Genomic DNA, 144,179 nt, shown 5'->3' with positions numbered 1-144,179 from the left:
CAGGCTGCGCCGGACGGTGAAAGGTCCGCAGCGGGCTGACCCAAGCCCCGCGATCCGGTGCGGGCGAAGACGCTGCCGCTGCCACTGCACGTCAGGGCGGTCGTGGCTCCCGACATTGAAGGCCCCGCCGAACAGAAAAAAATCCCGCGGCCTATTTCAGGCCGCGCCGGACGGTGAAATGTCCGCGGCGGGCCGACCCAAGCCCCGCGATCCGGGGCGGGCGAACACGCTGCCGCTGCCGGAGCTCCCGAATTTGGGCATCCACGCGGCCCGAGCCGAAGCCTCCGAAGGCGAGTCGCAGCCGCTCCGCTGATGGTGAGTCCGGTCCGCGGGCTCTGCGAACCAGAGCCCTGGAGGCCGCCAGCTCCAGGAGTTGGGCCGATGGTAGGCCGCAGCAGGAACGGATTCCCGACCCAGAAAACAAAGGTCGGGTCTCCGTTCGGAAGGGACAAATTTTCAATTTTATTGTCCCCCCCCACCACACATAGTACACAACCACAAAAAAACACGACATCACATCTACAATGAAGACAAAAAAAACCCAACAAAAACACAAAGACAAACGGACCGCAGGTAAGCCGCTGCTGCTAGGGCAGCGCCACCATTTTGGTATATCTTGAGAGCTCCAAGTTCATTGGTGTAAATATTACCAACAATCTGTTCTGGTCCAACCACATTGAATCTACAGCCAAAACCCAGGCCGTCTTCCTTAGGAGATGAGGAAAATTCAGCACGTCTCCAACAATCTTACCAGCTTTTACAGATGCATCACAGAAAGCATACTGCCAGGTTGCATCTTGGCTTGGTTTGGGTAGAGCTCTCCCCAAGACCACAAGTTGTGGGTATAGCCCAGTTCACCACATGGACCAGGCTCCCCACCGTTGACTCCATCTGTACCTCATGCTGCCTCGGGGAAAGCGGCCAACATAATCAAGGACCTATCCCTAAACCTTTTGGACCTATAACCAAAGTCTGTAGTCTCTTTTTTGCTCTGGTTTATTTTCACCCACATGTTTAGACCGTAATGTTGTATCCTTATTGTTTTGATGTGGTTATGCTTTATTTTTAATTGTTAACTGTATGTTTGTGTTGTCATTTGTGAGCGGAGCACCAAGGCACATTCCTTGTATATGCACATACTTGGCCAATAAACTCATTCATTCATTCATTCATTCATTCATTCATTCATTCATTCATTCATTCATCCCACCCCGGTCAATCCCTCTTCTCTGCACTTCTGTTGGGCAGAAGATACAAACTCTTGAAAACAAGTGATACCAGACACAGGAATAGCAACTTCCCCTCTGTTATCAGACTTCTGAACTGTTCTCCCTTCTACTCGGGTTAGTCCCAATCGTCCAAACTACTTCATCGCAGATGTTGGACTTTTTCTCTGGAACTCTATTGCTATAATGTTGAAAACTATCTTCTGTACTCTGGTATATTTCTCTTTACTCTACCTCTATTACTTGCATAGCTTGATTGTATTTGCATGTAGTATTATCTGATTGAAATGGATGACATGCAAACAAAAGCACTTTATTGTTTCTCATTCCATGTGGCGATAATAAACCAAACCTTCCATTGAAAAGAAAACATTCTGGAAATCAATGCTTTGAGTTTTTATCGGATTTCTCGTTTTTGCAGCAATCTCCAGCACCTTCTGTAAATAGGTAGACATGTTTTTGGCAATGACTGCTTCCCCCTGTACACAGCAACGATTTATGAAGCTTTACATCAACCTGAAATTCTCAGCTGTTATTTTGTGAGCAACAACTGCACCCTCCTGATTTTCACCTTTGCAAACACTATCTCTCTGGATGAATCTAAATGTCGGTTGCTGATGATGCGATTCATCCATTCTGTCACGGCATTATTGGCCACATAATTAATTCGACATGGCATTGTTGTTTGATAATGACGCTGGGTGAATTAGTTTTGAGACTCCAATCATAGATTTGCGACCTCAGGTAAAAGAGCTCCAACACAAATGTAACATTCAGTAAAATATTGAGTTGAAAATGTTTGTTGCGGTTTGATGTGATTCCAGGTTCCATTCCAAGTGCGAGGGAACTAACTGTTCTCAGTACGACACCAGTAATGGTCCTTCAATTAATTACCTAGAGCTAGGAAATGAAACACAAAATCCAGCCAACTCTGCTCCCCTCACCACCGAGTCTGTGACCCGCCTTCCAAGCAAGTGGCGTGTTGAACAACAGGACCAGGGATGGGTGGAATACGTTCCGCAGTTGCTTGCCAGCGTTCGCTGTTCCAGCCCGCAAGCAAAGAGTGGGCACCTGGGCAAGGAGCATCACCAGCAGTGAACCTTAAAGTGCCAAATGAGCCCGCGCCACGAGGTGGATCACAAAGGGGAATTCATAATCAAATATAAATCTCAAGGAGTTGCACGCGCAGTTGTAGAGAACCAATGGAGAAAACTATTGGCGTGTGTCATTTACAAATGTAGTTGATATACTTACTCCTGGCAAGTTGCAGAAGGAAAGCACGATGACCGAGGATAGATGGGCATGTGGAGTCCTCTGTGTTGAGTCTGACTCTGATGTGCATTATACTCCAAAAGAGAATATCGCAGGCAGATGTCAGGCTGACCCATGTACATCGGCTGCACTGAGAGGTGTTGCACTCAGTGTCCAAAACATTTGGGAGTGGTTCTGATTCATCTTAATTAAACCAGTATGAGATACGATTCTTCAAGCAATTTTTAACTCACGGTTAGATGCTGCACATTGTTCGTCTCGCAACAGTTTGTTTTAATTCATTCAAAATAGATCAATGCATTCCTCCACTGCTAGCATCTCACGTTTGCTTTTACAAGTTCCATGAGAATATGAATGAAAAAATCTCAGGGAAACTTGCATTTCCAAATTACCATTATTAATTCACAGGTTTACCACCTGCTTCTGTAAAATATGCAGGAATCTGGGGAGACTTGCCAATTTGTTTATTGGAGAAGGAGGGGAAAGACATTTAGAGTTTAGATATGTGCCAGAAGTGACAGTTGTAAATACAAGATATGGGGTGGTAGATCTGATGAATTGTTCGGTTTTATTAACTCTTTACAAGCACTGCAATCCTCCTATAACTGGAAAGGTAAAACCTCTTCTCCTGACTTCAGCCTTCAGTGTATCTCCATCTCAGTGTCACTCCCAACAGCTGTAGCAATTACACCTCTGCACTCTGAACATTCCCTAACACATTCCTTTCTCATGGGACATCTCTTTCCACCATCAACGACCTCCATAGAACATACCACTTCAATTTTGATCTTAAAACTCTCCTAACTTCTCTCATTTTCCAGTGTCCTTCCTTCTACTAGACAATCACCCTGTGATGTCTGCACACTTAAAAGTTCCTTCCACTGTGACTGCACCTCAAAAAAGTCATCACTGATTCAAAAGCACCCGAGCATGTTCCAGCTTGCTGAGAGCTGCTACACAAACACAAGACAGTTCCTGTAAAGCCAAGTGTTTTGGTTTCTTTTGAATAAAGGGAGAGAACACTCAGCATTCACCATGACTCCCCAAGAGTGTATCATAGTCAAATAATTTTAACTTTGCAATGTAAAACTGTTAATATTTAACCAAATGAGGTAAGCAGCTGGTGCATGACAAAGTTCCACATGTAACCAGTGTGATATTGAATCTATTGAGTCAAACGCAGGCAAACGGGATTTAGATGGGCATCTTGTTTGACATGGATGGGTTGGACTGAAGGGTTCATTTCCATGCTGCATGACTATATAAATGTCCAGTTAATTTGTCTTGGTGGCATGAATGGAATGATAGATACTACTGCTCATCACCTTACTTATTGATAAATGGTAACATTGGATTACTTACGTACATCTGGCCAGACAGATGTGCACGAGTTTAATTTGCTGCTTGAAAGATGGCACTGTGATGGTCAGCACTCCCTCGTTCTCACACGCAAATGTCAGTCTGGATAATGAGCTGCCAAAACATCCAGCACAGCTGGAACTGACTTAGGTAACTAAGGGGCAGTCACGGTGGCGCAGCGGTAGAGTTGCTGCCTTACAGCGAATGCAGTGCCCGGGTTCGATCCCGACTACGGGTGCTATCTGTACGGAATTTGTACGTTCTCCCCATGACCTTCGTGGGTTTTCTTCGAGATCTTCGGTTTCCTCCCAGACTCCAAAGACATACAGGTTTGTAGGTTAATTGGCTTGGTAAATGTAAATTTTTCCCTAGTGTGTGCAGGTGTAGGATAGTGTTAATGTGCGGGGATCAGTGGTTGGCTCGGACCCATTGAGGGCCTGTTTACACGCTGTATCTCAAAACTAAACTAATGGAGGATATGCGTACAATTGGTTAAAAAAAAGTAATTTTTGAAGCACATAAAAATAAGATGAAAATGTTTATTTTAACGCAAGCTGCAATATTTTAAAAAAATCTACCAGTCAAATTCCTCCCATACATGCGGTCAAACTGGTAAATGAATGTCATATTTTAGGATTTTAAAAAATTAGTTGTGTAATAATTTGAATAATAGTTGTGTAATGTTCCTAAGGATAGTGAATCCGTGGATAACCTAAATTGAGCTGCAATGAATTATAAGATTGTGTAGGAAGGAACTGCAGATGCTGGTTTACACCGAAGATCGACACAAAATGCCAGAGTAACTCAGCGGGACGGGCAGCATCTCTGGATAGACGGGATGGGTGACGTTTCAAAACATCACCCATTCTCCTTCCATCCAGAGATGTTGCCTGTCCCGCTGAGTTACTCCAGCATGAATTACAACAAATACAGTGATATTGCACTTTATAAGTTTATCTGATGTTTTGAATAATACTTTCCTACACGGAAATCAAACTCGCGCTTAGAATTTTTTCTGCATTTCTATATTCATCATTTACATAGCAGCTGTTGATAATAAACAACATGTTGAAGATTTTACTTCAGTCTCAACTGCCTTTTCACATTAAGGTCATTTTGACTTCCCAAAATCAGGCAGTGAGCAAATCTTTCAATGCCCCATTACTGCAAACAACAAAACAAACACTGAATCATGTCTCGGTCTCCAGACTGCCGCACTTGAAAAAAATTGAGAGGAATTTAACATTCAGTCTTGTAGTTTCAGTTTTTAGTTTTAGAGATTACTTGCATAGTTTACAAATTGACATTTACGTTACTCACAAATTTACAAGAACAGTCTTGGCTGTTCTTCTGTGGACTGCCAAATTCTTTGCAACAGGTGGAGAAGAGATTTGTTTATTCATTAGCAGCCTAGCTTGTCTACTATTTCAAAGGTCATTATCTGAGCGCGCAGAGAGCGATGTTTGACTGTTACTTCAAAGGGATGACTTCAGGGTGCAACTGGTATTGTGGTGATCACCTGTGTTTACCAGTCACTGGCATTTTACCCCAAGGACCATTCTCAAATGCTCAACTTTATTGATATGTTAATGTTTAATTACCCCACTCCGAAAGTGCTGCACCTTTGGGGCTGAGAGTTTCAAATGACGTTAAATCTCTTATGTGGATACAGTAAGTCCCAAGACCCCATTTTGAAGGAAAAGCTGTGATCAAATTGAGCAATGTGGAACCAGAATAAAATGAAGATTTGATAAATGTGGTCGTTTTGCTATTTGTCACTGTTGAAGGGTAATCTTATGGGATATCTATAGACAATAGACAATAGACAATATGTGCAGGAGGAGGCCATTCGGCCCTTCGAGCCAGCACGGCCATTCAATGTGATCATGGCTGATCATTCTCAATCAGTACCCAGTTCCTGCCTTCTCTCCATACCCCCTGACTCCGCTATCCTTAAGAGCTCTATCTAGCTCTCGTGAATGCATTCAGAGAATTGGCCTCCACTGCCTTCTGAGGCAGAGAATTCCACAGATTTACAACTCTCTGACTGAAAAAGTTTTTCCTCATCTCAGTTCTAAATGGCCTACCCCTTATTCTTAAACTGTGGCCCCTTGTTCTGGACTCGCCCAATATTGGGAACATGTTTCCTGCTTATACGTTTCGATAAGATCCCCTCTCATCCTTCTAAATTCCAGTGTATTCCAGTGTATACAAGCCTAGTCGCTCCAGTCTTTCAACATATGACATATAACTACATTGTTTAGGTTTTTTAGTTAACCTATTGAAAATGCTTAATATTTTCGTGATTATTTAATTCAAATATAACAAATGCTTAAATTTATTTTGATATTGCGACATTTATAAATCTTTAATGTTTCCTCACCGCTTTTATAATAGACAATAGACAATAGGTGCAGGAGGAGGCCATTTGGCCCTTCGAGCCAGCACCGCCATTCAATGTGATCATGGCTGATCATTCTCAATCAGTACCCCGTTCCTGCCTTCTCCCCATACCCCCTGACTCCGCTATCCTTAAGAGCTCTATCCAGCTCTCTCTTGAGTGCATTCAGAGAATTGGTCTCCACTGCCTTCTGAGGCAGAGAATTCCACAGATTCACAACTCTCTGACTGAAAAAGTTTTTCCTCATCTCAGTTCTAAATGGCCTACCCCTTATTCTTAAACTGTGGCCCCTGGTTCAGGACTCCCCCAACATTGGGAACATGTTTCCTGCCTCTAACGTGTCCAACCCCTTAATAATCTTATACGTTTCAATAAGATCTCCTCTCATCCTTCTAAATTCCAGTGTATACAAGCCTAGTCGCTCCAGTCTTTCAACATATGACAGTCCCGCCATTCCGGGAATTAACCTAGTAAACCCTCAATAGCAAGAATATCCTTCCTCAAATTTGGAGACCAAAACTGCACACAGTACTCCAGGTGCGGTGTCACTAGGGCCCTGTACAACTGCAGAAGGACCTCTTTGCTCCTATACTCAACTGCCCTTGTTATGAAGGCCAACATTCCATTGGCTTTCTTCACTGCCTGCTGTACCTGCATGCTTCCTTTCAGTGACTGATGCACTAGGACACCCAGATCTCGTTGTACGTCCCCTTTTCCAAACTTGACACCATTCAGATAATACTCTGCCTTCCTATTCTTACCACCAAAGTCGATAACCTCACACTTATCCACATTAAACTGCATCTGCCATGCATCTGCCATGCATCCGCCCACTCACACAACCTGCCCAAGTCACCCCGCAACCTCATAGCATCTTCCTCACAGTTCACACTACCACCCAGCTTTGTATCATCTGCAAATTTGCTAATGGTACTTTTAATCCCTTCATCCAAGTCTGATGGGAAATAAGCAGTAGAGGAACTCATTTGAAGATAGGTATCTTGCAATTGCAACACACCCACGAGACTGCCCTGGAACGCCAACCAGAGCTTCAGTCATTGTTCCTCTGGTGAAAATTTCTCATGATGTTGAGGGTAGCACGGTGGCGCAGTGGTAGAGTTGCTGCCTTACAGCACCAGAGTCCCATGTTCGATCCTGACTACGGGTGCTGCCTATACGAAGTTTGTACGTTCTCCCAGTGACCGCGTGTGTTTTCTCTGGGTGCTCTGGTTTCAACAGTTCAACAGTTCAACAGAGCTTTATTTGTCATTCGGTACCAAGGTACCGAACGAAACTACATAGCAGTCACACACAAAAAAGAACACAAGACACATGACCCCAACACAAACGTCCATCACAGTTACTCCAAACACCCCCTCACTGTGATGGAGGCAACAAAACTTCCACTCTCTTCCCCACGCCCACGGACAGACAGCTCGTCCCCGACCGACCCGCACAGTCCCCGCAAGGGGATGGAAGTCTCCGCGGCCGAGTCGCACCGGGCGCTGAGACGTCTCGCGGCCGAACCGGGCAATGGAAGGCCCCGCGACCGAGCCGTGCGCAGCTAAGTCCCGCGGCCGAGCCGCACCGGGCGATGTTAGGCCCCGCGGCCAAGCCGCACCGGGCGATGGAAGGCCCCGCGGCCAAGCCGCACTGGGCGATGTTAAGTCCAGCGGCCGAGCCGCACCAGCGATGAAAAGTCCCGCGGCCGAGCCGCACCGGGCGATGTTAGGCCCCGCGGCCCGGGCACTGTTAAGTCCAGCGGCCGAGCCGCACCAGCGATGTTAGGCCCCGCGGCCGAGCCGTACCGGGCACTGTTAAGTCCAGCGGCCGAGCCGCACCAGCGATGTTAGGGCCCGCGGCCGAGCCGCACCGGGCGATGGAAGGCCCCGCGGCCAAGCCGCACCGGGCACTGTTAAGTCCAGCGGCCGAGCCGCACCGGGCGATGTTAAGTCCAGCGGCCGAGCCGCGCCGGGCGATGTTAAGTCCAGTGGCCGAGCCGCACCGGGCGATGGAAGGCCCCGCGGCCGAGCCGCACCCCGCGCCGTGAGGAAGAGACCTAAAAGGGAAAAAGGTTTCCCCCACCCCCCCCACCCACCCACCCACACCACCACCGCCCACACATACACAACCAAAAAAAAAAAAAAACCATCCCAACACCGACACACAACAAAAAAAAAGGAAAAAAGACGAACAGACTGCTAGCGAGCCGCAGCCGTTAGGCGCCGCCACTTCCGCCCACACGTGCAGGTTTGTATGTTAAATAGCTTTGGTAAAAATTGTAAATTGTCCCTAGTGTATGTTAGTGCTAGCAGATAGGGATCATGGTCGGCGCGGACTCGGTGGGCCAAAGGGCCTGTTCCTGCACTATCTCTCTAAACTCAAAGCTCCAGACCGCACACGGGTTATTGTATAGTTGCAAAACCGTAGATTTGCCATCTCATCCTTTTTCTGTCTCTGGAAATCATCAACCACAGGCTTCAGTAGTCTTGTGTTGTGGGAGGGGAAGTGTGTGTCAAGAGTCCAGCAGTTGTTGGTGAGGTTTGGAGAGGACTGGAACATGGGGTTTGTATGTTTCCATATATTAATTGTTCATCTCTGCTATGATTTGATTTCGTTATTTGAGCTGAGTCGATTTCAGCTTTTAGTTCCACATCACAAAAAATAATCTTCTATTTAATTCACGAATTCTCCTGCAAATCCACACACAGCCCAAAAAGGAAGGACCTCCATTTGAGGAGCGTCTCTCAAAAGCTTGATACATGCTGAGCCATGTTGAAGCCTGGTAAATATTTTGGTACATAGGCATGATTTGATGAAGAAACAGGTAAGTACACCAATCAGGAAAAACATTATGACCACTGACAGGTGAAGTGAATAACATTGATTATCTTGTTACAATGGCACCTGTCAAGGGGTGAAATATATTAGGCAGCAAGTGAGCAGTTAGTTCTTGAAGTTGATGTGTTGGATGCAGGAGAAATGGGCAGGAATAAAGACCTGAGCGACTTTGACAAGGACCAAATTGTTATGGCCAGACGACTGGGTCAGAGCATCTCTGAAACGGCAAGGCTTGTGGGGTGCTCCTGGTCAGCAGTGGTGAGTACCTACCAACGGTGGTCCGAGGAGGGACAAACCACAAACCAGCGACAGGGTGTTGGGCGCCCAAGGCTCATCGATGCGCGAGGGCAATGAAGGTTATCCCGTCTGGTCCGACCCGACAGAAGGTCTACGGTGGCACAAGTCACAGAAAATGGTAATGGTGGAATGGAATGTGTCACAATACACAGTGCATCGCACCCTGCTGTGTATGGGACTGCACACGGAGGACCAACAGCATATTAGGCAGGTGGTCATAATGTTTTGGCTCGTCAGGTCATAATGTTTTGGCTGATATATAAAACTATCTAAAACTACGAGAGCCATAGATAGGGAAGACAGTCAGAACCTTTTTACCCAGGATAGAAAAATCAAATGCTATAGGGCATAGCTTTATGGTGAGAGGGGCAAAGTTTAAAGGAGACATGCAAGTTGTTACAGAGAGGGTTATGAGTGCCACGAGTGGTGGTTGAAACAGGTACAATGGTGGCATTGAAGTGATATTTGGATACGTAGCGAATGGAGGGATATGGATTATTTGCAGGTAGATTAAGGGTTGGTTTGACATCATGTTAGCTACAGACATTGTGGACCAAAGGACCGTTTCTTGCACAGTACATTAAACCTGCAATTTAACGGACCCCTTTCTGATGGATTTTGCTTGTAGCAGACAGACCTGCCGATGCCACCCCCGGCTTGCACCCTCTCCCCACCCTTGCAGCCCTGGATTCTGATGCTGCCATGGTTGACAAGCTGCACAAGCTCTCTTCACCCACCGCATGTTCCGGTTGGCGTGGCTGCGGTTGTGGCTCACGTTGTAGCCCCTGGTCGACAGCACCTGCAGGATGCGCTCTGTAACTGTGAGGCTCCCTCCTCTCCCCACCCACCTGCCGCTGTTTCTTCCTGTCGGCCCATCGCTTTGTCTGCTCCACCACCGCCGGCTCCTCCTCCTCCCATCGCTTTGTCCACTCGGCCTCTCCCCCACCCACCCACCCCCCCCCCCCCCCCCCCCCACCACCTGTTCCTCCTTCTTTTGTTGCATTTGGCCACTCTGCCTCTCCTGAGAGTTCATAAACACAATGGAACGTAGACCATCATCCTGGGCCTCGAGGGACAGCCACGACGAATGATTAGATCACACTTTTGGCTGAAATAAAAACAGGAAGTTGCCCAGTAGGTCAGGCAGCGTCTATGGTGAGGGAATCAGAATCAATTACCTTTCATCAGAACTGGAAAAGAGAGAAAATAAGCACGTATAAAATTGCAGAGGGCAGGAGGAGATGGAGGAAACAGAGGAAATGTCTGGGCTACGGTAAGACCACAGTTGCCCAAGGGACACTTTTACATTTGGTGCAGTCAAGGTCAATCTATTTCAAGGAGTGCACATGGAGTGAGAGGGCTGACGCCAGTCAGAGATCAAAAACAAACTGTGTGCTGGAAGCATGAGAGGCGGAACAGCGCCTTTGCTGGAAACCTGAAGTCAAAGAGAATACTCAATGGAACAGGTCACAGTGATGGTAACAGAGGGAACAAATCAATGGCTGGGTGGATGACTTGGCAAAGAAGGTTGATTATCTGAAACTGTTCAATCCTGCATTGAGTTCTGAGAGCTGTGATGTGCCTGGCCGGGAGAACGCCTGTTTCTTGTGCTGATATTGGCTTCATTGGAACAGTTTCAGAGGCCAAGGACGGAGAGGTCAGAGGATGGAGAATCAAAGTTACCGGCAACAGGAAACTCGGGGTTACCCCTGCAGATTGAACAGAAATATTCTGCAGATTAAACAGAAATATTTTGCAAACTGATCACCCAAATCTGAATTTGGTTTCTCCAAAGTGGAAGCTTTTATGACATTGGTTGAAATAAATACAGATCAGGTAGACTGCGCCGGTTTGTTCAAATCCGCCCATGGGATCTCCTGTGCTACAGTTCTGACAGTGTAGCACACCTGAGCCTGCTGAGTTACTCCAGCTTTTTGTGTCTATGTTCAGTGTAAACCAGCATCTGCAGTTCCTTCTGACACCTGCACTGTCCTGGGCTGGTGGTCTGGAGTTAATGCTTTGGTGCCTCTTTCTAGGACGAGAACATATAATCTTTTGTGAACATATAATCCTCTGAAATTTTCACCACCTCCAACGGGATCCCACCACTAATCACATCTTCCCATCTCCACCCCTTTCCGCCTTCCGCAGAAACCGTTCCCTCCGCAACTCCCTGGTTCAGGGCCGTCTTAACGCATGGGCCTGATGGGCACTTGCCTGGGGGCCCACGAGCATAGGGGCCCCATGCTGATCTGTGTATGTTAAGTGACTTGCAATAAATAAATACTACTTTAAAAATGTAGGTTCAATAAGTGCTTTTTTCACAACATTTTTGGTCACTAAGTGCTTCTCACAGCGATCTGTAAGTGCTTTTCGCAACAATGTAGCACCCTAAGTCCATCGCTAAGTGCTTTTCGGTAAGTGCTTTTCGCCGGCACGACAGGGGGGGGCTGGTAGGGAAAGGGGGGTGGGGGAGAGTAACGGTAGGGGCCCCAGTACACTGCTTTGCCCGGGGGCCCATAATGCTGTAAAAACGGCCCTGCCCTGGTTAACTCATCTCTTCCCACCCAAACCACCCCCTCCCCTGGTACCTTCCCCTGCAATTAGAGAAGATGCAACACCTGTCCCTATACCTCCTCCCTCGACTATGTCCAAGTACTCCGACAGTCCTTTCAGGTTAGGTAGAGGTTCACTTGCACCTCCTCCAACCTCAACTGTATTTGTTGTTCAAGATGAGGTCTCTTATACATCGGCGAGACCAAACGCAGACTGGGCGATCATTTCACTGAACACCTTCACTCAGTCTGCCTGAACCTACCTGATCTCCCGGATGCTGGACATTTTAATTCCCCTTCCCATTCCCACACAGACCTTTCTGTCCGAGGTGTCCTCCATTGTCAGAGTGAGGCCAAACACATATTGGAGGAACAGCACCTCATATTTCACTTGGGCATCTTACAGCCCAGTGGTATGATATTGATTTCTCTAATTTCAAATAACCCCGGCATTCCCTCTCTCTCTATCTCTCCCCCACCCAAGTCACACTAGCTTATCGGTTTCACCCAACAAACAGCTAACAATGGCCTGTTTCCTTTATCATCATTACTTTTTTGCATATCTTTCATTCATTGTTCTTTATCTTTCTGCATCTTTGTCCATATCTCTCATTTCCCTTATCCCTGACCAGTCTGAAGAAGGGTCTCGACCCGAAACATCACCCATTCCTTCTCTCCAGAGATGCTGCCTGTCCCGCTGAGTTACTCCAGCTTTTTATGTCTATCTTCGGTTTAAACCAGCATCTGCAGTTCCTTCCTACATATAATCTTTTGCTCTCTATTTCTGCTGCCACAATCGAATACGAAGGATGCATCAGAGATTAGTTTAGAAACATGCGGGTCTGTGATTTAGTAACACACCTGAACCATGCTTTCAGATTAAGCTGAATGGTTTACTTCACCAATGGCCCCCTGATGTACCATCATAAAATGCCTCTCGTAATCCCCATTTCGCTCTTGATGAAGAGCAAAGCATCTTGCAGGCGTTCCCTATGTGTTTAGTGCTATGAACCCCCAGAGGGCACTGCCAACCTCTGCTGAGAGGACACTGTGTTTCATTTTATGTTGTGCATAATCTGCCCTCTTCCCTGTTGAGTGGGAGTCCCAGGCATCCGTTTATTTAGATTCTGTGTCAGGCCAAATTTGCTCCCAGTATTTCCGATTGTCAGTTGAAGAATTTGCGCACCAAAGCTCCTCCCCTGAACTCTGTGGAAAAATGTGAATCACTTGAACTCCCCCAGTCTTCAGGCGGCCAAGAAAGCAATTGTGTGATGTACATCATATTAGTGTATATACGTACTGTGTCCTGTTGCAATCCCGTGACATGATTGTAAGTCATTAGTTTCAATTAGTATAAATACAAGGGGGAAAGATAAAGTGTAAATACTGTACCTTCCTCCATGTTATGCAATAAAAAGGAACTGCAGATGCTGGTTTAAACCGAAGATAGACGCAAAATGCTGGAGTAACTCAGCGGGTCAGGCAGCATCGCTGGTGAAAATGGATAGGTGACGTTTCAGGTCAAGACCCTACTTCAGACAGATTGTAGAAGGGAGAGTGGAAGTGGAAATAAAACAGTCGAGGGAGGAAATACAGGTACAGTACAAGTACAAGTACAGTTAGATAGGGCTCTAGGGGGCTAGTGGAATCCAAGGGTATGGGGAGAAGGCAGGCACGGGTTACTGATTGTGGATGATCAGCCATGATCACAATGAATGGTGGTGCTGGCTCGAAGAGCCAAATGGCCTCCTCCTGCAACTATTTTCTATGTTTCTATGACAGGTATTGCACCTCCTGCGGTTGCAGGGGGAAGTACCTGGGGAGGGGGTTGTTTGGGTGGGAAGTGAAGAGCTACCCAGGATGCTGCAGAGGGAACGGTCTCTGTGAAAGGTGGAAAGGAGTGGAGATGGGAAAATGTGGCTAGTGGTGGGATCCCATTGGAGGAGTCAAAAGTGTCAGAGGATCAACCCGTGATGCAAACATTGCTCATTGAGGTTTGATAGCCTCAAGTCTTTAGCACAGATAGTTGCCCGCAAAAAACTGGGTTCTTTGGTTAACATTCTCCAAGAATATTACATGACTGTGGAATGAGCAGAGGGCAAACCACCAGGAGAGGGTGGAAGCTTGTGTCATATTCACCCAGAGGATTCAGGGAGCCCTACATCAGCGCTGAAGGAAAGGGATTCCACTTCTGCAGCTTCCAGCTGGGATGCGATCAAAGGCAACAAATCACACTCAGTGCATTGTGGTCATGATGCTTTCATTTGATGTCATTCTCCTGTGCCAGTTGTACTTGAGCAACTGAACCAAACCAGGCCCACAGTGCCTGTCCTCTGCTGATGTGTTTGATGTCTTCACTAAACTGATATCACATACGCCCAGCGAACATCCAGGGAAAGCCAGCGCTGCCATACAAAATATATGACAAACATTAACATGATGACATGGCACGTACTGCCTCCCCGGAGTACTGGTGCCAAATCAGTATTGGAGGGGCTGGTGTCAGGGTGTTCTGTGTTGCTGAACCTCAATATAATGAGTGGACAGCCTTTTCACCAACACTATGGTGAGGAATAGGAAGGAAACGAAGACTCGGCAGTAGGAGGGAGGGCAAGGCTTCTACCTGTCTGGCTGTGAAGATCTCATCCGATTGCATCTCTGTAATGGCATCATCAATTCCCCTCTCACCACTGGTGCTGGTGGAGGCAGGAATGCTGGGTTGCCTTCCACACCCTGATCGCCTTAGCACTGCGCAAGTCTTAGCCATGAAGCATCAGGCTGGACCAGAGTGAGCAACAACCTTGATGTGGAGGAGACAACTGCAGATGCTGTTTATTCCCCTTTCCCACCTACTCAACCCTTCAACCCTTTCCTCTACTCAGCCCTTTCCCCAGACTCTGTCTGAAGTTAGACGGGCTGACTGGTTAGCGTGCAACAAAAACTTTTCACTGTACCTCGGTACACGTGACAATAAGCTGAAACTGAAACTGAATAAATATAACTGTTATGCATAGACCCAACACACCTCTGTATTTGTGTAGGGAAGAATTGCAAATGCTGGTTTAAATCGAAGGTAGACACAAAATGCTGGAGCAACTCAGCGGGTCAGGCAGCATCTCTGGAGAGAAGGAGTGGGCGATGTTTCGGGTCAAGACCCTTCTTCAGTGTCTGAAGAAAGGTCACGACCCGAAATGTCACCCATTCCTTCTCTCCAGAGGTGTGCACCTCTGTATTTGCAGGAAGGAACTGCAGATGCTGTTTTTTTACAAAAAATGTTGGGTTGAGGAAGGGTCTCGACCCGAAACGTCATCTATACCTTCTCTCCTGAGATGCTGCCTGACCCGCTGAGTTACTCCAGCTTTGTGTGTCTATCTTTGGCAACAACCTTGTGTAGCATTTGTGTGAGGATTGGATGTTTGTTAGGCTATAACAAAGGCTCTCAGGTTATAACCTTTTTTTAGACATCTCTGAAATCAGATTCACTTTCTGATAACAAGGACTCAGTCAGCCATGTGCTGGAAGAGTGGGCTTCAAGCTCTCAGTAAAGCTTTCTAGTTGTATTCCAGCAGGCTCCTTGTCATTCAATTCAAGCTTTCTGGATGGGATTCCACTGAACCAAACATTCTTCTGTCCATTTCCATCAGCATTTTTCCCTGAGCTGCCCCAACTCAGCTGTGCTCAACAGTGCTTCTGTACAGCTTCATCCTCTGACTCCTGGGCCTGTCACTTCCTTTTCTCCTGACCAGTTGGTCGGTCATTTCTTATGTCTTACGTCTTCTGCTGTGTCAGTATCTGAGCCAGTGGAAAACTGAGATGATGGGTCATCAGAAGCCCAGTCCCTTCATCATTTGACCAGCAGACAGTTTCATAGCTCCCTGACGTTAAAATGAACAGCTTTATGATATCTGCTGCTCGCGTCAGAAAAGGGTGCAGACTGTGAAGACTAGGTGAGCTACGACATTACCATAGTCATCCATGTTTTCAGTGCTGTGTTAGCCATTCCGATAACAACCAGCACTATTTCCCTCATCAAACCCTGCTGTCTCTGGTTAAGTCAGACCTTATCCTGTTTGAGAGAGGATGTGTGTAACCAGGTGCAGTCAGTGCAGTCTATTTAGGCGAGTGTTTGGCAGCGTGTAAAAGCTGCACCAGGACCACAGCACCAGTGTTTGTGCGAGTCAGCAATGGAGCACATCAATTCTGATGAATAAAAGTTGTTAGTTGGTGAGTGACTGGGATGTGATGAATTGAGGAGTCACATTACTAGTAATACAGTATGTAATATATAAGTAGGGAAAAGAATGAACTTCACGGCTTCCCTGAGACCACAACCTCTGCTGCCACCGACCTTCACCGATGACGCCGACCTTCACCGCCTCACCGGGATCGCCGACCCTCACAGCCTCCCCAGCCATCCTCTGACCGGGACTAGTGTTGTTGTTGTTGTTGTTGTTCGTCGTTCGGGTTGGAAGATGACCATGACTTCACTTTCAGTTGGAGGATTGGTGTCTGTGAGTCCGGAAGTGACTGGTGAGGCCAATCCGGGCCCGGAAGGCACGCCCACACGTAGGACACAAGTGGATGGGTGCTGCAGTGGCAGTGGAGGTAGCCCGGGCCTTGCGCGCGGTGCGTTTCCTCTGGGCCTCTGCAGTGCGTCTGTTCTCTGCTGCACGGGCTCCTGTGGTGAGCTTGCTACGCCAGGTTGGACGGTCCAGAGCAAGAGACTCCCAAGTGCTGAGGTTGATGTCCAAGTCTTTGAGGGACACTTTGAGGCAGTCCTTAAACCGTTTCTTCTGTCCTCATACTGAGCGCTTGCCCTGACTTCGACCGGGACTAACGACGCTTCGTCTGCTGACCGTGACTCCAGTCCCCCGCGGGTCTCCACCAGCGACTCTGCCGACCCTCGCCACTCCACCGCCCAGCAGCGGGCCGCAGCCGGTGCCTTACATGGCTCACAGACTCAGCGCCGGGCCCACACCGCCCACCAGCAGGCCGCAGTCAGCGCCTTACCCGAGTCCCAGACTCGGCGCCGGGCTCATAGTCTCCACCACGCAGAGTCCAACACCACGGGGTATGACCGTGCTGGGTCCTACTGCCCTCCCCCCCCCCCCCCCCTCCTACAGGGAACCTCAGTAGGGGTTCCACTGGGTCCTCCCCTTCCCCCTTCAGCCAGGTGGCCCCAGCTACTCCCCACCTGACATCAGTCTGAAGAAGGGTCTCGACCCAAAACGTCACCCATTCCTTCTATCCAGAGATGCTGACTGTCCTGCTGAGTTACTCCAGCATTTTGTGCCGACCACCAATGAAAACCAGCTTCTGCATTTCCTCCCTGTGCATCCAAGTCTGGATGTCTGGCTTCACGTAGCTTCTCATTGTTAGTTTGAAAGGTGCCCTTCCATGAAAAGCTCGACATTCTTCCTCCACAATGCTTCCAGGATGGAACCCAATAATCGATGAGTCACGAGTATTGTATTGTCATATGGTTCAGATAGAACAATTAAATTCTTACTTGCAGCAGCTCAACAGAATATGTAAACATATATGTCAAAGATGAATGTGCTCTCCCTCGAGTTTTATCTTGTCCTTCCTCGGATAAGATTTGCTTTTTGCATGACTGCCTGCCGTTACTGGCACTAACCACAGTAGCTTTCACTTTAAGAAGGGCAAGCTGTTAACTAGTGTGAACGAGCTTAAAGCAGTATGAACCATTCATGCTATTGCAGTAAGCCTGATAACAAAGCAGTTAAAGCTAGTTGGGAACTGCATTTAATGAACATTCAGACAAACTACACTACCATCAAAACATGCATCTTAATTGTGCAGCTCAATCCCCTCCCAAATTTTCATGTGGTATCCAATTTACTTGCCACATTTTTACAGCCACTTTTGAAGTTGTTACTCCGAGGCAGTGAAAACGTTTAAAATCAATGCACTAAAATCACAGGGTGTGCTGACCTGATTAATTGTTGAACACGACGATTTACTAGGTTGCCAACAAATATGTGTTTTTCATCAAAAATACCAAGGTTGTGGTTCATAAGCGAGTCTTCCCTTTAATACAAATCCTGAGGCAAACTAGAAGTTAGCAGAAACATATTTTTGTGTCTGGCCAAAAAAACATATTCACATTAATGCAATAATTGCACTCAATATTGATTTGCTCTCTGGATCTTTACACAAAACACGAGGGGAATCTACTTAAATCATTATTAATCTTACTGATTCTACCCTATTTAAATTTAATCCAATCTGAACTACATTATGCAAAATTGTTCAAAATTGTTTACTTTGGATTAAATTCAATTTAAATTAAAAATGTAGTTTGATACTTTAATTAATTCTGATCCACTGAGGTTTTACTCACATAGATGAGCTAACCTAACAAACTGTTTTATTGGCAGAGATTGAAGGATTTCAGGCTACAATCCTTTTCCTTGCAAGTATAGCATGTGTGTGTGTCTGTTTCTTATTAAAGTTTTTTCAGAACAGACGATAAAACCAATATGTAATGCCACAGATAATTACATAACCTAGTATTGGCTTGGCATCTACATTCTTGTGGACTACATTACGGATCGGCACAACATGCCTAACGGTTTTTGGAATCTGCTAAACTTTAACAGCTATTAATATCATCGGCCTTGAAATATTTATTATCACTGAAAAATATGTCACATTATACAGATCAAATCTTTTGAATTATATCACTTGCACACATAGGTAACAAAATATTATAAATCACTGCAATCACTAGCAATGCAGAATTAACTTTAAAAATGGCTCTCCGTGATGTATGCATTAGACTTGGAATGGTGTGCAGCTTTGTGTAACGCTGTTATTACAAATGCAATTAAAGTAACCCTATTAGGTACAGCTTTATAGAAGATAGAACAGTACAGCACTAGAACAGGCCCTGTGGCCCATATTGTCTCTCCTGGTCATGATTCCAGTTAAACTAATCTCCTCTGCGTGAATGTGATCCATATCCCTTAATTCCCTCCATATCCATGTTCCTATCTACAAGCCTCTCATGCACCATTATTGTACATGCTTCCACCACCACCACCACCTCCAGGCATCCACCACTCACTGTGTAAACAAACTTGCCCTGCACATCTCCTTTAATCTTGTCCACTCTGATCTTAAAGCTGTGCCCACGAGTCTTTGATATTTCCACGCTGGGTGAAACATTTTGACTGTCTACCCGATCAATAGCACTCATAATTTTATAACAATGCCTCAGAGAAAAAATACAAATTTATCCAACCTCCCCTTATATCAAATACCCTCCAATCTAGGCAGCATTGTGATAAACCTCTCCTGTGTCCTCCCCAAAGCCTCCATATCCTTCCAGTAATGTGGCAACCAGAACTGCACACAATATTCCAAATGCAACTTCACCAAAGTTTTATAAAGCTGCAAAATGACTTCCTGCCTCTTCTACTCAATGCCTTTACCAATGAAGGCAAGCATACCATACATCTTCTTATCACTCTTTATCAACTCGTGTAGCCACTTTCAAGGAGCTGTAGACTTGGAACTCAAGATCCACTGTACAACCATGCTGTGAAGGGTCTTGCCATTAATTGTACACATTTCATTTGACCACCCAAATTGCAACAGGTAGTGTAAGAAAATAACTGCAGATCCTGGTAGAAATCGAAGGTATTTATTTCACAAAATGCTGGAGTAACTCAGCAGGTCAGGCAGCATCTCAGGAGAGAAGGAATGGGTGACGTTTCGGGTCGAGACCCTTCTTCAGACCAAAGTACACCACCTAGCTTTAATTTTGACATCTCCTTATGATCTCCAGAACTTCCTAGCTGTTCATTAAAAGTTGTCCAAGGTAAAAGAACAGGTGTTCAAAAGCAGCAGCATTTCCTGCAAAAGCCATTTACCTATACCTTCACCTTCACTGAGGGGTAAATAAACACCATGTATTATAGTAGTCTCAGTATTTTATCAGCATGCATCAGTGCATAGTTTGGGTACAGCTCCAAGGAAGAAATTACAGAGAATTATGGACGCAGCCCAGACCATCATACAAACCAATCTCCCTTCCATTGGCTCTATTACACTTCACGCTGCCTCAGCAAGACCTCCAGCATAACCAAGGACCAGTCTCGCCCTGGTCTCTTCCTCTTCTCCCCTCTCCCATCAGGCAAGAGGAACAGAAATGTGAAATTGCTTACTTTAGACTTTAGAGATACAGCGCGGAAACAAATCTTTCAGCTTACCGAGTCCGCGTCAACCAACAATCACTCCGTACATTAGCACTATCCTACACACTGGGACAATTTACAATTTTAACCAAAGCCAATTAACCTACAAACCTGTACGTCTTTGGAATGTGGAAGGAAACCAGAAATCCTGGCGAAAATCCACTTGGTCACAGGGAGAATGTACGAACTCCATACGGACAGCACCCGTAGTCAGGATCGAACCCGGGTCTCTGGAGCTGTAAGGCAGCAACTCTACCACGAGTTGCTGCGAATGAGACAGCAGCAGTCGCCACCCCGGTCTGCTCCATTCTAATCCATGAAGCTATTTCCACAACTACTCAAGTGGCCTAAACTTCAGTTCCTGCTGATCTTTGCACTAAATTAAACCAGCTCTTCCATCTCTGTTGTGATTATTTGTTGTTAATTGTACTGCATCTTAGATTGCATTTGAAAAAAACCTTTTAGTTGCAGAATTAATCTACTTCCATCTCGCGCACACACAGTGTAACATTCTGTTATAGTTTTATAATTGTACCTGAAAACCTCTGTCATTCTCAGATAGTACTTTCTAAATAGGAATGCAAAATAAGGATATATTGTGAATGAGAAGAAAATCATTTTCAGCGACTGATCTGAAATTTCTTACAGCACAACCCATTTGTAGTAAAATGGGGCACATGTTAGGGTCTGGCGGAATTAAATGACATTTCAAGGACTAGTGTAAGAAAATAACTGCAGATGCTGGTACAAATCGAAGGTATTTATTCACAAAATGCTGGAGTAACTCAGCAGGTCAGGCAGCATCTCAGGAGAGAAGGAATGGGTGATGTTTCGGGTCGAGACCCTTCTTCAGACTGATGTCAGGGGGATGGGACAAAGGAAGGATATAGGTGGAGACAGGAAAGAGGGAGATCTGGGAAGTGGGAGGGGAAGAGAGGGACAGAGGAACTATCTAAAGTTGGAGAAGTCAATGTTCATACCGCTGGGCTGCAAGCTGCCCAGGTGAAACATGAGGTGCTGTTCCTCCAATTTCCGGTGGGCCTCACTATGGCACTGGAGGACTAGGTTACATTCTGATTGTTTTATCCACTTTCTGTTCGAAACTGTCATTGATTTTACTGTCTTTCTCCTGGTGTCCATTTCTGCTGTAAAACGCAGTCATTACAGATATGACAACATTTCTCCCATTCTTCATGGTAACCATAGTCCCACACTGACAGCAGTTGCTGTCACAGATTAACTCCCTCCCCTGGCCCAACTTCAGCTCTTCATTGGCGCTTGTCCAGTGCCTACTGTGTGTTATTGAAATTCTTGGATTTCTATTACACAGGTCATCGGGAAGCACTGCAATGCTAATGAAGAAAAATAAACAGGCTTCTCTCAGTTCTGTGTAAGAAGGAACTGCAAATGCTGGTTTAACCCGAAGAAAGATTACAAAAAGCTGGAATAACTCAGCGGGACAGGCAGCTTCTCTGGAGAGGAGGAATAGGTGGCGTTTCGGGTGTGAAGAAGGGTCTCGACCCAAAACGTCATCCAATCCTTCTCTCCAGAGATGCTGCCTGTCCCACTAAGTTACTCCAGCTTTTAGTGTCTATTTTCTCAGTTCTGATGTGGTACCCCAGATGCATCCATGGGTTTACGTTTTAAAGGATTTCTTTATGCAATCGTATAATCTAATTATCACTAAATACTATTTAAGTATTATTTGATGATTCTTATTCAATGGAATGATAAAAAGTTTAAACAGTGACAGTGGTCCAAGAGGTGTACAACTATCAAGGGCGCAATTTCTTAAATGGCTCCAGCGTTCAAAAATTAATACTATGTTTACATTAATGAAATCTTTAGTTCTCATGAAAAGTCATTAAACTTTGGTTTTGTCTCTCCACTAATGCTGCTTTACCTGCTGAGTATTTCTAATGTTTTCTGTTTTCGTCTCAGATTAACAACATCGGCACATTAGTTGCTTTCTGGATATATATTTGTTTCTATTAGAACCATAGCACCAATTCAGGATCTACTCAGTCAGACAGTGTGTGTAGGAAGGAACTGCAGATGCTGCTTTAAACCGAAGATAGGCACAAAAAGCTGGAGTAACTCAGCGAGACAGGCAGCATCTCTGGAGAGAAGGATTGGGTGACGTTTTGGGTTGAGACTGTTCGGGGTGAGTCTGAAGAAGGGCCTCGACCCGAAACATCACGCATTCCTTCTTTCCAGAGATGCTGCCTGTCCCGCTGAGTTACTCCAGCATTTTGTGTCTACCTTCGGTGCAGACATTGTCCTCTGTAGCAATCCAGCCAACTCTGACAACATCAGGACCTCCTCTCCTGGCTTGCAGACCCCAACTTAGTCGGCACAGTGACGCTGCTGAGACTTGCTGCATTACAGCGCCAGCGACCCAGGTTCGATCCTGATTATGGACGAGTCTGTATGGAGTTTGTACGTTCTCCCCATCACCTGCGTGGGTTTTCTCCGTGTCCTCTGGTTTCCTCCCACACTCCAAAGACGTACAGGTTTGTAGGTTAATTGGCTTTCGGTAAAATTGTAAATTGTCCCTAATGTATAGGATAGTGTTAGTGTGTGGGAATCACTGGTCAGGACAGACTCAGTGGCCCGAAGGACCTGTTTCCGTGCTGTATCTCTGACCTAACCTAAACTAATCCTTTGCAGCGATGTTATTGGCATTAAATTGTCAATCTCAATCGCAAATCACAGGATCCAAGAGAGTGTGTGAAACAGAACAATTTTATATTGGACAGAAATGTAAGAAATAATACTGCATCATAAATTACATCATTTTTCAGAGCCTAAACAGCTGATACAAAAATGCCAAGCAATTTGTGACATAATATTTCAGATCTGATTTAATCCTTGTTAACATTAAAATTGACCCTCTGGTGTGGTTTATTTCATATTGGCTTTTGTTTAATATTAGTTCCATATTTTCACATTTATCAATGTCATGATGTTCACATATGCATGTGTTCTTTAAGAATAGGCCATAACAAATCTTTTATTCCTCATCCAATTTCTAAGCAATGGTTGCCCCTTCACTTTCCTTGAAGACAGTGAGTCATATATTGAGTTTAGTGCCTCAGCCAGCAGTGACCTTATATTTTCAAAACAATTGAACATAGTTGAGTCTAGACGATGTGTTAGCATGCTGCAGAAGGAGAGGGTCAATGTAGTGCACCCCAATCCCACCATTGTAGGGACTGATTCAACTCTGAACAATAATATGGAATTGGAAACCCCTCCCACAAACTCATTTAACTCATCCATCACTCTTTACTAATAATAATAATAATAATAATGTATTTTATTTATATAGCGCTTTTCATATACTCAAAGACGCTTTACAGAGATTTAGAGATTTACTAACCCCTTGGGATCAAACCTGGGCTTTTCTGTAACCCTGGATATATTCTTCTTGTTCCTAGCAGAGAGGGGGTGAATAGGAGAACATCCATCTTGCTAAATCCAGTTACAGAGACTGTAGATGGAGTCGATTTTATCAAAATAGATTCTTACTATTTCCTTTCCAATTGCTGAGAGTTTGCAGTGCTTAGGAAATAAATAAATGTATCCATCTATCTATCTCTGTCTATCTATCGATCTATCTATCTATCTATCTCTTTATCTATCTATCTGACTCTCTCTGTCCGTCCGACCGTCCGTCCATCCATATCTCTATCTCTCTATCTAACTCTATATCTATCTATCTATCTATCTCACATTTATTGTCTTTTCATCTCTGGTCTGGCCTTTGTCAACCCATCTGCCAATCAGCCGGCTCCCCGTCACATATATCCACCTGTCACTCACCCGGCTTTGTCCGCCCACCTCTCTTCCAGCATTCTACCCCCCCACCCACCACCACCACCAACACATGTCTGAAGAAGGGTCTCAACCCGAAACGTCGGCTGCATGTTCTCTGGAGATGTTCTCAGACCCTCCGAGTAACTCCAGCACTTTGTATCCTATATTTTCTTAGAATTTTAGAGATTTGGCACATCACCAAATACTCCAACAAACCTCCACAGAGTGTCCTGACTGCTTGTATTGCGGCCTGATGTGGCAATTCCAATGCACAGGACTGTGAAAAGCTGCAGAGAGTGATGGACTTCCCCTGGTCATCATGGGCTCAGCCTTCCTCACCATCAAAAGTACCCACATGAGACACAAACTCTCAAAGGTGGTATTTATCATTAAAGTGAAGCCCTCGTCTCGCTGCTACCATCGGGCAAGGCTTTGGAATCTGAAGAAGGGTCTCGACCCAAAACGTTATCCATTCCTTCTTTCCAGAGATGCTGCCTGTCCCACTGAGTTACTCCAGTTCTTAATGTCTATCTTTGGACTCCTGAGGTTGCATGTGCCAGGTTCAGGAACAGCTACTTTTCCTGCAACCCTCTGATTGTTAAACCAACCTGCAGAACCATAATCTTGCCTTGGCAACCAAGCAGCACATACCAACTCTTGCACTAGCTTGGACTTGTTTTCTTCTAGTTGAGTCTTGCACCAATGTCTTATTTTTGCACACTAGATTAACCTAGATCAAGGATAGTCCGAGGGTCACCAAAGAGATGGGTGGTAGCTCAGCACTGCTCTCTGGTAGTGGTCGGATGATTCAGTTGCCTGATAACAGCAATCCCAGGTGACTGGATCTGTGAGGTGGGCCCCAGACTGCATTGCAGAACCACTGTGCTGCCCATTCTTTAATTTCCTCTCCAACGAAGGGATATCAGCCCAGGGGGGCACATGAGTGGTAAAGGTGCCTGCTATGTTAACTAGGTTAATTCCCGGAATGGCCTATGTTGAAAGACTGGAGCAACTAGGCTTGTATACACTGGAATTTAGAAGGATGAGAGGCGATCTTATCGAAACGTATAAGATTATTAAGGGGTTGGACACGTTAGAGGCAGGAAACATGTTCCCAATGTTGGGGGAGTCCAGAACAAGGGGGCACAGTTTAAGAATAAGGGGTAGGCCATTTAGAACTGAGATGTGGAAAAACTTTTTCAGTCAGAGAGTTGTGAATCTGTGGAATTCTCTGCCTCAGAAGGCAGTGGAGGACAATTCTCTGAATGCATTCAAGAGAGAGCTAGATAGAGCTCTTAAGGATAGCAGAGTCAGGGGGTATGGGGAGAAGGCAGGAACGGGGTACTGATTGAGAATGATCAGCCATGATCACATTGAATGGCGGTGCTGGCTCGAAGGGCCGAATGGCCTCCTCCTGCACCTATTGTCTATTGTCTATTGACATAATGATGCACAGTTCTGTCAACACGACCAAATACAAGGCTGTTGGATGTATGTGCAGCCACTGAGAATGTGCGAAGAGCCTTTGCAGAGTTCTTGTGCAGGAAGGAACTGCAGATGCTATTTTAAATCGAAGATAGACACAAAAAGCTGGAGTAACTCGGCGGGTCAGGCAGCATCTCTGGAGAGAAGGAATGGGTGACATTTCGGGTAGAGACCCATCTTCATTCTTTATATTGGAACATACCAGGCTGAGGGGTGATTTGTTGGAGGTGTGTAGAAATACACACATTTCAGGTCGAGACTCTTCTTCAGAAGAAGCATCACCCACCCATTCCTTCTCTCCAGAGATGCTGCCTGTCCCGCTGAGTTACTCCAGCTTTTTGTGTCCATCTTTGCACAGTTTTTGTTTCGTATACATTTTTATAAATTCTGAATCAAGTTTATTTTGGAGGGGGAAAACAACTATGGTGTTTGAAATAGTTTTGTTTTAATTGACAGCATTTGTAATGTCCAATACCTTTAACGTGCGGTGAAGCCCTGAGCATCTGTGAGGAATCATCCTCGTGTTTTCGTGAGTCTGGGACAATCCGGGAGCGCTGGTTCACTAATCTTTGTTTTGTGCTGTTCCTGAGGTTTATCAACAAGCTGAGAAGGGGGCAGGATTTACAGTTAGAGCCCACCCCCTTCTCCCAACATTATAAATGATTGTGCCTCCGAGTCCGCTGGAGTGAGACGCAAAGTTGCGTTGCGGGAAAGGCACTTTATGAATCTTAGGTTGTTGAAATCTTCTTTTTTTTTTAAAAGCCGAATGATACCATTTCAAAGCACCATTTGAAAGTGGCGAGTGCTCACGACTTCCACAGAGCTGGCTCATCCAAGAGGTGGTTTTTAATCCAAGAGGGTTTTGTATCCAAGGGGTGGTTTTCACTCCAAGAGGGTTTTTTCTCTGCCGGTCTAATTTCAGCGGTGACTCTGTTGTGGAACGGCAGGTGCCACTGAGCGACCTGGCGCTGCATTGAAATAGAGCGCAGCTGGTCTCTAACCCAGGGCTAAAATGCCAGCCTGTCATCAGCCCGGCAAGTTTACACCTCAATAACAACCCGCGTTGCACATTGACCCAGGGCCAAGCATTGGTTTCCCAGAGGCACGGGCTGTATTGTAGAGCTGGCGTTTAACTCAAGACAAGAGCTCAAAACCTCGCACTCTGTAATGTCTGACCTAAACAGTGCGCGGAGAATCCGCCACCTCTTTTAATGTACCGTGGCCAGAGTGGGAACGGAGGTACAAACGCCTGAGCGAAAGACAGCGGACCCCCCCCCCCCCCCCCCCCTCCTCCTCCTCCTCCTCCTCCTCCTCCTCCAGAGGGATTGGTATCTGACTGGTATTTGTTATCAAATGGCCGCCTGAGTTGGATTGAGTTGGTTACAGCCAGAGATACAGGTCATAACTCCTACATCAGTGGTTACTGACTGGGGGAAATCATCAGGGTTCATCATAAAGCCCGTGTCCGTGCGGCCACTGCTGTTACTATACATGTGGTTTAATAAACTCCACTGTGTTGTGTACATCATACACCTTATGTGTATTTGATCTTGGCTGTGAGCTCAGAGATTGTTTGTTGCCTCTCTCCGCACGCAATCCTCACAACAGAATCTTTGCTCCCGCTACCAGCGTCTGGTTCACCAATCCTTCATTTGTTTTGTCAGCCCGGACCCTGGGCTTCTCGTCCTGCCCGCCAGCCCACAGGGAAGGGAAGGGAAGGGGATGGTAGGGGCGAGGTGTGGGTCGTGGGCGCTTCTCGCAGTGTCCACCTCGTGTGTTGCCTCTCCGGACCGTCAGTGACAGCGGATCCCCCCGTTCGTCTGTCCCAACACTTGCAGCTTCCAGGACTCCTTTGGCCAAACAAAACGCCACCTTGCGTCTCAGTCATGTGTGGAGGAAAGAACTGCACATGCTACTTTACACCGGAGACAGACACAAAACACTGGGGCAACTCAGCGGGACAGGCAGCATCTCTGGAGGGAAGGGATGGGTGGCGTTTCGGGTCGAGACCCTCGCGTTTGACAGTCATGTTCGGTTTAACTTAATCGAAAGCACCCCGTACATAACTACACATAGATGAACTTTAGAGGTGGTTCTCTAAAACCTGCACTTCCAAACTCTAAAATAAAACAGAAAGTGCTGGAAAGACTCAAATGGGACAGGCAGAATCTTTGGAAAGAACAGCAGTGTTAATGTCACAGCACAGAAACAGGCCCTTCGGCCCAACTCGACTATGATCTCTCTCAGTCTGAAGAAGGGTCTCGACCCGAAACGTCGCCCATTCCTTCTCTCCAGAGATGCTGCCTGACCCGCTGAGTTACTCCAGCATTTTGTGAATAAATACCTTCGATTTGTACCAGCATCTGCAGTTATTTTCTTACTCTCTCTCTCTCTCTTTCTTTCTCTCTATTTTCCTCTATATATCTCTCTCTCTCCCTCTCTCTCTCTCTCTCTCTCTCTCCCTTTCTCTCTCTCTCTCTCCCTTTCTCTCTCTCTCTCTCCCTTTCTCTCTCTCTCTCTCTCCCTCTCTCTCTCTCCCTCTCTCTCTCTCTCCCTCTCCCTCTCCCTGTCTGCCTGCGTTTGGCCCTTTTCCACCCGTGTACTGTCCTCATGTGTTCAAGACCGCCCGTTACTTGTGCAGTTTCCAGCACTCTCCGTTTTTATTGCATGTTTAAAGAGTAAATCATCCTGCGTTTTATTTAATTTGCTTTTTACATCTGTTGTGGAAATGTTCCCCTTTTGCGGTGCATCAAAAGTGAAGTCAGTCAGAGTCAGGATCCGCCCGTCCTTTACCGCTTCTAGTTGGCGGTGCAGGATGAAGCCACTCTGGCTTCCAGTCTTCAGACCGGGCAAGACCTGGGGGGGGGGGGGGGGAGAGGGAGGGAGGGAGGGAGGGGGTGCGAGGGAGGGAGGGGGTGCGGGGGGGGGAGGGAGGGAGGGAGGGAGTGCGGGGGGGGGGGAGGGAGGGAGGGGGTGCGGGGGGGGGGAGGGAGGGAGGGGGTGCGGGGGGGGAGGGAGGGAGGGGGTGCGGGGGGGGGAGGGAGGGAGGGGGTGCGGGGGGGGAGGGAGGGAGGGGGTGCGGGAGGGAGGGAGGGAGGGAGGGGGGAGTGAGGGAGAGGGGGGGAGTGAGGGAGGGAGGGGGGGAGTGAGGGAGGGAGGGAGGGGGGGAGGGAGGGAGGGAGGGAGGGGGGGAGGGAGGGGGGAGGGAGGGAGAGAGGGGGAGTGAGGGAGGGAGGGGGGGAGTGAGGGAGGGAGGGGGGGAGTGAGGGAGGGAGGGGGAGTGAGGGAGGGAGGGGGGAGTGAGGGAGGGAGGGGGGGAGTGAGGGAGGGAGGGGGGAGTGAGGGAGGGAGGGGGGGAGTGAGGGAGGGAGGGGGGGAGTGAGGGAGGGAGGGGGAGTGAGGGAGGGGGGAGTGAGGGAGGGGGGAGGGAGGGGGGAGGGAGGGAGGGGGAGGGAGGAGGAGGGAGGAGGAGGGAGGGAGGGGGAGGGGGAGGTGGGGGAGGTGAGGGAGGGAGGGGAGGGGAGGGGGGGAGCTGCTGTCTGACTCTCTCTAAAGCTGTGACAACTGCTGCGAAGTTTTGGAATCAACTGTGCGAGACTGTCCGGAACCGCAGGACCCACCTCCCCTCTTTCACTTGACAAGCTGCCACGGGCATTATCCAGGATCAGATATCAGCAACTCCACAAGTCTTGAACTGATAGTCCCCAGCGCAGGCTTGGTGGGAGCCAAGAACGCCGTGGTGGCGGTGATGATGTTCGTGCTGAGTGTGATCGCTGCTGTGGTGGGAGGGTCCCGGCCGCTTGCACGTTAATTAGTCGGTCCCAGCGCAGCGCTGTGTAGTGTAATCAGTTGCTGCCTGCGAGTCAGGGGGTGGGGGCTGGATGGGACCAAAAGCCTTCAACAAGTCTTTCGCTGCACACAGCTACCCCTGCTGTCGAAGAGTGCGGAAATAAGTAGTGTTTGAGAGAGAGAGGGAGAGAGAGAGAGAGAGAGAGAGAGAGAACGAATTCTCACTTCTCACTTGCAGCTACCAATTGTCTTTGGTTTGTCTGAGCCAATTTTTGATCTGAACATTTGAAGACAGCTTGGTTTTGGCCGATTTCACTGGAGTTTGTCAGTTGCGTCTTAACTACCAACATGACACTTTTGGGCTCAGAACATTCTCTGCTGATCAGAAGCAAGTTCAGATCAGGTAAGAGCCGAAGGGAGCTTGATGTGTTCCGAACATTTCTTGCAATTAGTTTAAAGGGGGCATACGTCACGTTGAAACAGTTTTTTTTAACTTTAGCACAGGATATAATGAATACTTTATGTGCGGGTTTATATAGTCTGTATTCTTCAGTCTGATGTTTCTGAGTTATATTTTGGATCCATTTCATTTCCAGCAAGCCTTTGGCAGAAACACTTTTGTTTTTGTGTGGTTTACTTTTCTCATTTGATTTTATCTGGGGAAAAATGCAGGACATTGGTTTCAGACTACAACTTGCTGGGGAGTTAACATTCAACTTGTTGCTGCCAGTTAGCTTTCAGTTCTATGGCGGAGTGCTAGTCAGGTATGGACCTTTCCAGTGTGCACTAGGTGGGTGGACAAGAGTGCTTTGAGAGGCATTATGTTTGTTATCGTTTCTGTTAAGAATACATTTAATTTTCTGTTCTCTAAAGTCAGCTACGAAAATGAGTCAGTCTTGCATTCCATGTTTAAAATAGAGAATTCACCTTATTCAGTTCTTTTGTTCAGTCATTATTGGAGTTTGTGAGGTGGATATTGAATCTTTGAGATATCTGCAGTCACTTTCTCCTGATGTGCACATTGACATGACAGAAGTAGACCAGAGTAAAACCTATGCATTATTATTGTGCAGTTCAAGCCAATTGACTACTACTGAGAACGAGAGGAAAACCATCACCTTTGCTTGAGACTGGCATACGTTTACGAGCCAGTGCCACCTTTCCTTTGGACATAGACATGAGTATACAAATGGAAGGTCGACACAAAATGCTGGGGTAACTCAGCAGGACAGGCAGCATCTCTGGAGAGAAGGAACGTTTCAGGACGAGACCCTTCTTCTAAGCATACAAATGGATGTGTGAACCCAATGAACACATTGGGCTTTAATCTACATACAATTACTTTCAGATAAATTGGTTTTGTTCATTTGTTGTAAAACTAAGTGGTTAGAAATAATTTTATTTTTAACATTGAAATGCATTTGTGTTGTGCTGACATCACATTCATTGAAAAACTGTTAAATATGCAAATAGGTCATTATATTTGTATTTAGAAATTATGGGATCTATTCAACTATTTTTAGTTTTGGTGCTTTTTGCATTTTCCACTACCACTGCCAAAATACAAGTTGATTATTGTGTTCGATTACTGACTCACATCTTTGAATTAATATCACCAGCATTTTTGTATGAAATCTGTTTGTATTAAAATTGTAAGAGTGGACCTCCTCAACATTATGACAACACTGCCACCTTCCTGAAAAATTATACAATTAAATCTGGCATTTCATTTCATTCATGTTTCTCTTTTCAGCTAGGATGTCCCGAATTGTTGCTACTTCTGAATACCTGGAGTCTTGATTCTATTTTTCCATGTTATTGTTTAAAATTATAAAGAGAAACCAACCCTCATAGTTACAGCCCCTTAGTGAGGAGAATACATGGATATCTCAAAATAAGCTATATATTTCCATTCAATGAACGCTCATACACCAAAAAACAGCCATTCCCTTTAGATCCAGTTGTAATATGCATTGATTTTGAAAAATGCACTACTTTTGAATATTTTACTGCAAGTTTCCCATATTTTCATCGATATTTCAGAGTGCTAATAGCAGCAAATGGTAAAAACAACTAATGCACCAGAACATTACAATTAGAGGATTACAACAGGTGGATTAGTGTCTTCATTCTTTTGGCACCGATCCATCAAATAGTAAAAATTAATCACTTTATTTTTTTTAAGAAAACGGGTTTCGGTGCGACTTGATTTGTTCTTAACAGCGTATTACTGAGATCTGAGCTGCAGAGGTTTGAATCAGTGCACTGGTTGTTGTATTGTCATCTGTAAGATTACGTGCAGCAGGAGTCATTGCTCATGTCCTTTAGTTGTTTACATTAATGTGATAGACCACACTGGAAAATAGATCAATCATTGCCTCTTCACCACTGTCCTAGGGGAATTCTTTCTTGAATATTAATTGATCTATAATTCATTAATTATTTGATAGATCGATTGAATTTGTCTCGAACCTTTCATTATGAACGAATTGGGTCACTTTAATGAACATGTTTTCAGTTCAATGCCATTTTAACCAGGTTCCTGCAGTATATGTCAGTTGAATTCTGAGATTATGGTTGGAATAGAGAAGGTATTAATTAAAAATGTGGTATAAAACTTTGACTAATAAATTTGGACCAGATCATATATGTAAGTAATTTTTACCCAATTATGTACCTATTTACTGCACTTGAGAGTTGATCTATCTGTGAAATGGCATTGGACAACTAAAGACTATTGAGGTGCATTCATTAAATATTGAGCAGGTGATCCTTAAAACATTTGAAAGATTAGATTTTTTGTGGAACTGAAATAATAATTTAAAAAAGAATATTGCAAGAAATAGAAACAGTTTTTTATCTGATAAAATCAATTTGGCTTAATGACTTTTATTGGAACATCAGCTTAGCAATGAACTATGTTTCAGTGGTCTCACTGTCGTAGCAGCAGCCAACTTTAAGGAAGAGATAGCTAAATTCTTGATTAGTACGGGTGTCAGGGGTTATGGGGAGAAGACAGGAGAATGGGGTTGGGAGGGAGAGATAGATCAGCCATGATTGAATGGTGGAGTAGATTTGATGGGCCGAATGGCCTAATTCTGCTCCTATCACTTATGATCTTATGAACTTGTGCTCATCAGTCTCCCTATAATAGCAATGAATATGCTGCTGGGATTGACATCAGATGAGGGATAAATAGTTGTTTGGGCTTCAGGGAAATCTCTTTTCACCTTCTCCACCTTTCCTACGGCATGATTTATTTTTCCCTTCATCCTAAATTTAACATCTCACCTGAAATTCTACACCTTTGATATTTCAATCCTCCCCAATGATGTCACCGGAAGTGTCTGGAGTTTGTGTTGAAGGGTTTGGAGCAAATCTGAGCCCATGGCCTCCAATCAGAGTGCCTAAAACAGAGAGTATTCCCATTTGAAGAATGGTCAAAGCCTGACATTGCTTAATACCTGAAAGGTTCCAACGTACAGTATTAGTTGGACCGAGCAGCACCCTGAATCGTGATAAGAATCGGCTGGTTGTCATGTAGACTTCTATGAATATGCATTTCCTGTGGTCAAAGCCAAGGAATTTAATTCCTAACACACTACAACTGTCTCGGGCTGTCAGCTGAGGAATGTAAGGGAGAAGTTCAGGCAGGTATAAACAAAATGGGAAAGTGAAGAGGGAGAAGGAACGCTCATAATAAAGGCAAGTAAATTGGAGTGGAATAGTTGGGAACAGAACTGGTTAAGATAGGATCACATCATTCTGCATCATGCTGTATGGCACTATTGCACTGCACTCCAACTTGTTGCCAATGTAGTTGTGGATAACGTAATTGTAACCACAGTTGTATATACAGTGTATTGCATTAATAAACGCTGTAAGATGTTGTAATTTTTTTTTAAAGCAGTGACTCACTGGAAGAATTTGAAAGATAACAATGAGAGTGAGTGGTAACAGCAAGATCTGTTGGCAGCTGCTTGGGTTTAATTAAACAGCCACGCCTGGAGAATGCTCAAATGTTTTCAAATCCCAACCATCTGTTGAGATGCGGAATACCTTTCTTTTAAAAATAAATGTTGAAATGCTAATGGTCCAAAGAAAAGGTCTGCATCCAATCCTTCTCCACAACGCATAAATGTAACTGTACTTGCGTTCTCCCTGGTACAATGAATCACTATCAGAAAAATCACTAATTATTTGATTTGAAGTGAGGGGGAATGTTTGAAAAGCACTAACTATCGCCTTTGTGTTTTCTTTAAATGCTTCGGCATTTTAACATGGAGCTCATGTGCCACTTAGCAGTCATGTTTTGTGTGCAATTGCTGTTGATGGAAAGGACGTCTGATGTTTTGTGCCGGTCACACAGTCAGTGTAGGATTTACGCTCTAGTTGCAATAGCGAATACTTCATGTGAAGGTTACACTTGCGGAGTAAGTGCAAGTTCTTTCATGATCTATGGGATCGTGAGGCCCTTCATTTTGCCCCCAGCGGCATCATGAACTGCTGTCATGCCAGTTACTTTCACAAGCTCGATCCAAAATAAAACACTCTCTCCTGAGAGAAACTGCCATCGTAATGTGACTAAGCGTCCAATTTAGCACAACATCTCAACTATGTGGCTAGCTCAGTGTTTCCACCGCTTAGCCTTACACTTTTATGTTGTAATAGTTTTCATTGTTTATTGTGTATTTCCATAAATCTTTCAGTCGAGTCATGGAGTCAAACAGCACGGAAACAGACCATTCGGTCCAATTTGTGCATGCCGAATAACATGCCCATCTAAGCTAGTGCCATTTACGCATGTTTGGCCCTTACCCCTCCAAACCTTTCCTATCCATCGACCTGCCCAAATGTCTGTTAAATGTACAGTAGGATGTGAAATATGTAGTAACAGAAGAATAGTAGCTCCTTTCTCAATCCAGGTCTAGTATTCAATTACATCATAGCTGATATATTCATTAACTACTCCAACCCAATTACGTTTTATACACATAATTACAAAGAAAAATCTTACAGCTGTGATCCCGAAATCTTTAGTCATCCCAACATCTAAAATCTTTATTTCAAAGCTCTATTACATTTAGTTCAGTTATATTAAGATAATTTAATTACTAACTTTATCTCCTCTTGAATGAGTTTCTCTATCTCTTTAATGTTTGATGATAAGAAATGGGAACCACAGTGGCTCATGAGCCCCTTCAAACCTGTGGTGTTATCCAGTGAGATCAGCGTTGATCTGATCTTTGAGCATTTACTCTGGTTTCCTACCAAATCTCCTGTCATCTATTTAATCTTCTTTGCCGAAATAGAACCCCATATAGCCTCTAAATATCTCAAAGTTGAATATATCTAATGATTCAGCGTCCCCCGTCTCCATCTTTCTACACGAGTGACTGCCAAAGTCACAAACTCTGGAGAGAATCTTGAGAAATTGACCCCTCATCATCATCATCATCATATATATACAGCCGGAAACGCCTTTTCGGCCCACCAAGTCCGTGCCGCCCAGCGATCCCCGTACATTAACACTATCCTACACCCACTAGGGACAATTTTTACATTTACCCAGCCAATTAACCTACATACCTGTACGTCTTTGGAGTGTGGGAGGAAACCGAAGATCTCGGAGAAAACCCACGCAGGTCACGGGGAGAACGTACAAACTCCTTACAGTGCAGCACCCGTAGTCAGGATCGAACCTGAGTCTCCGGCGCTGCATTCGCTGTAAAGCAGCAACACTACCGCTGTGCTACTGTGCCGCCCTGGGGTTACGCCCCTGAATCCCCCTCTCACACCCACTAGGGAATCTTCTTTCATTGCATCCTATCTATCCCCCCTCAGAATCTTTTATGTTTCATTCAGATTACTTCCAATCTACGAAATGCGAGCTCAATACAGATATACCTCAATTTATGAATTGAAGAACTCAATTTATGTCTGAAGAAGGGTCTCGACTTGAAACGTCACCCATTCCTTCTCTCCAGAGATGCCGCGTGTCCCGCTGAGTTACTCTAGCTTTTTGTGTCTATCTTCGGTTTAAACCACCTTCTACTGTTCCTTCCTACATGTACTCAATTTATGAACATTTGATTTGCAATTTTTTGGTGTAACACGATTGATTCTTTGGTAGATGTGATTTCTATGTGCAAACGAAATGTTCATTAAAATGAAAAGCATGCTATTCCCTCCCCGTAAGAATACACTGTGGTGAAATGCTTATTGTATGATGTGCTTAGCTTTCTCAATTTAACATTCACTTAACATTTTTCAAGAGGGCAGCACTTTCATGAATCAAGGAATGGCATTCATTCCTTTCATATCTGCTGACCCCCAAGTCTAGAGATGAGAAGGAGGAGGAGAAGATAACAGCTGTCCTGAAGCTCCTTACACACACCTTGCCTTGAGTGTCACCGGTTAGGTATTTCAAAAAGGAAACAAACCTTATAAATAATGGAATGGAAATATCAAGATACATTTTTAGCAAAATGAGTAAATCCAGACAGTTGACTGTTTGGAGGATCAAGACTGAGTTTAATAGGTTTTAACCACAACTGTTATTGCTCATATAAATCTCAACAAAGATATTAGGGGAATGAGAATTTGACCTTTACCCTGGCTAGCAAAACCATTGCTGAATTATGCTCTGTATCAACTACTTCAAAAAGAAGCTTTGTTCATAAAAATATAATTTGCACAGAGTAGGAATATTCTTTAAAAAATTTAAACATGTCCAGGGATTTGACTTGGTGGGCAGGAAGATGAGCATTACATCAAATAATATCAATTAAAATGCTTGTTATGGAACTAAATATTGACGAGTCCATCCTTTGTAAAGCTCGTTTCTAAAGTGTTTCTTTTTCGGCAAACATCTGTTGCAATATTAACAGTGAATTCAAACCAGTGACAACAGCAGCAGTCCGTAATTTGGGGCCGCTTCTCAGCTGGGTGAGCAAGTCACACAGTTTTACCCAGCATGCATCTGCTGAGCAGATATATTCACAGCCGACAACTGGTGGAACTATATTTATCAGCTTAATTTGATCAGTTGTGCATAAATCATCTGGCAGTGAATGATTGAAATGCTTCAGCACTTCACCATCTAGCATAACCAGCAGTCTTCCTTCAATTGTTTTTTTTTTTAATGTTGTTTTCCAATGCTTGGACATGCATCATTCAGCGTTTTGGTTTAAAATACAGCCGGTGCCTGCGAGGAAATATTTTATACAGGTTTCAACACGCATGCAGCAAGCTTTATTTACAGGAGGGTGTGCTGGGAGTTAACTCATTGGTGTTTCCGTGCCTATTCATTTTGAATTCCGAAGGAAACATTCAGAAGTATGGGGACAGTGAGTGGGACGTGGGCTTTCCGGCAGCATGGCTGCTGTCAAATGCTCAGGGTTCTTTGATCCTTTCAGGAATTAAGCATGGTTGATGTTACAGAAAAGCAAGACAACCTGTCAGGGGTCTTGCCTTACATCGTACATGGAGACCAGGATGGCAGCTGTCACTTTCACTCTGATATCATCTCACAGAAACTCAAAGGAGGTTTGAAGAGAATATTACTTTATTTTTTTTAAACTTAACTTTCTGTCTTTTAAACTCAAACTGACTTTTGTGGACTTTGCAAGTTGACATTAGACTGTGGAATATAAAATATATAGTTTAGTCATTAATCTCCAATCCAATTATGGCTTCTATTATTGGGAGTAGTTTGGTTGGTAACTGGACTTATCATACGTTTGAACTGCTGTCTACATCGGCGCATTAAAAAAATCACCTCTCCTCGAAGTCATAACAAATTCTGCATGCAGGGGTCACTTTTTAACAATGGGAAAGTGTCTTCTGCATTGTTTAATTCACACCACCTATTTGTATCAGCATTTAGTGCCTGGGTATTAGCATAGTTGAATGCCAAAAGGGAGGAAAATAAATACTGAACATGTTTTTAAGGGTGTTGAATATTGTTTGACAGACCATGCCCAGCACGAGTAGGAACTTTCCTTGTGTCACCATTTGCTTCCTCGGTTCCCGTGGTTTTTCTGTCTGATTTGCATTCTGTGCCGAGACCACACACTGCTGTGACTCTGTTTAAATGATGTGTTCATAACTCCGCATCCTGTTTTGAATGAGATATTTGTGAGTGTGTACTTTTTGTTTGTCTTCAAACGAGAGCAAATTTCTTCAGGTTTGTGTGCAGCTGTTGTCTACACTAATGGTTGATTTAATATTTAAAATGTTTATTTTTCTGGGTGAGATTTAAGAATTAGAATAATCATGGTGAACAATAAAACTAATGTTCTGCAATTTAGTTTATTATGATGTTTATAAAATTATAATGGATAGACAATAACCTTTGAACATAATCTGCAGTTTGACTCTTTTTGTAAGTTCTACTCAATGCCACTAGAGGGAGGGTCATTCTAATGCAAAGACACAGACTCTCAGTGAAAGGAAAAAGCAGCAACTGTTTTGTGTCTCATCAAATCTCCTGTTAGCCTGAAAGATCTTTACAAAGGAAAATTATTTTGAAGTATGGCCATTTTTGTTAAGGCTGCCAAACCCAGGAACCATTTCCTCATTAAATGTTCCCGCAAAGTACAGCGAGATGACTGATACTATAGGTTGGGGGAGCAATCTTGGCTAAGATATCGGAAGTGTTCCCTTTTATTCAATAAAGAGTGATCTGGGATCTAGAAATCCATGGTTCTATGATGGTTCTGTAATTCATAGGCAATGCTGCAATTTATTGTTACATCCAAAAGACCAATTCAGCATTTCATCATTATGCCAATTAATTTTTAACTTATCGATGCAACAAAAATATTTTCGTTATACTAAAAATCTAATTACCGAGTCAATTTTACAGATTGTGTGTGTTTGCCAACATGTACTTTGTACAATAGGTGAAACAGCAGAAACACTGCCATATCCAATGTAAAACATCCAGCTGCATTCCTCAACCGCAGAAATATCCAGACCCCACAAAGTCCTTTGATGAATAAATGCAGCTGCACAGAAAATGCTGACTGTAGTTTTTACTAATGTTCAAATTGACCGGCAGACGATAAATTTCAAGCATGATGCATCCTTTAAAAAGCACAGACATTACTGTACCTTTCTGACCAAGAGGATGATGTTTAGACCAGCACCTGCAATAATTATACAAACAAAGAACTGGAGATGCTGGTTAATACGCCAAAGTACACAGAGTGCTGGAGTAGCTCAGCAGGTCAGGCAGCATCTCTGGAGAACATGAAGAAGTGACGTTTCGGGTCAAGACCCTTCAGACTCTGAAGAAGGTTCTCGAGCCAGTTACTCCAGCACTTGTCTCATTTCCAGTAATAATTGTGCTATGTTTATGCTTCCAAAAGGCCAATTAAATAATTACTGAACCCTTTCCATTCATTTTATTAAGTGATATGAATATCAGGTGTTTAACATTTTATTTAAAAGTCCAAGTCTTGATACCAGTGTCAAATCACAAATAAAACAACATCAAATATAGGCAACATTAAGAGCATTATTACTCAGTATCGGTACCTAGCAATAAGATGCATTGCAAAGGGTGGGACTAGGTTTTTTGGTTGCAATATAGCCCAAGATATTGATGGGGAGAGATCAGATGGAGCTAATAACTGGTTTGCTACATTCCAAACGCACTTACTGTTAGCCAATTGCTTCTCCATCTACGATAGAAAAAAACTCTACTCTGGCTAGTGGTCTCAGGCAATAGAATGGAGACACAAAAAATCTGTGGATGCTGGAATCTGGAGCAAAAAAACCCCCAAACTTATAGTTGAACTCAGTGGTCCTTAGTCCAGCAGCATCAGTTGAAGAAAATGGACAATTGAAATTTTGGGTCATGTTCTTTTGAATTTGAGCAAGGGGACTAACCTGAAATGTCGTCCAGGGATGCTGCTTGACCCGCTGAGTTACTCCAGCACTTTGTGCCTGTTTTTCTAAACCAGCATCTGCAATTCTTTGTCTCCATTGTCTGTCCTTTTCTTTGTGGTAGCAATCAGATTGTCGAAGCAAACTCCATGTTGTATACCTAGCTTGCTAACACATTCTAATGCTGGATTGTGCTCCCAGTCAGTTCTTCAAAGACACACAGCAGTGTGCAGACTTTTTTTTTCTGCAGGCCACCCATTTAAACATGAGGTTTTAGTCAAAGGAATTGGTATAAAGATAACGTTCTGGCAGAACACACTGTTGCTTTGCTAAAGTACAGCAAATGTGAATTAAAATCTTGAAAGATGAGCATGGTTCTGGGAAGCCACCAACACCCTTGGGGGGAGGGGCTACCCAGAGCGATGGGCACTCCAGGTACTTTTGGTACCTGCTGAAGTTTCAAGATGCTGACCTGGCCGATCCAGAGTTTGTGCCCTGACCTTCTCCTCATTGGAGTCACAATTTAATTGCAGCAGGCAGACGTGAGGAATGGCAGGGAGGATCTGATGGCTGATCTCTGCAACTTTTGTTTTGGTCACAGTTCTCCAGCTCCGTCTGCAACAACGGAGGACCCGCGAACAGCTCGCTGACCAAGGCATCATGCCACGTAAGTACACCAGCTCCTCTCTTCATGCTCTCAAACTAACATCAGCTTTAATTCCATCAACTGCTCCCAAAATCTAACAGGAAGCAACTGTCTGCCGTCGGCTTACACTGCCAGCAGATGAGCACAGAGTAACCTCTGTGAACCCGGTACAAAACGCATGTAACTGGTGAACCAAAATGAACATTCTTCGGCTGTTTCAAGTCTCATCAGCTGTACTTCTGTGGAAAATATGTACTCAATCAAATTAACTGTTTTGAGGGAGGGAAAGTAAATTCCATTTATAAATTAATGAGAGAGACACACACTGCATATTGGTGCACGTGAGTGATCTGTTTAATAGCCAAGCCTTGCCCAACAGCATCCTGTGTATGTGCCAGCTGATTAGAGTGTTTTTATTGTGGTGGATGTGGATCTTTTATCTGGACACTCTTAGCCGAGGCCCAGACTCTGTGTGTCAGCTGAAGGCCAGAACTCCTGATAGATTAGGGCCCATCTGACAGGCAGCAGTCTAAGGATTAGTTAGGCAGACATTTGTACACTGGAACCGTAGCATTTCTGGACCACTCCATAACCTGGTTGAAATGCATTTATGTTACTCAGAATCTGGTGATCAAGTTTAAATGCTGTCATTGCATAGGTATGCACTAACAGATTGAATATGTCGATGGATGATAGTGGGCAGCACGTTGGCGCAACGGTAGAGTTGCTGCCTTACGTAGCCAGAGACCTGGGTCCCAGGTTCGATCCTGACTACGGGTGCTGTCTGTACAGAGTTTGTACATTCCCCCCGTGACCTGCGTGGGTTTTCACCGAGATCTTCGGTTTCCTCCCACACTCCAAAGACGTAGAGGTTTGTAGGTTACTTGGCTAGATGTAAGTGTAAAATTGTCCCTAGTGTGTGGAGGATAGTGTTAGTGTGCGGGGATCGCTGGTCGGCGCGGACTCGGTGGGCCGAAGGGCCTGTTTCTCTAAACTAAACTGTATCTCTAAACTAAACTAAACAAAAATTCAGAGACAGATGTTCGAATCACTCCATGGATCAAAATAATTGAATCCATTTAATTTGTTTCTTTTTTGGCGTTTTTTGTTCATGGTATTAATCATGACCTACTGGATTGTCATAAGAATTCATCTGGCTCATTTATGTCCTTTATGGAAGGAACATTGCCAGCCTTGCCATGCCTGGCCTGTATATAACTCCTGAATGATCAGTGTGGTTTATTATTGAGTGCCCTCTGAAGTGGCCACAGATATCCACTTCAAGTTCAAGGGGAGTTCAGTACAGATTCTGCCCTGACCAGTGATGAGCACATCCTGTGAACATAATAATATTCCTGTGAAGATAATGAACTAAATAATGGCTATTCGAAAATGTAAGTTTACTTCAGAAACATCAGAAAATATATATTTTTAAAGCTATTATCAGCAAGCTATGAGCAAGAAGCTGCTTGTGCAAAAACTTAATTGCTTCACAAAGAAAACTTAACATTCTTATGAATTTGGTCTAGGTGTGGCTCTGGTTACACACTGGTCTTGCTAAGTCTTAATTATCCCTTGTAGTTGCAAATCATTGACTATTCAGGGAAGCCAGACTTTGGCAGTGAATGCCAGGATTTTCAGTAGCTCCATATCCATAGGAGTTATAAAGGTTATTGAAATATTTTTAATTTTGCATTAGCAATCTTTAAAATTTTACAGTTTGTTCTGTTAAAAAAGCAAATAATCATAGGGAATCTTGCATGTGTGGATTGTCTAACTATCCAACTGTCAGATATCCTGTGCATTGCTCAGACCTTTAGACTGCTCCAGAACAGCTAAAACATTTGGCCGCTGTTACTTTGCTGCTGAGGTGATTACTGTATGCTTGACTTTACCTGTACATTTCAGGTACAAACTGAAGTGGTTAAAGGTGGGTTGCATTCCTTTGTTTAATCTCTGCTTTTAATGGAGAGGTATAAATCTTTACCTACAAATGGACACGTCCCAGTTGTACTGGATCTGCTGTGGGACTTTGCCGACAGTTTGTCAGTTTGTGCTGTTATGAGGAAGGCGTGAGATAAAAGATGAGGCACTGTATAATTCTACTGACAGGCTGTGTGCAAGACCTCTCCTCCAAATGGAAGAATGGTTTGATTCCATAGGAAAGAGTATACGTCATCTTCATTCACAGTACATCGACATCAAGGCACTCTTATCTCATCAGTAGTTTACCTCTCTGTAAGTGCAGGTGTTCTAAATATACCCCATCCTCCCAACACCCTGTCTCTGCCCGGGCCACGAGAGGCATCTGAACTCCCTCTGTAGGTTGAGCTGGTCGCGATTCACCTCTACATTTCTGACACACTTCCACGCGGAATTAGAGAGCAACACTGCACGGAAAGTGGCCTTTCGGCTCACCAAGTCTGCACCCGCATTTACACTCATCCAAATTTAATCCCCTTCTTTATTTTCCCCACACTCTCATCGACCCGCTCCGAGATTCTACCATTTACCTACAAGCTAGGAGCAATTTACATCAGCCAATTAACCTACCAAGCCACATGCCTTTGTGATATGGGAAGAAACTGGAACCCCTGCATATCGCTCCTGTTGGAGTGGGGTGAGGAAAATCAGTCCATATTGTTCCAGGAGCACAGATCATTGGGCACTCCGACCCTAACCTATCAGCACCCACTGATGTCCTCTCCCAACCCAACATTTGGTCCAACCTTTGGCTCCATGGTTAGCACTGTCATTCCCTCACAGTGAGACTGAATCCCTGATTGAGAATCTGCTATTCCCCAATTCCTCTGCACTTACCCACTCCTCTCAAACCCACGTAGTGGTAAACCATCCTCCCCTCAGGCCCCCATCAGGATATGATCCGCCCACAGCCTGGTCCTGCACACCATGCACTGAGGGACCAGTGACTACTGTTGGTGTGGTAACTCTCTGGCCTTCCTGAAGTTTGCAACCCATGACTGAAAGTGACCTCCAGCTATTGTTCTGGAGCACTGTCTTCAGGACAGTGAGAGAACCTTCTCGGAAACCTATCGCTGGTCAACTTGTAGCTTCTTTTCAATCCACTTGAAGAACCAAATGCAGAATATTGTTCAGACCATGGCTTCCTTGGTCTGAGTCATACTGATAAATACTAATCACCCTTCAGGTTCTGCACCGTCAGTTGACGGTATCCTATCAGGCTCGCATGTGTGCCTCCTTTCAATCGTCTGGATAGAAGGAAAGGGTGATGTTTCGGGTTGAGACCCTTCTTCAGACCAAAGAAGTGTCTCGACCCGACACGTCACCTATTCCTTCCCTGTCTATCTTCAGTGTAAACCAGCATCTGCAGTTCCTTCCAACCCACTCCAAGCGTGGGTTTGGAGAACGTAATGCACATGGCTTATGTAGTCCTGGGCATCCATAAACCATGCATGAGGTGACCAGCTGCCTATTACTTCATGCATTTCAATGCTGAAATGGGCTGAACCAGTTTGCCTATCTAGGAATAAACCACAACAAAAATATGGTCCTTCAGTATTATTTTGTTTAAAAAAGTACCCTGGTTGCTAATTTGAATCAGTAACTATTTTCCATCATCTGAGAACCCCCCAAGTCTTTTACTATTGACTATTTATAATTCTGTTGCAAAATTTGCTTATGTCTTCAATATAAGGTAAGACATTTGAAAGTGTGGATTTTCTATGATAGAAAGTGACATTATTTGTAAAAACAAAAACTCTTACAGTCTAAACTAGTTTTTTATGTTTTGACACTAGGCCAAACCTGGTCATTTGTGTACCTTTACCCAATCACCTCAGCCAGGGAAAATGCATCTGGGCCGAAACTTTAAACAGCCACTTACAATGTGGCAGAGCTTTCACAATACTGTTGGGTAGGAAGTTGGTCAACTCCAGTGACTCAGTCATGATGAAACCACAGTCATTTATTTCCCAGTGCAGTTGATGTGTGAGTTGAAGTAGAATTTGAAAGGTTAGCAATTTAAATTATACAATTTCTCTGTTTATTTTAATCATAGATTTTTCTTTTGTTATTGTTTGTATAGTTTAGACCCTTATTTTCAAAAATTACAAGTAGGGTGATGGCCAAGATAACTTTGCATGCATGTTGCCTGCATAATTACTACTATTGTTTATGGATATTGGTGCAACATGCTGTGAAAATTTAATAGTAAACTATTGTCATTTGTGATGAAGAGAATGTATCTCACACCTTAAATGCCGGGTGCCCCAATGGTGTTTAACACAGTCCAAATGTTTTCAAGTTCCACAGTGCCTGATGCTCAAGGCACTGGGTGTTACTGAAGCAGCTTTACACAAGGGAAGGGGTTTGTTTTGCATGGCAGTGCAGAGCCAGAAAAGGAAATTATGAGGCCTTTCTAACTCTAAGGCCCTGATGTTTAACGTAGGGCATAGTGCTGGATGATGAAAGTGCCATGTAGACCGAACTCTCAGAAGATTGAAGGTTTGGAGCAGTTCATGGAGATAGGTAAAGGTAAAGGGTAGAAAACTGTAGGGGAATAAAAGAATGTGGATTTAAACGTTGGGCTTTGGCAGACAGGAAACCAGTGTGGGTCAGTGATCACTACAGTAAGGGGTGAACAAGACTTGTGGATTAGTTACAGGCCATGGAGTGCTGCTGTCTGTGTGGAGTCTGTGCACTCTCACTGTAACTGCCAATGCTCCCTCTGCTGCTGTGTTTTCATCCCTAATTCACCACTATAAATTGCTGCTGGTGTTTAGGAGTGTTTAGGTCAGGAGTAGAATCTGAGGATAGCTAATTTGCAGGGTTGGTGATTTGATAGTGCAGACTCAATGCATTGAAGGGTCTTGTTCTATGGAGCACACCTCCATGACTAAATTCTATTGACTCCATTCATCACACTCTATACTGTGCTGAAACTTTATAAAAACATATTTTCAAAAAATCATAGGCCCCTGTTTCAACTTTTCAATCTGCAAAATGTTCCTGTTAGACACTGGCTAAACTATTTCTGATCAGAAATAACCAACAACAATTAAAACTGGAGCAACCTTTTCCCGTGGAAAGTGTGGGGAGGTTGTACGCCTGGTTCAACATCCGGAATTCCACGTGAAGTTTTGAATCATCCAATGGTCTACTTTTCTTGCAACGTTGCATTTTTTTCCAAACATGACACTTTTGGCCATGTGGCTAAAAGACCATTATTTGGCACAAAAGATAGACACAAAATGCTGTAGTAACCTGGAGTAGCAGGCAGTATTTCTGGAGAGAAGGAATGGGTGACGTTTTGGGTCGAGAGCCTTCTTCAGACTTTGGCATATTCAGTTCAGTTAGGATGGTGTTAAAACTGTGGAAGGCATTTACTGAACAAACACTTTATTTGCATTCAGACCTTTGAACATAAATATGTTGGGTGTTATTTTGTTCATCCTAGTCAGCTGCACAATAACACTTATCCCAAAGCCCGCTAATCCAACACCATCGTGTTCATTATATCCTCAGAAGCTCTTGCAGCATTCCGTATATAAGCCCAGCTGAATATGTGCGTAAAACTCTTGACAGGCCGTGCCTACCCAGTTGAATTGAATTGCAATGGTTTGGATAATATTTTTTTAATCAGATGCTTGCGTCTGTGACCCCATCAATCATTCGCTCCTGGGAAATATGTCTGAGGTAGTCAGGGGCAGGGTGGGTAGCTTGTGAAGCTTGATATTGCTTCCTGCTAATTGTACAAGTGAAATGACCATTTGCGGTATTGCTGTAGGAACAGGCTGCATTGCCAACAACAATGGGTCCCTCCACAATGAACTCAATGCCTGCTTTGAATGGAAGGGTGTTAGTGAATGCCACCTGCCTCCTAGTCTCAGGTTACTGAGGCAGACGTAAGATCCACTTTCCTGAGAGTGCACCTGCTGGAAGCAACTGGTCTGGATGGAGTTCCTCATCCTCAGCACGGTGGCGCAGCGGTAGAGCTACTGTGTTCCAGCGCAGGTACCCAAGTTCGATCCTGACTACCAGAGACCCGGGTTTGATCCTGACCACGGGTGCTCCGTCTGTACAGAGTTTCTACGTTCTGTCCGTGACCAGCGTGGGTTTTCTCCAAGATCTTCGGTTTCCTCCCACACTCCAAAGACGTACAGGTTTGTAGGTTAATTGGCCTGGTGTAAATGTAAAATTGTCCCTAGTGTGTGTAGGATAGTGTTAATGTGCGGGGATCGCTGGTCGGTGCGGACTCAGTGGGCCGAAGAGCCTGTTTCCGTGCTGTATCTCTAAATTATGCCTCAGCTGGCAGAGGTATTCACAGACATCTTTAACCCTCACTACTCCATTGTAGGGTCCCCATCACATTAAAAAAAAACATTATCATCCCTGTGCCAAAGAAACATAAGGGAACGTGCATTAATCACAACCATCTAGTGGCTCATACACCACCATCGTGAAGTGCTTCAAATTGATGGCACACATTAACTCCAGCCTCCCAGCTAGACTTGATCCACTGCAGTTTCCTTACGGTCACAACAGGTCCACAGCAGACACTAATTCCCTGGCCCTAAGCTCATCTGTGGAACACCTAGACAACAAGGACTCCTACGTTAGACTTCTATTTATCGACTATAGGTCTGTCATGAACCCGAGAATCCCACCTCGATTTTTTTAACACCCACAGACCTCGATCAGTGAGGATAGATGACAACATCTCCTCCATAATAACTCTCAATACAAGGTTACGTTCTCACTCCTCTACCATACTCCTTTTGCACTCATGTCTGTGAGTCAAATTGGGCTCCAAGTCCATCTACACGTTTGCAGTTGATACCAATGTGGTGGGCTGAGTCACGAGCAACGATGAGATAGAGTACAGAAATAAGATAGAGTTATCAAGATTCTGAACGGCCCTTCCATAAGCCAGATTTGCCTTTATCCAATCGAGGATATTGGACTGTGTCTAAGGAACTGATGCGCGACAATACTCAGAACTAAATTCTGCACTCTCTATCTTCCCCTTGGCGCTATCTTTTGCACTTGAATTTGAACTGAATATATCTACGTATCGTACATCTAATCTGTTTGCAAAACAACACTTTTCACTGTACCTGGGACAATAATAAACCTAAAGATAATTTTTTGGTGGTGAGAATCAGAGCACTGAGGCCAGTGGAGGGGAGAAGAAAGATTATTCCTACTCTGGGGAGAGAGAGAGGGCTAAAAACCCAGAAATGTTGCTCTTGTTGCTTTATGAAGGAAACATTTGTGGTTAATTTGATTCATTAGAGAAACGTTTGATAAATAATAGGCAAATAGTTGCAGCATCACAAGAGTGACTGGATTTTACAGGAAATATTGAGCTACAATTTCATACATGAAGTGCTTACACTGAGTACCTTCATATTTATGATTTTGTCTCTGGCATTAATACAAGAATTAAGCTTTTAAATTAAATGTAACAGTGTCTAGAATGTAAAGTTTATTGAAAAATGTTCAGGGAAATGATACATCTAACAGAAAGAATTTAATCTGCACTGAAATCCAACTATAGTTCAATTTTATTCAGATCGTTAAACAACTGGGCAACTGTAAGGACTTTCATTATCTGACCTTTGAACATGCCAGAGTGAAAGGACAATGTCGGAGCACTCAGCAGTGTGTTGTTTATCTAAAGAACTTTACTAATAAAAACAATTCTGTACTGAATGGAACAAGAGTTTACACAACACATATCTTAATTATACAGCAGGGAAAGAGCAAAATATCAGTTGAAAGTCAATGTATACAGCTAGCGGTGATCATCAAATGTGTTTTTGACAATAGAATACCTCAGATTTATATTTACTGAACAACTGTCTGCATAAAACAAGGATGAACAGTTGTGGTGTCTGTCATTAACCGGAAGAATGATCTAATTTGGCAGCTTGCAGAGTACATCTTACAATTTGCATATACAAAGTTTGAATTCTAATTATTCCATAGAAAAGCAACTTAACTTGTGAAATGAAAACAAACATCCTTGAGAAATGTAATTATTGGACAAGTGAGTTGGGAACTACCTTCATTCCCAGCGCCACATCTTAAACTGGTGCATGTTTATGATAGGTCTTGTACATGTGAGCAATAAACAGCCATGCCCTGGCCACTAGATCATACAGGGCGGCACGGTGGCGCAGCGGTAAAGTTGCTGCCCTACAGTGAATGCAGCGCCAGAGACATGGGTTCGATCCTGACTACAGGTGCTGTCTGTACGGAGTTTGTACGTTCTCCCCGTGACCTGCCTGGGTTTTCTCCGAGATCTTCGGTTTCCTCCCACACTCCAAAGACATGCAGGTTTGTAGGTTAATTGGCTTGGTAAATGTAAAAATTGTCCCTAGTGGGTATAGGATAGTGTTAATGTGCGGGGATCGCTGGTCGGCGCGGACCCGGTGGGCCAAAAGTGCCTGTTTCTGCGCTGTATCTCTCTAAACTAAGGGTTTAATAAAAACCCAGTACAACCTGCCTTGAAAGTAAATTCATGCCTTCAGCTACAAATTACATCAACAGAATATTTGATGATGAATATTTGACATTAAATGACTAGAAAGTTTATAAGCAGTTCATGACTGCTACATTGAAAATTATTTCCAACTTAGCAAGGTATCTGATAAATATATTTTCCAGATTGAAAGGAAATCTAATATATAAATAATCAACTAATCTCCAGCAAATGTACATCCATCACTTAATGCTAAGAACAATGGATTGGAATACTGAAATCACATTACACACTTGGGAAGCCCAGCTTACTTTGTTGCCTCAAAGGGCTCAAAGTCCTGGAGTAAGTCAGCATTCAGTTATACTGTATAGGTGTTCATTCATTGGATGTCCATAACATGAGCAAGGCTTGCATAAGAGCTTCCAATTAACCTTTTTCACTTTATAGCTGCTGTGTGTTTATGTTCATAAATGATAGCAGCAGAATTAGGCCATTCAGTCCATCAAGTCTACTCTGCCATTCAATCATGACTGTTCCATCTTCCCCCCTTAACCCCATTCTCCTACCTTCTCCGCATAACTTCTGACATCCCTACTAATCAAGAATCTATCTATCTCGGCCTTAAAAATATCCATTGACAGCCTTCTGTGGCACTGAATTCCACCGTCTGACTAAAGAAATTTCTCCTCATCTCCTTCCTAAAGGAACATCCTTTAATTCTGAGGCTATGATCTCTGGTCCTAGACTCTCCCACTAGTGGAAACATCCTCTCCACATCCACTTCATCCAATCCTTCAATTGTAAGAATTTCCCAGCAGCAAATGGATTGATGGAGCTTCTGACACTTCCCACTGCATTCCTCGCTTGTACATGTGATTGCTTATATTCTATGAAGGCTTGCATGCCTTGACACGGCATGGGCTGAGGGCCAGTTTTAATAATCTGTCATTAAGTTAAAGCACCTGTGGTGGATTAACTACATGAATTTCTGATAGGATTTATATCATGCACACCTGGGGTTGAAGCATACCTCTAGTGGAATCAAGGGGTATGGGGAGAAGGCAGGCACAGGTTACTGATTGTGGATGATCAGCCATGATCACAATGAATGGCGGTGCTGGCTTGAAGGGCCAAATGGCCTCCTCCTGCACCTATTTTCTATGTTAATCTATGTTATGCCACTGAAAGTTTCCAACATTTTCTGTTTTTATTTCAGATTTCTAGTATCTTATACAATTTTTGATTTCCAAGTTAAAATAATTGGAATATGGATAAAAAGTAGTGAACTTATCGATAGAACAAGTAAATCGTTTACGTTTTTCTTCTTCTGAATTAACGTTTAGGAATATAAGTTCATATGATGGAAATGAAGTTTCTGTTTGTGCCCATGTTATGGAGATGCCACCATGTTGGCACCAGAAACTCTAGCTGGGTCCGTGCTGGTGGGCACGATCCACGCATCATCAGTCAGCATCACAAGACAATGAATATCACCGTGGATTTTCAAGTAATATCCAAATCTTTTCAATTGTAAACAATTCCTCTGAAAATATTTCAGCTTTGCAAAGCCAAAGAAAAAGCTACTGAAAATTGGGGTTTAATCCCCAGTTTATCAAGATGGTTCCCTTTCTTCCTTTCTATTTTTATTTATCTTTTTATTTATCTTTCTATTTTTATTTTTTATTTATTTTATTTTATTTTTTATTTATCTTTCTATTTTCATTTTTTCCCCTTGCCTTGCCTTGCCTTGCCTGCTCAGATAATAGTTGCAATGTGAGCTTACTTCTTGATTAATTATATACTGTTCAGAGTTGTACCAGATGAGCCAAAGTCAGTCTTCAGTGCTATTTTCTCTCCTTTTGTGACCCGCCAACTTTACATTCCAGCTTTGACTTGACACGCAAGTGTTTAAATTTGAGCTATTGCACCTGAGAAATCCCTTTTCAAATAATATTGGTGGAGACTGGAGAATTTGAGAAGTTTGTGGCTTTTATAAGTATGATACTAATAGACTAGGATGTGGAACACAGGGTTAATTGACTCATAATCTGCCACCAGGATTCATGAGTAGGATTCTTTCCGTTTCTTTTTAGCTGCTGGTTGACTTTTGCAATACAGTGCAAATAATTGCCGTTGCATAGTTATGTGTGCAGCACTCTGCTAGGGCTGCTATCTTCAAAAAGATTGATTAGCAAATCGTTTTGAGTTAAAAGCTCCAAGCACCATTGCTTAAGCTGTCCAGCAGTGAACTGTACCAAAATACCAAAAGATTATTCAAGTGGATTGAACATATGCTGCAGTAAAACGGTTCAGGGTGACCTAACTTACAGCAGCGGATGCTATTAAAGCCGTCTCCATGAGCTATTTTGGAAATAATTATTCTAAGTAGGCAAATATTAGGTGAAGGAAAGAAACTGGAGAGTGGGACTAGACCAAGTAACGCTGGTGGAAATAAAGAAATACAAGGAGAGGCCTGAAGGGGCAGGTAACATTTTTTCTGTCCAGTATTGTACAAAAACCTGAAATGTGCCCAGCAATACGTAAATACGATTGGCATTAAGAAACGCAACAGGTGATCAGTGTTAAAATTAAGATGAGTGAACAAAATCAAAACCACCTTTGCTGAGAGACAAGTCTATTCAGGTATCACTCTTGATGAATCATTCTTAAACTTGACAGCGTTTGCCATGGATATAGATAGTCCTAGAGATCTTGAAATGAACTCTGGCACGGAGAAAAAGACTGCCGTGTCTTGAAATTGCCTCTTTTTGGAAATGTATTAAAAGCATTAAACAATGAAAATTGAAATACACGGCATGGAAGGAGACAATCCGGCCCTTTGTTCTCCTCCTGCTAGTAGTAAAAAAAATAACAAAATAGCACCCTAATAGCACCCTAATAGCACCAAACAAGAAGAGCTCCAGGAAATTGCCAAGGCCAGAACTAAGGAAGAGTAGAGGGCACAAAATGCTGGTTGTAATACATTAAGAAACATCTGGCTGTATTTACCAATTAGAAGAATATAGTATGTAGAATGTAATGAAGATTATCATTACTTTTAATTATATCAAATTCTTTCAACTTGATATAATTAAAAGTAATGATAATCTTAGCCCCCTATGAGAAATATGAAGAAAGGGTATAGATCAATTGAAAACATTAAATAAGCCGGTTAAGGTAGCACATAGAAGTGGATATTGGAAAAACATCATCACAGAATAAAATACATTGGTTTGCAAATCAAACAATAACCATAAACATTTTATTTGAACGTAGAACAGTACACCACAGGGATGTTCCAAAAAGTTTGTGCCAAACATGATGCCGAGCTAAACTGATGTAATCTGCCTGCCAGTGATCCAAATCCTTCCATTCCCTGCAAATCCATGCATCTATCTAAAAGCTACTTAAGTACTACTGTTGTATCTGCCTGCACCACCACCCATTTCTTTTCAAATGCCAGATTTTTTTGGAATTTTTTCATCAAAAAGTACTTTATTCAAGAAATAAATATATACAAAACATGTTCCTTCCAAAACCATCCGACATTCTCGGAGGCTTCACCACCACCCCTGCCAAATGTGTTCCAGGCCCCACCGCCCTCTGGATAAAAGAAAAGCTTGCCTGCACATCTGCATTATATTTTCCCCTTCTCACCTTATAGCTATGGTGACTAAAAATAATTTCCAAGGTAGTGTTTATATCAGATATTTGTGTACATTAGTTTAATACGATACCCATTTAGGCTTCCAGCTTCTCTCGATGTAGAAATATAGGTTTATATGCTTGATGTGGTCTCACCAACCACAGCCCAAACATCTGCTGGGATTGCTCTTACTTCATTAAAGAGCGAGAGGTTTTTCAATGCTGTTCAGAACCCCACAAAGAGAAGTTTATTCAATTAACTTTGGCAGGTTTTAGTGTCAATATTAAATCGACAAGACATGGTCAATGATCAATTACAGCTTTATCACAGTAACTGGAGTTTAGACATGTGACTCTTAATGCTCATTAAATCTTAAAGAAATACTCATCTGAAAGGTCATTAGATTAAATGATCCAATAGCCATCACTTCCCTTCAAAGGGGCAATGTAAGCAGACAAATCTACAGTACAAACTGTAGAACCTAATGATGACACTGTTTGGACTTTTGTACAGTTCAGTTTGATTGTTAATATTTTCACTAATAATGTATGATTCCCAATGAGGCAGTGTTAGTTTGATTCAGTTAGTGCCAATGTCATGTCCAATTTAGAAATTGATGGTTACTTGTCCTAATATACAACCAAACTTGCAATAAATGTTATTCACATTATTCTCTTCATCATGTATGTGTACACGGTGAATGGCTCAATTGTAATCATGTATTGTCTTTCTGCTGACTGCTTAGCACACAACAGAAGCTTTTCGGTACACGTGACAATAAACGGAACTTAGAACAGAAATTGGCACTCTAGTGCGCAAACAAAGCAACATTAAGGAAAGGTTCTTTCTGAAAGTTTGAAAATTTGATGTGAGACATCAGAAACCCCCAGCACTGATCAAAAAGGAAAGCTGGCCTTTTGACCATCATCCCCCCCCAGCTTCATGCAGAAAGGTAAAAGATTGTTAATGATCTATGTCATTACAGAATGCAAAGATTCATCTCAACAGTGACTGTCATTCAAAGTTAAGGGCATAAAATTTGAATCAAAATTGAAAGGTAGCCATCTGTACCGAGGAAAAAGCAGAGATAACTTTTGCTGCAATCAAAATGTTGCAGCCTAGTTTCCACATCGTTGTGGCTGACAGGTGAAAGATTAGGGATCACATCTGCAGTCCCACATTAAAGAAACCATTCTGAATAGAGGAGATGCTTTGCATGGTGTGCAGGCTGACCCTGGGTAACAGATGGGTTCCAATTTTACAAACGTTCGTCAGTCAGTCTTGTCTGTGTCAGAAAATAGACAAAAATCATTCTCTGCTAACCATACCTCCACAGTATTGTAATAAATAATATCATAATAATAATATATTCCTTTATTCGTCCCACACCGGGGAAATTTACAGTGTTACAGCAGCAAAGTGACATCAAAAGTACACAAGACTCGTAAGAAAGAACAATTGTTCAAATGGAGAGAGAGAAAACTGGTTCTGCCACTTGTAGGTGCAAACATGTGAATTTAGTTACAATTATGAGAACCCGCTCGTATCTGGGATGCCCATGGCTCAAACGTTATTAACTTGAGAAGGATTGTACTTGGAATGATGTGTTATTAGTCTTGCTGCAGAAGGATCCAATTAATGCAGCTTACCAAAGAACAGGATTTTTTTATTAAGTACCAGAGCATAACTGAATTCTGGAAGATGCATTTGTAAATACAGCTCAACCACATTATTACCATATGTTCAAGATAACTGCTAAGATAAAATATAAATGTTCTGTGTTATTAATGACAGAATGTGCAATGCCACATGCCAGTAAGCTTCCATCAACTTGACACCAACCTCATCTTTTTGCTTATAAGCTAAAAACATTCTTTTTTTTCAAGTGTACTTTTTGAAATAGTCAATCGCCTCCTAAATTCTGTGGTTATTATGACTAAGGTGGCATGGGAATGAATTGGAACATTTTCCACAATTCTCTGGAATTTTGTAGGAAGGAACTGCAGATGCTGGTTTAAACTGAGGATAGACACAAAATGCTGGAGTAACTCAGCGGGACAGGCAGCGTCTCTGGAGAGAAGGGATGGGTGACGTTTTGGGTCGAGACTCTACTTCAGACTGAAGACGGGTCTCGACTCGAAACGTCACGCATTCCTTCTCTCTGGAGATGCTGCCTGTCCCGCTGAGTTACTCCAGCATTTTGTGGCTCTCTGGAATTTTAACAGTTGGATGTACCAGTTATCTATTCTTTTAGGAGTTAAATGTTTGGCAGAAACGCACACATGTGAAACATGTGTTTTACAGTTAACGAAAGGTGATAGATTTGCTGTAGTTAAGTTTGTTAAATGTTTTGAGAACAATTTCAGATGTTATATTTTTAACATGTATGTTTGAGGGATATCTGTTATTAATTTCAGGATTTATTAAATGCATGAAAACTCGCTAAAGGACATGTAAAGAGTGTAATTATTAATGCTCCACTAATAAGCACTACATATCCACAAATGGGTTTTGTTTTAATAAAATGTGTTTGTGTTATAAGTACAATTTATTACTGGTTAAATATAATGATTGTAGTATGTTTAGGAGAACTCTAATTTTAGATTTTGTTGAAAAATAGTTTGGCTTAGTTTAGAGATACAGCGCAGAAATGGAGTCCGTGCCGACCAGCGACCCCCACACACAAACATTCTGCTACACCCACACTCGGGACAACTTACAATTTTACCAAGCCATTTAACGTCTTTGGAGTAGGATCTTGCGAGATTGACCATAGCAAGCTGATATTTTTCTGTAATTGTGGACATCTTGCAAATCGGACTTAGCTGCTGATATACCGACTAATCAGTTTGATTTTATTTCTTACTCTAGCTCTAAAGAGTCCAGCTGTATATCACGACCAAAGAAGAAGTCTGGAAAGAGCCAAGGTATGGAACTCCCGGTACCAAGATGATGATCATTGCAACTGGTATTAATTCAAATAGCTATTCAGGATTTGAATTGAGCAACCTGCTTAATATCAGTGAGGAAATTCCAGCCTTGAAGTCTGTCAGTAAATGTAACTGTGTTCTACCCTTGTGTTTCTCTCAACAATCCAGCTATTTGTTCCCTTTGGGAGTCTTCACTGAGTGGCAGCTTCAAAATGTTTGTCAAAGATATTTGAAGAATGTTTTGAGCTGAAGTGGTCTTGCGTTGTCCTTTTGACTGTGGACAACCTTCAGTTGGTTGGGCCGTTGTCTCTCAAAGTAGTTGAATGCGACGGAAATTAGCATTTTGAAACGGCCCCCAGATTTCATCTTTAAACATGTCAAGATATTCTAGAAGGAATGTTAGATTTTTCCCCTGTAGCATGAATTGCAATAGTTGAGGTATCTCCCTCCTTTCCTGAAAATCAACACAATTTTCCTAGGTTTCATTCCAGTCATTTTAACATTGAGTTTGTGGTTTTCATGTTGTCATTTGTGGTTTTCATGTTGTCATTTGTGTTTCAACAGTTTGTTTATAAGCTAAAGGTTTATTTTGCCTAATTCCATCTCTTCTTTTGACTGTTGTTTGCAGGTGATGAGAATGTAATTCTCTGTGACAGGACTGATAATTGTGTAGATAATTGAGTTTGTCTTTTTTTCTTGCTGGTTAACATTAGTCATTGTTGAAAATACAGGACTTCCATGTCATGAGATTGTATTGGATTTATGCCTGGCCATAACAAATACACATGGGGATTTCTGTAAGCTGAGTGCGATTTATTCACAAAAAAACCCCATGTAGAGAGCAAGTGTACATTCGAAGGGCCGAATGGCCTACTCCTGCACCTATTGTCTATTGAACAAATGCAAGATGCAGGCGACAGGAGTAATTTTCTCATAAGATGTTCAGTGTGTCTGACACTTATGAATTTGCTTTAAGTTGATTATATCAAATTGACACTGAAGATAGGAATAGTACCTCACAAATTTTATTATTTAGGACTGAGATGAGGAAAAACTTTTTCACCCAGAGAGGTGAATCTGTGGAATTCTCTGCCACAGAAGGCTGCGGAGGCCAATTCACTGGATGTTTTCAAGAGAGAGTTAGATTTTGCTCTTAGGGCTAACGGAATCAAGGGATATGGGGAGAAAGTAGGAACGGGGTACTGATTTTAGATGATCAGCCATGATCGTAGTGAATAGCGGTGCTGGCTCGAAGGGCCGAATGGCCCACTCCTGCACCTATTTTGTATGTTTCTATGTTTCTATAAAGTGAATTTGGGGAATGTCAAGTTGTCGATTTCTTAAACCACTAATTCATGCAATAAGGACAAGGATGAGATAGGTAGGTAGCTTCTGAGCTCCAATATCTGAGTTTCAAATATGGACGTATGTGAGGAGCTAACATCCAAACCAATGAGCAACTAACAAAAATCCATAGGCACTGTTGAAACGTTGAGCCATTATTGAAGAAACAATACTAATCTTCAACTGGTATATGAAATGGCTGATCATCTATCTCAAATGACCTTGGAACATTTTCTAAGGGTAACTGCTTGTACGAACCATTACATGGCAGGACATCTTTGAGCAAGCCACGCCAAATACAAGAACCCAGCATGAACCTTTGTACTTGTTATGGTTCTACTGGGAGCCCAGCAGGAATCTTTGGCCGCTAGCACGCCCATGGCAATGAATCATGCTATGGTTCGGTTTGCAGAGGTTGCCTGTGAAGTTTGGTGTTGGGTGGGCTGGATAAAGAGTTCAGGGTGGTGGGTGGGTGGGGGCTGTCATCTCCTGCTCCATGTGCCGACAGACAGTCCTCCCTCATCAAGTCTCTCCTTCCTCTGATGGGCTGATGGAAGCTGAATCTTCATCTGGCTGTGCAGCTCTAACTGGCCCAGAGCTTTCTATACAGTAACGTACTCAGCAGCCATTGTGAATCAAGGTTTCAAGAAAATTATTAATCGTCTCTTGCAAAGACGCCACCACTTACTCTCAATTTCTCTGTCTCTGCTGCATCTGCTCCAAAGATGCCCACCCCCTCCCCTGACATCAGTCTGAAGAAGGGTCTCGACCCGAAACGTCACCCATTCCTTCTCTCCCGAGATGCTGATTGACCCACTGAGTTATTCCAGCATTTTGTGTCTGCCTTCAATTTAAACCAGCATCTGCAGTTTGTTCTTACTGGGAGTAACTATACTGAAAAAGGTCTGATCTCCTGTTCAGAGGAAGAAGGTCAGGGGCAATATCTGTGACCAGACATGACGTGGTCTGGCATCAGTCAGGTCCCATGGGGACCAGACAAGAGTGTTTCAGCCTGTGACAGATTAGAGCAGGCACTGCAAGGGAATGAGAGCACAATGTTATTTAATTAAAAGACAAATGTTCAATGAGGTGCTGCTTGAACAGCCAAATGTGAAAGCAGGGCGATGGAAGGTCGGGGCAGGGATAATGTGGAAACTTGTCAAGGCATGTGCCCACAGGTCACATATATTCTCTAATGCAGCATGTGTTTGGTATTCAGGATCTGTGGAAACTTGTACAACATGACAATAAAAGGCATAGATTTACCAGAGCTATTTTGTGCATACAGTGCAGAATCAGGCCCCTCAGATCGACATGTCCATGCTGACCAAGCTGCCCCATCTACGTCAGTCCCACCTGCCCACATTGGTCCAGATCCCTCTAAACCTTTCCTATCCATGTACCTGTCAAAATGCCTTTTAAACATTGTTATAGTAGCTGCCTCACCTTCCTCCTCTGACAGTTCTTTCCATACACCCCCCACACCTCGTGTGGAGAACGATGCCCCTCAGGTTCCTATTAAATCTTTCCCCTCTAACCTTAAACCTATGACCATTGGTTCTTGATTCCCTTACACTGAGTAAAAGGCACTGTATTCACCCTGTGTATTTCCCTCCTGATTTTATACACCTTTATCAGATCACCCCTCGGCCTCTTGTGCTCCCTTGAATAAAGTCCTCGCCTGCCCAACCTCTCCATAGACCACAGACCCTCAAGTCCTGGCAACGTACTCGTACGTCGTCTGTACTTTTTCCAGCTTTTAATGTGCATTCAAGTTAAGTCGATGAGTCACCCTGGCTTCTTTCAGTGGATGCCATTGCCTCTTCCTTACCCTAGTCAGTAACTGGTGCTTTTTTGCCACCAGTATAAATATGAATATATCATAATATAATTGTGAAAACAAACCCTTCCCTTCCTTAATTGCAAAGTACACAGTGTGTACACAAATGGTACAGTGGTTGGTGCTGGGCTTACTGGCTCCATTGACTCTGGTTGGATCCGGGCCTCAGTCGCTGTCATTATGCAGTTTGCACTTTCTCCCCATGGCCACGTGATTTGCCTTCTCTGTGCTCTAGTTTCCTTCCACAGCCTAAGAACATGACATTAGCTAAAATGCCTTTTAAACATTGTTTTAGTACCTGCCTCAACTACCTCCTCTGACAGTTCTTTCCATACACCCCCCACCCCTTGTGTGAAAAAGGTTGCCCCTCAGGATCCTATTCAATCTTTCCCCTCTCACCTTAAACCTACGACCACTGGTTCTTGATTCCCTTACACTGAGTAAAAGGCACTGTATTCACCATGGAGTTTGCACCTTCTCCCCATGGCCATGTGAGTTACCTTCTCTGTGCTCGGGTTTCCTTCCACAGCCCTAATAACATGCCATTAGCTAAAGTGACTCCTGTAAATTGCCTTTATGTCAGTAAAGAGCAAAATAATCTAAGGGAAGTTAATGGACATGTTTAAGATGTTGTGACTGAAGAAATTGCTGTGACAGGTTGGGTTGCATGGCCTCCTGTGCTATAGGTCGGCAATTCGTGAAATTTTGCGGACAGTATATTGTTGCAGCTGGTAGAATTGCTCCAATATTTTGGCTTCTGGTGTTGTCTGTGTGACGTTTGCACGTCCTCCTGTGACCAGTGAGGTTTCTTCAGTGCTTCAGGTTCCTCCCATATCCCAAAGTCGCCTTGGTTGGTCGATTAATCATTAAGTTGCCCCTAATGTGTAAGTGGATGGTAAAATCCAGCAACACCAGGAGAATAGGTTAGAGGAAAATGAATGCAGATAAGGGATTGCTCAGTGAGCCGACATGGACTCAGAGGGCCAAATGGCCTCCTGTAGCGTAAGGAATGATGGAAGTTGCTTTGCCCTTCCGCGCTCCTGTTTCCCACCCACTAGAGCACAGTGTGGTTATGATGGGGAGCATTTGCACACTGATCTCAGTGCACTACAGATGAAGGTTAGGAACTGCAGATGTTGGAATCTTGAGCAAAACAACACAAGCTGCTGGAGTAGCTCAGAGGGTCTGGCAGCATCTCAGGAGAACATGGATGGGTGATGTTTCATTGTCATTGGATTGACTGCCATTTACTGTCTCCGCATCCATACCGCACATGAAACTGCTGGTCTGCTCCACCCAGAATCTCCTGCTCCTTCCTCCCCAAGCCCATTCTCACCTGGTCCTGATGCGGACAGCCACATTAGCTGTCCAAGGCAGCCCAGGCTCCAAGCGACGAGGCCCCGCGCTCCACAACATTCTTGAAAGCGCTGATAGCCGACAGTTTCTTCCATGTAGCGTAGGTTTACTAGGTTAATTCCCGGAAAGACTGGAGCGACTAGGCTTGTATACACTGGAATTTAGAAGGATGAGAGGAGATCTTATCGAAACGTATAAGATTATTAAGGGGTTGGACACGTTAGAGGCAGGAAACATGTTCCCAATGTTGGGGGAGTCCAGAACCAGGGGCCACAGTTTAAAAATAAGGGGTAGGCCATTTAGAACGGAGATGAGGAAAAACTTTTACAGTCAGAGAGTTGTGAATCTGTGGAATTCTCTGCCTCAGAAGGCAGTGGGGACCAATTCTCAGAATGCATTCAAGAGAGAGCTAGATAGAGCTCTTAAGGATAGCGGAGTCAGGGGGTATGGGGAGAAGGCAGGAACGGGGTACTGATTGAGAATGATCAGCCATGATCACATTGAATGGCGGTGCTGGCTCGAAGGGCCGAATGGCCTCCTCCTGCACCTATCGTCTATTGTCTATTATAAAAGCGGTGAGGAAACATTAAAGATTTATAAATGTCGCAATATCAAAATAAATTTAAGCATTTGTTATATTTGAATTAAATAATCACGAAAATATTAAGCATTTTCAATAGGTTAACTAAAAAACCTAAACAATGTAATTATTAATGTTAAACGAAAGAAGGTTTTGATTTTCAAGCAGTTGTTGCTCCTTTATTATTAAGGAATGTATTTTACTGAAATATGTTATATTTAAAATGAACAGTGACAGTGCCAAACTGCTGTGACTGTTATAATTGTTTTGCAAATTGAAATGAGATTCTGCTTAAATAGTTTGTTCAGGCCTAAATGGAGATTTAAGCAATCACTGCAGAAAAGAGGCACCTAAAAGAATGCCATTGTTGATGAGCTCAGACTGTCGAGAAAGGATAGTAAATAGAAGTTCAATTTATTTCCAGCATCAGGTTCATCTGTACTCAGTGTTTCAAGATAGATAGACCAAAATAGACTCTTTAATAACTTTTGGTTTCCAGGCCCCCACTCCCACATCTTCACTGTGGACGTTCAGTCACTCTACACCTCCATCCCCCACCAGGAAGGCCTTAAGGCCCTCCATTTCTTCCTTGACCACAGAACCATCCAATTTCCTCTACCAACACTCTTCTCCACCTAAACCTTAACAGCTTCTCCTTTGATTCCTCCCACTTTCTCCGGAGAGGAACACCCTCCACAACTCTCTTTCACCCCTTCCCACCCAAACTTCCCCCTCCCCAGGGACTTGCCCTGCAAATGTGGGAGATGCAAACATGTCCTTGTACCTCCTCCCTTGTCATCATCCAGGGGTCCCAACAGTCCTTTCATGAGAGGCAGAGGTTTACTTGCACCTCCTATAACCTCATCTCCTGTATCTGGTACTCCAGTTGTGGGCTCCTCTATATCGGCAAGGGCAGGTGTACCCTTGGCGATCGTTTTGCTGAACACTTACGCTCAGTCCGCTGAATTGCCAAACACTTTATCTCCCCCTCCCATTTCCACACTGACCTTTCTGTCCTGGGCCTCCTCCATTGTCAGAGTGAGGCCACACCCAAATTGGAGGAACAGCACCTCATATTTTGCTCGGGCAGCTTACAACCCAGTGGATTTCTCTAACTTCAAGTAACCCTTGCATCCACTCTTCCCTGATTTCTTTAATTTCAAGTAACTCCTGCCTTCTTTCCCCCTCTCCACCCTCCACCCCCCACATCCCCACCTAGTTGTCCTATTAGTTCCATTATTCGTATCCTTGTATCCCTGCCAACATTGGACTAACAGGACCTCACTTCCTGAGGCCATCTGCTGCTGACACTGTTTTGTTCTGGCCTTCCCTATGTTTCAGTCTGAAGAAAGGTTCCAACCCAAAACATCACCTATTCCTTTTCTCCAGAGACACTGCCTGACTTTTATAACCCCAGAGACTAAATTTTTGTCGACACTTTTTGTGCTATGTTTAGTAACTTATTAACTTTATTTATATGCTGTAACTGTAATTCTTTTTGTGCACAACCCGCAGGCATTGCCACTTTCATTTCACTGCACATCGAGTATGTGTATGTGACAAATAAATTTGACTTGACTTGACTTGACTTGACCTACTGAGTTACTCTAGCATTTTGTGTCTGTCTTAGGTAAAAACCAGCATCTTACACATATGTATCTTAAACATACCAAAATGTCAAATGAACCTCTAAATTGGAGGCAAAATCTTTGAAATTGGTCAAAAATTGAAATTTCTGTTTGGGAGGATTGTCTTTTTTGACTTATTGCCGGTTGAGAAAAGTAAAAGCCCTTTGTGAAATAACCACAGGTTTGTGAAACAAATGATAAAGTCTTGAAAAGTCAAATGATGCAATGTGAAAATTAAGGAACCGTGAGTGACTGCAAAGAGCAAGTTGAAGTCCAAGCAGATTGAGGATCGTGCCTTCCCTGAACCATATATTTGTAGTATAAAATCATGGGAGTGATGCTAATCATGAATTGTACCCAAGTGGCATCATTAAAAAGCCAGTGACTTGCATGTAAATGTATTCTTCATGCATAGCAGAATGAATTACAATTCCGAAAGCCCATTGTAGATACCAATGGAATTATTTTACAGATAGAATACGCTCATAGAAGAAATGAAAGTGTGCTATGGCAATGGAATTGCTTGGCTGGTGTAGTTTGGAATGCTTTGTTCTTCATTAGTTAGGTAATTATCCTCTCTGTTGTTAAGGACCGCACTCGCACTAGCCCTCTATGGTATTGGCTCCAAATTAGGAATCACGTGAAAAATGCTGCTGACAACTATCATGGTGAGGGATGGTTGGGTGTGTTGAGATGCATATTTTGGATAAAGAACATCCATTTTATGCCTTGACAAAGTCCTGTGGAATATCACAATGAATTTCCCGACTTGAGCGATGCTCTCTCTCCACTTATCACTGCAACAATAAACTCCTCCCTGTCCACTGGCATCGTCCCGCCATCCCTCAAAATCGCTGCTGTCACCCCCATTCTGAAAAAACCTGGTCTAAACCCTGACACCCCAAACAACTTCAGACCAATCTCCAACCTACCCTTTCTGTCCAAAGTTTTGGAACGTGCTGTAGCTTCCCAACTAAAATACCACCTCTCTACCAATAACCTGTATGAAACTTTCCAATCTGGATTCCGCTCAAACCACTGTACTGAAACTGCACTCCTCAAAATCACAAACGACATTCTCCTCTCCTCCGACGCTGGCAACCTCAACATCCTCATCCTACTTGACCTCAGCGCCGCCTTTGACACCATAAATCACTCCATTCTCCTCACCCGACTTGAAACCTCCCTTAACATCACCGGCACAGCCCTATCCTGGTTTAAATCTTACCTCTCTGACAGACACCAGTTCATCTCCATTAACAACTGTAAATCCCCCACCGCTCCCCTCCCCCAAGGTGTCCCCCAAGGCTCAGTCCTTGGCCCCCTCCTCTTCATCCTCTACCTGTTCCCCCTTGGTCAATTAATCCGCCGTCATGGTCTCAACTTCCACTGCTTCGCCGATGATATCCAGCTCCTCATCTCCACCAAGTCAATCTCCTCCACCACACACTCTACACTGACAAACTGCATTACTGAAATAAAATCTTGGCTTCAATCAAACTTCCTCAAACTCAATTGCAACAAATCTGAAATCATCATCATTGGTCCAAAAATGCTCACCAAATCCACCCAAAACTTCATCCTCAACATTGATGGTCTCCCAGTATCCACCTCACCTCACATCCGGAATCTTGGAATCATCCTTGATCAAACCCTCTCCTTCGACAAACACATCAAACACATCACAAAAACAGCCTTCTTCCACCTCAAAAACATTGCCCGTCTCCGTCCATCCCTCTCCTCCACAGCTGCAGAAACCCTCATCCACGCCTTCATCACCTCCCGTCTGGACTACTGCAACAGCCTCCTCTATGGCGCACCCTCAAAAATCATCAATAAACTTCAATACATTCAAAACTCCGCTGCCCGTCTACTCACACACACCTCGATCCGTGACCATATCACCCCCGTCCTTTATAAACTCCACTGGCTCCCCATCCCCCAGAGAATCCAGTACAAAATCCTCCTCATAACCTACAAAGCCCTCCATAACCTGGCCCCGTCCTACCTGACCGACCTCCTCCACAGGCACACTCCCACCTGCACCCTCCGCTCTGCCGCTGCCAATCTCCTATCCCCCCACATCCGGACTAAACTCAGATCCTGGGGGGACAGGGCTTTCTCCATCGCTGCTCCCACCCTATGGAACTCACTACCCCAAACCGTTAGAGACTCCCCCACACTCACCACATTCAAAACATCGCTGAAGTCTCACCTGTTCAGTACTGCCTTCAACCACTGAAGGTCACCTCACCTTCTGTCTCCTTTCTCTGTTCATTTATTTATTTACTTATTTATCTATTTATTAATTTCCCTATGTTCTCAAAATCTCTGTAAAGCGTCTTTGAGTATATGAAAAGCGCTATATAAATAAAATGTATTATTATTATTATTATTATACAGCAGGGAAACAGGCCATTCGGCCCACCGAGTCTGCACCGACCTGCAATCACCGCACACGAGAACTATCATATGCACTAGGGACAATTTACAATTTTAGCGAAGCCAATTAACCTACAAATCTGTACGTCTTTTGGAACGTAGAGCGCCTGGGGAAAACCCATGCGGTGACAGGGAGAGAGTACAAGCTCCGTACAGACAGTACCTATTGTCAGGATCAAACCGGAGTCTCTGGCGCTGTAAGGCAGCAACTCCATCGTTGTGCCACTGTGCCACCCCATTCTTGAACCCATGGTGCCCCTGTGACTGGGTACATTGGTGCCCCTGTGACCGGGTACATTGGCCCCTGTGATTGGGTACATTGGTGCCCCTGTGACCGGGTACATTGGCCTCTGTGACCGGGTACATTGGCCCCTGTGACCGGGTACATTGGCCCCTGTGACCGGGTACATTGGCCCCTGTGACCGGGTACATTGGCCCCTGTGACCGGGTACATTGGCCCCTGTGACCGGGTACATTGGCCCCTGTGACCGGGTACATTGGCCCCTGTGACCGGGTACATTGGCCCCTGTGACCGGGTACATTGGCCCCTGTGACCGGGTACATTGGCCCCTGTGACCGGGTACATTGGCCCCTGTGACCGGGTACATTGGCCCCTGTGACCGGGTACATTGGCCCCTGTGACCGGGTACATTGGCCCCTGTGACCGGGTACATTGGCCCCTGTGACCGGGTACATTGGCCCCTGTGACCGGGTACATTGGCCCCTGTGACCGGGTACATTGAGCCTGTGTGACCGGTTACATTGGTGCCCCTGTGACCGGGTACATTGGTGCCCCTGTGACCGGGTACATTGGTGCCCCTGTGACCGGGTACATTGGTGCCCCTGTGACCGGGTACATTGGCCCCTGTGACCGGGTACATTGGCCCCTGTGACCGGGTACATAGGTGCCCCTGTGACCGGGTACATTGGCCCCTGTGACCGGGTACATTGGCCCCTGTGACCGGGTACATTAGTGCCCCTGTGACCGGGTACATTGGTGCCTCTGTGACCGGGTACATTGGCCCCTGTGACCAGGTACATAGGTGCCCCTGTGACCGGGTACATTGGCCCCTGTGTGACCGGGTACATTGGTGCCCTGTGACCGGGTACATTAGTGCCCCTGTGACCGGGTACATTGGCCCCTGTGTCCGGGTACATTAGTGCCCCTGTGACCGGGTACATTGGCCCCTGTGTCCGGGTACATTGAGCCTGTGTGACCGGGTACATTGAGCCTGTGTGACCGGGTACATTGGCCCCTGTGACCAGGTACATTGGTGCCTCTCCACTCTGCCTAAGCAGGGATTTTTATTTTCACGAGGAAACTGTCACTTCAAGTTAATCATGCCGGTTTGTTTTAGTAGTATTTTATTTATAGCACAAGTTAATTTTTGCCAGAGAGCTTACCAGCATGTTACTGTTAAAATCTGAACCCAACTCCATGAAATCTGTATTTCATTAATTCACACTTTGTTTTGTTGATATCCTCTGAAATGGTACGGATATGATGTGATGTGATACATGGATAGATAATTATGGAACATTCTTCAAACAAACAACTTGTATTATATATGTGTGTATGCGTGTGAATATATATATATATGTATATGTGTGAATATGTACACACACGCACACACACACACACACACACACACACACACACACACACACACACACACACACACAGTTATTGAGCTATTTTTTAAATCACAAACTCCTGGGCATTACTCATATCTGATTGTATACCAAAATTGCTCCTGAAATTCCAAAATGAAACTCGAAAATGCTGGAAATATTTGGCAGGTCAGGAGAAATTAAGTCAATATTTCAGGCTGATAACCTTTCAACAGAACTGAGAAAAGTTTGTAATCGAGTGTTTTGGTTGCAGGCAAGGCAGAGGGATGGAGAGAGCCGGGGGCATCTGTGATGGGAGAAATCAAGAGAGATTGAATGAGACAGTGGTGGTGGGATTGGATGGGTTTAGTTTACTTTAGGCTATTGTCACATACACCAAGGTACAGTGAATAGCTTTTTATTGAAGATAGACACAAAAGGCTGGAGTGACTCAGCAGGACAGGCAGCATCTCGAGACAAGGAATGGGTGATGTTTCGGGTCGAGACCCTTCTTCAGACTAGTTTGGGATAAGGGAAACAAGAGATATAGACGGTGATGTGGAGCGATAAAGAGCTACGAATGAAAGATATGCAAAAAGTAACGATGATAAAGGAAAGGCCATTATAAGCTGTTTGTAGGGTGAAAATGAATTACATGCTATCCAGTCAGAGGAAAGACTATACATGATTACAGTCAACCCATCTACAGTCTACAGATACAGGATAAAGGGAATTATGTTTTGTGCAAGGTAAAATCTGATCAAAGATAGTCCAAGGGTCTCCAATGAGGTAGATAGTAACTCAAGACCGCTCTCTAGTTGTTGATAGAATGGTTCAGTTGCCTGATAACAGCTGGGAAGAAACTGTCCCTGAATTTTGAAGTATGAGTTTTCACACTTCTGTACCTCTTGCCTGATGAGAGAGGGGGAAGAGGGAGTGACTGGGGTGAGACTCGTCCTTGATTATGGTGCTGGCCTTGCCGAGGCAGTGAGAAATGTAGTCAACGAAAAGGAAGTTGGTTTGTGTGATGATCTGGGCTGCGTCCACAATTCTTTGCAAGGCCTTGTGGTTTTGGATGGAGCTGTTTCCAAACCATGCTGTGATGCATCTCAATAAAATGCTTTCTACGGAAGTTCATGAGAGTTGTCGGGGACATGCCAAACCTACTAAGCCTCCTAAGGATTTAGCGGCAATGGGTGCGTTTTCTTGCCTATTGCTTTGATGTGATGAGTTATAGAGTCAGAGTGATACAGTGTGGAAACAGGCCCTTTGGCCCAACTTGCCCACACCGGCCAACATCTCCCAGCTACACAAGTCCCACCTGCCTGCGCTTGGTCACAATAGACAATAGGTGCAGGAGGAGGCCATTCGGCCCTTCGAGCCAGCACCACCATTCAATGTGATCATGGCTGATCATTCTCAATCAGTACCCCGTTCCTGCCTTCTCCCCATACCCCCTGACTCCGCTATCCTTAAGAGCTCTATCTAGCTCTCTCTTGAATGCATTCAGAGAATTGGCCTCCACTGCCTTCTGAGGCAGAGAATTCCGCAGATTCACAACTCTCTGACTGAAAAAGTTTTTCCTCATCTCAGTTCTAAATGGCCTACCCCTTATTCTTAAACTGTGGCCCCTTGTTCTGGACTCCCCCAACATTGGGAACATGTTTCCTGCCTCTAACGTGTCCAACCCCTTAATAATCTTATGCGTTTCGATAAGATCTCCTCTCATCCTTCTAAATTCCAGTGTATATATTCCGGTCCATATCTCTCCAAACTTGTCCTTTCCATGTACCTGTCTAACTGTTTCTTAAACGTTGGGATAGTCCCAGTCTCAACTACCTCATTTGGCAGCTCGTTCCATACACCCACTACCCTTTGTGTGAAAAAGTTACTCCTCAGATTCCTATTGAATCTTTTCCCCTTCACCTTGAACCTATGTCCTCGGGTCCTTGATTCCCCTACTCTGGGCAAGAGATTCTGTGCCTCTACCCGATCTATTCCTCTCAGTTAGATTTAGCTCTTAGGGCTAAAAGAATCAAGGGATATGGGGAAAAAGCAGGAACGGGGTACAGATTTTGGATATTCAGCCATGATCATATTGAATGGTGGTGCTGGCTCGAAGGGCCGAATGGCCTACAACTGCACCTAATTTCTATGTTTCATGGATGTAGCTGGTGATATTGACTTCTAGGAACTTGTAGCTTTCAATCATCTCTACTTCGACACTGTCAATGTATACCAGGGTGTGTGTACCACTTCACTTCCTGAAGTCGATCACTATTTCCTTTGGCTTGCTGATATTGAGAGCAAAGTTGTTGTCTTGACACCTTGTTACGAGGTTCCGAATCTCCTTCCTGTGTTCCGTCTCATCATTATTTGATATCTGGCCTATTACGATGGTGTCTTTGGAAATGGAGTTAGGTTTGTACTTGACTATACAGTCGTTGATGTATAAGGAGTAAAGAAGGGGGCTGAGAACGCATCCTTGCGCAGCACTGGTGTTGAGGATTATCTTAGAGGATGATTTGTCCCTTACCCTCACTGACTGTGGTCTGTTGGTTAGGAAGTCAAGCATCCAGTTGGAGAGGTGAGTGCTGACTCCAAGTTCCATGAGTTTGGTGATGAACCTGGATGGGATAATGGCATTAAAAAGCAGAGCTGTAGTCTACATATAACAGTCTGACACAGATGCCTCTCTTACCCAGGTACTCCTGGGATGAGTGTAGGGCCAGGGAGATGGCTTCAGGCCTGGACCTGTTGTGGTGGGTCAAGGTTGCATGGTAGACTGTATTTAATACGTTCCATAACCAGCTGATGATGATGCCAAGTGATGGGAGGGGCGGGGGGAGGACGGTGATGGCTTGTTCATCACAGATACTTTGCCTAGAGGAGATGTAAGTGGAAGAAAACAAAACTAACAGAATAAGATAGAGGAAAAAGGGAAATTAATAATGCTGAGAATGGAAAATGCAGGCAAAAGCAAAATACCGCAGATGCTAGAAATCTGAAATGCAAACCAGGATTGCCGGAGATATCCAACAAATCAGGCAGAATCCGTGGATGAGAAGCTAAGTTAGTATTAGTGACATTTTACCTCAACTGACCAGTTGTGATATAAATGGAGAAGGCTGGTTTTCTGTAATGATTGAATTTAACGATGGACCGCGTGGGCTGTGAGGGCCAAGTCTGAAACTGAGATGCTGTGCCTTGGGCATGCATTGGGTTTAAACTGAAACAGTGTAAGAGGTGAAAGAGAGGTCAGAGTGGGATGAAGAACTAGATTTATCAGCAACTGGAAACTCAGAGTGTTCGTTACAGATTGAACAGAGGTCTTTTGCAAAGCAGTCATCTAATCTGGCGTTAGATTCTCCACTGTAGAGGTCATTGTGCCTCATCCACCTCAGTGCTCGATTCAATGAAGTATTGCTGAATTTGGAAGGAGCGAGTCTGCGCCGACCAGCGATCCCCGCACACTAACACTATCCTGCACACACTAGGGACAATTTATATTTATACCAAGCCTATGTGCAAACCTGTACGTCTTTGGAGTGTGGGAGAAAACCAAGGATCTTGGAGAAAATCCACGCAGATCACGGGGAGAACGTACAAACTCTGCACAGACAAGCACCCGTAGTCAGGATTGAACCCGGGCCCCTGGCATTGTAAGACGGCAACTCTACCGCCGTGCCACCGTGGGTGACACATCTTCTGTGGTTGCATGGGAAGTGTTGTGAGAAATTCTGAAGAGACTGTGCTACATCCCATGCAGTTAGGGGCATTAACGTTCATCACTTGTCCCTGCCAAAGAACACTCTATTGATGGTTTCATCAACTTAGTTCCTAATCTACTGATGATTGATTACAAACACACAAGTACATAAATTATATAATATAATATGAAGTATATAAATAATAAACAGAAGGTCCCTTAAACCTGCTCTGTCTTTAATAAGCTCATAGCTGATTTATTTTTTGCACTTTACAGACAGAAGATTACTTGAAACACAAGATTAGAAGTCGACCAGAGAAAACAGACCTGGTTAATATGCATATCCTGCAAGGTAAGAACGTGTCTTTGTAATTATGTTTTGTATTGATGTGATCACATTTTGTTCAAGTTGTCACAGTACTGGGTGTTCACTGCAATCAAACCTGAATATGGAGCGTTTGTAAGTATTCAGATGTTTCTCGGGGAACTCCATGGGCACTCAGCTACGGTGAGTTCCGTAGTTCGGTCAGTCCTGCAGACTTAGTGATTGCAGATTCCAACAGTGTTGGTTAACACTGCAAAAGATCCCTTCCCCGGACCAGAAATTATTAAATTGGACACACTGACAAAGTAGCAGATCAAATCCAGAACACTTGACTCCCTGACGAGGATCTGATTCCAGGCTCCAGATATCGGGCTTCGTTATGCCCTGACGTATCCATGTTCATTTAGCTGCAGCAGCTAAAATCCAACCAGCTATCCAACCAGTAGCCTTCACCACATGCAGTTTTGGTTTTGGAACAACCTCAGTCCGAGTTCAGAACTCCTTGTAATTCCAGGTTGTCCTAGGTTTTTACAAATTGCAGTGCCAATTTGAGCAGCAAATCAGTTTCCGTTTAGTTTATTGTCACGTGTACTGAGGAACAGTGAAAAGCTTTTTCCTTTCTCGTTTTAATGATGAATGCACATTTGTTGCAATATGTAAAGACTGCCTTTTGACAGCTCTGAAAAAAATAATAGTGCAGAATGTGCAAAGATTGATATTTTGTTAAAATGCACATGCAACTACCTTAGCATAACAACATCAGGTTACCCTGCCATACACGATTTACTGTTTGGTTTCTTTCCAAGAAGGATATTTATGGAATCGAGGAATTAAAATTAGCCAGAGAGCAGGTGTTTCCTCCTTACCATGTGAGCAGAGTTCACTGGCCATTGTTGGGTTGGCTAATGTTTCCAGCTCCATCTGGAAGAATTCCAGGAGACTTTTTCCTCATCGCCAATATTTTCAATCAACTATAAAACAATTGCAATAGGAAGAAAAAGCAAAACATTTGTTTTTTGGAGCCCCATCCCTGTACACGCACCCTGAATTTTCTAAAAGTTGCTTCCATGCAAGGATAATAAGCTTTAATTTCCAAAGACTCGAGGACAATCCTGGAGGGCTGGCAAACGCCATGCTGACTTGTCAACATGTAATGGCCGGGGAAGCATGATCGATAGAACGATAGGTTGGGATAGAACGGTTGGGTCAACATTACCACCCTGGTATTAGTAATTCATGAGGTATCATTTTAATCCATTCACCTGCAAGCTTTGCTTCAGATTGATGACTCACGCAAGAGATTTGTGAGTCAGTATAACATGACATTGCGCCAAATCATGAGGACTAAAGCTGGTGATTCCAAACAGATGGTTGGCTGACAATAATTTCAGCAGCTTTAATTCCCAGACCATCACACATACGCTGTCAACTGTAGATGTTCAGACACACTGACTACTGCAGAACATTGCTGCCCTCATACCTTTCCACCATTTACTCCACTGCAGAAGATCCTTACTTTGCCGTGACTTCCCCGTGTTGATGCAGGGGCACCGCCTTTCAGATCGCCACAGAATCTCCTCTTGCAAGAACCAAGGGTTCATTTATTGGAATGACCGTGTAGGGCAATGGTACCAAAGAGAGAGTGGAAAACAACTTTTTTTTTTTATTTACTTGACGTTAATATTTTAGTTTACTTTTAATTATGTAATTTTTAATCTTCTGTGTACTTCATTTTGTATCATTTACTATTACGCTAAATGTCAGATACTTCTAAAGACTATTTTAAAACAGTTTGTGGTGTTTACAGCTGCAAAATCTGGCCCCAAAGTTCCCAACTGTTAAAGGCAGTCAGAGCATTTCAGTGCCAGGCCCCTAAAACTCTCTGATGCAGGGTCTCAGCCCGAAATATCGACTTACAGCTGATATCTCCACAGATGCTGCTTGTCCCAATGAGATCTTCCAGCATTCTGTTTTGCTTCTACATTCCAGCACATACAGTGTCTTCATTCCAGAGGCCCAGTTGTCCCTCGTACTGTACTGCCAGATATCAGGATGCAGAGTTTAGCCTTCCATAGTCACACCAGAGAAAGATGGCATTCCCAGGTGCAGGGATGGGGGAGGCAGTGGCAATGGTCGATGTGCAAGGCATGTACCGAGCCAGCGGCATCTGCTCAGGCATCTTTTCAAATGACCGCTCATTAAGTTTGTGTTTCTGATCCAAAAGATACACCAGCAGAGGGTAAACTTCAAGCAACTCAGATGAAGCTGAAGAGGGCGAGACTGGCCGATGATCTCAATGAGAAGATCGCCCAAAGACCCGGGCCTTTGGAACTGGTGAAGAAGAATATAATTCCAGTGGACTCCGCGGTGAAAGAGGCAATCAATGGTATTTATACAGCTCACGTATGATCTTAGTTTAGGATGTACACTGTTACTTGTCTAAAATTTTCCAATCAAGAGTGCTAAGCCCACTCTAGGAGGGGCCTTCACTATCATGTGTACCATCTTCATTTAGCACTCCCAATTATCATTGAATTTCTAGATAATTACCCATTGAAATATTTAAAATCCTGATTGATTCATATCCAAGCCAACAGAATTGTTAACCACCACCTGCAGAAACTCAGTCAGAAGTTTGACTACTTTGTCTTCATTTTGCAAGTTGTATGTCTTGGTGCAAGGCTGCCTTTATTGCCCTTTCAATGTTGCCTTTGAAAAGGTGATTGTGGTGAATTGCTTTCTTGAACCTCTTCCAGTTCCCCTGGAATTTAGGCTGGCCCTAAATTGAGGATCCTTTAGTCAATGTTGAACATAAGTCAGCACATACACAAACAAAATCACTTTGTGTTAATCGCACCTCCACAGTTTCATAATGAATGGTCTCAAGAGTGAATAAGAATGGAAGAAAGGACTGTTCCTGAAAGTGGAGAGAGGGAAGAATCTAGTGCCGTTGTTAGTAAGAATGAATGTATATTCGTTCATCAGACTTTTGAATTTAATAATATTATGAGAGCATGCTCACACGCACGGTGTCCCTAATTCGGGCATTTGAAAGCTAGGGACAGTCTGTAGGTATCTTTGTTCAACAAGGGTGGCATGGTGGCGCAGCGGTAAAGTTGCTGGGTTACAGCGTCAGAGACCAGGTAGTTCCATCCTGACTACGGGTGCTGTCTGTACGGAGTTTGTACGTTCTCCCCGTGAACGCGTGGGTTTTCTCCGAGATCTTGGGTTTCTCCCCACACTCCAAAAAACGTACAGGTTTGTAGGTTAATTGGCTTGGTATAAGTGTAAATTGTCCCTAGTGTGTGTAGGACAGTGTTAATATGCGGGGATCGCTGGGCGGTGTGGCCTCGGTGGGCCGAAGGGCCTGAATCGCTAAACTAAACTACCCAATCAGCCGGATGGAAACCTTCAATAGCTAAGAGGGAGTCGATCAGAAGATTTAGCAGCCATTACACCTGCTCTTAGTCACGTGGATGTGCACAATCACAGCACAGTGCTTCCCTCAGTGAGGAGTGCTGGAAGTGATTGCAGTTCTTAGCTCTCCTTACATGTGCTCATAAGGTTTTTATAACAAAGAGCTCTGATTCTCCTGACCAAAGAGTTGTTTTTTATTTTGGCCGTTCTCTGGGGGAAGAACAATTTGCATCATTATCTTTGGCTGCCTTCACTCATGTAGAAATTCACACTTCAATCTCCTGGAAGCCCTGGTGTGTACAATTTGCAATGCTTAGCGCAAGATATAAGCTTGCTGGTGTTGCTCCTTCCTGATATTTAACATAAGATGGAAAGTCATCAAAGCATTTAACTTGGAGTACTTTGGAATTTTGTGCCAGTTGCAGTTTGATTGTGGACATAAACTGAAAAGAAATAGTATCTTTCCATGATATGGTATGATTCCATTATATCATACATGTAACCAATGTTTTCAATATTGGGACTCAATGGGCAGGACACTGGAGTTTAGAAGGATGAGAGGGGATCTTATAGAGACGTATCAAATTATGAAAGGACTGGACAAGCTGGATGCAGGAAAAATGTTCCCAATGTTGGGGGAGTCCAGAACCAGGGGCCACAGTCTAAGACTAAAGGGGAGGCCATTTAAAACTGAGGTGAGAAAAAACCTTTTTCTCCCAGAGTTGTGAATTTGTGGAATTCTCTGCCACAGAGGGCAATGGAGGACAAATCACTGGATGAATTTAAAAGAGAGTTAGATAGAGCTCTAGGGGCTGGTGGAATCGAGGGATATGGGGAGAAGGCAGGCACGGGTTACTGATTGTGGATGATCGGCCAAGATCACAATGAATGGCGGTGCTGGCTCGAATTATTTTCTATGTTTCTATGTAACATAGAATCCGACAATATCAGAAAGTTCAGGCCTTCTACATTTGTGGCTGGTTGCCCTAGAGTCCTGAGCTCCCCGTGAGTTACAGAGGAAGATGTACATTTGTGTTTGCAGTGACTGAGGCTGGGGGAAGGCGATCCACAACCTCCATTATCAGATCAGAAGTCTCCAACAACCGCCTCCCCAGAGTGGGACAATGACTTGCCTCCAGTTTGCATTTTCCTCGTCTTAGTCCTAAACTTATTACTGACTTTGTTATAGAAATTAAATATCAATGCGACATTACATTGAAGAGAATAAAAATCTCTTACATTAATAAAAATTCCTTCAACTTTATTGCAAATGATTTCTTAAAATTAACTAATAAAGGAAAACGGTGGTAGGTTGACCTTTTTGGTTGTAGTTACCTCTGTGATGCATTGCATTTTTGATCAGCATTGCAGTTTTCAGGAGACTTGTTCAACTATTGACACCCAATTGCCTGCTGTACAGTTTATCTGCAGCGTAAATACAACGAATCACCAACAGACAGAATTAATTATACTACCTTGGTCCGCGATGTGAAATTAACAAAAATACGAACAACATGGACATCTTGTCATAACTAATGTTCATATCATTACCAAGTTTACAAGAAATGATCTTCAATTTGAACTGTAATTTGATGCAGTAGATGAATGTTGAGCTGGCTGTCTGCTGACATCTTGTGCATAGCTGAAGGGTGAATCAGAAGCTGTTTATACCCAGGTCCTTGTCAGCACCTTCAGTGCAGAGCCTGCAAGGATAACGTCCAGTAGAGAGACTGAATCTGTTATGTTTAGAGATTACAACAGACTGCAGGGCTCCTGCTGAAGTAGGTTCATACACTGGCTCAGTTGAAGATAGGGAAACAGTAGGCTGCCCATCACCTTCGCATTTATCGACAATTATTTTGGAAAATCTACGCTTAAACAAAGACTTTTTCATGTTACTGCATTAGGTTTCATCATATATTTTCAGTCATTTGCTTTGATTCCTGATTTCTGAACCATAGGTAATTGATAACTACAGAAGGTATGTTTTTAGTAGGATATTAGGCTAAAAAAACAGTAAGCCCTCGTTTTAACGGACCTCTTTATAACGAATTTCTCCAACTTCAAGTAACCCTGGCATTCCCTCTCTCTCTTTCCCTCCCCCACCCAAGTCGCACCAGCTTCTCATTTTCACCCAACAAACAGGTAACAAAGGCCTGTTTCCTTTATCATTGTTACTTTTTTGCATATCTTTCATTCATTGTTCTTTATCTCTCTACATCATCGTCTATATCTCTCGTTTCCCTTTCCCGTGACTTCAGTCTGAAGAAGGGTCTCGACCCGAAACGTCACCATTCCTTCTCTCCAGAGATGCTGCCTGCCCCGCTGAGTTACTCCAGAATTTTATGTCTGTCTTCTTTTTAACGGATTTTGGTGATAGCCGACGGTTGCCGATACCGCCCCGGCTCGCACCCCCTCCCCAGCCGCTTCCAGGCCGGGCTGCCAACACCACCCTGGGCTGTTGCAGGCCAGGCTGCCAATACCCCCCCCCCCCCCCCAGCCTGCATTGCCTCCCTGGCAACTTCCAGGCTGGACCTACTGCCACCATCGCCGGCCCACACAGTTTCCCAGTAAGCTGGGGCTGTCAACTCACTGGATTCCAGGCCCACTTCCAGAGCGAAAGTCTGAAGAAGGGTCTCAATTCAAAACGTCACCTATCCATGTTCTCTAGGGATAGTGCCTGACCTGCTGAGTCACTCCAGCACTTTGTGTCCTTTTGTATATTATCCATCAATTGCAGTTGTTTGTTTCTACTGCTTATACGATGATAACCCCTTACTCTGTTATAGCGGACAATCAGCAATAATGGACACCCCCCCCCCCCTCCCTCCCCCACCCCACTATGGTCCTTTAGAATGAAGGATTACTGTAATAAAGAATAATTATCAATGCCTTAAATTGACTGATACAAAGTACTTGACAAAACAATGTGATTTATCCTTAAAATTAAACATAATCCCGAATCTACCTTCAATGGCTCAGTGAATAGGTTAATTTTGTGATACAAGGAGCTACAGATGCTTGAATCCTGAGCAAATCACAGAGTGTTGGAGGTACTCAGAGAGTCGGGCAGCATCTGTGGATGGAATGGGCAGATAACGTTTTGGTTCGGGACACTTCATACTGTATTTAAGTTCATAGATTTTTAGATTTAGAGATACAGTGGGGAAACAGGCCCTTCGGCCCACCGAGTCTGCGTCGTCCAGCGATCCCCGCACATTAACACTATCCTACACACCCTAGGGACAATTTTTCCATTTGCCCAGCCTACATTAACCTACATACCTGTACGTCTTTGGAGTGTGGGAGGAAACCGAAGATCTCGGAGAAAACCCACGCAGGTCACGGGGAGAACGTACAAACTCCGTACAGACGGCGCCCGTAGTCAGGATCGAACCTGAGTCTCCGGCGCTGCATTCGCTGTAAAGCAGCAATTCTACCGCTGCGCCATCGTGCCGCCACTATGGTGTTGGTCCACACCAGTAAATGATCCAATGGGCTTAAAAACATGTGGGAGTTTTAGATAATTTAGAACTTTTGAAATTAATTGAATTTACTTAACTTTTATAATTGTGCCTTTTTGAAATGTTATTAACTTTTTTTTTTTAGCAATCTGATTATATAATAAATAATTTTGAGTGTATTTGGTGGTTTTGAAATGTCAAGGCATTCACAATGATGATGCCTTTGACATCTCATGTCTACAAAGTAGCCTCTTTGGCCTGAAAGAGTGAAATTCAGCTATAGTTTTCAATTACGCAGTGATCCCTGCTGAAAGGTGCACATGTGTACATGTTGAATGAGGGCACATTGGTCTTGGATGTGAAGGTTCACATTGTGAAATAGTTCACCGTCGTTCACTGCCTGACTTACAGTGGGACAGGCAGCAGAGAGTGTAGCCCGCAGGGTGACTCGTGTTCCATTTTTTAAAATTAAGAAGTTTTTTTCCCAAGGAGAAGCTCAAAGTACAAACAGAATTGTTTCCATGGATACAATTTAGTCCTGATACAATTGACTGCATTTTTAATAGCATGGTTGCATTGGGAAAGTAAGAGTTAATGTGTAAAATGCTTCAAAATATAAGACGGTAGACACAAAATGCTGGAGTCACTCAGCAGGCCAGGCAGCATCTCTGGAGAGAAGGAATGGGTGGTGTTTCGGGTCGAAACCCTTCTTCAGTGTCTGAAGAAGGGTCTCGACCCGAAACGTCACACATTCCTTCTCTCCAGAGAAGCTGCCTGACCTGCTGAGTTACTCCAGCATTTTGTGTCTACCTTCGATTTAAACCAGCTTCTGCAGGTTTTTTTTCCTATTCAAAATATCAGGCCATGGAGTGAAAAAGATTATCGCGAGAGTGGAAGATTTCAGAACTTGGAGTGTTTATTGGAATATTACAGGAGGGGCCTTACAGTTTTCTTACAGTTAACAGCTTTGACCTTCTGCCACTTAAAGTATGCCTGCATGCTTCTCTATGTCAGCGTTGGAATTGAGAGCTCTCGCTTTATGTTATCAGTTGATAAATACATCTCTGATATTTTCTGTGGTGTGTAACGCAATAGCCCACATAAATCATGTAAAAGCACGTCTTTAGATGAGAGTGACAATGACAAACCTACTGCAGATGTGTCTACACATTTATGCAGCCTAGCCATGAGGAGCATCTGCCTGTAGTTTCCCTTTGTCAGAGGGCTGAGGTGATCTGAGGAGTTATGAGCACAGGCTGTAACATTGTGCCTTGGGATAATGGATCTCAGTTTATTTTAAACTGACTGGAATCAGCTTGTGGGAGATGGCTGCCTTAAGGCATGCACAATTCCTTGGAAAATAATGTTACGCACTGCTTTACAATGACTGCTGCTGCACAATGAGACATTTATCGAAGAGTATATTATATTTATAAAGGTTTTATTTTAATGAACCTTGTTGCACAGTTGGTAGTGCATCTGCCTCACAGTGCCGGAGATCTGGGTGCAGCTCTGACCTTGGGTGCTGCTCTGACCTTGGGTGCTGCTCTGACCTTGGGTGCTGCTCTGACCTTGGGTGCTGCTCTGACCTTGGGTGCTGCTCTGACCTTGGGTGCTGCTCTGACCTTGGGTGCTGCTCTGACCTTGGGTGCTGCTCTGACCTTGGGTGCTGCTCGTGTGGAGTTTGCACGTTCTCCCTGTGACCACGAGAATTTTCTCCAGGTGCCTCAGGGTGCCGGTTTCCTCCCACAGCCCAAACACATGGGGATTTGTAGGTTAATTGGCACCTGTAAATTGCCCCGAGTGTGCAGGGTTGCGAGCATTGGATGGCATAGAACTAGTGCCAATGGTTGGCGTGCTTCTGGTGAGCCAAAGGGCCTGTTTCCACACATTAATGCAACTTAATTTAAAATCGTGCTTGTGCAGTCTGTGGATGTTAGTGGCGGGGGCAAGAGCCACTTTCAATCTCAGACGTTTGTTGCTGTTATCAAGGTCAGCTCGTGGTACTGTTCCCCGGGAAAGCGTGCTTTTCTGCATTGCCCTCGCAAATTTCCCCGTCCAGCAACGTGACTGTGGGGTGGCGCAGCAGTCGAGTTGCTGCCTTTCAGCGCCAGAGACCCGGGATAGAGTCAGAGAGTGATACAGTGTGGAAACAGGCACGTAGGCCCAACTCGCCCACACTGGTCAACAATGTCCCAGCTACACAAGACCCACTTGCCTGTGCTTGGCCCATATCCCTCCAAACCTGTCCTATCCATGTACCTGTCTAACTGTTTCTTAAAAAGGATGGGACAGTCCCAGCCTCAACTACCTCCTCTGGCTGCTTGTTCCATACACCCACCACCCTTTGTGTGAAAAAGCTACCCCTTGGATTCCTAAATATCTTTTCCCCTTCACCTTGAACCTATGTCCTCTGGTCCTCGATTCCCATACTCTGGGCAAAAGACTCTGTGCATCTACCTGATCTATTCCTCTCATGATTTTGTATATCTCTATGAGATCTCCCCTCATCCTCCTGCGCTCCATGGAACAGAGACACAACCTACTCAACCTCTCCCAATAGCACACACCCTCTAGTCCTGGCAACATCCTCGTAAATCTTTTCTGAACCCTTTCAAACTTGACTATCTTTCCGAAACATGGTGCCCAGAACTCAACACAATATTCTAAATGCGGTCTCACCAATGTCTTAATCAACTGCAACAGGTCCTCCCAACTTCTATACTCAATACTCTGATTGATGAAGGCCAAAGTGCCAAAAACCTTTTTGACCACCTTATCTACCAGTGTTTCGACCTTCACGGAGCCATGCACCAGTACTCCGAGATCCCTCTGCTCTACAGCACTACCCATAGGCCTACCATTCACTGTGCAGATCCTGCCATTGTTTGACATCCCAAAATGCAACACCTCACACTTCTCTGTATTAAATTCCATCAACCATTCCTCCGCCCACCTGGCCAATCGATCCAGATTCTGCTGCAATCGTTCACAACCATCTTCACTATCTGCAAAACCACTAACTTTTGTATCATCAGCAAACTTGCTAATCTTGCCCTATATGTTCTCATCCAAATTATTGATGCAGATGACAAACAGTAATGGGGCCCAGCATCGAACCCTGAGGCACACCACTAGTCACATGCCTCCAGTCAGAGAAGCAACCTTCCACCATCACCCTCTGCTTCCTTCCATGGAGTCAATTTGCTATCCATTCAGCTATCTCTCCTTGGATCCCATGCGATCTAACCTTCCAGAGCAACCTATCACGCGGAACCTTGTCGAACTCCTTACTGAGGTCCTTGTACACAACATCTACAGCTCTGCCCTCATCAACCTTTTTGGTCACATCTTCAAAACATTCACTCAGGTTTGTGAGACACGACCTCCCACATACAAAACCAAGCTGAATATCCCTAATCAGCCCTTGCCCATCCAAATGCCTGTATATCCTATCCCTCAGAATACTCTCCTGACTAAGGGCGCTCTCTGTACGGAGTTTGTATGTTCTCCCTGCGACCATCCGGGTGCTCTGGTTTCCTCTCACATCCCAAAGACGTGCAGGTTTGAAGGTTAATTGTCTTCGGCAACATTGTTAAATTGTTCCTACTGTGCATAGGATAGTGGTAGTGTGCAGGGTGATCGCTGGTCGGTGCGGACTCGGTGGGCCAAAGAGCCTGTTTCCGTGCTGTATCTCTAAAGTCTAAGCGTCTAAAGTTTCTGCTTTGTGGCTGCTGAGTGACATTGAAGCTTAGTGGCGCATGAAAACCATCCAAGAGTCAGGTTTGTGTGTTTGCCTGGAATTGCTCTCAGGTTACCGAACGTCAACAACTGGCAAGAGTTTAACATGGTATTGATGGTTTCAGCAAATGATATCACTCGTCCTCCCCAGATTGATTAAAATCACCATTTTTTCAATACTTGCAAATATGTTTGTAACTAAAAAATGTTTTTATTCTTATGAAAACATTTTTTTAATTGTATTCCTATTATTGTTCTCCCTTTGTTGATTTATCCTGGATAATTGGCACCTCAACCATAAGGCAATTCAGCCATTGCTCTGAATTAGATTCATATCGAGATCCTATCAGCAAAAAAAAACAGTCTATCAGCGCACTGTCCAAGCTCTCTTGGAGTTTCTTCATTCTTTGCTACTTTGTTCAAAGGAAGAATTTAAAATTAGATACAGCAGATTGGTGGTGGCATAGAGTTCTTGCAGGTGTTTGGCAACTGCTCACAAACTGCATTTTACAGAGTTAATAACTTATCTGTTTATTTAAATCATCAATGTCTTGTGGTGTGTAATGTTAGCAATGTAATGTTAGCATCAAAACCAAAGAAATAAGGTTGCACCGAAAATAGGCACAAAATGCTGGAGTAACTCAGCGGGACAGGCAGCATCTCTGGAGAGAAGGAATGGGTGACGTTTTGGGTCCAAACCCTTCTTCCGACTGAGAGTCAGGGAAGAGGGTGACTAGGGATATGGACGGGTAAGGTGTGTGAAACGACAGATCAGTGCAGACGATGATCAAGAAAATGTAGAATGGTTGATGGTTAGCTGGGGGGAAGGGTGACAACCAGGCGTGCAATCAGCAAAACTAATCAGGAGGACAGTGAAACTAGTCAGAGAGCTAGGGTGGGGGAAGGATGGAGAGAGAGGGAAAGCAAGGGTTACCGCGGTGTATAAACCAGCATCTGCAGTTCCTTCCTACAAATAAGGTTACAACTATCGCAACGGCAACTGTGTGGGATTTTGCTACTTTCTGCTGCCCTGCGGATGTTAAAAGATGACAAGGTAGAAGATATTGTGTGAGGTCACCATGTCACAGCAGATACCTGCGCACCAAATGGAAAGATAAATGGATGGGTGGCAGAAGAAAAACATTTTTTTCTTTCACCTTTCACAAAGTGTTTTTATCCACTTTGCTATCCCAGTGTGTGGATGAATGATAAATGTCAGAGCTGCTCTTTGGCAGATCACGTGGCAGGTTAGATTATCCACTCCATTACCTAGTCGTCTGCCATCAGCTGCTACAGTTGCCTTTGTTAAGATAGTCTTATTTCTCAACACCACTTACCTGGTGGTTGTCAGTGGGATCGCAAAAACTTCCTCACAATTTGATAATAATGCAGACTCGGTAATGAAAACGTTCTGATGGCTTAATTCTCCTGTGCAGTCTTTGCCTTAAGAACATAGTGTTCTTTCTGTAGTAGCCACATTTTGTTAGACGACATAGAAACGGCTATTTCTCCTGTCTGGTCAAGTGAATGACAACATGTAGAGTACAAGATGACACATTATTAGTCATCACAAGGCTCCCCCTCACATCAGTTCATGCTCCCTCATCACAATAACATCCCTATATATTTTAGATCCTATTAAAATTCTCTATAATGAAAACACATATTCTGTTACCTTATGAATTTGGCATTTTTTATATTATAATGGCAAAAGCATTAAAAATGATTTTGTCCACAAAATAACATGTAATCTATCCCCAATAAAAAATAGTCTGAAAGAATGCTGGCCAAGGAATTTGCCTGCTGCAGTTGATGGTATTAAAGTGCCATGCACAACCTCTCTGTAACACTGGTTAGAAAACACTAAACAGAAAGCAAAATCACTTCAATAAGTACTGTTGGGCTTTTTTGGCGCCAATTTCAGGAAAGGCAGACTTTACGAGTCCAATTGGTGCATATCCTCACAGCTCTGACCTCCGGAAACATCTCATAAGAGGACACATTGGACAGGGCTGCCAGCTGTCCCGTATTAACCGGGACATCCCGGCTATTGGGCTAAATTTGGTTGTCCCGTCCGGACTGCCTGTGTCCCGTATTAGGCTCGGGGGGGCACTGTAGGCCTGGACAGTGTAGGCCCAGGGCCGCTGTAGGCCAGGACAATGTAGACTAACGGAGTGTGTTCGCCTAACGGAGGTTGCATAGCAACCCACCTCCCGGCCCGGCAGCCGCCATTGGTGGAGCGGGAGCACGTGGCCGCTGGCTGGGTGAGGTCACGTGGGATGCGGGCGGTGACGTCACCTTTTGTCCCTTATTTGGGAGTTAGAAAGTTGGCACCCCTAATTGGACTCCAAGTGGCATAGTTCAAACTGGAAGAGAGCTACAAGGAATGAGTGTATCCTCTAATGATGGGAAGAGCGTGCAAAGCCCTCCCATGTTTGGGGAACGTGGCTGAGGAGCGGCCTGCCCTCGTTGTTGAAGAACACTGTATGCAGGTGGAGGCATCCTGTGCAAGGACTCTTCCAACAGGAGGATTGCAATAAGGAAGGGACTCGCCCCTCTGGCTGTCCGCACTTCAACAGATCTTACGATGCAGCCACATGCCCCTGGCAGCCCCAAATAGTACGGTCATCCTGACCAGAAGCCAAAGGCTCTCGCCGTGACAAATGCCGTGATGTCAGCAATGCACCAGTAAGCAGCAACATATCATTTGCAGCGGAATTAGTCCCACAAGGTCATGAGTTCCGGTTTCTGAGAGTGAGTGTGGGCCTTGGATTTGTGGGAGCAGTGTGGACACCTTATGTTTATCCTTGAGGTTTTTCTAAGGTCTCAGACGAGGAAGGTGAGAAAGGCCCACATTGACACCTGCAGGATGTGTTGATGAGAAGATAGACACAAAATGCTGGAGTAACTCACCGGGCCAGGCAGCGTCTCTGGAGAAAAGGAATGGGGGATGTTTCAGGTTGAGTCCCTTCTTCAAGAGCAGCTCCATGTGAAGGGCTGGTTCCCGTCTCCTTTGTCAAACATTTTGCTACAGTTTTTTTTAACTAATTTCTCAACAGATAGCAACCACCTTTCTAGCTACGAGGTTTCTTACAACTAAATTTTGAAGGAGAACTTATTTCGAAACCAGCTAGTGGTGCAGCTAGTGGAATCTTAGTTTGAGTCAGTTTACTTGACGTTAGTTTTGCACACTGTTGTGTGGAACTCTGTGCGGGGTACACACTAGGGTTGCCAACTGTCCCGTATTAGCCGGGACATCCTGTATATTGGGCTAAATTGGTTTGTCCCGTATTGGGCCCGAGGGGGGCTGTGGGCCCGGACACTGTAGGCCCGGACACTGTAGGCCCGGAGGCCCGAGCGCCACCAAACGGAGGTTGCCTAGCAACCCGCCTCCCGGCCCGGGCGGCCGCCATAGGTGGAGCAGGAGCACGTGGCCGCTGGCTTGGTGACGTCACCTTTTGTCTCTTATTTGGGAGTGAGAAAGTTGGCCACCCTGGTACACACACTCGTCCTTTCCAGTGATGCTATCGTGGTGCTTTCAGCATTAACCGAAGCTTCTTCCTCTTTGTGTGACCAGCACCTCTTTTGCCGATATGTTGAACCCCCGGAAATGAATATTGGACATTGAACCACTGTTGACTTCGCTTGGGTGAATTAGATGCAGCAAAACAGTGCTGAGATACAAGAACAGCTCACACGTGATAGACTGGGTGATATTAACAACCGGCGCTAACTCCCCCAGAATTAATGCCACTTTAATGCACATTTGGTCGGTGCCATGCAGTTTTTGTCTAATAATATGCAGGAAATTTCTTGACTATTGACTTGTGATTCTCAGATCATACTTTTTAAAGACTCAGTTAAGCAAATATCCGTTCAATGAATGTTAAAGGACTTCCAAATGCGTGGCGTTGTGAACAGAGTTCTAAGCAAGTAAATAGACACAGAGTGCTGAAGTAACTCAGCGGGTCAGACAGCATCTCTGGAGAAATGGAATAGGTGATGTTTCGGGTCGAGACCTTCAAACTGAGCAAGTAGGATGTGCCAAATGTATCTGAAAAAGAATGGGCATGAAATCAGGCAAAGTAATGATTTCACACTTCTATTCTGAGGTAGAAATAAATAAACTTTGAAATAATTCACAATTTGTTGGTGTCAGATTCGTTTACATGTAAATAATGTCAATGGAAGTGTCTGTTTCTGATTTGAACTTCCTCACACCGCACAGTAGCACTGTTTTGGTTTCAAATCTGTTGTAAATTATTGTAAGATGACAATTCCATTGGAACATTCCTCTGGATTTGTGTTTTCTACCAAGCCGTCCCAGTACTGCAGGGAAACCACCCACTATGACTACACAGCCACATGGAATACTTGCCTGACTGACGGCTCTCTCACATCGCTCTGCTTCAATGGCACCACAATTCTGTGCCTGACCTGACGTTTGCACCAGGTTAAAAAGCTGATGTCGCTGTCTGCACACACTCCCATAACAATCTAAGCGGGTGAAGACAGTTTGGGGATTTGACTTTTAATTCACACAAAAAGCTGTCTGAAGTGTGCTTTCTGCTCATTATTGGATGACTTTGCTAAATAACTCTGTGAAATAAATTGCCCATGTTCACTTTCCAAAGAATGCTGCACAGCTGCAAAGTGTTGCATCGAGAGATGGAAAGCAGCTTTGAGATCCCAGATGCAGATTAATGCCAACCCAAGCCTTTGAAAATGTGTACATTTATCAACCGATGGTGCAGTTTTAAGAAAAAAAGTTTCCGTTGTTGTTCAACGTGTAGGGAAAAAAACTGCAGATGCTGGTTAAAATCGATGGTAGACACAAAATGCTGCAGTAACTCAGCGGGTCAAGCAGCTTCTCAGGAGAGAAGGAATGGGTGACGCTTTGGGTCGAGACCCTTCTTCAGACTGATGTCAGGGGAGGGGGCGGGACAAAGTCCTGCAACACCCCTCAGTGTTAAGGCAACCTTTAATTGCGCAATCTCTTCCCCCCCCCGGTGGAGGAGACCGCCAGACATCGGGTCCCTCTCCATACAATCCACCCGCTGAACCAGGAAGTCAAGACTCCCTAGGTAGACACAAAATGCTGGAGTAATTCAGCGGGTCAGGCAGCATCTCTGGATAGAAGGAATAGGTGGCATTTCGGGTCGATACCTTTCTTCAGACTGAAGAAGGGTCTCGACCCGAAATTGCACCTATTCCTTCTATCCAGAGATGTTGCCTGACCCGCTGAGTTACTCCAGCATTTCGTGTCTTTCTTTGGTTTAAAACAGCATCTGCAGTTCCTTCCTATACAATAAAGACTCCCTGCCTGTTTTAAGCAGAAGTGAATTGTGAAACACTAATCAAGTGTCTTCTGAAAGATAGTGATCTATGAGATCAGTGTTTTAATGCTGGTTCTAGGTTCCATTATTATAGACATAAAGATTTTTATTCACAAAATGCTGGAGTAACTCAGCAGGTCAGGCAGCATCTCGGGAGAGAAGGAATGGGTGACGTAAAGATGTGTGAGAAAGGGAAAGATATTTCAATAATTCTGTTGAAGTAACTTGAGAATTAGGCATTCAGTTTTGATATTGCATTTTCCTTCGATGTCAAAGTTACTTAAGGACACATTTGAGTCATAAGTGTCTGAAGTCTTTATTTGGCTCATTGGAAAGTCAAGGACATTTTGGATGTGAAAGGTTATTGTTCCTGAGAGTTGGGAAAATAGTTTGCTGACATTATGGTTTTGCTTTTGTCAACAGTTGGCCAAGTCAACTTCCCTAAAGCTCCCAACACATTCTCCTTCGAAGAAGACAGCAGCAACGATGCTCTATCTCCAGAACAACCCAGAAGTCAGGAATCCCAGGGATCAGAGAGCTTGCTTCCAGAAACAAAGTTCACTGAGTCATCATCACCTCTTGCCACCACTACAATACAGGTAAGTCGAGGCTGCTTTACCTGCAGAGGCATATTAATTTCAAAAATAACATTGATTCATAAACAAAACATCCAAGACTTGCAAGAAAGTACATGGCTTCCTTTGCCTTAATAGTATTATCGTCTCCATTTGTAATGTCATCGGGTTAATGCATTGTGTATACAATAGACCAATGCCACTGGTGGCCTCTGTGGACATGACACACTTCAAGGGCTGGTGCTCAGGATCTAGTCTCCCAGTCCACGGAAGATTGAGGAAGTCCTGGGTACTGCTCTGCTGACAACATAATCCATCTGGCTCTTGCCTTGTGCATTGTAGTATGAGCTAATAATAATGCACTTTAAAATTAACTTTGAGGGGTTTTGTTTATGCATTGTTTCAAGCTGTGCAGCATAAGTTGGGTGGGAAGTCATTCAGAATGAGATTAAGTGCATGGAGCCACATCAGAGCCAAGCTTACATCCCCCCCAGTTTAATAACTGACTATGTGAGAGCTTCCTTTATATTTTGCTTTATATTTTTCCTGGTGGCACTCTATTTATGTTTGAGGTTCATAATATTTTAGTCATAGAGTGATACAGCATGGAAACAGGCCCTTCGGCCCAACTTGCCCACACTGGCCAATATATTCCAGCTACAGCAGTCCAACCTGCCCGTATTTCGTCCTTATACCTCCAAACCTGTCTTATCCATGTACCTGTCTAACTGTTTCGTAAATGTTGGGATAGTCCCTGCCTCAACTACTGTACCTCCTCTGACAGTTTGTTCCATACACCCACCACCATTTGCGTGAAAAAGTTACGCCTCAGATTCCCATTAAATCTTTTCCCCTTCACCTTAAACCTATGTCCTCTGGTCCTCGATTCACCTACTCTGGGCAAGAGACTCTGTGCATCTACCCAATCTATTCCTCTCGGGATTTTATACACCTCTAAAAGATCACCCCTCATTCTCCAAGGAATAGAGTCCCAGCCTACTCAACCTCTCCCTATAGCTCACACCCTCTAGTCCTGGCAACATCCTCATAAATCTTCTCTGTACCCATTCCAGCTTGACAACATCTTTCCTATAACATGGTTTCCAGAACTGAACACAATACTCTAAATACGGTCTCACCAACATCTTGTGCAACTGCAACATGACCTCCCAACTTTTATACTCAATACTCTGACTGATGAAGGCCAGTGACCCAAAATACTTTTTGACCACCCGATCTACCTGCGACTCCACCTTCAAGCAACCATGCACCTGCACTCCTAGATCCCTCTGCTCTACAACACTCCCCAGAGCCCTATCATTCACAGTTTTGATGCTCTCATGCTAAATACTGCACCTTTCAAAGGATTAGTGGCACTTTTGCTGGAGAAATGTGCTCTTTGTCTGATAGGAGAAGCAGGTAAGGCCACATGAGTTGCTATGATTCATGATTACTAATGCGTTTCGGTGATCTTTAAATTATGTGATGCGATGATACTTTATTGTCACATGTGCTTAGATACAGTGAAATTCTTTGTTCCAAATGGTAGGGTGCCGACAAAGTTACAAAGGTATTCATTATAGGTCTGATGGATCCTCTTTGTTCTCAGCCCCCCCCCCCCCCAGGCATGGTCCCTCTTGGTTCTCTCGGCGGCCCTCCCCTACCTGGTCCCTCTCCATTCTCGGCGGTTCCTGTATGCCAGGCCCATCTTTGTTCCATAATTTATAGTCCCTCTATTAATGCCCTGCAGATGACAGGACTCTCATAAAGCTCCACATCCCTTCTGTAATGGGATAACTCAATATTCCAAATGCAGCCTTAACCAAATTCCTATAAAGCTGCAACGAGACTTCCTAAATAGACACAAAATGCTGGAGTGACTCAGCGGGTCAGGCAGCATCTCTGGATAGAAGGAATGGGTGACGTTTCAGGTCGAGACCCTTCTTCAGACCCAAAACGTTCTCTCCAGAGATGCTGCGTGTCCCGCTGAGTTACTCCAGCATTTTGTGTCTATCTTCGACGTAAATCAGCACCTGCAGTTCCTTCCTACACATGGCTTCCTCACTTTTATACTCAGTGCCCTGAGCAGTGAGAGCTTGTATGTTGGCTTTTACCACTCTATCTACTTGTGTGGCCACTTTCATGGAGTTATGGACATGGACCCCACATCAGTGTTGTTGATGGTCCTGCCGTTAGCTCATACTTTCTCTTTGCATTCGATTTCCCAAATTGCAACACCACGCACTTGTTCAGATTAAACTCCATCTGCCATTTCTTCAGACCTTTCTGCAGCTGATCTATATCCAGCTGTGCATGTTGATGCCCTTCCGCAAACTCTCTACAACTCCGGCAATATTGGTGTCATCTGCACACTTTTAACCATTCCATCTACATTTACATCCGAGTTGTTTATCTGATACAGGATTTGTCCCCCTCTAGTGGCCAGAAAGGCTGCTCTATGCTGCAACACTGCACATTTTCTTTGATCCAAAGTATCATTTAAATAACTAACTATTTATTGAGCCATTGCCCTTCACTCTGTTACCAGTACATGCAGAATTGTTATCGTTCAATCAGCATACACGACAGGACATCCTTTGTAGACACAAAATGCTGGAGTCACTTAGCGGGTCAGGCAGCATCTCGGGAGAGAAGGAATGGGTTACGTTTCGTCAGGGTAGGGGTGGGACATTCGACAATGCCCCCCCCCCCCCCTGACATCAGTCTGAAGAAGGGTCTCGACCCGAAACGTCACCCATTCCTTCTCTCCCGAGATGCTGCCTGACCCGCTGAGTTACTCCAGCATTTTGTGTCTCGCTTCGATTTAAACCAGCATCTGCAGTTTTTTTCCTACACCTTTTTTTCATATAGGACATCCTTTGCCTGTTTTATGGTATTTTGTAGCAAGGTTTTCTCGCTCAGGATGCTTTGAGAAGATAGAGCAGGTAAACTGCTGACCTGTAATCATAAGAAAGTACAAATAAAGGTTCAAGATTCAAGATTTCATTTAATTGTCACATTTACCAATTAAGATACTGTGAAATTTGAGTTACCTTACAGCCATACTAAGTAAAAAGCAACTAAGTAAAAAGCAACACAGCCACATAAAATAAAATTTAACAGGAGCATCCCTCACTGTGATGGAAGATAATAAAGTTCAAGCATCTTCCTCTTTGTTCACCCGCGGTTGGGGCTGTTGAACCGTCCGCAGTCACCGCTGCCGAATGTCCAGGCCCTCACGTCGGGATGATTGAATTCCCACGTCGGGACGGATTGAAACTCTCCGCGGCATGGAGCTCCCGAGTCGGCCTCTTCTTACCCGAGACCGCAGGCTTCCCTATGTTAAAGTCCACAGGCCCCGCGGTTGGAGCTCTCCACATGAGTCGATCCTCGGTAAAGGATCGCAGCTCCCGATGTTAAGCTCCCGATGTTAAACTCCCGATCTCAAAGCATTCACTGAAAACTATAGTACTGTGATCAGGCCATTCACTGGAACTGAATCCCATACAATACCAAAGTGAGAAAGGAAATATTTAAACCAGAGAAGGAACGCTAAACTGAGGAAAGCTTGGAAAATTTTATGCGTATAAAGGAGACAACTGAGAAATTATTTTGTAGAAGCATGTGGCAATGATTCACTATGTGGGAAAAATAAAAATGCATAAATGTCTTGACTAATCTTCTGGAATTTTTTTGAGGATGTGACAAGTAAAATGGATGAAGGAGAGCCAGTGGATGTAGTGTATCTGGACTTTCAGAAAGCCTTTGATAAGGTCCCACACAGGAGATTAGTGGACAGAATTAGAGCACATGGTATTGGGGGTAGGGTAATGACATGTATAGAGAACTGGTTAGCAGACAGGAAATGAAGAGTAGGAACAAACGGGTCCCTGTCAGAATGGCAGGCAGTGGCGAGTGGAGTGCCGCAAGGCTCGGTGCTGGGGCCGCAAATATTTACAATATATTTATGATTTAGATGATGGAATTAAAAGTAACACGAGCAGATTTGCAGATGACACAAAGCTGGGTGGCAGTGTGAACTGCGAAGAGGATGCTAGGAGGTTGCAGGATGACTTGGACAGGTTGAGTGAGTGGGCAGATGCATGGCAGATGCAGTATAATGTTGATAAATGTGAGGTTATTCACTTTGGCTGCAAGAACAAGGAGAAGGATTATTATCTCAATGGTGTCAGGTTAGGTAAGGGGGAAGTGCAGCGAGACCTGGGCGTCCTTGTACACCGGTCACTGAAAGTAAGCATGCAGATACAGCAGCCAATGAAGAAAGCTAATTGCATGTTGGCCTTCATAACGAGAGGATTTGAGTATAGGAGTAAAGAGGTCCTTCTGCAGTTGTACATGGCCTTGGTGAGACCACATCTGGACTATTGTGTGCAGTTTTGGTCTCCTAATTTGAGGAAGGACATCCTTGCTTTTGAGGGAGTGCAGCATAGGTTCACGAGGTTAATCTCCAGAATGGCGGGACTGCCATATGAGGAAAGATTGAAAAGACTAGGCTTGTATTCACTGGAGTTTAGAAGGATGAGAGGGGATCTTATAGAGACGTATAAATTTGTAAAAGGACTGGACAAGCGAGATGCAGGAAAAATGTTCCCAATATTGGGAGAGTCCAGAACCAGGGGCCACAGTCTAAGAATAAAAGGGAGCCCATTTAAAACTGAGATGAGAAAAAGCTTTCTCACCCAGAGAGATGTGAATTTGTGGAATTCTCTGCCACAGAAGGTAGTGGAGGCCAAGTCACTGGATGAATTTAAAGGAGGGTTAGATGGAGCTCTTGTGGCTAGCGGAATCAAGGGGTATGGGGAGAAGGCAGGCACAGGTTACTGATTGTAGATGATCAGCCATGATCACAATGAATGGTGGTGCTGGCTCAAAGGGCCAAATGACATCCTCCTGCACCTATTTTCTATGTTTTCTACTAGCCTATTGTTCTAGGGTTTTTTTTAAAGTAGATTGTAGATGTTCAGTACATTCTGGATATAGGAGCTCACGTGAACTGAACAAACCAGAGACGTTTGTGACTTTGATTTTAAGTAAGATTTTTGAGAATCCTGTTGAAACTAATTCTCAGATTTCGCTGGGGTAAGTGACTCCATTGGGCAAAGGTCCAGGTATCATAGTACTGGACAGCTTTGGAACTGAAAATATGAGAGTGTTTCACGAAGCAAGTAGGTACACGTTGAATTTGCATGGAAGCTTTCCTAGCATGTGTCTGGCGGAACCCCAGTGGAACGCATTCATGCAGAGGGATTGTTCCATGTTGTGTTACTCTCCCTCCAGACTTGCACTGCAGATTGCTGCAGGTTTCCATCACATCTGGAATTTATTTAGACTGTTGTGTTTGAATGTTAAAATCTGTAGGGTGTAGGTGGAAGGGATAAACACTTGGACGGCCACTATTTAATGCAAGTGTGATTAATTTTAAAACTTAAAATCATGCAATGAGGCTCTGGAAGAAGGAACTGGGTCGCTGTTAGATAGGCCCAGAATTTGTAGGGGTAGGTGATCTGACTTGTGCCCCGGTTGTGAGATTGTTTTCCTCTTTGATCTTTGGTGCTGAGCTGGTGGCATACCAGGAATCTCCGTGTCTGAAGAGAACCAACGTTTACCTTCACAACCAGTGAAGTATTGGGTAGGGAAAGACATGGAGCAATGGAGAAGGGAAAAAGGTGACTCTGATCCATTGGACATAAATAGTTATAAATGAATCAGTTTGCAATGTTTATAAGCAAATGTCACATCCCCAGATAAAGTTTGCATGTAACATTATGTATCCATATTTCTCAGACACCAAGTGACTGGGCATTTCTGAGTATGAGAGTCTTGACCTGAAACGTTACCTATTCCTTTTCTCCAGAGATGCTGCCTGACCTGCTGTGTTACTCCAGCATGTTGTGTCCAACTTGGGCATTTCATAAACTTGTGTAAAATCTGTATCCATTGGGATTTGAGCAGCACTGTATGAATATTTTCTGTATTGTGTTTACGTTCAGTAAATTAGCATTATTATTACCCAATGATGACTACTACACTGTCCAGTGTTGTTTCTTGAGAGATTGCTGACCGACGGTGACAGATTGTTAACTGGCAGTGTTATTGGTTGCATTTGTTTGAACATGGATGTAAAACCATCTGAGAAGATGGATGGCTCCAGCAGGCTGAAAACTTCAATTACGTCTACTCACCCACACCCCGATCCGTGACCATATCACCCCCGTCCTTTATAAACTCCACTGGCTCCCCATCCCCCAGAGAATCCAGTACAAAATCCTCCTCATAACCTACAAAGCCCTCCATAACCTGGCCCCATCCTACCTGATCGACCTCCTCCACAGGCACACTCCCACTCTGCCGCTGCCAATCTCCTATCCCCCCACATCCGGACTAAACTCAGATCCTGGGGGGACAGGGCTTTCTCCATCGCTGCTCCCACCCTATGGAACTCACTACCCCAAACCGTTAGAGACTCCCCCACACTCACCACATTCAAATCATCGCTGAAGTCTCACCTGTTCAGTACTGCCTTCAACCACTGAAGGTCACCTCACCTTCTGTCTCCTTTCTCTGTTCATTTATTTATTTACTTATTTATCTATTTATTCATTTCCCTATGTTCTCAAAATCTCTGTAAAGCTTCTTTGAATATATGAAAAGCGCTATATAAATAAAATGTATTATTATTATTATTATTATTACATTTGATAATTTGAAGACAATTTTCAAAACTATTTGCCAAGTCAAAAGGCCCTTGCTGTTCACCTGTTTGATCATTCAACTGGAAATGATGACGAAGCAGTCATGAGGTGAAATTGTCAGGAAGTTAAAGATACTCCAAGTGTATGGACAGAGGTTGTGCAAATGGTCACTGGACATCTTGGCAAGGTGCCTATTTTCCAGCCATTTGCAGATATCACAAGAAACAAGACTTTCCAATTCTTCTGATCGCACATACGAACATAAGCAACAGAATCATAAGTGAGCATTTGGTCCAACTTGCCTTTTCCACCATTCGTTATGATCATGGCTGAGCATCATTCCTCAGCACCATTTCCCCATATTCATTTAAAATAAATCAATATCTGTCATGAAAATACTTTCTGACTGAGCCACAGAGACTCTTGGGTAGAGAATTTCAAAGATTTATTGTGGGTGCAGAAACCTGTCCTCATCCATGTCTAGTCGGCTGCCTGCTTATTTTGTGACTGTGACCTGTGAGTTTCTAAGGGAAACATTCATCTCCCTTATCAAAACTTCTGAGAATGTTGTACAATTCAGTAACATGACCTCCCATACAATGCCCACCCTGCTTTCTCTCACCCACGTGAAAATCCCACAGTCCAGGGAGTCAATCAGATAATCCCTCTGCCATGACGGTGTAGAGTGGCACGGCACAGAAACAGACCCATCGGCCCTCGATGGCCGTGCCAACCTTTATGCCCATCTACACCAATTCCACTTGTCTGCATTGCAACCACAGCCTTGCCCTGCTTAATTAAAAATCTGTCTCAATGTAACAATTGTATCTGATTCCACCATCTCCTCTGACAGACTCCCAGGTATCTATCTCGTTGTGTAAAACAATACTTACCTCTCGCAACCTATTTCCAGCTCCTTCCTTGTTCCTTAAAATGATACCCTTTTCATTTTGATACCCCTAGGATGGGGAAAACAGGGTTTGACTGTCTAGACTCACTCTTCCTCCCATAATAGTCAGAGTCTTACAGTGGGAAACAGGCCCTTCGGCCCAAATTGCTCACGCCGGTCAACATGTCCCATCTGCACTAGTCCCACCTACCTGCCTTTGGCCCATACCCCTCTAAACCTGTCCTATCCATGTACCTGTCTAAATGTTTGTTAATCTTACATAATTCCACCATGTCGCCGCTCAGCCTCCTTCACTCCAGGGAAAGCATGCCCAGCCTGTCCAATCTGTCCCATCATTTAACCTCCAATCCAGGCAACGACCCAGTGAATTTCCTCTGCACAAAATGCTGGAGTAACTCAACGGGACAGGCAGCATCTCTGGAGAGAAGGAATGGGTGATGTTTTGAGTCGAGAACCTTCTTCAGACCCGAAACGTTACCCATGCCTTCTCTCCAGAGATGATGCCTGTCCCGCTGAGTTACTCCAACTTTTTGTGTGTATCTTCGGTTTAAACCAGCATCTGCAGTTCCTCCCTACACAATTTCCTCTCCACTCTCTCCAATGGATTCATATCATATCATATATATACAGCCGGAAACAGGCCTTTTCGGCCCTCCAAGTCCGTGCCGCCCAGCGATCCCCATACTTTAACACTATCCTACACCCACTAGGGACAATTTTTACATTTACCCAGCCAATTAACCTACATACCCGTACGTCTTTGGAGTGTGGGAGGAAACCGAAGATCTCGGAGAAAACCCACGCAGGTCACGGGGAGAACGTACAAACTCCTTACAGTGCAGCACCCGTAGTCAGGATCGAACCTGAGTCTCCGGCGCTGCATTCGCTGTAAAGCAGCAACTCTACCGCTGCGCTACCGTGCCGCCCCCATTTCTATGATTCACACCATTTCTATCCCAAACATATCCATCCATTGGTTGGAAGACTGAGTGCTTGGCGGGGGTTGTTTAGAAGTACATTTATTTGTGAGGTTCAAAAGGAGGTTTACAAAGGATGTGTTTTCTTAAGCCTGCAACATCAACCTGTAATTGTTTCTCAGAGACCATTGAAACAGGGAAGAATAAGAGGGATGAACAGGACAATAGGGGAAAAAAGCAAATGAAATCAGGCAAGGATAAAAAATTCTTCTGGAAGAGAAGCAGAACTGGGAGAGAAGCAGGTGCAGCGGTAGAGTTGCTGCCTCACAGCACCAGAGATTGTGGTTCGCTCCTAACTAAGGGTGCTGTCTGCATGGACGTTCTCCCCGTGACCTGCGTGGGTTTTCTTCGGGAGTTCCGTATTCCTCCCATACTACAAAGACGTTTGCAGGCTAATTGGCTTGGTAGAATTGTACATGGTCCCTAGTGTGTATAGGATAGTATTAGTGTGCGGGGATCGCTGGTTGGCATGGACCCGGTGGGCCGAGGGGCCTGTTGCCACGTTGTATCTCTAAACTAAACTGAACTGAACTAAACAGTTTTCATGCATATGTTCCACGTTCATTTATAACTTACTATTATCCTTAATATTAGCAGTCCTAGGTATAGCAGTCCTGGCCGTTGGCTGGTGAATCTGTGGAATTCTCTGCCACAGAGGGTAGTTGAGGCCAGTTCATTGGCTATATTTAAGAGGGAGTTAGATGTGGCCCTTGTGGCTAAAGGGATCAGGGGGTATGGAGAGAAGGCAGGTACAGGATACTGAGTTGGATGATCAGCCATGATCATATTGAATGGCGATGCAGGCTCGAAGGGCCGAATGGCCTACTCCTGCACCTATTTTCTATGTTTCTATGTATGTTATTGATGAAACACAATTCAGGCTTTAAAGTCTTTGAAATGCTCATTGATGGAGCTATTCCAGAAAAAGATTTTTAAAATAAAATGAGAACTGCAGATGGTGTGCCAACATGAGAACTTCTCGTGATATGTGAGCAAGTGTCTTCTATGTTTGTGTGCATGTGCGTGCACATGTTTGTGTACCTGCACCTGCACATATTTGCATTTTTGTGCACACTCAAGTTTCAGGATAAAACAACCTGCAATGCTGAGTATTTAAGAATTTCACTGTAAATTCTTCAATATGCTGTGTTGATGGCTTATACATAGTACATGGAACATAACTTTAGCCCTATTCCCTTCAGATTCCTCATGCACATGATCTGCTAACAAACGGAGTCCAGACATGTTGGTTGGAATCCAAAGGAGCGCAAAACATTTCTGAACATCATTTGCATGTTCTTCATTAGCCCGTGCCTGCCTTGTGGAAGACACAATCTATTCTTGCAGTAGCAAGCATTCACAAGTCCAATGAGCGGAGTTACAGTGCAACTTAAAGGCGAACTGCCTGAACAAGACCCAATCTGTGGAGCCTTGTGCTTAGGGTTGCCAACTTCCTCACTCCAAAAGAAGGGACAAAGGGTGAAGTCACCGCCCCATGTGATCTCACCCAGCCAGCGGCCACGTGCTCCCGCTCCACCAATGGCGGCCACCATTGGTGGAGCGGGAGCACGTGGCCGCTGGCTGGGTGAGATCACGTGGGGCGCAGGGCCGTGATGTCACCTTGTCCCGTATTTGGGAATGAGGAAGTTGGCAACCCCAGTGGATATAAAATACCCTTATATTTCTGATGTAATTCTAGCAAATCTCCTTTGCACATTCTTTGATGCCTTTATATCTTGTTGATGATTATAGCAACCAGAAATGTGCAGAGTACTCAAAGTGAATTCTAACCAATATTAGATCCGTTTCACATAATTCTTCTACTCCTGAATTCCCGCTCTCCATATAAAAATACTTGGTGAGCACCTTTCTGCGGCGTTGTTGTGACTTTTAGTGATTGTTGTATTTGTTGTACTCCACTTCCTTTGTTCGACTGCCTCACCAGACTCTCATCAAAGAAATACATTTACCACACTTTTTTTGCCCATTACTTATGTATTCCGTGAACTTATTAAAGTCCTTTAGTTTAGAGATACAGTGCGGAAACAGGCCCTTCGGCCCACTGAGTCCATGCTGACCAGCGATCCCCGTTTATTAACACTATCCTACACCCACTAGGGACAATTTTTACATTTTACCAAGCCAATTAACCTACATACCTGTATGTCTTTGGAGTGTGGGAGGAAACCAAAGATCTCGGAGAAAACCCGCGCGGTCACGGGGAGAACGTACAAACTCTGTACAGTACAGCACCTGTAGTCAGGATCAATAGACAATAGACAATAGGTGCAGGAGTAGGCCATTCAGCCCTTCGAGCCAGCACCGCCATTCAATGCGATCATGGCTGATCACTCTCAATCAGTACCCCGTTCCTGCCTTCTCCCCATACCCCCTCACTCCGCTATCCTTAAGAGCTCTATCCAGCTCTCTCTTGAAAGCATCCAACGAACTGGCCTCCACTGCCTTCTGAGGCAGAGAATTCCACACCTTCACCACCCTCTGACTGAAAAAGTTCTTTTTCGAACCCGGACCTCCGGCGCTGCATTTTGTTGCAGTCTTCTTCGGTATATTTAGAAGTTGTGCTCTAGATTACAGAGTCTAAATGGTTAATGTGCATTGGGAACAGCAGTGGTCCCAGCACTGATCCTTGTGGAACATCATCTTCCACTCCAAGGAGCTGTCCTTTGGTCCCACTTTCTGATTTCACTCCAGAACACCTCACTGCCCATTCTGCTTCTTAACTCCTGACTCTGCATTCTCTGACGTGCATTGATCTATGATGGAACAACACTAACAACAGCTTATTGATCTAGATAGATAACCTCCACTCCATTCCCTGTTTCCTCCTCAAAACATTTAACAAGATTGGGCAAATAAGTTTTATATTGTTTAAAACTATACTGTGTTCATTAAACGTTTCATTACAAGTTGTTCCTCTGTTCTCTCATGCAATCACTTTTCCCATTACTGATTTATTTTAAGATGACTGGTCTATGGTTTCCTGGACTTGTTCTCTGCCCCTTTCCCCAGCGTAGGTATTACATTAGTTATCTGAGACCCCACTGGCAAGGCACCTTCTTCTAATAAACTATTAAATATGTGTGGTCACATTGTGTCGGCACCAGTTTATTTTTAAATTACTTGGATGCAATCCATCTGGACCAGGGAATAACAGTTCTTGAGTTTATTTAATTTTTTTAATGTAATATTACTATTTAAAATATACTTATTTTATTACTCATCTCACTTCTCCCAATTTTATATCCTTGATAAATACCAAAGTGAAACAATGATTTCATATTTATGTCATCGCCCTCATTTATTGATATATTCCTGTTTGTCCTTTATTGGCCCTAACTACATCCTCTCCTGCCTTTACTTGCATGTCCATAAAATATTTAACTATTTTGTATGCCTTGATAATTTACATTTCTTCTTCTAACTAATCCCTCATCCCTACATATGGTATAAAATCTCCTATCATATCATATCATCATATATATACAGCCGGAAACAGGCCTTTTTGGCCCACCAAGTCCGTGCCGCCCAGCGATCCCCGTACACACTAACACTATCCTACACCCACTAGGGACAATTTTTACATTTACCCAGCCAATTAACCTACATACCTGCACGTCTTTGGAGTGTGGGAGGAAACCGAAGATCTCGGAGAAAACCCACGCAGGTCACGGGGAGAACGTACAAACTCCTTACAGTGCAGCACCCGTAGTCAGGATCGAACCTGAGTCTCCGGCGCTGCATTCGCTGTAAAGCAGCAACTCTACCGCTGCGCCACCGTGCCGCCCTGCATTGCTTCAATATATAACCATATAACCATATAACAATTACAGCACGGAAACAGGCCAGTTTGGCCCTTCTAGTCCATGCCGAACACTTTCTCCGACCTAGTCCCACCTACCTGCTCTCAGACCATAACCCTCCAATCCCTTCCCATCCATATACCTATCTAATTTACTCTTAAATAATAAAATCGAGCCTGCCTCCACCACTTCCACCGGAAGCTCATTCCATACAGCCACCACCCTCTGAGTAAAAAAGTTACCCCTCATGTTACCCCTAAACTTTTGTCCCTTAATTCTGAAGTTATGTCCCCTTGTTTGAATCTTCCCCACTCTCAAAGGGAAAAGCTTACCCACGTCAACTCTGTCCGTCCCTCTTAAAATTTTAAAAACCTCTATCAAGTCCCCCCTTAACCTTCTGCGCTCCAAAGAATAAAGACCCAACCTGTTCAATCTCTCTCTGTAGCTTAAGTGCTGAAACCCAGGCAACATTCTAGTAAATCTCCTCTGTACTCTCTCTATTTTGTTGACATCCTTCCTATAATTTGGCGACCAGAACTGCACACCATATTCCAGATTCGGCCTCACCAATGCCTTGTACAATTTTAACATTACGTCCCAACTTCTATATTCGATGCTCTGATTTATAAAGGCAAGCATACCAAACGCCTTCTTCACCACCCTATCCACATGAGATTCCACCTTCAGGGAACAATGCATAGTTATTCCCAGATCCCTCTGTTCCACTACATTCCTCAATTCCCTACCATTTACCCTGTACGTCCTATTTTGATTTGTCCTACCAAAATGCAGCACCTCACACTTATCAGCATTAAACTCCATCTGCCATCTTTCAGCCCACCCTTCCAAAAGGCCCGTCTCTCTGTAGACTTTGAAAATCTACTTCATTATTAACTACACCACCCATCTTAGTATCATCTGCATACTTACTAATCCAATTTGCCACACCATCATCCAGATCATTGATGTAAATGACAAACAACAGCGGACCCAACACAGATCCTTGGGGTACTCCACTAGACACTGGCCTCCAACCTGACATACAGTTGTCAACCATTACCCTCTGGTATCTCCCATTCAGCCATTGTTGAATCCATCTTGCAACTTCACTATTAATACCCAACGATTTAACCTTCTTAATCAACCTTCCATGTGGAACTTTGTCAAATGCCTTACTGAAGTCCATATAGACAACATCCACAGCCTTGCCCTCATCAATTTCCCTGGTAATCTCTTCAAAAAATTCAAGAAGATTAGTCAAACATGACATTCCAGGCACAAATCCATGTTGACTGTTCCTAATCAGGCCTTGTTTATCCATATGTTTATATATATTGTCCCTCAGTATCTTTTCCATTAATTTTCCCACCACAGACGTCAAACTAACAGGTCTATAATTGCTAGGTTTACTTTTAGAACCTTTTTTAAACAAGGGCACAACATGCGCAATGCGCCAATCTTCCGGCACCATCCCCGTTTCTAATGACGTTTGAAATATTTCCGTCATAGCCCCTGCTATTTCTGCACTAACTTCCCTCAATGTCCTAGGGAATATCCTGTCAGGACCTGGAGACTTATCCACTTTTATATATTTTTTAAGTGTCCGTACCTCCTCTTCTTTGATCCTCATGGTTTCCATCACTACTCTACGTGTTTCGCTTACCTCGCATAATTCAATATCCTTCTCCTTGGTGAATACCGAAGAAAATAAATTGTTTAATATCCCCCATTTCTTCCGGCTCAGCACATAGCTGTCCACTCTGACTCTCCAATGGACCAATTTTGTCCCTTTTGCTATTGACATATCTGTAGAAAACCTTGGGGTTTACTTTTACATTACTTTACATTAAATATCTAACATTTGCCTCTGGCCTTCCCCTCAGTTCTCCCCTTTTGTCTTTATTCATCCATAGAAACTTGTGCGTGCTTAGTCAGTCCTTTCCTGTAAGCTCAATATATTTGAACAGCAATTTGACAGAAAATAGACGCAAAATGCTGGAGTAACTCAGCGGGCCAGCAAGCATCTCTGGAGAGAAGGAACGGGTGATGTTTTGGGTCGAGACCCTTCTTCAGACAGAACTTGACTGGTCACTGCTATTCTACATCGTTGCGTGCTCATATTGTTACCCATTTTATTCTCCAGGATTCTATTCTCGGTCCCTCAAAATGTTGCGTTCCTCCAAGCTTGGTTTTTATCTTACGCCACTTATGTCCTTCTCTGTGGTCATCCTAAAGCATATTTAATTATGGTCACTATGTCCCAGATGTAAACATAGAAATATAGAAAATAGGTGCAGTAGTAGGCCATTCGGCCCTTCAAGCCAGTACCACCATTCAATATGATCATGACTGATCATCCAAAATCAGTACCGCGTTCCTGCTTTTTCCTCATATCCCTTGATTCCGTTTGCCCTAAATCTAACTCTCTCTTGAATACATCCAGTGATTTGGCCTCAACCGCCTTCTGTGGCAGAGAATTCCACAGATTCACAACTCTCTGGATGAAAAGGTTTTTCCTCATCTCAGTCCTAAATGGCCTACGCCTTTATTCTTAAACTGTGACCCCTGGTTCTGGACTTCCCCCAAAATGGGGAACATTTCTCCTGCATCTAGCCTGTCCAATCTTTAAATAATTGTATGTTTCTATAAGATCTCCTCTCATCCTTCTAAATTCCAGCGAATACAAGTCCAGTCGACCCATTCTTTCATCATATGTTAACCTGGTGAACCTCTGCTGCACTCCCTCAATAGCAAGAATGTCCTCAAATTTGGAGACCAAAACTGCACACAGTACTCCAGGTGTGGTCTCACCAGGGCCCGGTACAACTGCAGTAGGACCTCCTTGCTCCTAAATTGAAATCCTCTTGCAATGAAGGCCAGCACGCCATTAGTTACTTATTCTTATCTGCTCACTTTCATTTCTTTGTTAAATCCTCCTTTGTTGGGTGTTCGATATATTGAAGAGAACAAAGCCCTCTATACGTTGCAGGAACTTCATTCCCACAGAGCCCTTTAATCTACCGCTTCTATCCAATTAGTATTCGGATGTTGGCATTTTCCATCCCTGGCAACATCCTGGTGAATCACCTCTATGCCCACCAATGCAGTTGTCCTTTACATAGTTTAGCAACACTCTTGTCATGCATTTGTAGTTGGGTGCTATTGTATGTTGGGTGGCAACAATGTCACTTGGGCTATTAAATGTCAAATGAGGATATTTTGCAATAAATGAGGACGATGAGAGAAATATTAAATTGTTTCACTTTTGTGTTTATCAAGGAGATAAAATGGGGGATGTGAGATGAGTAATAAAATAAGTATATTTAAAGTAGAAAAATCGCAAAACATTTTTTTTTAATTAAATAAACTCAAAAGAACCTGGTCAAGATGGATTGCATTCAAGCATTTTAAAATAATCTGGTAAAGACACAATGTTACTATGTATTTTAATAAAGAGCAGCTCTTTCATGGACTCTAGGTGACCTACATCTTCCTCACTAAGAAGGATGAAGGGCAGTTCCTCTCTGAAGACCTTTAATGAATACTGTCTACGGCTAAGTTTTTCCTCTACCCACTTTATGCTGCTTCCCTTGTCTTGTACGCAGTCTGCTCATTCTTCCACTGACCATGTACTAGAGAAATTAACGCTGAATCAAAGGGGTCAATAAATTGGAGCAGGAGTAGCCTCCTGGCCCTTTGAGTCTGCCGTGCCAATGATCGTGCTTATGGCTGATCTTCTATCAGAGTGCCATTTCCTATCATATCCCTACATCTTCTGGTTTCCTTAATATCCAGAACTTTATCAATCTCTGCTTTAAGTGAACTAGATGAGCCTCTGCACCCCTCCTGAATAAAGACTTTCAAAGGTTCACCAACTTATGAGTAAACTAATTTCTTCTAATTTCAATCTTTAATAGCTTACCCTTTATTCTGAGACTCTGACCCATAGTTCTAGACTCCTCAGGCATGAAAGATATACTTGCTGCATCCAGCCTGTCAGTTTTAGATCAGAGATACAGCATGGAAACGGGCCCTTCGGCACACTGAATCCGAGCTGACCATTGATCACCTGTTCACCCTGGTTCTATATTGTCCCACTTTCTCATCCACTCCCTGCGCATTAGGGGCACTTCACAATTAACCGACAATCCCACACATTGACAAAATACTTAAGGGATTGGACAGGCTAGATGCAGGAAGATTGTTCCCGATGTTGGGGAAGTCCAGAACAAGGGGTCACAGTTTAAGGATAAGGGGGAAGTCTTTTAGGACCGAGATGAGGAAGTTTTTTTGCACACACGGAGAGTGGTGAATCTGTGAAATTCTGTGCCTCAGAAGGTGGTTGAGGCCAGTTCATTGGCTATATTTAAGAGGGAGTTAGATGTGGCCCTTGTGGCTAAAGGGATCAGGGGGTATGGAGAGAAGGCAGGTACGGGATACTGAGTTGGATGATCAGCCATGATCATATTGAATGGCGGTGCAGGCTCGAAGGGCCGAATGGCCTACTCCTGCACCTATTTTCTATGTTTCTATCTTGGGAATGTGGGAGGAAACCAGAGCTCTCGGAGAAAACCCACATGGTCACAAGGAAACCGTGCAAACTCCATGCGGTCAGCACCCAACGTCAGGATCAAACAGGCTCTCTGGCTCCGTGAAGCAGCAGCTTTACAAACTGCCCTCTGTGACACCCTGTAAGAATTTTGTAAATTTCATTTCGTTCACATCTTATTCCTCTAAACTTCGGAGGATACAGCCGTTGGCTGCCCAATCGCGTCTCATGCAGCATACCCACCATCTTTGGTCAAGGCAAATTCCTCTCCTCCCAGCAGAACAGTCCTGCAGACTTTACAAGCCTCTGATCATGCTGAGTGCCAATCCCTGCCTGAATCCAAACAATGGTTAGTTCAATCAAAGCAAAACGTGCTGGAAAGACACTAAAAGCTGGAGTAGCTCAGTGGGTCAGACAGCATCTCTGGAGAAAAGGAATAGGTGATATTTTGGGTAGAGACCGTTCCTCAGACTGAGAGACGGGGAAAAGGGAAATGAGAGATATAGACATGTAGAGTGGGGTTGCCAACTGTCCTGTATCTGCCAAGCCACCCTGTATTTTGGGCTAAATTGGTTTGTCCCATACACGACTGCCCTTGTCCTGTACTAGGCCTGGGGCACATTGTAGGCCCGGACACTGTAGGCCCGGACAGTGTAGGCCCAGGGGCCACTGTAGGCCCAGGGGCCACTGTAGGCCCGGACAGTCTAGGTCCAGAGGCCCGGGCGCTCCCTAACGGAGGTTGCACAGGCGGCCGCCATTGGTGGAGTGGGAGCACGTGGCCACTGGCTGAGTGAAGTCAGGTGGAGAGCGGGGGGGGGGGGGGGGGGGGGGTGACGTCACCTTGTCCCTTATTTGGGAGTGAGATAGTTGGCACCCCTAATGTAGAGAGATATAGAACAAATAAATGAAAGATATGCAAAAAAGTTACGATGTTAAAGGAAACAGGCCATTGTTAGCTGTGGCCGAGGTGAATACAAGTATTAACAATGAGACTCAAGAAGACGACTTTGAAGCTGGGTCGACTTGGGTGGGGGAAGGATGGAGAGAGGGGGAAAGCAAGGGTTGCTTGAAGTTAGAGAAATCAATATTCATACCACTGGGTTGTGAGCTGCCCAAGCTAAATATGAGATGCTGTTCATCCAATTTGCGTATGACCTCACTCTGACAATGGAGGAGGCCTAGGACAGAGAAGTCAGTGTGGGAATGGGAAGGAGAATTAAAGTGTTTGGCAACTGGGAGATCAGGTAGGTCCAGGCGGACTGAGCGAAGGTGTTCACTTTAAATCCCCTTCCCATTCACTTTAATTCCCCTTCCCATTAAATATTAAATGGTCTTAATATAATCTGATTCTTAAAATTGATGCAGGAATGGTTATACTAAATAAACATATCAACAGTTTCACAACACTTGGGTATAAATGGGTCATATTGTTGCTAAGATATCCAATAGAATCAGTACATCAGCCAACATGAATTATCTCAACACACTTCATGAAAACAAAGGCCACTAAGTCTATGATCTGCTCCATAATTTATTCCTGGGTTATGTGTGGGTATATAACCTACAAAAAGTCATAAATTTAAGATGAAATTGAAGGAACAATTTGGAAGCACTCAGCCTACTAATCATTTCCATTTTGCTTTACAGTATCTTCCTCACCTCTCCCAGCAGTGTGACTTAAACAGATGTACACCTAATAACCAGATCAGACTGCCAGGAAGCCAAAACCAGCTGAATGGCCAAGTTTCCACACCAATCCCAGTGCCTGCAATAGTTAAAGTAAGCCCAAATTATTCATCTTACTACATGAAGATAACAGAGCTGTTAAATATTATTACAGAAATAATGCAAAAGGAAGTATAAAGCAAAACGTGACTAGAAAGATGAATTGAAGGAACTTGTCTTTAGTTTTTAAAACATCGCAGGAAATGTTTAAATGTGACACCCCATTTCCAAGATGACACCCAACCCAGGGTGCCCAACCCAGGCGATTATTGGCATGATAGCCACAGAAGCAGATCCACAAACTCGTATTACAATTGCTCCACACTCTTAAATCACCTGGAGTACTGTGTGCACTCTCCAAATTTGAGGAGGGACATTCTTGCTATTGAGGGCGTGCAGCATAGGTTCACTAGGCAAATTCCAGGAATGGCGGGACTGTCCTATGTTGAAAGACTGGAGCGACTACAACACAATACAATACAATACAATATATCTTTATTGTCATTGTACAGGGGTACAACGAGATTGGGAATGCGCCTCCCATACGATGCAATAATTTAATTAACTTAAACAACAACAACCCAACGAAACAAATTGTAACAGTTTTAAGACAGAATCCAAACACTGGACTAGGCTTGTATAAAATGGAATTTAGAAGGATGAGAGGGGATCTTATTGAAACATATAAGATTATTAAGGGATTGGACATGTTAGAGGCAGGAAACATGTTCCCAATGTTGGGGGAGTCCAGTTTAAGAATAGTTTATGGCCATAGTTTAAGAATAAGGGGTAGGCCATTTAGAACGGAGATGAGGAAAAACTTTTTCAGTCAGAGAGTTGTAAATCTGTGGAATTCTCTGCCTCCGAAGGCAGTGGAGGCCAGTTCTCTGGATGCTTTCAAGAGAGAACTAGATAGAGCTCTTAATGATAGCGGAGTCAGGGGGTATGGGGAGAAGGCAGGAACAGGGTACTGATTGTGAAAAATCAGCCATGATCACATTGAATGGTGGTGCTGGCTCGAAGGGCCGAATGGCCTACTCCTGCACCTATTGTCCATTGTCTATTCCGACAGCAACATTTATTCCCTTATCATGTATCTATACACTGTATATGGATCGATTGTAATCATGTATGGTCTTTCTGCTGACTGGTTAGCACACAACAAAAGCTTTTTGCCGTACCTCGGTACACGTGACATGAAACTAAATTAAACTGAACTCTATAGAATATTGTGGAGGTTGTCCTCCCTCATCCTTTTCTAACGGCGAATATTATTTAATTTCTATTCTAAAAAAATCAGAATTACATCCATGAATTAGCATTTCAGACATGAGAAGCTGCTTGAAAAATACAAAGTACTTTTGCATTAGCAGCTGGAGATGAAAATACAAGAGAACACTTGCACAAAAGGCCAGGGGCAGAGTGAGGCATTCCGCGGCAACTGATGGGGGCGGGAATGAAGAACATCAGGGGGAAGTTGTGGTAAACACCAGACTTGTAACATCTGATGAGTCGGACTCACTTTGCATCGTCTCGGATTCAGTTCACTCTTTAATGTCCACCTTGTACAACATAAAGTTAGCTTTGGTGTGAAGGTGCTAAAGAATTGCGAAGCTTGTCCCCTGAGATTAGACATAAGCACACCACCATGCCAGGCATTCCATTTTAGTGCATAAAACCCACTGCAATTATGGTGTAAATTGTATTCTGAATACCTATAAGCAGCTACATTAAAAAGCAAACTAGATTCCCAGATTTCAGTATATACCTCCAAGCTTTACTGCAGATGGACTTATTTTTTTTGTGCTGAAATCAGTAGAAGGAACAATAAGGAAGAAAAGCCACAGCTCTTAATGCTTGACTATGTCTACTAAACAATGCACTGCTTGAAATGAGATTAAATATTCCCTTTCATCTCTTCCATTAAAATTAGACTAAGCCATCATCAGATGGGAAGAGCCAGCGGCACAAGAAGCCAAAGGACACAAAGCCAAAGGTGAAGAAACTGAAGTATCATCAGTACATTCCACCAGATCAGAAACCAGAGAAGTCTCTCCCTCCGATGGACTCAGCCTACGCCAGACTGCTCCAACAGCAACAACTCTTCCTCCAACTGCAGATATTAAGCCAACAACAACATCACCAGCAACATCAATACAACTATCAAAATATTCTCTCTACTCCTCTCAAGTGAGTAGACTAAAGCCTTACCTACTTGTATAGAGTGATAGTCATAGAGACATACAGCGTGGAAACAAGCCCTTCGGCCCAACTTGCCCATACCGGCCAACATGTCCCAGCTACACGTCCCACCTGCCCGCGTTTGGCCCATATCCCTCCAAACCTACCCTATCCATGTACCTGTCCTAGTACATGGAATTATACAGCACAGTCATAGACACTTCAGCCCAAGTTCACCGCCGAACACCCATCGATAGTAGACACAAAATGGTGGAGTAACTCAGCGGGACAGGCAGCATCCCTGGAGAGAAGGAATGGGTGACGTTTCGGGTCGAGACCCTCTTCAGACCCATCTCTATTCATTCCACTAACCCACTCACATGAATAAACAGGGATCAGTGCATTGGTGTTCAAAAACCAAGAAGGACCTGCAATGGTGTCATCCAGCACACATTTAGTGTGAGCAGTCAAGGCCAAATTGTTCCCTTTCTGCATTGTTTGCTCCTTAGCCTTCTGAAATATTAAAAGTTAGAATACAATTCAAACAAATTCCAATTCAGTAATTGAGGTTGGCTGAGTTTGTTTTTGTTTCAATGGTTATCTTGTTGGCAATGTATTAATTGCTAGTGCACAGTAGAATCAAGATTAATTTATTGTCACATGTACCATAAGGTACAGTGAAATTTGAGTTGCCATACAGCCATACCAAGTAAAAAGCAACAAGACACACAGCCACATAAAATAACATTTAACATAAACATCCACCACAGCGGATTCCACATGCCTCACTGTGATGGAAGGTAATAAAGTTCAATCATCTTCCTCTTTGTTCACCCGTGGTCTGGGGCTGTTGAACCGTCCGCAGTCGCCGCTGCCGACGGTCCGATGTCCAAGCACTCACGTCGGGATGATCAAATCTCCAGCATCGGGATGGATTGAAACTCTCCTTGGTATTGGAGCTCCCGAATCGGCCACTCCTTACCAGCGAAGCTACCAGTGGCTTCACGGTGTTAAAGTCCACAGGCCCTTTCCACAGCTCTCCACAGTCGATCCTCGGCAAAGGATCGCAGCTGCCAATGTTAAAGTCCGCGCCGCGCCTGGGGCTTGAAGCGCCGTGCGGGTCCCCAGCTGTTCAACAGGGCACAGGATGGACATTGATCGGCAGGTTGACTGCTGAAAGGAAAGCTGCTTGAATGTTTCCGACACAACTGCTGATACCATCCTCGGGCAGGGGGCGAATACTGCAATATCCGAATATGTTCATCTAGATGAAATAAATATTTTGAATGCTTTTTACAGGCAGTCGGGTGATCAGATTTCCAGAAACACGTGCACATCAGCCACCACCATGCCAGGCAACAGCCTCTCTCCTGTGAGGTCCACAATATCAGGTCAAACCACCAGCTGCCCTTTGAAGCCAGGACCTCTTCCATCCAATCTGGATGATTTCAAGGTACATTCACACTCATGTGTAATTAAAAACGCTGATGTGCACATAAAATCTAACTTGAATCGCATTGTATTTCAAATGCGTCATGAAAGCAATGCATTACCTTTCAGATTCTAAAAGTGCACTTGGGTTACATCCAGACATCCCGCTTCATATTGATTCATGTTGTTGCAGATTACATTTTGAAGGTTTGCATTGAGGTTCCCATAGGGTGAGTGGATTGAGAGAGGAATTTGAATTACGTTTCAGGCACCTGGGAATTTGACCGATTTCCCACAGTTCTTGTGTCAGGGGATTGGAAGATCCTCTTCAAATATCAATGCCAGTGAGCTGTGCTATTTGCCGAATGAGAGGATTGAAGGGTTTGTGTGCAGGAAGGAACTGCAGATGCTGGTTTAAACCAGAGATAGACACAAAATGCTGGAGTAACGCAGCGGGACAGGCAGCATCTCTGGAGAGAAGGAATGGGTGACGTTTCTGGTCTAGACCCTTCGAAGGGTTTGTTTGTTACGCACCACACACAGGAGTGATTTCGGCCGGGAATTTGGAAATCCACATACTCTTTTACAGTATTTCATTTTTTTCTCTGCATGGAAATACTTTTTAATGCAACCAATTATATATAGATTATATAAATAAATTGAAGGTATTTATTCACAAAATGCTGGAGTAACTCAGCAGGTCAGGCAGCATCTCAGGAGAGAAGGAATGGGTGACGTTTCAGGTCGAGACCCTTCTTCAGACTGATTTGGATTCGGGACTGATATATAAATAAATTGTTGTACATAATATAATGATGTGGGTTTGTAGATAGATTGGCCTCTGTAAATTGCCCTTGTGTGTTTGTGGATGCAAAAGTGGAATAACATGGAACTAGTGTGAATGGCTCAGTGTGGACTCAATGGGCCAAAGGGCCTGCTTCCATACTGCATCTCCAAAGCAAATCTAAATAAATATAGATAACGTAGCCAGCGATGCATTGGGCATTACTGTGCTGCTATATCCCTTCACAATTCTTGTTGAATACTGAAGTGTCAACACATCTGTGTTTCCAGGTGCCACGGAGGCAAGACGAAACTCTACTAAAATGTTGTACTTGATCTGTCTGAGCTTGTCCTACAATTACATCACCTACATTTCCTTGTTTTCTCCAGGTGTTCCCCTGTGTAACCTGTACATGTAAATGTCTTGTTATTTCCTGTGATTAGTTGTGTCTCGCTCCACTTGCGATTCATACAGATATATCGATATTGTGTAGGAAAATAACTGCAGATGCTGGTTCAAATTGAAGGTAGGCACAAAATGAAGAAGGGTCTTGACCCAAAAACGTCACCCATTCCTTCTCTCCTGAGATGCTGCCTGACCCGCTGAGTTACTCCAGCATTTTGTGTCTACATGCTGTACACTGATATTCTCAGTTGTGGGCACAAAAGGATACATAAGCAGATGGAATATGAGGGCAGTCATATTCCATTTTCAGCAAGCTTTACATTGGCAGTGTTAGAAGTTGCAGCAGACAGTGTATGCATGTCCTGCACCTAAAAATGAATGCTGCAAGCTGCAGTGCAGTTGTGCAATGAGTTTGCATGTGACATTGCATTCTGTGTAGGAAGGAACTGCAGATGCTGGTTTACACCGAAGATAGACACAAATTGCTGGAGTAACTCAGCGGGTCAGGCAGCATCTCTGGAGAGAAGGAATGGGTAATGTTTTGGGTCAAGACCCTTCTTCAAACTGAGCGTCAGAGGAGCAGGAGACACAGAGATAAGGAAGTGTAAGGTGTGAAAATGAGACATCAAAGTGGATGTGGTTCAAGGATAATGTAGGATCATTGTTAGCCGGGAGAAGGTGACGACAAAGCACACAGAGATAAAATGTAATCAGGGGGACAGTCAGACTGGTCGGAGAACTAGGAAGGTGGAGGGATGGAGAGAGAGGGAAAGCAAGGGTTACTTGAAGTTCGAGAAGTTTTATTTAATGTTGCTGGCATATCTCGTGCACTCCATGTTATCCCATACATTAAATATAGAACTAATTATGTTTCATCAGCTGTGTAGCTGATAAAATAAGCAGGCATTTCAGCACGTGTGTTGTCTGCTGAAAGTAGAATGAAATGAGAATGGGAATAGCATGATCTGACAGCATATGATTAATATGAGCTTTATCACTTATGCCTTTGTCTCTACCTAACTGTCAGTCCTTGCAAAGCTGCAGGAGTTAGTTCTGACCAAGCCAGGCAGAGCATTGTTGGCTGTGTCATTAAGTGTTCTTAGTGGGCAGGTTACAATGTTTAGCTGATACCGCACACGGAACGCGCACAGAACAAGGGCTGGGGCATGTCAGCAGTTCTAAGTCACGTGCAAGTCATTCATCTTGGGTAGTTAGTTATGCTGCTCAGTTATGACTGGCAAGTAAATACATTACTGGAACCTTGCACACTCAAAAATTAATTCAATATTTTGTATCATTTTTAGCATTCTTTTAATTTACAAAATGCAACTGAGAGTAAATCTGAAATCAGCTGATTGAACTGAACAATGTGTCTTGAAAGGGGCTCCATCTGCTGGTACCCTAATCACACATCTCAACGATACTCTAAACCAGACGCTGGATTACAAACTACAGCAAAAACCTGATAATCCACGGTCTGATCGTGAGGAAATCCTAATAGTTCAACATCTGGTTCATTCCCTCTGAGTGCTGATTCCCTCCCTCCCTCCCACCCACTGCTTCCCCAGTTCCTGGCCTCCCTGTACCACACTGGGCCCCAGTTCCTGGCCTCCCTGTACCACACTGGGCCCCTGTTCCAGCAGTTCCTCTCCAACACCAGGCACTGACTCCTGCTCTCCCTGCAACGCATTAGGGCCGGCCTCCGTAGCAGGCAGTAAACTCATGGATCATGAGAACTGAGTGTCCACAACATAGTTTTTGGCAAGATAAATAATACACTCCCTCTTCCACCTGAGGTCCACGATTCCCATGCGCCCTGTTTTGCATGGGGCCAGGCTCCCTCTCCTGCAGATGAGAAGGTGGCTTGTTTCCTTGTCCTTTTGCCTTTTGTGCAATTGTTGTGGGCTGATGATACAAAAGTGGGTGGTTTTGCAGATAGTGAAGATGGTTGTGAAAGATTGCAGCAGGATCTGGATCGATTGGCCAGGTGGGCTGAGGAATGGTTGATGGAATTTAACACCAAGGGGTGATGCATTTTGGGAAGTCCAACATGGGCAGGACCTACACAGTGAATGGTCGGGCTCTGGGGAGTGTTGTAGAGCAGAGGGATCTAGGAGTGCAGGTGCATGGTTCCTTGAAGGTAGAGTCGCAGGTAGATAGGGTGGTCAAAAAGGCTTTTGGCACATTGGCCTTCGTTAGTCAGTGTATTGAGTATAGAAGTTGGGAGGTCATGTTGCAGTTGTACAAGGCGTTGGTGAGGCCACATTTAGAGTATTGTGTTCAGTTCTGGGCATCATGTTATAGGAAAGATATTGTCAAGCTGGAAAGGGTACAGAGAAGATTTACGAGGATGTTGCCAGGTCTAGAGGGCCTGAAATATAGGGAGAGGTTGAGTAGACTGGGTCTCTATTCCATGGAGCGCAGGAGGTTGCTGGGTTATCTTATAGAGATGTATAAAATCATGAGAGAAATAGATCGGGTAGATGCACAGAGTCACTTGCCCAGAGTAGGACAAGAGGACATAGGTTTAAGGTGCAGGGGAAAAGATTTAATAGGAATCTGTGGGATAACTTTTCGACACAGAGGGTGGTTGGAGTATGGAACAAACTGTCAGAGGAGGTAGTTGAGGCAGGGACTATCCCAAAATGTAGAAACAGTTAGACAGGTACATGGAATAGGACAGGTTTGGACGGTTTCGGGCAAAACGCGGGCGGGTGGGACTAATGTAGATGGGACATGTTGGTCGGTGTGGGCAAGTTGAGCTGAAGGGCCTGTTGACACACTCTATGACTATGTCAAAGCAGGTGTTTGTTACCATCTTTTCCTTCATAACAATGGTGACTGCACTTCAAAAGCAATTTCTGGAAGCGCTTTGAAACATTTCCCAAAAAATGTGATTAAACTGCCATATAAATACCACTCCTTTCTTTAGCTTAAAAAAACAAGAGACATTATACTTTGAAAGTATTACGCAAGTTGTACTTCATTGGTTCAGTTGGAAGCACTTTGAGTTAGAAAGTTGTGGATTAACTTCCCCCTTTGGGGACTTGAGTGGAAACGTCTAGGCAGAGTTCCAGCAGGGTCCTGTGGGAGTGCTGCAAAGTTGGAGCTGTTGATATTCAGAAGCAGAGTTGGAGAGTTGACCTCAGTGGTTTGGCCAACAGTTGTTCTATAAACTTCACTGAAACTACTGGAAGGTGCATTGGGATAGCTGGCGGTCAGGAAGGCTGTCATAAAAATCTTTTCATGTTCATTGTATCACTTGGCCTGCTTAAAGCTGTGTTTGTGGACAATAAGTTCTCCTTGTCCATGGAGGTACTGTCTGATCCTGAGGCCGGCCCTTGGCTCCAACCCAAGTGTTTCTCAAACTAATACATCTACACACGTGTACACACTGAGGAACCCAAGTCTGTATAAGGAAGCTGATCAGTGGCAAATATCCTGTTGCAGTGCACTGTAGTAATGGAGTGTGGTCTTTATTTACACAGTTCAACTTTATGATTTCAAAGCATATCACTGCTTGTAAGTTTAAATGGAATTTATTAGCCAGTATAATTTCCTAGAAAAGTTTAAATGTTTTATGAATTAAAGATTTTATTGATTTGTGTTAACACTTTTAGAACATTGTAGGCCATTCTGTTTGTTTGGTGGGTGTGTTACATCTGAAGGAGGCAGTCTTAGCAGTATCCATGATCTTTGTTATCTGTGGGAAGTCTGTATCCTATCTATGGTTACCAACTGTTCCGTATTGGCCGGGACATCCCGTATTTTGGGCTAAATTGGTTTGTCCCATACGGAACCACCCTTATCCTGTATTAGGCACGGACAGCCTTGTAGGCCCGGACACTGTATGCCCGGACACTGTAGGCCCGGACACTGTAGCCCAGGGGCCATTGTAGGCCCGGACACTGTAGGCCAGGGGCCACTGTAGTCCTGGACAGTGTAGGCCCGGGCGCCGCCTAATGGAGGTTGTGTAGCAACCCGCTTCCCAGCCCGAGCGGCCGCCATTGGTGGAGCGGGATCATGTGGCCGCTGGCTGGGTGAGGTCAATGGCGCGGGGCGGTGACATCACCTTGTCCCTTATTTGGGAGTGAGAAAGTTGGCAACCCTAGTCCTATCCCTTGTAGATAATGAGGACTTGGTGTGATCATGTGTTGTTTAATTGTTATCTCTTGCAGGTATCTGAGTTGAGGCAGCAGCTGAGAATACGAGGCCTTCCAGTGTCTGGCACAAAGACGGCCCTGATGAAGAGGCTGAAACCGTTCCAGGAGTCCAGCAGCAACAGCATGCCAACCAGCAGCACCAGCACTACCTTGTCCAGCTCGCTCAGCGAGATGACCACCGCACCGTTCCCCATGGCCCCCATCACTTCCCTGTCGAGCTTTCAGACTCAGACGGCCACCACCGTGCTGACCAACGGCTTCTACCAGTTTGGCAGCACCAGCTCCACCCCTCCCATTTCCCCGGCATCGTCCGACCTGTCCGTGACGGGATCGGATTTGAGCGGTTTGCCCGACAGCTTCAGCGACGTGCCCGTACCATCCCCGCAGCTCGGACTCCAGCCGTCGCCCGCTCAGCTGAGCGCCGAGGACAGCCTGATGGGCAGCATGAATGGGGGCAGCATGCACGCGGAGATGGAGGGCTTCGACACTCAGAGGGACAAGATGCTGATGGAGAAGCAGAAGGTCATCGAGGAGCTGACCTGGAAGCTTCACATGGAGCAGAAGCAGGTGGAGGAACTGAAGATCCAGCTTCAGAAACAGAAGAGGAACAACCTGCATGACCTGCATCCGTCGGCTCAGCCGCTGTTCAGCGTGTCCGTGAAGCAGGAGAACCTGATGTCCAGCTGCCCGTTCGCGGCCCAACAGGTAAACGACCGGAGTGTGACGCCAATGGTCTCCTCCACCTCCAGCAACAGTTCCACGGAGAGCTTGAATACGTGCGGCACGCCACACAAGGCGGGCGTGGGCAACAGTCAGGCGTGTGGAGAGGCCACAGTGAGGTCGCCGCCGTTCCTCAGCCCGCAGTGCTCACCGCAACATTCTCCTCTGGGAGCCCTCACCGGCAGTCCGCAGCACGCCAACCTTCCACCATCTCCAAGCAACCACTTCCTTCTGCCCGTCTCACCCGCCCCACCAAACGTAGATGGGCGGAGTGGCTCACCCCAGCAGCTTCAGTCCATTCCAGCTTGCAACGCTCAGCTCAAGATACAGGTAAACCTCAAACCTGCGCTGAAATGCAGAGTATTTGGGATTTTAAATGTTATCTCAGTCCCTGCCACTTATACCACCAGCGGTTACAGAAGGAAACCGTCTACACCAGCAATGTTGATCACTGTGTGGACTCCTATATATCAGTGAGACCAAACACTGACTGGGCGAACACCTACTCAGTCTGTCTTGGCCTACACAATCTCCCAGTGCCAAACGTTTTAAATCTCCTTCCAATTCCCACACTGACCTTTCTGGGCCTCCTCCATTGTCATGGTGAGGCCACATGCAGATTGGAGGAACAGCACCTCATATTTTGCTTGAGCAGCTTACAGCCCAGTGGTATGAATATTGATCTGTCTAATTTCATGTAACCCCTGCATTCCCTACCCCCTCCTCTCCACTCCTCGTCCACCCCAGTCACCCTACCAGTTCCACTGCTCACATCATTTCATCCCTCTCAGTAGCACATCCCCCCAGGCAACAATGGGCCATTATGGACTCCATACTTCCCATGGTCATCTGTGGCCGCCCCTGATTTGTTCTGAACCTTTTCATAGCTCTAATTTCCCTTCCCCCTAGCTCTCATTCTGAAGAAGGGTTTTGACCTTTCCCTTCCCATCTCCAGAGATGCTTCCTGACCCGCTGAGTTACTCCAGCATTTTATGACTAACTATTAATCATCGCTTGGCAAGATCACAGATGCCATTGTTTATAATATGATAAGTAGACAAGCTGCTTCAGGCAAGCTTCAATGCTTCAAAAGTAGACACAAAAAGCTGGAGTAACTCAGCGGGTCAGGCAGCATCTCTGGTGAGAAGGAATGGGTGACGTTTTGGGTCGAGACCCTTCTTACTCCAGCATTTTATGTCTACCTTCGATTTAAACCAGCACCTGCAGTTTTCTTTCCTTTAATGCTTTACTATTCAATTGTTAATTGGTATCTCACCGTAAATTATTGAATAGAAATAGGAACTGATTTTACATGTTAGCTGCATGTTAAGGGGTAGTAACTAGTGTAAGTGTCAATATTTAGTCAGTATGAATGTTATAATGTTGTCATTTGGTTAATGAATTGTGCTGGAATGATACATGTCCCTTCACTGATCTTACTATTTAGGGTTCAAAGGGACAGGATCCTCAGCAGAAGAACAGCAGTCCTCAATTCCAGCAGCAACTGCAGCAACATATAATACGGCAGCAGATCCTCAGGAAGGTATTTATTGTACAGGGCTTACTAAACTAGAGATTACCTTTATGCACACTGTAAGGTCGATGTGTCACAGAGAGTCGATTCACACAGAGAGTGGTGAATCTGTGGAATTCACACAGAGAGTGGTGAATCTGTGGAATTCACACAGAGAGTGGTGAATCTGTGGAATTCTCTGCCACAGAAGGTAGTTGAGGCCAGTTCATTGGCTATATTTAAGAGGGAGTTAGATGTGGCCCTTGTGGCTAAAGGGATCAGAGGGTATGGAGAGAAGGCAGGTACGGGATACTGAGTTGGATGATCAGCCATGATCATATTGAATGGCGGTGCAGGCTCGAAGGGCCGAATGGCCTACTCCTGCACCTATTTTCTATATTTCTAGGTGACGATCACAGCTATCATCTGCATGAAATAACAAGGTATTGGTGAAAACACTGCTTCCATCACAACAGTTGTTCAAGGGGCTGAGCAGTAATCTTGCACGCTCACCTTGCACACTCACCTTGCACGCTCGCCTTGCACGCTCGCCTCGTACGCTCACCTCACACTCTCACCTGTGAAATGCAAGGACATGTGTTTGATATGTTGACAAAAATAGCCACATCAGCTCTAGTATTAAGATGTGATTGCACAGGAAGAGAGTGCAAAGGAGATTAAAGAGGATGTTGCCAGGGCTAGAAACGTTTAGCTTTGAAGAAAGGTTGGACAAGCTAGGATTCTTTATGTGTTGGAAGGAACTGCAGATGCTGGTTTACACCAAAGATAGACACAAAAAGCTGGAGTAACTCAGCGAGACAGGCAGCATCTCTGGATGGAAGGAATGGGTGACATTTCGGGTAGAGACCCATCTTCATTCTTTATATTGGAACATACCAGGCTGAGGGGTGATTTGTTGGAGGTATGTAGAAATACAAAGAGCCAAGTCAATGCAAGGAGAGGACCAATTTTCCTTGGCAAAGGGATCAATAAACAGAAGAGTATTGATTGAAATTATTGATAGACAAACTAGAGAAGAAAATATTTAGAGCATGGTAAGAGTCTGTAATTGCCTGTCTGATAAAGCCTCTCTTTCTATGTAAGCAGTACCTGAAGGGCCATGACCTCGAGGTTATGGTTCAAGAACAGGAAGACGAGATTAGGTTGAGTAGCACCTTGTGTGCAGTTGTACCAAGGCCTAAGGCCTCTTTTTGTGTAGTAAATGTACTGTGATTCTCTGATTATGTGTGGGTTTTAGTAGAGCTTTGCTACCAGGTTAAAAGGCAGTTACCTGCACTCGATCGCCATGAATGTTAATTTATCAGGAGACCTCAATTGGAATATCATATAAAGGAGATGTAAGAGGTACATGGAAGGTAATCTCATAGATGAGAAGCTATTACTTCCTCCCACGATATAATAAACATGTCTGTAGGATGGCATGAATCTGTTTATTGTTCTTATTTTCTCTGTGGTTTTTCTGCCATTGTCCTTGAGAGAAATTAAGTGGATCCAGCTGTTAAATTCTTCCTTTTACCACAACCTGACTTTTGGTAGTTATCATATTTAGAAATATGAGATTTATAAATTTGGAGATTTTCACTAAATGCAGCAATAACTAATGGATGGTAAATGCACAAACGACACCTTTGGTAAAATGCATGCCTTGTATTGCGGGAAGAAATATGCTGATCTGTCACAGTTTGAATCCGGTGAGATTACCTTCTGCAGCCTCTGTAAATTTAAGCTGGTGAACATTTTTAAGCTAAAAAAACTAGCAACATTTATTCATTGTCACCATATGTTTCTGTTGATCATTTAATGTAGATGAATGTCTCTAATTCTCCAAATCAAGTTGGTCAAAAGTTTGTCATCAACGGTGCTTCCTTCTGTAACTCAAATCCAACCCTTAGCAAGATCAAACAACCTCCATCCTATGAAGATGCTGTGAAACAGGTGAGCTAATTGTACTTTATCATGTTAGCGATTGTAAACTAGTGCGTACTTTATAGCAAACAGGTTAAACGGAGAAGCCGGGTTATTGTTCTTGCAACGAAGAAGGTTGAGAAGAGATTTGGTAGATCAGGGCTAGAATCCCCATGAGCAATTGGTCTGAGGGTTAGGCAGCACAATGTACATGTGGTGGGGAAGCAGCCTTGGGCGAAACAGCATTATCATCAGCAACACACCTCCTGTTTGAAAGGTAAAAAAACATGTTCATTAGATCTTTCAAAACGGGAATTGTAAAGGCATTTGTGAAAGAATAATTTACAAGTCTTTGGGGAAGGAGCGCAACTAAATAGGTTTCTTCCAGAAGACCGTATAAGCCAGAATTGGACATATCCTGTGCCTTAACAATTCTATGATGCTACGAGCTGTTTTTTGCATGCTTAATAGATGGTAGAAACATGAGTCCAACAATACTGAAGGAAGGAGAGCCAGATAGTGCAAGAAGGAACTGGTTAAACACCGAAGAGAGACACAAAATGCTGGAGTAAGTCAGCGGAACAGGCAGCATCTCTGGATAGAAGGAATGGGTGATGTTTTGGGTCGAGACCCTGCTTCAGAAACCTTGGATATTTGCAGATTTGTGCCGTCATGCTTCTCTTAAGTTTCACAGATGAAATGTTCAATTATTTTTCTGCTGGTTTTTGGTGAATGTTTATCCACCACAGTCACACTAAAACTCCTTTATTAGTTATTGGGATTTTTTTTTATAAGGGGAAAGATGTTAAGATGAGAATATTCTAAGTAATAATTTGATCCAAATGAAATTATTGATGGGGGGGTGACTTTTTACATTCTGATGTTTTTTAAAAAATTTGAATTGAATTTTGACAGTGTGAGAAATGAATAATGGTGAAATTGGTAATATTGCAATTGAGACAGCTGACCTTTGAGTCCTACTTTACTACGTCTACTCTTGTTTATCTACAGCAAATGACTAGAAGCCAGATGGATGACCTGCTGGATGTGCTTATTGAGAGTGGAGGTGAGGCTTCTTACATGTACGATACATACTTGAAAAGAGGAACATTTTTAATTTTCATTTTTGAAATTCTATAAATGTCTGCTTTACCACTGCGGCTTCAGATTGGATAATAGGGAACAGTATCAAATTTCCTCTTCCTTTTATTAGTTAAGACAAACGTTACCATAATCTACTTGGTCTAAACTTACCAAGTTTGGCAAACAGATATTGTATATCTTTACCCCGTTGTGATTTAGATTTTAGCAAATGAAGGAACATAATGATTTGACTGCACAGTCTCTTGCGTTGCATTTATGTTGCAATTACATCAAATTATAGAATCGCTGTAAACTTGTGTTGAAATGAGACAATTTAGGCCATTATTCTTCCTGGTTTAGTTTGCAGTCACAGCATGGAAAAGGACCCTTTGGCCCACTGAGTCCACACCAACCACGATCAACTAGTTCTATCCCACACACTAGGGCCAATTTACAGAAGCCAATTAACCTACAAACCTGCAAATCTTTAGAGTGTGGGTGGAAACCGGAGCACCCGGAGAAAGCCCACGCAGTCACAGGCAGAACGTACAAACTCCGAACTGCCAGCACCCATAGCAGGATCAAAACCAGGTCTCTGGCGCTGTAAAGGCAGCAACTCTGCCGCTGTGCCACCGTGCTGCCCCAAGGTGCTAGTTTGGCAGGAATGACTGCCAGTCTCTAAGATTGAACAAACCCTGTTAATATTGACATCAACAGCACTTAATAGACAACAGACAATTGGTGCAGGAGGAGGCCATTCGGCCCTTCGAGCCAGCACCACCATTCAATGTGATCATGGCTGATCATTCTCAATCAGTACCCCGTTCCTGCCTTCTCCCCATACCCCCTGACTCCGCTATCCTTAAGAGCTCTATCTAGCTCTCTCTTGAATACATTCAGAGAATTGGCCTCCACTGCCTTCTGAGGCAGAGAATTCCACAGATTCACAACTCTCTGACTGAAAAAGTTCTTCCTCATCTCAGTTCTAAATGGCCTACCCCTTATTCTTAAACTGTGGCCCCTTGTTCTGGACTCCCCCAACATTGGGAACATGTTTCCTGCCTCTAACGTGTCCAACCCCTTAATAATCTTGGTCCACAATCTTGCTAGTCACAGGTGTTCAGGTTCATATCCAGATACTTTGAGTGGTGTGAGGGTTCTGCCACCACAGATGACAAAGTCCAACCCCGCCTCTGTCTGAGTGCAGTGGGGAAACCTTGTCCTTGTCCTCATTCTCTTTCTATTCTTCTGCCAATTATTTTCAATCTTTGCTGCCTGGTTTTTGACCTGTCAGAGAAGGCAATTACATTTGTCCTGTATGTCCCGCATAATTTTATACACCTCAATTAACTTTCTCCTTCAGATTCCATTCCAAACAAAACAATATCTCTCAAGTTAATCTTTCCCATTTAGGAAAATAACAACTCAGGCAATTAACTCAGTAGAACACTTAGATTCAGGCACAGCAGTTGTGACCTTGAGATCAGGACAGGGTCTTAACAATTCTATGACACTGTGTCATCTTTGCAAACTTAATAGGTGGTAGGAGCATATATCTAATCAGGGAACATTGGATATTGTCAGTTCTAGGCCACCATGCACAACTACTAGCCTGGAGGGAGGTAGGTTTGGGTTTCAGGGTGCTGATCTGGTGGTTATTCAAAGAAGGTTTGAGTCATCTTCAGGCCAGTTAGTGGGAACTCGTGGAAGATCCATATTTCAACGGATAAAGTCATAGAATTTGCACATATATAAAATAGTACATTACTAAGTCATTGTTCATAACCGGAGTCTCTTGCCCAGCGTAGGTGAATTGAGGACCAGAGGACATAGGTTTAAGTTGATGGGGAAAAGGTTTAATAAGAATCTGAGGGGTAACTTTTTCACACAGAGGGTGGTGGGTGTATAGTACAAGCTGCCAGTGGAAGCAGTTGAGGCAGAGACTATCCCAACGTTTAAGAAACAGTTAGATATGTACAAGGATAGGACAGGTTTGGAGGGATAAGGGCCAAACCCAGACGAGTGGGACCAGAACAGCTGGAACATTTGTGGGGGTATGGGGAGAAGGCAGGAACGGGGTACTGATTTTCAATGATCGGCCATGATCATATTGAATGGTGGTGCTGACTCGAAGGGCCGAATGGCCTACTCCTGCACCTATTTTCTATGTTTCTAAGCTGGGTCAAAGGGCCTTTTTCCACACTGTAGCACTGTACGAATCTATGACACATTATGTTCATTCCCAATAGTACATTGTACATCAGGATGTCCCATTACACTTTCCATTATATAAATTATTTCCTTTACTATCGATAGGGTTTCATGGCCAGCTCCTCAGCGTGTTTTGTTGGGAGAACCACATGCCAGGGAGCCTTTGCATTGACTGCACCATGCTTCAGTGCATCCCTCCAAACATGGTCCTCAACTTGGGGATATTTGCAGTATTCATTCTTGGAGAGCTCCTTGCACTACGAAACCAAGTGGCTTTCAATCAGACCAAAGATTGTCTTTCACTGGTAATTGTGCAGATGGTGTTGACACGAGTGTGTGTCCTGAGGAATAGCCTGTAGAATACAAATTCTTAAAAAAACAGAATGTCTCTTTCCAAATCACGTTTTGCAAACTCTCATTCTGTTGCAGGTGGCTGATTTTCCTCTCCCCATCTGAAGGGAGGTGCATGGTAGCTTTGAGACCCAATCTGTACATGAAGGATCACTTTGAGACCATCTGTACATGAGGGATAGCTTTGAGACCCCATCTGTACATGAGGGGTCGTTTTGAGATCCCATCTGTACATGAAGGAGCCCTTCCCACCACCTGTCAGGCAACATCCTGGTACCTGTTGGCAAATGTAGATGCTGAGGCCAATATTCTGAACAGGACATGCTCAGTTTCAAGGATGTTTTGTGCAGGCCACCATAAGATTAACTTGTCAAAAATCCACATTGATATCTCTGCTAAACGCCGATGGTACAACTTAAGGGAATATTCTCTGACAACTTTGGCCCACTACATCCATTTCAACATTGTACTTATCTGTACGCAGTTTCATTTACTTTAACTCCCCTTCCCATTCCCATTCAGACTTCTCTGTCCTGGGCCTCCTCCATTGTCAGAGTGAGGCCAAACACAGATTGGAGGAACAGCACCATCTTTTTCGCTTGGGCAGCTTACAACCCAGTGGTATGAGTATTGATTTCTCTAATTTCAAGTAACCCTTGTATCCCCTCTCCCACCATCCCTTTGTCGTTGCACTAGTTTCACTGTCATCCTGTTGAGTATCATTGTATGTATAACTAATTATCACCTCGCCCACAGCCAACAATGGACCATTGTGGGCTCCACCTTCCCTTGATCATTGTTACATTTTTGTATATCTTCCATTCATTTGTTCTATATCTCTCCATATCACTGTTAATATCTCTCATTTCCCTTTCACCTGACTATGTCTGAAGAAGGGTCTCGACCCAAAATGTCATCTGTTCCTTTTCTCCAGAATTACTCCAGCACTTTGTGTCTATCATCTATTTACCTACATTTGTTCAGTAGCCTACACTACACAACACTGACGACCAATAACATTTCAGTATGGTTGCATCTAGTGTTCTCATAGCAGGAGTTTCTATATAACAGTGGCGGCATAGGGCAGCAGTAGTGTTGCTGCCTTACCATGCCGGAGTCCTAGGTTCGATCCCGACTACGGGTGGCTTGCCTGTACAGAGTTTGTATGTTCTCCCCTGACCTATGTGGGTTTTCTCCAGGATCTCCAGTTTCCTCCCAAACTCCAAAGACATACAGGTTTATAGGTTAAATTGTAAATTGTCCCTAGTGTGCAGGATAGTGTCATGTGCGGGGATCGGTGGTCGGCAAGCACTAGGTGGGCCGAATGGCCTGTTTCTGCGCTGTAACTCTAAACTAAACTAAACTTGATGCTGCCACATACAAAGGTGGTCATCAGGATAATGGCAAATAAGCCTACAAGTTAACCTCGGTTACTGGCAGATTTGTACATATTATCTCCAGAAGTGATACATTTTCTGCCCCTAATAAACTGGAAGAGAACTCTATCGGCTGCTCCAGCAAAGGAGTAGAGTGCAGGACATAGCTCCACCACTCACAACAAAATCACCATCAACTCACACTTCAGGACAAAGCACCAATTCCTGTTTCACTTCCCAGTTCCTGTGCTTGCCCCTGTCCCTCAAAACACATTCCCAGCATCTACACAGCATTCCCAGCATCTCTCACAGGTGAAGGACCTGTGAGAGAGGTGCCAAGGAACATGGCAGAGAAACATAGAGACATAGAAAATAGATGCAGGGGGAGGTCATTTGGCCCTTCGAGCCAGCGCCACCATTCATTGTAATCATGGCTGATCATCCACTATCAGTAACCTGTGCCTGCCTTCTCCCCATATCCCTTGATTCCACCAGCCCCTAGAGCTTTATCTAACTCTCTTTTAAATCCATCCAGTGAATTGGCCTCCACTGCCCTCTGTGGCAGAGAATTCCACAAATTCACAACTCTCTGGGTGAAAAAGGTTCTTCTCACCTCAGTTTTAAATGGCCTCCTCTTTATTCTTAGACTGTGGCATCTCCTTTGTTGGGATTGAATGTGGACACAAAGGCCGGTTCAAATTGTGCGTAGTTGCTTATGTGGGCAGCAGTGAGCAGCAGATGGCAACATTGTCCCTGCTTTGACTTGAGTGCCTCCACTGCTTGGAGTTATCACACAGCTTATGCCCAAATATTTCCTGAGGAGTGAAGCAAAAGGCTCAGACCACCACAAGAAGAAGGCAGATAGCTTTGTTGGGGTAGCTCGGTGGTCAGTACTACTGAATCACAAGCAAGGTTTGACCCTGGCCTTGACTGCATTCCTCATGAGACGGCAAGGGTTTTCCAATTGTGCTCAGGTTTCCTCACATTTGCCACAGGTGTGTTGGTAGCTTAATTTGCTTCTGTAAATTATCCTTAATGTGAGTCATTCCTAAAAGAAGTGACAGAGGGTTTGATGAGCATACGAGGGAGAATAATTTACAAGGCTTCAGACAAATAAGGAGCCAGGTATTGGCAGTAATGGGTTTGCTCTGCTGAAGTCAGTATGGAGCAATGGGCCGAATAGCCTCCTTGATTGCACTGTATACAAGTGAAATGAATACTGTATATAAGTGCAATAAATTCCACACTGAACAAGAAGCTTTCCAAACTGCATTCATAGAAACAGAAACATAGAAAATAGGTGCAGGAGGAGCCAGCACCGCCATTCATTGTGATCATGGCTGATCATCTACAATCAGTAACCCGTGCCTGCCTTCTCCCCATATCCCTTGATTCCACTAGCCCCTAGAGCTCTATCTAACTCTCTTTTAAATTCATCCAGTGATTTGGCCTCCACTGTCTTCTGTAGCAGAGAATTCCACAAATTCACAACTCTCTGGGTGAAAAGGTTTCTTCTCACCCCAGTTTTAAATGGCCTCCCCTTTATTCTTAGACTGTGGCTCCTGGTTCTGGACTTCCCCAACATTGAGAACTTTTTTCCTGCATTTAACTTGTCCAGTCCTTTTATAATCTTATACGTCTCAAGAAGATCCTCTCTCATCCTTCTAAACTCCAGTAAATACAAGCCCAGTCTTTCCAATCTTTCCTCATATGACAGTCCCTCCATCCCAGGGATTAACCTCGTTAACCTACACTGCACTGCCTCAATAGCAAGGACGTCCTTCCTTCCTCAAATTAGGCGACCAAAACTGCACACAATACTCCAGATGTGGTCTCACCAGGGCCCAATACAACTGCAGAAGGACCTCTTTGCTCCTATACTTAAATCCTCTCGTTATGAAGGCCAACATGCCATTAGCTTTCTTCACTGCCTGCTGTACCTGCACGCTTACTTTCAGTGACTGGTGTACAAGGACACCAAGGTCTCATTGCACTTCCCCTTTACCTAACCTGACACCATTAAGATAATAATCTGCCTCTTTGTTTTTGCCGCCAAAGTGGATAACCACACATTTATCTATATTTATCTATATATTTGTTGATTAGGCTGTGCTACTGATGTCTATATAGAGCAGATGTATCTTGTATATAATATTTTTAGGTAGTTTCACTCCGCTAAAGATTATTCTTTTATAATGCAGACTTTCCACCAAATCAAATTAATTTTGCCCATGTTCTATATTTTCTGTAGAGTAAATAAAAACAGTGTATTTCCTAATATGTGCTTATTAGAACTGTTTACTTTTCAGAAATGCCACCTAATGCCAAAAATGATCACCATTGTGCTCAGAAACCAGTGCCTCAAATCACAGTTTCATCAGGAGCCTCCACTGCGACTGTGCACAGGACTTCATCAAGTCCTTTCAACCACATGTCTCCTCCCCAGCTCTCCTTTGACCATTGTGCCAACAACAGTGACAATCAACTTGAAGCCCTCCTTAACCCTCGCAGCTCTCTGAGCAGGGGAAGTGATATTACACTGCTTAAAATTGGCAGTGAGGATTCCCAACTTGACAGCATCGGTGAGGGCTTCACCAGCAACTCCCGAGAAGAAATGCTGAACGCTCGAGACATCCTGGAAAACCCTCTCTCACCGATGGAGACCCAGATGTCACCTTCTTCCACACATAGCCATGTTATCAACCTAGGTCTTACGGAAACTCCCCTGGAGAATATGGACTGGTTGGATCTCACGCCACCCAGCTCAACAGCCGGCTTTGGATCAGCTGGCTCCTCCACCCCGAGCATCTTCTCTGCAGACTTCCTGGACGTTACAGACCTGAACTTAAACACAACGATGAACTTGCAGTGGTAACGCGCTCAGGGGACTACAAACTACTGGTAGATTTAAAGCCATTTAAACAGCAAAAACAAAATAGGAAGGAAGCGTGCCGTTTGTGTGTTCAAGACAATGTTGGCAACGGTAAAGTAAATGGAAAACAGCAGTTGGCTTACAAGATGATTGCCCTGTGGTTATTGCATGTGGTAATGTTTGAATGAGTTGAAAGCTTCATAAAATTATGTGTTGCTGTGTTTTACTAGAAGCAAAGTGAACGCAGCCCACTACAAAACAGAGGCACCTGCTTTAATTCGAAATCCGACTAAATTGGCAGGTGCAATATATAGGTTAGATATACTGGCCAACTCTCCATTTGGCGTTATGCACACAACACCCATTTTTTTGTATATAGCTTAAATTTATTCATAACTTTTGCAAGATTTTTTATAATTTTTATTAAAAAAAAAGATTCTTTAATAAGCAAGCGATATTTGCTATTCTGAATAACAGAAAGTATTAAAATACTTGCGTCTTTTCCGAACCACATTTGCAAATCACCCTTCTTTATGCAATTTGATTTTTTGTTATTGTGAATATATTTTATTGTTCACTTTGCACAATTAAAAGTAGAAGAGTTTGTCACCGTTTGCCTGTTTTTCATGTCCGCTAGGTATTAAAATGTTAGAAGGCATTCCATGCAGAAACATAATAGGATTTTGCATAAAATCAGTGAGTTTATAAAATTGTGCAATGTAGTTTCTTGCATTTCTATTGCTTTTTGCTGACCTGATAATGTAGGAACAAGGACAGCGAGGTTTGTTTAGCACAAAATGCGGAAACATTTCCTGCCATCCTCCATCCATTATGAGGATCATAATTTTTTCCAAAAAGCAGTAAATTGTGCAATTGCATTTTTTAATCAAAAGGAAACTGAAGAGAAGCTTTCCCCGCTGGCTCTGAAGGTGAAATTTCCTGCATAGATCAGAGAACATAAATCCCGAGCTCAAGTGCACAATAGCAGGTCTGCATCGGGCTTGATATATTAGATTTGGTTGTTTTTGCAAACTTCGACATTGACCAACATGATCTGTTTAAAATATTTCCGGCATGCAACCCACAGGCTCAAACTGATTAAGTTGGAAAATAAAGTATTAAATTAAAAGGGAACAACACCATGCAAAACGCTGGTGATCATCGTTCCAACCCTTGTCTTAGTGTAAAGAAACATAGTTTATTTTTGGAAAATGTTATTCAAACTAAAGAAGTGCTCAGAAAAGCATTATTTTCATACCATTTTGTATTTTATAATATCCCTTTTTGCAATGTTATTTGCAGTGAAAATACTTCAATGTGCCCTTTTGGAACAGCTAACTATTCTGAAATCTCTGGACAGTTCAATATTCTGAAATGTGACTGAAATTTTAGCGAAAGATTTTCTTGCTAAAATGTATAGTAATAATATAAATTAATATTGTCCAATTCTCCTGCTTATTAGTTTATAAAATATAAAAAGTATATCTGAAAGGTATTGTGCAGTTAATTAATATTTATTTCCTGCGTTATTTTGTCCTTCTTGTTACCTTGCTTCTTTGCTACCTTGGCGGCTACTTGCAGTTTCAATAAGAATGCATGGACTTCTTCAAATAGTCAGTAAAATTCTACATACTCATAGGAATTGTAGTGAATAATTATTTTTACAATCCATTCAAGAGCACTTCATTGTCCAAGTTCTCTGTTTCTGAAGAAGTCAAAGTCAGTCATAAGATGGGCACAAAATGCTGGAGTAAGTCAGTGGGACAAGCAACGGTTCTGGGTAGAAGGAACGAGTGATGTTTCGGGTAGAGAAGAGTCTTGATCTGAAATTTCATCCATTTTAGCCAGAGATGCTGCCTGTCCTGCTGAGTTACTCCAGCATTTTGTGTCTATCTCTGGTGTAAACCAGCACCTGCAGTTCCTTCCTACGCAGTCAGTCATGAGGTTGTTGTGGTCAATGGCACGCTTGCAGTTTGGTTTGCATGCGAGATGACACTTGGGCAGAGTGACCTGGCAGCTTCATCTCCTTCAATAAAACCTGCTACACCTGGTGTACGAGTACTAACTGGGCATTAATCTGATCAGCTTCTGACGTTAGATGGGATCAGACACCAAAGGGCCCCTTACTTTGCTTCTGCACTCCATCTGCACTCACTCAATCAATAACTATTATTCTAAAATGGCCTTGAATTTAATAATACTTGGATACTTGGAATATTATTCTCGTAAATGAGTGCATCTGATTCCAGTTCTCAAATCAGCCAAGAAATGAAATGAGGTAAATGGGCTTTGACAATCCTTGTGTACAAGCATATTTGATCATCGCGGTACATCTTTAACATTTAAGCAACATAATCCTGTGTTATTCTATTAAGCCACATAATTACCAGTCAAGCCATGACTGATGACCTTCGCAAGGCTAAAGAGCTTTTCCATTGACATTGAACCCCATGCACCAAAGAATTGCGAAACATGATAAAATTGTAATCAGTCATCACCAACATTCAAATGCAGCACGCCCTGCCCATATTTATAGCATCCACCCTGCGGCATCAGGTTTCACTTAATCCCGACACCTTCAAACACGTGCTCCGTCAGCCGTGATTTTCATATGGTGATTCTCTGCAACCCATGAGTGCATCTCCAGCATGTTGGGAAAGCAAACTTTTTAAAGAAATTCCCGATCTATTTGTGAGGAAAATGAAGGTACAAAATAGGAATATGTTCTGGCCATCAAAGCTGCTCTAGCTTTCAATAAGGTCACGACTGATCAGATTGTAACCTCAACTACATAGTCTCACCTATCTGCAGTAACCTTTCTCCTCTTCCATTCATCTAAGTACCATCTATATCTCTCGTTCCCCTTTCCCCTGACTCTCAGTTTGAAGAATGGTCTCGACCCGAAATGTCACCTATTTATTTTCTCCAGAGATGCTGAGTGACCCGCTGAGTTACTCCATCTTTTTGCATTTGCCTTCCCATCAAATCCTGAAATACTATGATCAGCAGATGTGTTCAGCAGATAGATCCAAGATTGTTAAATGTCAAAATATAATGGGGCCAGCGTTACCACAAATAGAGGTCATAGGAAACTTCAATTATATATTTAAGGAACTTTGTTTTCAAAGGCTGAAGCAAGAGTATATTGATATTCCACATAGAATATTTAAATTCTCGTGACTGAATAAAAAAGACAGGAAATAGAACTAATTGTTCGAAGCGACATTTTGTAATGGCGGTGGTTGCCTGTTGACGCAAGGGACCTTGCGTGCATGGTCCACTAGAGCACTCTGAAGTCCACTCCGTGAGCAACTAAACCACTCTGAAGTCTAAATCAACATAATTAAACTCCATTTGAGACTTTCATTTATCTCTCAAAAAATCAGGATGGAAATTTGCACAGAAATACCGGCCATATTGAATCAGCACAAGAGCAAAAGTCACTCAAGATCTTTCCATTGTTCCATTCAGAGTGAGACTGTGCATTTAATTGCAGTCAGGTTGAAAATATGAGACAGACCACAATAATTGTTGATGGACATAAAGTGCTGGAGTAACTCAGTGGGACAGGCAGCATCTCTGGAGAGAAGGAATGGGTGACGTTTTGGGTCGAGACCCTTCTTGTCTGACGATGGGTCTCGACAAGAAACTTCACCCATTCCTTCTCTCCAGAGATGCTGCCTGACCTGCTGAGTTACTCCAGCACTTTGTGCCTATCTTCGGTTTAAACGAGCATCTGCAGTTAATAGACAATAGATAAAATCCTAGTCAATAGACAATAGGTGCAGGAGTAGGCCATTCAGCCCTTCGAGCCAGCACCGCCATTCAATGCGATCATGGCTGATCACTATCAATCAGTACCCCGTTCCTGCCTTCTCCCCATACCCCATACCTTCCTACACAATGATTGCTGCATCCTTCCCAGTCATATCATGAGTTAGACTGTGCACTTTATTACAACATTATTACCTGCTAAATTCAGGTATCATATTATCAAGACACACACTTTTGTATTTCTGCACCACACCCTGTGATACACCCGTATGCAGCCCCCACCTTCACCAGGGCCCACTCCAAATGCTAACTTCTCTCCACCTTGAGCTGCATGCTGAGTTCTTCAGGAAGCACAATAGTGCACGAGGATTTGAAATTCAATGTGGTTCCTGTTAAAGCTACATGGTCTCCCACTCCTGAAACATTTCTTGAAAAGAAATGAGGAAATCGTAATTTCCCAGTGGTCCTGAACTTAGTTTTCAGACTGCATGTAAAACGTTATTGGCTTTGAATTGGAAATCAATAATCCACAACCGATCGTGAAAGATGCCTCTTTACCACTTGTTCAAGCCACTGGCATAAAACGATCCAGAAAGTGGTAACCCCTATTCCTAGAAAAGTCCTCACAAACATATTTAATTTCCCTTTATGCGAAAGGCACGCTTCTTTTAAATTCCCACTTTGACATGGAATTCTCCATGCGGTCTAGACACAGATTTCAAATGTTAAATAATCAGGCTTGGCATCGGAGAAGAGGGAGTTTTGTTTGTGTTTGTGCCAAACTTTAGTTCACCCAATCTTTAATATTAAGTAAGCAATACAAAACCTGATCCATGAGGTTCTTCACCTCAGTTTTACAAAACTATTCAAGTCTAGAGTCAATGTACATGTACGACAAGAACACAAAATAGCCCTCATGGGACCCATCAAATACCTCATATATGTCCAAATAGCTGAGAACTGACTACATTCTCAAAGCTAATATTAAAGTTGAAATAGTCTACTTTGGCTTACAGTTTGAGCACATAATCAAAGCATTGTTACATATATATATAGAGAGAGAGAGAGAGAGAGAGAGACAGAGAGAGAGAGAGAGAGAGAGAGAGAGAGAGAGAGAGAGAAAAAAGAAAAAGAGAAAAAGAGAAAAAAAGAAAAAGAGAAAAAGAGAAAAAAAGAAAAAGAGAAAAAAAGAAAAAGAGAAAAAAAGAAAAAAAGAAAAAAAGAAAAAAAAAGATACCTGACTTACATCATCAGCACAATTAAAGATATTCTGGACAACCCCAAACATTGCAAACACAGGTGTACAGCTGGCACCATCAGTACATAGGATTGTTCAGTTTATCAACAAAGTACACATCATGATGGTTATGATGGGTACCAGCAAGTGGAAGGGGAATGCATGAAATATCACAAGAAATTAATATAACCACTGGTGCAATATTATTACTAACATTGTGATTTCATGTGTTTGGAACAATTGTATCAACCACTTTCCTGCCATCACATACCAACTTACATTGACCTTCAAAAAATTATAAATTACCAACACCCTTTCTTTTTGTCCATTGATTTCAGGTGCAGGTCATGTAGTATTACTGGCCATTCCACCATTTTGTACGTGTACAGTATTAGGTCATGGGTCATGTGATAGGAGCAGAATTCAGCCATTCAGCCCATCAAGTCTACTCCGCCATTCAATCATGGCTGATCTTTCTCTCCCTCCTAACCACATTCTCCTGCCTACTCCCCAAAGCCCCTGACACCCGTACTAATCAGCCCATATCTCTAGCCTTTTCCCTGCCTTGCTCTGAGAAAGTGAGGCTACCTCACAGATTTGACAAGGAAGGTATTTACAGCAGTTGGTGGAACTTGTTATCCAGCATTCTGACCTTGTGTACCAAACTCCTTTACACCTGGGCCATTGCCCCAGAGTACAATAAGTTTTGAATAAATTGTATATCTGTCATATTTATTTAATGAGGCATGGGTAGGATGCTGCATTTTTTTATTTGTCACTGACCTGCCATTCAATCCCAAAGGAAATTTTAAAATATTAAGCTAATTCATAATTTGGCAACAGCACCTTCCTTTCAATATTTATTGTCACGTTATGAAATTCTTATTGATAATAAATCACCTCGAGAACAATTTTCCAGGATGACAAAGAAAAGAAATGTCGGGAGCAAACAGCCCATCTGTACCAGATGTCTGCCACATCAGACTGCCTCAAATGTGTCGTCGTTGCCTCGACCAATCTTGTGGGCTAAATTTTTCCTGTACTCATACTTGCCTTAATTTTTTGCACTTTGTAAATACTATATATTTTCTTATGGTGTATCATTTAACACAATCAAAATTTAGCTTTGTGTATATAACGGCAATAGTGTAGGTGCCAAAGTGTTAAAGAAAGCTATGTAAACATTAAAAACAAGTTTTGGAACTGGGTGTTCTTAATAAATTGATTATTATGATATTATCAGTGTTGATTTTACTTTATTATTTTCTACAATCCCTCTTTAAGTAAGACCAATTGCCTCACCTCACTTGGCAACAATGCAGCAAGTGGAGTGGCTTCTGCTTTTATTTCATTAAAACGAGCAACAGGAAAAATGGGCTAAAATGTAAACTTCATCTAAATAATCTTAAAATCATAGACAGACACAAAAAGCTGGAGTAACTCAGCGGGACAGGCAGCATCTCTGGAGAGAAGGAATGGGTGACGTTTCGGGTCAAGACAATTCTTCAGACTTCAGCGTCTGAAGAAGGGTCTCGACCCGAAATGTGACCCATTCCTTTTCTCCAGAGATGCTGCCTGTCCTGCTGAGTGACTCCAACTTTTTGAGTCTATCCGGTTTAGACCAGCATCTGCAGTTCCTTCATACAATCTTAAAATCATATGTGAAATTCCAAACAGTTCAAACATAAAGCAAGGAAAAGAACTAATTGAAACTCAAAAACATTTAAAAAAATTATTGTTAAGGCTAGTTTATACTTTAGGATGGTTTAAAATACAATTTTTGTTTATTTCTATAGAGACTTCTTTATTTATTGAATCACATGGAAGATGCTGTATGTTATTTTCCAAAAAGAAAGCACCATGTCCTATTTCCTTCATTTTCTGCTTCAATTGCCTGGTTAATTCACTTGATATCACTAAACCCTTGGAGTTTATTGTGATTGGATTATTAGCCAAGGACTTGGTCTCATGCTACATGCACAGCATAGGGAGTGAAATCCTTTGGGAATGACATTCTCCAGATAAGTTACTAACTCTGATTCTGTTTTGCTGTGGCACTGAAGGTTAAACATTTCATTGCACCTTCCACATTGGAGCCAGGAATCTTTCTATTCTCCTCTCCAAAAACATGTTTGTTATGCTGCATTTACTATGTCTAATGAGAGACCTGACTTAAAGGAAATGCATCGAGATAGCTGATTAATTGGCCCTGTCCTATGAATTTGTTATCATCATCAAGAACAAAATGTCACCTAAATTGCTTCCCTCTGTGAAACACTCTCAGTATGCTATGCTGTATAATTCAAAGATATATGAAACAGTTAGAAATATTTTAATGCGCTGCATCAAATAGGAATAGAAATTACATTATGAAGGTAGAAATCTTGATATTAGAATAATTACCATGTTCATAAGTCATAAGATCATAAGTGATAGGAGTAGAATAAGGCCATTCAGCCCATCATGTCTACAACATTCAATCATGGCTGATCTTTCTCTCCCTCCTAACCCCATTCTCCTGCTTTCTCCCCATTCTCCAGCTTTCTCTGACACCCGTACCTGTGTTGTTAGCGACAACACGGATATTTATATTTAGCAAAGCAACAAAACCAACAAATTTTAGTTTCACTGGTGTGTGGTGACTCAGATGGAGCATCTAAGTCACTGCAGGCCTCCTTGCTCTATGGTATGTGCCTGGCCCTTATAAACTAAAATGGCTGCATTGGCTGAGGCAGAAGATGCAGTCAGTATTACCTGGTGGGAACAGAACAATTGCCTAGGATGGTGGGCTCAGTGACTTGCAAAAAAAAGAATGCTGACAGTAAAAGATACAGGAGGAAAGAACGGCTTTTGATTGCTTAGACATTGAGAACATGAGAGAAGGACTTCATATGGGCCACACAAAAGGCTAGGTCTTACGGAAACTCCCCTGGAGAATATGGACTGGTTGGATCTCACGCCACCCAGCTCAACAGCCGGCTTTGGATCAGCTGGCTCCTCCACCCCGAGCATCTTCTCTGCAGACTTCCTGGACGTTACAGACCTGAACTTAAACACAACGATGAACTTGCAGTGGTAACGTGCTCAGGGGAGCTTAGACATTGAGAACATGAGAGAAGGACTTCATATGGGCCACACAAAAGGCTGTGCACCAGATTAGTGGACATGTTATTGGAGTCGTATTTTAATATCTAATGAAGACTGGTTATCACAAATCTAGATCTGGAATAAGTTAATCTTTTGCAAACTGGTAAGTGTAACAGGTGCAGTGCCCCATGATCAGTTCTTGATCTTCAGCTCCAGCAGTGCCAGAGACCTGGGTTCCATCCCGACTACGGGTTCTGTCTGTATGGAGATTGTACGTTCTCCCTGTGACTGTGTGGGTTTCCTCCGAGTACGTTGGTTTCCTCCCACACTCCAAAGGCATACAGGTATGTAGGTAAATTGGCTTGGTAAATGTAAACATTCTCCTTCGTGTGTGTAGGATAGTGTTATTATGCAGGGATCTTCTTGAATTTTTTGAAGAGGTTACCAGGGAAATTGATAAGGGCAAGGCTGTGGATGTTGTCTATATGGACTTCAGTAAGGCATTTGACAAGGTTCCACATGGAAGGTTGATTAAGAAGGTTAAATCGTTGGGTATTAATAGTGAGGTTGCAAGATGGATTCAACAATGGCTGAATGGGAGATACCAGAGGGTAAGGGTTGACAATTGTATGTCAGGTTGGAGGCCAGTGTCTAGTGGAGTACCCCAAGGATCTGTGTTGGGTCCACTGTTGTTTGTCATTTACATTAATGATCTGGATGATGGTGTGGCAAATTGGATTAGTAAATATGCAGATGATACTAAGATAGGTGGTGTAGTTAATAATGAAGTAGAGTTTCAAAGTCTACAGAGAGACTTGGGCCTTTTGGAAGGGTGGGCTGAAAGATGGCAGATGGAGTTTAATGCTGATAAGTGTGAGGTGCTGCATTTTGGTAGGACAAATCAAAATAGGACGTACAGGGTAAATGGTAGGGAATTGAGGAATGCAGTGGAACAGAGGGATCTGGGAATAACTGTGCATTGTTCCCTGAAGGTGGAATCTCATGTGGATAGGGTGGTGAAGAAGGCGTTTGGTATGCTTGCCTTTATAAATCAGAGCATCGAATATAGAAGTTGGGATGTAATGTTAAAATTGTACAGGGCATTGGTGAGGCCGAATCTGGAGTATGGTGTGCAGTTCTGGTCGCCAAATTATAGGAAGGATGTCGACAAAATGGAGAGGGTACAGAGGAGATTTACTAGAATGTTGCCTGGGTTTCAGCACTTAAGCTACAGAGAGAGATTGAACAGGTTGGGTCTTTATTCTTTGGAGCGTAGAAGGTTGAGGGGGGACTTGATAGAGGTTTTTAAAATTTTAAGAGGGACGGACAGAGTTGACGTGGGTAGGCTTTTCCCTTTGAGAGTTGGGAAGATTCCAACAAGGGGACATAGCTTCAGAATTGAGGGACAAAAGTTTAGGGGTAACATGAGGGGTAACTTCTTTACTCAGAGGGTGGTGGCTGTATGGAATGAGCTTCCGGTGGAAGTGGTGGAGGCAGGCTCGATTTTATTATTTAAGAGTAAATTGGATAGGTATATGGATAAGAGGGGATTAGAGGGTTATGGTCTGAGAGCAGGTAGATGAGACTAGGTCAGAGAGAGTGGTCGGCGTGGACTGGTAGGGCCGAACGGGCCTGTTTCCGTGCTGTAGTTATATGGTTATATTATATATGGATCACTGGTCGGCACTGACACGGTGGGCCGAAGGGCTTGTTTCCACGCTATATCTCTAAACTAAACTAAAAAAACTAAACTAAACTAATTAATCTATCTTGATGACTTAGAGATGATGACAGACTGCAAGGAATCCACGTTTGCTGATGATGCAAAAATAGGTGGGAGTATGTGTAGTTATTTGGACTCAGCAACATGACACAGATGGTAGAGGGAGTGGGTTGAAGAGATGGTGAAAATGAATACAGGTGCGGTCTGTACCGAGTTTGTACGTTCATAAGTTTATAATTGACAGGAGCAGAATTAGGCCATTCAGCCCTTCAAGTCTACCTCACCATTCAATCATGGCTGATCTATCTTTCCCTCTTAACCCAAATCTCCTGCCTTCTCCCCATAACCCCTGATACCCGTACTAATGAAGAATCTATCTCTGCCTTAAAAATACCCTACGTCTTGGCCTCCACAGCCTTCTGTGGCAATGAATTCCACAGATTCACCACCTTCTGACTAAAGAAATTCCTCCTCATCTCCTTCCTAAAGGAACGTCCTTTAATTCTGAGGCTATGACCTCTGGTCCTAGATTCTCCCACTAGAGGAAATATCATCTGCACATCCACTCCACCCAGGACTTTCACCATTCAGTAAGTTTCAATGAGGTTCCCCATCATCCTTCTAAACGTCAGCGAGTACAGGCCCAGTGCTGTCAAACACTCATTCCTGGCATCATTCTCGTAAACCTCCTCTGGAGTGCCAGCACATCCTTCCTCAGATATGGGGCCCAAATTTGCTCACAATACCCCAAATGCGGTCTGACCAGCTCCTTATCGAGCCTCAGCATTACATCCCTGTTTTTGTGTTCTAGTCTTCTCGAAATAACGTTCTCCCTGTGATTGCATAGGTTTTCTCCGGGTGCTCCGGTTTCCTCCCACATTCCAAAGAGGTACAGGTTTGTAGGTTAAACGGCTTCAGTAGATTGTAAAGTGTTCCTAGTGTGTAAGATAATGTTAGTGTGCGGGAATCGCTGATGGGACGAGGGGCCTGTTTCTGTGCCGTATCTCTAAAGTCTAAAGAATGGCATTCAGAGGGATCCGGACCAGCTTTTAGTTTTTTATTTTAGTTTAGTTTAGAGATACAGTGCGGAACAGGCCCTTCAGCCCACCGAGTCCTCACCGACCAGCGATCCCTGCACATTAACACTATCCTACACACACTGGGGACAATTTACACGTACACCAAGTCAATTAACCTGTACGTCGTCGGAGTGTGGGAAGAAACCGAAGATCTCAGAGAAAACCCATGCGGTCAGGGTGTGAACGTACAAACTCCATACAGACAGCACCCGTAGTCAGGGTCAGACCCAGGTCTCCGGTGCTGCAACGTTGTAAGGCAGCAACTCTACCGCTGCGCCACCGTGGCCGACTGCAGAAAAGGGGTGCAAGTACACATATGTTTCTAAGACCTTGACTATCTACAGCAGGATCTCAAGTCACTGGGAAAATATCATTAACGCTGTCTCCACAAAATCCTCTAAACGGAAAAGTGAGCTGACTTCACTGACCCCTCCCAAGCCAAAATCCCCAGATTTGAGGCCCCAGCTATTCTCGATCAGCAGCCTAACACTAGGCTACTAAAACAAACAATCTACTGAGTTCTGTTGTGGGAAGCACTTACTGGACAGATGAAGGAAGAGATTCAAGGATTGATTGACTGATTGATTGATTGATTGATTGATGCATTGATTGATTGATTGATGCATTTATTGTCATTCAAAAATAAATTTGCACAAGATGTCTTTGCCATACAGTCATAGCAATAAAGAGTACAAAACACATAATTACATAGATTTAACAAAACATCCATCACAGTTACTCCTCACTGTGATAGTGGGTAAAAAAAAGTCTTATCTCCTCCCTGCTTCTCCTGTGGTCAGGCAGTCAAACTGCTGTGTCGAGGCGATCGAGGCTGCCAATTTTTTTAAACCCCGCTGGGTGATGGAAGATCCCGTGGCGATGGAGGTCCTGCGAACTGGCTGATCGAGCCTTGCGATTCGGGGCGGTCGAAGCTGCTGTGGCTGGAGCTCCCGAAAGCTGGTCGCCAGCCAGGGCCTGCGAGCTCCTGATGTTGCGGTTCACAGAGCCCATGGCCGAAGCATCCGAAGGTAGAGTCGCAGCCGCGGTCACAGCGCCACCGCGGTCACAGCGCCACAGCCTCCGAAAGTCGGCCAGCTCGGAGATGGTAAGTCCACAGGCCCTACGCCCTCAAGGTCGATCCCAGATGTAGGCCACCAGCTTCATGATGTTAGGCCGTATCGCGAACGGAGATACGATAAGAATAAAAGTCGCATCTCCGTTGAAGAAAGAGAGTGGGGATGGGGGGAGGGAAAGTCCGAGTCTTGTATGTCCTTTTGTGTTGGTGGTCTTCCTGTTTTTTTGTTTGAGGCAAATTATTATGTCGCTGCTTATGTAATACAATTTACACCTTCTGATGGTACCTGAGGATGATGATTTGCGTGGGAGGGTTACCATGGTGAGCTGGAATGTCCGCGGCATGGGCCACCCAATTAAACGAGCTAAGGTGTTTTCACACCTTAGGTCTTTATCTGCCGACCTTCTGTTCCTCCAAGAAACTCACATTAGAACATTGGGGCAGAGACAGTTGCGCTGTAGATGGGCAGATCAGATATTTCAATCCACATTTTCTAGCAAAGCCCGCGGGGTGGAAATTATGGTTAAGAAAAACATAGATTTCAGACATATTTCTACAGTAAGTGACCCGAATGGTCGATTTCTCATAGTAACTGGGTACCTTTACTCTGTTCATGTAACACTGCTTAACATTTATGGTCCGAATATTGATGATGCAGCTTTCTTCCGCAAAATCTTTGATAAGCTACCTGACCTTTCTAATACGAATGTGATTGTTGCAGGGGACCATAACACAATCCTCGACTGGCACCTGGATAAGTCATCAAATAAAATGTGTAGCCCTTCGAATGCATCCACGGTTTTGAAAAATCTCATCTCCTCCACCAATTTAGTTGACATTTGGAGGATACAGCATCCCACAGACAGAGAATACTCTTTTTTTTCTAAAATGCACAATTCATACTCTCGTATCGATTATTTTTTATTAGACTCGAAACTCATACCTAATGTAATAAATACCAAATATCATAACATTTTGATCTCAGATCACGCTCCAACCTCAATTATCTTTGACTTTAAGCTGTCTAAACGATGTGCTAAATGGCGACTACGCCTTTTCTTGCTTAATGATGGAACTTTCTGAAAATACATGTCTGAAAAAATGACAGAATATTTGGAGACCAATGACACTTCTGATGTCTCGGACTCCACCTTGTGGGAAGCTTTCAAGGCAGTTATGAGGGGTCATATTATTTCGTATGAAGCGTCTTTAAAGAAATCCAGAGAGAGACGTCTACAAGAAATTGATTCAGAGCTTTCTCCAATGGAGACGTTGTATAGGAGCACAAACAACCCCCAAACGCTGCAAAATATGCTCAGTCTTAAATATGAGTATAACACGATTCTAACAAATCAAGTCAGTGACCAGCTACTGCGACTGAAACAGCGATATTTTGAATTAGGGGACAAACTGCATACATTGTTAGCCCGTCAGCTTAGAGGGCAACAAGCAAGTAGGGCCATACATATAATAAAATCAGGCAAGGGTGTTGTTTTAACCAATCCAAAATTAATAAATGAACGCTTTAAGGAGTATTATCAAGAGCTGTATAAATCCAAAGCTAACGGTGATATCAATGCATGGTTAAAAAAGTTGGACATACCAAAATTAGATAATGCCTCTTGTGAGGCCTTAAACTCAGAACCCTCCTCTGTAGAAATCATGGATGCAATTAGGTCGTTGCAAAACGGCAAGAGCGCTGGGCCAGACGGTTTTGGAGTCGAATTTTATAAGAAGTTTGCTGACCAGGTAACTCCGATCCTGCACAGGATGCTCTCCCACTCAATCGAGTTGAAAAAGCTCCCACCGTCATTGTACAATGCTAATATTTCTCTCTTATTGAAACAAGACAGGGATGAAACCAATCCCTCCTCATACCGACCAATTTCTGTGCTTAATTTGGATTTCAAAATTTTTACTAAAATAATGGCGACTAGACTAAATAAGTGTATAGAATCCATTATCCATACGGATCAGACCGGGTTCATCCCCAATAGGTTCTCTTTCTTTAATGTTAGAAGAGTAATGAATATTATGTATCACAAATTCGACAGTTCTTCCAAACAAGCCATTCTGTGTTTAGACGCAGAAAAAGCTTTCGATCAGGTTGAGTGGGGATATTTACTCAGAGTGCTGGAAGAGTTTGGTCTTGGTGCCTCTTTTATTTCCTGGGTACGTCTTATATATGCTCATCCCACCGCTTCCATACTCACAAACCAGGATAGGTCACCCCCCTTTGCCCTTCAGAGGGGTACGCGACAGGGCTGCCCCCTCTCGCCGCTCCTCTTTGCATTAGCCATTGAGCCGCTGGCAATCGGCATAAGAGGGCATGCGCTTATAAAACCGATAATACTGGGTGGGGTGGAACATAAGATTTTGCTTTATGCGGATGATATTGCCATCTTTGTATCTGACCCTGAACATTCTGTCCCTTACCTATTCCAGCTTATTAATTCCTTTGGCGAGGTCTCAGGTTACACTATAAACTGGCAGAAGAGTGAACTTATATCGATAACAGCAGAATTAGACCCTGTATTCTTAGCCAACATGCAGTTTAAAACAAATCCGGATAGTATAAAATATCTGGGCATTAAAATATCTAAAAACCCCAAGACCCTTTTTAAAATTAACTTTACCGAAAGGTTGAACAAGCTAAAGGAGAACATAGAGAAATGGAGAACGTTGCCTATTTCCTTGATTGGCCGCGTGAACGCAGTAAAGATGGTCTCCCTGCCGAGATTTCTGTATTTATTTCAGAATGTCCCTGTTTTTATCCCCAAATCCTACTTTAAGTTAATCGATTCTATCATTATGCCATTTATTTGGGGATATAAAGCACACAGGATCTCAAAATCTTCAAAAAACGAGGGAACATGGGGGACTGGGGTTACCATGCTTTTTATATTACTATTGGGCGGCCAATGTTAGAGTCATGATATACTGGCAGTATGCATATGAACGGGGAGTTGGATATGACCTGCCCCCTTGGCTGGCGATTGAAAAAAGCTTAACCCCAAAAACTTCTCTCCCTGCTCTCCTTTTTTCATTACCCAGATCTCTCACCTCTCTTAGAGAGGATCACTTCACTCTGTCCAATGCTCAGAGAATATGGCACCAAATTAGGAAAGCTTGTGAGCTTCCGAATACGTCAATGCACGCCCCAATCTGGCATAACCACGCTTTCCCCCCATCATTTACAGACCCAGCATTCAGAGAATGGAGCTGTAAAGGGATAGTTACAATAAAAGATCTTTACATAAATAGACACTTTGCATCATTTGATCAGCTACAATCCAAGTTCTCATTGCCCAAAACTCAATTCTTCAGGTACTTACACCTGAGAAATTATGTTCGACAAAACAATTCGCTTTTTGAGTCCCTGCCCGAAGACGACTCGTTGTCCAAAATTTTGCTGGGTCCCCGGAAGCAAAGAACCTAATCTCATCTTTTGTAGGTATCTTTTCAAACAAACTAGATAAATCTACTTTAAAAATAAAACAAACCTGGGAAGAAGACCTTAACATTGAAATTGATGACGATGTCTGGAAGGTAGTACTGAAAAGTATAAAATCCTGTTCTATTAATTCTAGGCTACAACTGATTCAATTCAAGGTTATACACAGATTACACTACTCTAAGGTTAAGCTGCATAAAATCTTTCCTGATCTCTCACCTTTGTGTAATAGATGCAAGACCGCTGAGGGTACACTCGCTCACCACTTTTGGACTTGTCCAAAACTTCACAACTTTTGGTGTCTTTTATTTCAATGGTACTCCTCTGTTTTAAACGTCACTTTAACTCCGGACCCTGAAACTGCTCTATTCGGGTATTCCACAACGCTTGAGAAGCTAGACCATAATGCTCACACAATCTTGGTTTATGGTATGGTCATTGCCAACAGATGTATTTTGAAACTATGGAAATCAGACTCTGCTCCTCAGTTTGAGACTTGGTTAAGAGAATTAATGGGCATATTACACGTAGAGAGGCTGAGATATGAATTGTCTGGCAACCCTCAAAAGTTCTTCAACATATGGAACCCAGTGCTGCAACATATTAAGGACAAGTAAAACTATCCCCTCAATGCCACATGCTTTTGTACCTTCTTTGAATCCAGCAGTGAAAATACTGAAATATTTGACTTGTGAAAATTACCTTGCCTCATGTTTTTGTGCTTTTGTCTTTTTTGTCACATTGTAGTTATGTTTTTTTTTTAATGTATTTTTATTTATTTATTTGTTTGTTTTTGTTTGTTTGTTTTCATGGTTATGTAGGGAAGGGGAGGGATGGGGTTTACTGTTGTTGTTATATGCACTGTAATCAATTAAAAAAATTAAAAATAAAAAAATAAAAAGAAAGAGATTTTTAAAAGTTTCCCCCCACCCCCTGCCTCAAAGTTCAAGGAAATGTAACATCCTCATTTACTCCTGGAAATTTATGGCCCATGACACTCAAAATGGAGTAAAAGCATTCAGATGGTACTGAAAACCTCAAGGCCATGTACACAGAGGGGGCACGTCACCTCTGTTTCTACCCTGCCCACCATCCCTGTCAGCCACAATATCCCCAATATCCCCCTATGGTTCCTGCATTGATCTCCTCAGTCACATCAGAACCCACAAAATCTGAGAGAAAATAAGTTACAAATGAATCCAAGGGATCATAATCATCATCATAATCACACTTTATAAGCCAAGTATGTTTTGCAACATATGAGGAATTTCATTTGCCATATAGTTTTTAACAATAAAAAGCAACAGAACACACAACATATATTTTAACATGAACATCCACCACAGTGACTCCTCCGCATTCCTCACTGTGATGGAAGGCGGAAAAAAGTTCAATCTCTTCCCTTCTTTGTCCTCCAGCGTTCAGGGGCCTCTAACCTTCCGTTGACGGGACGATCTTACCTCCGTAGCCGGCGATCAGGCATTCCTCATCGGGGCGATCAAGCTCCTGCATCGGGGAGGAATCTCAGCTCCCTGCGCGGGGCGATCTACCCTGGGTCAGGGCTATCCCAGAAGCAGAAGATGGAATTTTACAACACCTATATTGATTGAACAGAAACAATCTTTGGAGGATTCATAGAATTTAATAATAATAATATATTCCTATATTCGTCCCACACCGGGGACATTTACAGTGTTACAGCAGCAAAGTGCATAGCAAGAGAGCAAGAGATCATTCATTATAAATAAAAGATACATAAATTGTCATCAGTTTTCTGTGTGTTCTTAGCTGTTATTGTTCACTCGTCTGCTGGGAGCAGTGCTGGTTGTGCAGTCTCACAGCAGCGGGAATGAAGGACCTCCTATATCTCTCCTTGATGCACTTGGGGGTGAATTTGAGTTGTACCTTGATAATAATAATCAGGCTGAAGAAGGGTCTAGACCAGAAACATCACCCATTCCTTCTCACCAGAGATGCTGCCTGTCCCGCAGAGTTCCTCCAGCATTTTGTGTCTACCTTCGAATTTAACCAGCATCTGCAGCTCTTTCCTACACATACAATCCTGGAGGTTCAGTGCCTCATTTGCTTGCATGGTATGCAGTGACAATTTTGTGAAAGTCATGTCAAAATATACATTGAATGCTGTTTATTTACATAATGCCTAATTGCCTCAGTGCCTTTGGCTCTATAATGTTTCACTGCCGGCTGCCTGTTTTTTTTTGGAAAAGAGGCAGCTAGTTATTTACAATTGTCCCTTATGATCATGACTTAGCTGGCTAATTAAGCAATTCATTCTTCAAGGTATATCCTTTGGAAAGGCAGAATCAACAAGTGTGTTCTATTTGCTTGGAACCAAATATCACATGTAACTTTTACAACCCATTGTTTGTTGAACAATATTTTTTTTCATTTTGCTTTGATCGTACTATATTTATTGCATTTAAATGAGTCTCTTCGATCATTAATTTCAAGGTTGATTCAATCTATTTAAAGTATATTGATTAACTCGTGCGTTAAAATAATAAAGAAAGGAATCTCATGCAATGTATTTGCCCGATTTTTAGCCTTTTGTCCTTTGATTAATTTAAAAACCACTTCATCTTCGGTTATATGAAAAAGTACGCAGATAGGTAAATGAACAAAACATAATTGGCAACAGAAAGAATTTCACTGTCCATTATTTGTACAGGTTTCATTAATGTTTTCAAAATGAACTTGTCGCAAAATACAATGATGTACGGTACAAGACATTTTCTCTCCCCCATTGCAACTGGGCACTACAGACATAGTTAGTTACAGACTGCAATAGCAGCTTGGCATAG

At 43.7% G+C, this 144,179-nt stretch overlaps 1 protein-coding gene across 1 annotated transcript; it reads left to right on the top strand.

Annotated features, from left to right (window-relative positions):
* Nucleotides 1-36,693: 36,693 nt before the first annotated feature.
* On the top strand, nucleotides 36,694-126,637 carry myocd (myocardin). The gene is made up of 15 exons (XM_078401814.1): nucleotides 36,694-36,814; nucleotides 39,762-39,827; nucleotides 54,791-54,846; nucleotides 69,636-69,711; nucleotides 71,909-72,070; nucleotides 86,066-86,241; nucleotides 104,835-104,966; nucleotides 106,846-107,102; nucleotides 108,393-108,546; nucleotides 113,892-114,926; nucleotides 116,044-116,139; nucleotides 117,937-118,065; nucleotides 119,047-119,101; nucleotides 122,203-122,301; nucleotides 125,366-126,637. Exons 1-15 carry the CDS (start codon nucleotides 36,694-36,696, stop codon nucleotides 125,929-125,931), a joined length of 3,180 nt encoding a protein of 1,059 aa, XP_078257940.1. The 3' UTR covers nucleotides 125,932-126,637.
* The last annotated feature ends 17,542 nt before the right edge of the window (nucleotides 126,638-144,179 follow it).

Source organism: Rhinoraja longicauda, chromosome 6, assembly GCF_053455715.1.
Source record: "Rhinoraja longicauda isolate Sanriku21f chromosome 6, sRhiLon1.1, whole genome shotgun sequence".
Taxonomy (NCBI): Eukaryota; Metazoa; Chordata; class Chondrichthyes; order Rajiformes; family Arhynchobatidae; genus Rhinoraja; species Rhinoraja longicauda.
This window is presented reverse-complemented; position numbering and strand designations above follow the sequence as displayed.

Excerpts from the sequence above, each read along its gene's own strand:
- myocd (XM_078401814.1), top strand. The coding sequence starts at position 36,694 with ATGGTTGATGTTACAGAAAAGCAAGACAACCTGTCAGGGGTCTTGCCT. Across the intron at positions 104,967-106,845 it reads CAGTGCCTGCAATAGTTAAA|ACTAAGCCATCATCAGATGG; the intron begins GTAAGCCCAAAT and ends CATTAAAATTAG. Across the intron at positions 122,302-125,365 it reads GGGCAGCTTACAACCCAGTG|AAATGCCACCTAATGCCAAA; the intron begins GTATGAGTATTG and ends TTTACTTTTCAG.